At 32.9% G+C, this 144,179-nt stretch overlaps 2 protein-coding genes and 1 long non-coding RNA gene across 3 annotated transcripts; 1 reads left to right on the top strand and 2 right to left on the bottom strand.

Moving 5' to 3' along the window:
* Nucleotides 1-31,481: 31,481 nt before the first annotated feature.
* LOC143047776 (uncharacterized) lies at nt 31,482-59,958 on the bottom strand. The gene is made up of 3 exons (XM_076221024.1): nt 58,175-59,958; nt 39,072-50,412; nt 31,482-37,844 (listed from the first exon to the last, which is right to left on the bottom strand). The coding sequence occupies exons 1-2, from the start codon at nt 59,179-59,181 to the stop codon at nt 42,303-42,305; spliced, it is 9,117 nt and encodes a 3,038-aa protein (XP_076077139.1). The 5' UTR covers nt 59,182-59,958; the 3' UTR covers nt 31,482-37,844; nt 39,072-42,302.
* A 13,811-nt stretch (nt 59,959-73,769) lies between these two features.
* LOC143047775 (uncharacterized) lies at nt 73,770-106,942 on the bottom strand. The gene is made up of 7 exons (XM_076221023.1): nt 106,807-106,942; nt 98,022-98,076; nt 89,679-89,717; nt 86,997-87,351; nt 83,059-83,107; nt 79,726-79,794; nt 73,770-74,455 (listed from the first exon to the last, which is right to left on the bottom strand). The coding sequence occupies exons 3-7, from the start codon at nt 89,713-89,715 to the stop codon at nt 74,435-74,437; spliced, it is 531 nt and encodes a 176-aa protein (XP_076077138.1). The 5' UTR covers nt 89,716-89,717; nt 98,022-98,076; nt 106,807-106,942; the 3' UTR covers nt 73,770-74,434.
* Nucleotides 106,943-107,710: 768 nt separating this feature from the next.
* Nucleotides 107,711-143,905, top strand: LOC143047777 (uncharacterized). The gene is made up of 4 exons (XR_012969657.1): nt 107,711-107,826; nt 110,045-110,160; nt 134,896-135,213; nt 143,629-143,905. It is a non-coding gene; the product is annotated as an uncharacterized LOC143047777 (long non-coding RNA).
* The last annotated feature ends 274 nt before the right edge of the window (nt 143,906-144,179 follow it).

Below are 144,179 nucleotides of genomic sequence, written 5' to 3'. Positions count from 1 at the left end.
AAACATTTTATTTTATTTGATAAAAGACCTCTGTTTGCTTTCCGTATGCATAAAAACTTGAAAGACACAGTAACATCAGCAACTCTGGGTAATTGATATGTTGCAGATTATGAAAATAGTTTCTAAACTTTGTTCGTTAAATTGATAAACAAAGTTAAGTAGATAAAGAGTATAGAAAAATATAAAACAGATCATGAGGTGTCGAGCCCCTAATAAAAATTACAGTATTTTTATAATAAGTGTCACTATGCAATGGCTTGGGCTCCTGACGATGGACATGGCCATGGTCAATTAGTTAATTCTAATTGGTCTAAATAGATGTTCGAAACACCTTATGATCTATGGAGTTGGGGTGCTGGGATAGGCTTTGACAACGATTTATTGAAATATTTGAACTATTATCACGCTGTCAGCCTGAGAATTGTTTAGTTGACATCTTGTTGACTTTATGATCTCCTCGTACCACAATAAAGTGGTTATTTGGTGCATTTTGAACACTGCTGCAATTTCCTGTATTTGCTTATTCACTGGAGGAAATATCTATCATCAGCAATGCTAAAAAATTGGGGTTTTACCCACATCGTCTCAAATTGCAATCTGACACTGTAAGGGCAGTCCCACAAGTGATCTGTTATGGCTTTATATTTTATACAGTTTTATAAACAAACTTGAATTACATAAATGCAACTAGCGATGGATATGATTTAACTGAACTGTGTAACATCAGATAAGTCATTGGAAGAAGATAAAACATGTAACGTGTGCCTATACACTTCGTTAGTGATGTTTTTTGACAAACAGCTGTAAAGTGTGTAAATAAAAGTGTAATATCTTATCAGTTCTTGAGTTACGCTTAATTTATAGATAATTGATAGAGCAGAACAAAGAAGGTTAGTTTATCAATGAACCCAATGTAATTATGATGATAAACAAATGTTTACAAATATATCTTTATTTAAAGTTGAGAAATAAAACCATCAAAGATAATTTTTGATATTTGTTTACGATAAGTGGTCATAATTAATACGTTATAATTAAATGCAACGGTTATTATCGGCAATAGCAATAGTGCATTGATAATGTGTTTTTCATTTCTGTCAAAATAGATATTAAATTGGAAAAATATCTATACCGAAAGGTTTAAGGGTTGATTAATTATGTCAATTTCATGTTAAAGTTGTAATACATACATGATAATACAAGGAAAGTAAATGTAAAAACCAATACGTCAGAGATTTTTAGTGAGAGGAATAAGTTGATAAGAAAGTGCTGAGATTTGCAAAACAAAAATGTATGCTTTTTGATTGTCTGATAAATTAAAAAGTCAAATTGTCAAAATGCATCTGGTAAACGTGTTAGTTTATAAAGCAATGAATGGTGATTGGTTGCAATGTCTAGGAGGGATGTTCTCCTCTTCCCCTTATTTAGTTTCCTAATGAGTAACTGATATCTGATTGGTTGGTGAGTTCATACAGGCTTGATAAAGAATCAATATTACATCAAGAAATGAATTGCACACTGCCTTCTGGCGATTTCCTCCGATCTGTAAGCATGGCTAACAGACACTTTAAGAGAGCGAAAAAAACAAAAAAGGCTATCATGAAAAAGGCCTTCTATCAGAAAATAGAAAGATATAGATTCGCTCTCTCAAGAGGAAAAAAAATCAATTGAAAAAGCACGTGAATATGTTAAAATATTCACCACTGAAAAAATAAAAGACGATGAGATTTTGTTACTCAGTATAGGATTAAAATATCTACCGTCTCCCTCGACCAAATTTGCAAAATCTAGTATTGCATCAGATTTCAATGAATTTGCAAGAAAACTAAGATGTAAATATCATTTTGACAAGGGTGAAATTTTTAAACGTCATCCCTTTTTTATCAAAATCTGGATATGAACCGGTTATGCAGGAAGTGACTGCAAAACAAAGAAAAGACACATTAATGGTAAAGCCCAAATCTGTATTACAGTGGCCTCCCTTGGTATTCTCAACAGTGTTTTCAAGACAGAAATCACACGTAAAGAACAATATCTTAAATCAATGGGATACATTGAAGGATGACGAAGAGGCAAACATTTTATTTTATTTGATAAAAGACCTCTGTTTGCTTTCCGTATGCATAAAAACTTGAAAGACACAGTAACATCAGCAACTCTGGGTAATTGATATGTTGCAGATTATGAAAATAGTTTCTAAACTTTGTTCGTTAAATTGATAAACAAAGTTAAGTAGATAAAGAGTATAGAAAAATATAAAACAGATCATGAGGTGTCGAGCCCCTAATAAAAATTACAGTATTTTTATAATAAGTGTCACTATGCAATGGCTTGGGCTCCTGACGATGGACATGGCCATGGTCAATTAGTTAATTCTAATTGGTCTAAATAGATGTTCGAAACACCTTATGATCTATGGAGTTGGGGTGCTGGGATAGGCTTTGACAACGATTTATTGAAATATTTGAACTATTATCACGCTGTCAGCCTGAGAATTGTTTAGTTGACATCTTGTTGACTTTATGATCTCCTCGTACCACAATAAAGTGGTTATTTGGTGCATTTTGAACACTGCTGCAATTTCCTGTATTTGCTTATTCACTGGAGGAAATATCTATCATCAGCAATGCTAAAAAATTGGGGTTTTACCCACATCGTCTCAAATTGCAATCTGACACTGTAAGGGCAGTCCCACAAGTGATCTGTTATGGCTTTATATTTTATACAGTTTTATAAACAAACTTGAATTACATAAATGCAACTAGCGATGGATATGATTTAACTGAACTGTGTAACATCAGATAAGTCATTGGAAGAAGATAAAACATGTAACGTGTGCCTATACACTTCGTTAGTGATGTTTTTTGACAAACAGCTGTAAAGTGTGTAAATAAAAGTGTAATATCTTATCAGTTCTTGAGTTACGCTTAATTTATAGATAATTGATAGAGCAGAACAAAGAAGGTTAGTTTATCAATGAACCCAATGTAATTATGATGATAAACAAATGTTTACAAATATATCTTTATTTAAAGTTGAGAAATAAAACCATCAAAGATAATTTTTGATATTTGTTTACGATAAGTGGTCATAATTAATACGTTATAATTAAATGCAACGGTTATTATCGGCAATAGCAATAGTGCATTGATAATGTGTTTTTCATTTCTGTCAAAATAGATATTAAATTGGAAAAATATCTATACCGAAAGGTTTAAGGGTTGATTAATTATGTCAATTTCATGTTAAAGTTGTAATACATACATGATAATACAAGGAAAGTAAATGTAAAAACCAATACGTCAGAGATTTTTAGTGAGAGGAATAAGTTGATAAGAAAGTGCTGAGATTTGCAAAACAAAAATGTATGCTTTTTGATTGTCTGATAAATTAAAAAGTCAAATTGTCAAAATGCATCTGGTAAACGTGTTAGTTTATAAAGCAATGAATGGTGATTGGTTGCAATGTCTAGGAGGGATGTTCTCCTCTTCCCCTTATTTAGTTTCCTAATGAGTAACTGATATCTGATTGGTTGGTGAGTTCATACAGGCTTGATAAAGAATCAATATTACATCAAGAAATGAATTGCACACTGCCTTCTGGCGATTTCCTCCGATCTGTAAGCATGGCTAACAGACACTTTAAGAGAGCGAAAAAAACAAAAAAGGCTATCATGAAAAAGGCCTTCTATCAGAAAATAGAAAGATATAGATTCGCTCTCTCAAGAGGAAAAAAATCAATTGAAAAAGCACGTGAATATGTTAAAATATTCACCACTGAAAAAATAAAAGACGATGAGATTTTGTTACTCAGTATAGGATTAAAATATCTACCGTCTCCCTCGACCAAATTTGCAAAATCTAGTATTGCATCAGATTTCAATGAATTTGCAAGAAAACTAAGATGTAAATATCATTTTGACAAGGGTGAAATTTTTAAACGTCATCCCTTTTTTATCAAAATCTGGATATGAACCGGTTATGCAGGAAGTGACTGCAAAACAAAGAAAAGACACATTAATGGTAAAGCCCAAATCTGTATTACAGTGGCCTCCCTTGGTATTCTCAACAGTGTTTTCAAGACAGAAATCACACGTAAAGAACAATATCTTAAATCAATGGGATACATTGAAGGATGACGAAGAGGCAAACATTTTATTTTATTTGATAAAAGACCTCTGTTTGCTTTCCGTATGCATAAAAACTTGAAAGACACAGTAACATCAGCAACTCTGGGTAATTGATATGTTGCAGATTATGAAAATAGTTTCTAAACTTTGTTCGTTAAATTGATAAACAAAGTTAAGTAGATAAAGAGTATAGAAAAATATAAAACAGATCATGAGGTGTCGAGCCCCTAATAAAAATTACAGTATTTTTATAATAAGTGTCACTATGCAATGGCTTGGGCTCCTGACGATGGACATGGCCATGGTCAATTAGTTAATTCTAATTGGTCTAAATAGATGTTCGAAACACCTTATGATCTATGGAGTTGGGGTGCTGGGATAGGCTTTGACAACGATTTATTGAAATATTTAAGATCAAATATCAGATTTTAACCATCTAGATGCTTTTGCGATATATCTAGATACTGTTACGAAGCATCTAGATACTTTAACAAAGTATCTAGATACTTGTGCGGTGTATCTAGATACTTCGATGAAGCATCTAGATAGTTTAAACTTGTATCTAGATGCTTCGTTGAAGTACCTAGATGCTTCGTTGAAGTATCTAGATGCTTCGTTGAAGTACCTAGATGCTTCGTTGAAGTACCTAGATGCTTCGTTGAAGTACCTAGATGCTTCGTTGGAGTACCTAGATGCTTCGTTGAAGTATCTAGATACTTTGATGAAGCATCTAGATACATGGTTGAAGTATCTAGGTGCTTCATTGAAGTATCTAGATGCTTTCAACAAGTATCTAGATGGAAAATGCATCTAGATGGAACCATTACTATTTTGACATGAACGGCCACTCATAATATGTACACAGTTGCTTATAGTAATTATATATAAAGGTTGCTTATCCGTGCTTCGTTTCTGTTGGAGGACAGAATGAAGAAGAAGTTGACTCATTTGAAGATATCTTGTCTTGTTTATCATTTTTCGTAATCAAGATTTCTCTGTATGTATTGATTTCATAATAATGGACAACTAAAGGCTCTATAGAGCCTGTGTCGCTCACCTTGGTAGATGGGTAATTGGTGTAGTTAAATTTTCGTATATTTCTTACTGTTTTGGATTGGTTGTTTTATTGAATTGATATTTGAACGGTATATAAAAAAATATGCTAATCCGTAACACTGTCAATAAAAACAAATGCATAGACGTTAAGCGCGATGTTCGTATATGAAAACGTAACACAACGTCGCGAATATTTTGTAACGTTCAAACCAAAAATTGGACTGAAACGTTGTTTTTAAGCAAGTGCGACATTCTTGTAAGACTCCGCAAAATCGACGGTGCTTTTTAACTACTTTTCGAAAATTGATATATTTTAGTTTTTTGAAAAATTAAGAAAAATAACATTTTAAAAATCATAAAATTCTACCAATATAAGAGCAGTGATAAGCAAACAATTGACGTAAATTTGAGTTGAGTTCGTTTTTACGTCAAAAAATGGCGGTGCGACAACCTTGTAAGCCTTTGAAAAATTGCTCATAAATTACCATATATCATTTTTCAGGATATTTGTCTTCAAATTCATAAAATTAAGCAAATTAACATTGATGTAGTAAATACAAATACTAAACTTTTTTCATTTTAGATAAATGTTTTTGATTCACAAATCTGGAATCCTATTTTTTTTCACCGTGGGACAGATTTGCCCTTGTAGTATGGAACGCGTTTTTTTTTCTATGACGTCATCATAACGTCATAAAAAAATGCATAAAAGACTGAATGAACCATTCTGTTAAATAATGGAAAAAACTGTTTTTCAAAATATTAAATAGTTTTGACAAAAATCATAGTTTAGTGGTTACAATAAATGAAATATGTTACGCGGGACAACCTAAAAATCGCCGTTTTTTAAAAATGAATCTTGTCGAGCATAAAACATAGTTTCAACAATTTATTTTTTTCGTTTTTATTTTAAAAATCGTTATTTTTTAAAATACGTACAATAGCAATGAATATGATATCACAAAACTATATATTTTAGACTTGCATCTTGCCAACTACACCGAATTTCCAATGACCGTACGAACATCGCGCGTAACGTCATACCATTTCAACAGCATTTCTTTGATATGGGATAATATCTGTCCTTAGAAATTCTGTATATTCATATAGCAGAAATTCAATTCTTGGAACAATACAATATTCATAAAAAAGACATGACTTTAGTTGGTGTGTTCAACTCATCCCAATAGCAGTACTGTGAGTGTCACAGTTTTCGTTATAAACAGTGCTTAGTGCAAGCGTGTAAGATTAGAAAGAAAAGAACAGAAAAAACATGTTACTAGTTAGAGATCCCAGGTGATCCAAAAGTAAAAGAGTGGCATGTCGTAAGCGGGATTTTGAGGATAATTGCACAGACACTTGTCTCTGGAAAAAAAAGAGTTGTATGAAGGTATATAGTGGTTTTTTTCAGTAACTAGCGCCTGTGGATAATTTTCGGATTTGGTTGCATTTTTAAACGAGGGAATAAAGAAAAGTTCGAAGTTTTAAACACATTTTAGGAAATAAATCTTTAGATTGGATCCATTTAAATCAATCAAATCGATGTTTTATATTATAGCTTGAGACATTGATGTCTAAAGTATGGAAATATGAGATATTTTTCGTTTTATTGTCGATATTGTGTCGACATCGCACGACTTCCTAAATGGGAAGAAGGGGTACTGAAAAGAATGTTCAAAACTACAGCGTATGTCCATGCTAGACTTTGATGAGATTCACATGTTGAATTGGAGCTCTTCATTGAGTATAAATATGTGTTGTCTTTCCAAAAGTGTTTTTTACTGCACGTAAAGCAAAACCTTTGTTAAAATGGGATTTGATTGAGTATTCAAACTGCAGTTTACTGTTGGCCTGCTTTCGACTTTTTTCATTGATCGTCAGTTTTCCCACCGAAAGTCATTGGTTTCCTCTGCGTACTACGGTTTCCTAGACCAATAAAAGCTGGCTGCCGTTTTGTGTTCAAGAATGCTAAAAGTTGCGTTAGACATAAAATTTTTTTTTTAAAAAAGCCAAAAAAAAATACAAAGAGACTAGCAGAGTCGCCTAGATGGCCTTGTGGTAGAGTGCTCACTTCAAATGCTTATGCGGGAGATTGTGAGTTTAATCCTCGACTTGAAACTTAAAAATGAACATAAGCTGCTTCTCCGCTAAGCACGTTACATTTAGGGAAGGGCTGATCTGCTTGAATCAGAGTAATGTGACTAGTGTGGATCTAGCCGGCGTTAATATTCATGAGGCTAGCCGTCAATAATATTCATGAGATCAAAACCGCGTTCGATGAAATGTTTTGGGTAGTTATTAGATTGTGACAATAAAATAATTTTTGCTGTTAATATCCAATATGGTTATGCTATTTATAGCAATATAAAGTAATTAGGAAATAGTAAGCCAATAGGTGTCTTCTGCAAGGTCCGCGTCATTTAAAATGAAAGTAAATGAAAAGTTTAATTGCATTGCCTCACATAACACAAAACAATTATGAACATTAAAATGTTGTTATTATTGAATCAATGTAAACTATAGTAATTAAAACAAGATGATTAAATATAGGGTAATTAAATGCAATTAATTATCATATGGGCATTCCATAATCTGTTCGTTGTCTACAAATATAGTCCAATTCTAAAACTAAAATATACAATACATACGATAGTATCACACAATTAAAAAGATCAGAAAAACAAGAAACATAGTTTATTGAAGGAATATAATAAACAGAAAAATAGAAACTGTCAATTACTATTTCAATGACATAATTCTTCAAAATTACGGAGATCAATAAGAGTCTTTAATCTCAATATTACCAGTCCATTTAATTGCCTCTAAAATGGCCCATACCACTATGCCCTAGACCCGTACGAGTTAGTCAGAAAAGGATAAGGGGGGTACCCTGGTATATCACAAATTCGAAAATGAACTATTGCCGGCTGGCCAAACGAAGAGATTCTCCACGTGGGCAATGATACCAGAGGAAGAGGTACTTATTGCCTTTAAAATGGCCCATAGCACTGATACCCTAGACCCGTACGAGTTTGTCAGTAGAGGGTTCAAAGGGGGGATATGATATCCCGGATACAACGAATTCGAACTGAACTATTGCCGGCTGGCCAAACTAAGAGATTCTCCACATCGACCATTATACCAGAGGTAGAGGTTGGTATTGCCTCTAAAATGGCCCATAGCACTTATGCCCTAGACCTGTACGAGTTAGTCAGAAAAGGATAAAGGGGGTACCCTGGTATATCACAAATTCGAAAATGAACTATTGCCGGCTGGCCAAACGAAGAGATTCTCCACGTGGGCAATGATACCAGAGGAAGAGGTACTTATTGCCTTTAAAATGGCCCATATTACTGATACCCTAGACCCGTACGAGTTTGTCAGTAGAGGGTTCAAAGGGGGGATATGATATCCCGGATACAACGAATTCGAACTGAACTATTGCCGGCTGGCCAAACTAAGAGATTCTCCACATCGACCATTATACCAGAGGTAGAGGTTGGTATTGCCTCTAAAATGACCCATAGCACTTATGCCCTAGACCCGTACGAGTTAGTCAGAAAAGGATAAGGGGGGTACCCTGGTATATCACAAATTCGAAAATGAACTATTGCCGGCTGGCCAAACGAAGAGATTCTCCAAGTGGGCAATGATACCAGAGGAAGAGGTACTTATTGCCTTTAAAATGGCCCATAGCACTGATACCCTAGACCCGTACGAGTTTGTCAGTAGAGGGTTCAAAGGGGGGATATGATATCCCGGATACAACGAATTCGAACTGAACTATTGCCGGCTGACCAAACTAAGAGATTCTCCACATCGACCATTATACCAGAGGTAGAGGTTGGTATTGCCTCTAAAATGGCCCATATCACTTATGCCCTAGACCCGTACGAGTTAGTCAGAAAAGGATAAGGGGGTACCCTGGTATATCACAAATTCGAAAATGAACTATTGCCGGCTGGCCAAACGAAGAGATTCTCCACGTGGGCAATGATACCAGAGGAAGAGGTACTTATTGCCTTTAAAATGGCCCATAGCACTGATACCCTAGACCCGTACGAGTTTGTCAGTATTGGGTTCAAAGGGGGGATATGATATCCCGGATACAACGAATTCGAACTGAACTATTGCCGGCTGGCCAAACTAAGAGATTCTCCACATCGACCATTATACCAGAGGTAGAGGTTGGTATTGCCTCTAAAATGGCCCATAGCACTTATGCCCTAGACCCGTACGAGTTAGTCAGAAAAGGATAAGGGGGGTACCCTGGTATATCACAAATTCGAAAATGAACTATTGCCGGCTGGCCAAACGAAGAGATTCTCCACGTGGGCAATGATACCAGAGGAAGAGGTACTTATTGCCTTTAAAATGGCCCATAGCACTTATACCCTAGACCCGTACGATTTTGTCAGTAAAGGGTTAATAGGGGGGATATGGTGTCACGGTATACAACGAATTCGATCTGAATTATTGCCGGCTGGCCAAACTATGAGATTCTCCACGTGGGCCATTATACCAGTGGTAGAGGTAGGCATTTCCTCTAAAATGGCCCATAACAATCATGCCCTAGACCTGTGCAAATTTGTCAGCAGACGGTTTAAAGGGGGATATAGTATTGTCGAGAATACCGCGGGATTCACGTCGCAATTTACCGTTATGTATCTAGGGTTGACGTCAGGGTGCGACGTCGCCTTAGCAGTTCTGTTAATGAAGTAAACGTCAAACTGTATGGTTGTATTGTTTTCTGTATACGATATTAGAAGTTAGCCTCGACAAGTATCCCGGTGGACAACGAAGTCAAAATGAAATATTGCCAGCTGACCGACTAAGATAATCTAAACGTGGACCATATTAGCAGAGGTAGAGGTAGCCATTGCCTTTAAGATGGGCCATAGCACTAACCCTGATTGCGTTGTCAAACATATCAGATGTATGAAATAATGTTGCCTCGAAAATTACCCATGGTTCTTATGTCCTAGACCCGTACCTGTTGAACAGCAAAGGGAAGTACTCTTGTATATCACAAAGACCAAACTAAGAGTTTCTCCTTGTGGGCTAACAAAAAGATTAGCGTAGGTGTTTTCTCTAAAAAGGCCCATGTATCGTATATCATAGATCCGTACGTATTGGTAGGAAAAGGGTAAGGGAAGTACTCTTGTATATCAAAATATTCAAACATACTTTTACTTGCTGGTCATTTTAAAGGTAATTAGTACCTTAACCTCTGTATCATGGTCCACGAGGAGAATCTTTTCGTTTGACAAGTCGTCAATACTTCAATTCGACTTTGAGATATATAAAGGTGCCCATCTTTCTTGCTGAAAGGTCGTACGGTCTAGGGTATAGTAGTATGGGTCATTTTAGAGGCAATTCCTATTTCTTCCTCTGATATAATGACCCACGTGGAGAATTTCTTAATTTGGTCATCCGGCAATAGTTTTTTTCGACTTCGTGATGAATCGGAGTACCACAACCCTTGTTATCCCCTCCTGACAAACTCGTACGGGTCTAGGACATAAGTACTATGGGCCATTATACAACTACTACATATACCTCTTGTGTCATGACCCATGTGGAAAATGTCTTGGTTTGGCCAGCTGGCAATAGTTCATTTCGACTTTGTGATATATAAAGGTACCAACCTTATCCTTTCCTGGCTAAGTCGTACGAGTCTAGGGCATTAACGATTTTTGTCATTTTTGAGGCAATGGATACCTCTCCCTCTGATATAATGACTCGTGTGAATAATTCTTTCTATTCAAGCTCTAATGTCAACATGTCACACATGTTAGTTACAATGAATATGGGCAGCGAGAACGTTGCGTTTGTGATTTTGCTCTTAACATACTTGGGCCGCACATGAATTACTTTAAAATAAATGAAAGTGATCACAATATCAATTATTAAAGTTCTAATAAAATAAATTACTAGTAAAATTTTAAAGTTTATATGTAAAATATTTAACAGCCCACGGTTTAAATTCATTTTAATGTCCATATGCTAATCACACGTTATCATTTTACTTTTCACGATTTATATTTAACACATGTTAGTCTATGTTTTTATTTTCGTCTTTTCCTCACTCTGAGCTGCTATATTTTCAAGTTCCAAAGAATTCAAGTTTGATGATTGGTTTAGATATCAAACCAGTTTTTGTTCGAATTATGGCTGATCGTGTAAGTCCATCTTTGCCGTAAAATAATTTGTCAATGATCGCCAAAGTCCAATTTACTCTAGATACATAGTCCTGAATCTGAACTACATATTTCCGACGTTAATGTTCTATGTGTTTCGATCTGTGTATCGGTAATATTTCTTAAGCGAATTTATGTATTCCTGCTTCCATCTTTTTATGTAGTTTTTAAGAATTAATGAAAGAAACTTCGATTGTCTAGCCAGTTACTGGTTCATGCGTAGTGTCTTTGGTTCCTGGTTGTAAACTACAGTCTTTAAGGCCGTTATACGGTAGCGTCTTGGTCCGTTTTCAATATAATAAATGTGACGGAGTAAGGGGTTCGTCGTCCGCGTTTGATCCGATGAAACGTATGTTAGTGGGCGATCACTGAGTAAACGTTCTACTTCAGTCATTATCGTGTTGAGTGTTTTATTGTCCATATGTGCTCGTTTAATGCAGTTTTTTGTTATTCCTTTCAATCTCTCCCACCATCCACCGTACAAAATTGTGCCATAAGGATTAAGCTTCTCGGTTACATGATGATTTTGATAAATTTCAATTTCTTATGCTCTCGCATCATACAAATCATTAACAAATAATAAACGTGATGCATGGAAGAAGTATAACAAAGCTCTTTGTTAATTAAAGCTCGATATAATATTGTCAACATAAAAGTATTTCTTTAACATTGCTGTCCAGTCTGTTGAATTGCAGTCAAATGTTTACGTATAACAGCATTTAGGATAAACGGAGAGAAAGTTGCTCCAAATTATACTGACTTGAATCTGTTTGCGGTTAGTTGACTATTTGGGTCATCCGGGTTACTACGCATAAGAGAATCTGGTAACATCACGATCCTCTTCCTCCAGCCCATAATAAGTAAGGCTTTTTTCTATACCTGTCGAGACGGCGTATTTGTGCATTCTAAATCGGAGAAAAATTCCGGTTAAATCATTAAAGTTTGGCCAAAGATCCATCAAACAATCATTTAAGCTTAGATTAATAGGTGAAGGTTTGCAGCTACAGTCAAATACAATTCTGATTGGCGTGGTTGACGACTTTTTACGGAAATGATGGTGCGGTATGGAATGAACAATTGTTTTGGCTGATCGTTCATCAACTCTCTCGATAAATCTACGTTTTTCTTGTTCATTAATAATTTTTCCGTTTTTCTGTAAAAGTGTAAGTTCACGATTAAGACGCTTAATGACATTTTCTGTTCTCCGTTATTCAATACTTCTGTTGTCTAGTAAGGTGTGGTGTTCCTCCTTACAAGGTAACTTATCAACATATCTTTATGTTTCCATATGGTAACCTCTACCATTTGATTTATATACATCTTGGAATTGTCTGTTTTCAGATTTGTTGTCACTATTATTTATACTAGCAGCTTCAACTTCCATAAATTTCTCCATTATAAAAGTTCTACTCTTCAACTTTGTGACCTACTAATATGTTCATCATTGACGTAAGTGTGTGATCTGGATTTGCAGGTATTCAATTGATTGTGCCGGACAGAAGGTTACGGATTTCCGACTTGACGGTAGTAGGTCCTGTTCCTCATACCATTCTATCATCGACAATATTAGATATAATTCAATAGAGAATCTTCAACCATTGGGTCATGTGAGACCGGATGGTCTAATTTCAAGCCAAACAAATACTTTAAATTTGTTATATTACGTACATAAGTCTTCATTGGTACAGCTATTTCTGGTACAATCAAAACGTTGATAGGTAATTTGCCGTTGTCTGTGCCATCACTTGTGTCACAAAATCCTGACAAGTTTATGGTCTTCTGTCTGGTAATTGTCAAATCAAGCTCTGTAGCTTATTTTTCTGTGATGAGGGAATCTGTGCGCCCTTGTCAAATAATGTGTTTGTGTAAGTACATTGAATGCCCGAACTTACTTGCGCTACGACAGTTTTTAGTCTGTGTCTGTGAGTGAAGAACTGTACCCGTTTTCTTCGCGTTGTGTTGTGTTTACTGAATTGTGTTACTAGTAATATATTCATTAGTGTTACTCTGTTTTTCATCTTTTTAACCTCGTCTTTGCATAAACTAGTATGCTGCTTTATTTTACATTTCCTGCAACTTTTGTGTGATTTGCAATCAGCTATATTGGGGTTCAAAGACAGTTAAAACATAAACGATGCTGTTTAACAACAGAAATATTTGCTGTTTGATCAATTATCTTAGTGCAATTAACGGGAACATTTGATTCGTTACAAAAGTACACATGATTTTACGTTTATTTGTGTTGATTTATTTTGTACGTACCTTTGCATTGGTGTGAAATGCTGCTGTAGTGGTTTAAGTTTCCGTATGATCAGAGGAATTGCCTCTCTCCATAATGTTGAGTTCTTGAGATAGTATATGTAGTAGTTCATTTAATTGCCAACTATTTGATTCATGGTGTCTTGTAAGATTTATGCGTACGTCCCCGGTAACTTTTTCAATATGATAGGGACCAATAATGGGTCATATGTATTCTCTGTCTGACCAAGGGATTCTAAACCACGTACATATGTTTCAATTTTGTCGTAAAAAATAACGTAAGCTCTTGTATGAAGGTATGTAAAATTATGCATTCATGTACGTTTGCATGATGTTGCGAACTTGTGGCATTTGTGTTTAGCGTTGATGTTTGTACTTAGATAAATTTTGCTATTGGCTGTATTTTTTTTCTAAATTAAATAAATAATCATCAGAGTTAACGATTTCTGTTTCGAAGGTTATTGGAATCAACAGGTTTTGTGCCGCTCTCCCCATTTTTCGTCGAATTTCTGGAATATTTCGGAGACGGCACTACTATGTCCTGCTAGTATCGATTTCAGCTGTAAATTCATCCTGGTCACTTGACACCAATATCGTTAAGAGGTTACATCGGACAACTATATAGCTAACAATAACAAAAGCGAATAGAATGTATGTATATCTATTTTGACTATAATGTCAACACGTGACACTTACGTAAGATTACAATGATTAACAACAGCGAAAACTTGATCAATTACTCCTTAACATATTGTCTAAGTATCGGTACCCAATACGATTGTAATACGTAAGTAAGCGTAGCATTGAGTCCGAATTAAGTGAACGCTCGTGTGCGTCTGTCACTATCAGTTTGGTAAGTAAATGATTCGCAGGTAATAAATACGGAAATTTGGTATTCTCTAAAATGATTCCACTGTGAATCCTTCCATTGCATCTCAAAAAGCTACCGTCATCTATGAAGAGTCACAATTGTCTAGTGCTAGGATATTGCCTTGTGTTTTTATCTCAGATGTTTGGTATATCGGTATATTGGTAGTTAAATATGAACCGCTGAACGTAAGCAGTTACTCAAATCACTTTCCTGAAAATTTCAATATTTTCAATTGTCTATAACGTTACTGATATCATAGTGATCAGTATGAACTTCATTGTTCAGAAATTCCTCGTCTTCGTTTTTTTCTGTAATTGTCAATACCGTTAACTCATTCTGTCTTTTTTTAAAGGACACTATCGATGTATTGATCGACGTCAATTCCTCGTGTTGAGAGATTGGTTGGGTTGCATTCTTTTGGGCAATATCTCCATTAATGTTGATTTTGTAGATTTTGTTATTCCTCGCGCTCGATTCACAATAAATCGTTTAAACAGTTTCGATGATTTAACCAGTGCAATACTATAAAGCTATCCGACCAGAAAGCCACGTTTGTACATTAGAAGGTCGATTTTACATGAAAAGCTAGTCTAGTTCCAATAACTGCGGCCATAAGTTCTAGTTGCGGTTATGTAAGGGTTTTCACTTGCGCTAATCTGCTTTTCGCAATCACTAACGTAATTTCGGTTCCGTTGTTCAGATAGTCAGTCGCAAAATACGTGTAGTTCAAGGTATACCGAAGATTAGATGAAACAAAGGAGAATACAAAATTCGATCAAGTAGAAGTCATTACAACACTAGGAAAACTTGTGCAAACACAAACATTGTTTTAGGACTTGAATGAACAAATTCTAAAGTTAACGGAACCGGAAGATGTGGTAAATTAGATTATTTCATTCAGATGAATTTTCGGTTAATATGATAACCTTGATTTGACACGTACGTAAGTTCATACAAATGTCCAAAATCCTGCAGTCCCGTCAAATTGAATCAAATACTAAAGTACTAGAACGCACACTTTAAATCCAAAAAGTATACCGTTTGTTTCAACGCAAAACATAGCAAACCTACACAACGCACTGTCGTTTGAAAACCAGTTTGCTTAAGCCATTCTCACAATCAACACGCAATAAAGTACATTTCCAGCAACTTCTAATCAGAGTAACGTACCAAAACTTACGCTTCCAACTTTCGAAGGCACGATTTCAGAATGGCAAACCTTCTGGGACTCATGTGAGTCGTCCGTATATCTTAACTAGTTACTTACAAATATACAAAAGTGTAACTGCTTGAAAGCTCATGAAGTAGAACACGAAGCACTAGATTTAGAAATTCCTTCGCCTATAAATCAGTAAACAAGCTTACGAAGTTTTTTACGATCAAATTGGAGGTAGCGTCAAGGTCTAGAAACTTTGGGTAAGACACATGAAACATACGGCACACTACTTCTTCCCATTATTGTCTACAAATTACCCGTTGAAGTCAGAAAATATCTCGCGCGAGGACATAGAACAAAAACGTTGGTATAACGGACCTCCCTGAAAGCATATTAGACGATATCGTTATACCGGACACAGAACAAAAGAGTCGACATCCGAAATTGGTGAAATCTAAATCTTACAAGAATATATATATATTGAGACTAGACCTAGCGTTTAATGTCACGAAATACATCCACCAACTCATTGCAGTAAAACAGCCGACACATAATGCCGTATGAACAAATTTGTTATCTTTAACTACCTTGGTATACACAGACTAAACGAATGTAAATCTAAACGCACATTGTAATGAGAAACACCACACAAACTAATGTAATGCACGTTAAACCCACTATCTTCGAATTCGCCCAACGTTCAACTCGTGAATGACATTGATGATACGGAACATAATACTACTATTTTGTATTCTCAACGGACAGAATTGCAATCGAATGTACTTTTGAAAACTGCCGTGGCACAAGTAGGCTCAAATCAGTTCTTTATCGATACGGATATTCTTTTTGACGAAGGAGGGCAAACATCTTTTGAAACTAAATTTAGAGATAGCGGGAACATAATTAATATATTAATCGGCATTTGGAGGTGCAGAGAAAAACGTGAGACACATAGAAAAGTCAACAATATATCTGAAAACCGATGTAGGACACGTATTGTCAATCAAAGTACTGATAGTACAGATGATCGGCATGCCTATACAGAATCACTTACGTAATATTGATACACAGAACGGTTATTTGCGTGGTTTAAAGATAGCGCACACGGTGACAAAGCACGATTCATTCGAGATATCGTTGCTGGTAGGCGCATATCACTACGGGGACATTGTTAAAGATTATATAGTCCGTGTAAACGATCCGACCGCCGTGAAATCCAATATCGGATAAATGCTTTCGGTAGTTACATACGGTAAGAAAACAAACACGTCGAAGACTAGTATGTGTAATGTTCTAGTATCACACAAAGTTAAAGAATTCAATCTGGAGAGATTTTGGAATTTAGATTCAATAGGAATAAATAGTAGGGAGGTAGACGAAGACGACAATGCATATATTTAAGTCTATCAGGACAGATCAATTGAGTTCTGAGAAAACAAATATTCCGCTATGTTACCTTGAAAACGTGATGAATTGCCTATAAATTAAGCAGTCACGAACAGAAGGACAGAAAACGTCATTCAAAGACTTACTCAAAACTCAGATATGTTAAAGAAGTACGGGCACATTATACAAGAACAGGAACGAAGAGGATTCATAGAGAAGGTAGATGAAACAGATGAACTTAAGAAAAGTATCACTACATTCCTTATCATCCTGTACAGAAGGAATCAAGCACTATGCCTATCAAAATTGTTTATGACTGCATTTGTCGACATCGCATAATTCGCAAAGTTTGAATGACTGATTTGTATGTGGACAACATTCTGTTAAGTTTACAGAACGAGGGTGGGCTGACTATAAGGAAGGGAGATCAATGATGGAGGAAACTGGATTCTATCTACGATCCTGGACGTCAAACCGTGTGGATATACGTAAGCTAGCTAAAACGGAAAAAGTACTACTATATGCGGACAAAACACAAAAGTACTTGGTATGTTATGGAATAGCTGATTCGATGATCTGATGTACCAGAAATTAATACGACCGCTTTGTGAAAAATTGTGCAAATCATGCTACAGGAATAAAATTTGGCATAGACTCAGCTCAGCTGTTACTCTTATATTCAAGATAAGGAGGCATTTGAAAAAAATGTCTCACATCCGGTAAAAATCTTAAATGGCCGACATCATACTTAAATCATCCAAATATCAGAGGCTAGTGTAAGTGTGTGAAAAGCGGTTTTTATCATGCTGATATAATAATATTTGGAACAAACCTTTGTTATGTACTACTTTTGGATATTTTATATAGATTAGATGTCTTTTAAAACCCTACTTTCGGTAAAATCCGACATGGCGGACATTGTACTAAAATAAGCTTATTTTTAAAGGAGGGTATTGCTACTATCATTAAATTGTTCAGGAACCTTTCTTTGATGCTGCTAATGGATACAATACATAAGACATATGTCTTTAAAAGCATTACTTCCGGTTATAGTCAAACTGGCGGACATGAAACATCATTATTTTACTTTAATATTCAACTTTATTTCAAAATGTAAAGAAACTGGGTTTTTTTTGTGCTGGTCAGTTACCATTTGGTTTTGGCTTTAAGTTATCTTCTAAACCACCTATTGTATTCTATAGATAATGATTAAATACAAAGCTAACACTTCCGGTATATAAAACCAATTTGGAGTAAATTTCAAAGATGAGTCCTCAGTCCATATCTTCGAAATAGAGCTTTTATTTGGATAGATTGATGAAAATAAGATAAAATCACTGTAGTACTAAAACTTTCTAAAAGTACAGATCATTTATGGCCGCAAATATTCACAATCGGAAAGCTGATTTTCCTCATTTACTAAGACAGCGGCGGTATTGGTTTTTACATCAATAATGTACAAGCTCCTGATAAGGTGAAGAGGCCTCACAAAGAGTTGTCCAAAGGGGTTCCAATGTTTCATATTTTCCCCGCCATTATAAGCGTCTGGAATAGTAAGCATAGAAACCAAATCTCAAGCTTGTTACTCATCCATACCCGCCATGGTATATTGCACGTTTTACATGATGAAAAACATTAGACCGAGTCGTTCAAATATCATCAATAAGTCTTTCCACTTTCAAAAACATGTTTTCTTACTTCTTAAACCCCATCTGATAAGTTTGTTCGATCTTACTACAAAACCACGTATCGTTTTATCAATGGCATTATCAAATCCATATCTGGTGATGTTAGCTGATCAATCATCATTCTAAATCATTAAGTCACATCTTCAAACGCCATCCATGTCAACAACGAAGTTCCCTTTCAAGTAAACGTGCACTTGAAAGGTCACGGATAGATTATAAGCCTATTCATTTCAACATGGGGCTAAACTTGAAACACCATCATGTGGTGAATAACACAAAACATCCTGACCGTTTGTTGCTACAACTAACTCTTCCTCAAAATCTATTGAGCAAGCGCCTGTGAATAAAAACTAAAAAGTTCTTTCTTAATGTTGTCATCTCTCAGAAAATTTTACCAATTTTGAGATTTGTTTCGACTCTGGATTCGTCTTTGTATTCTCTTACCCCTAAGTGTATTTCTTTTTTCTTGTGGCAGCATTCAAACTACCGGTATTGTCTATATATGCATTCATCCACTGTTATAGTTTCAAGTTGTTTCATAACGAGTATGCTGATAGGGTATTATGCCCTTATCTTAAAAAGCATGAAACTATTATGGTAAAGTCTTGGATGCATATGACAGTTGTAGCAACACATGTTCAGGATATTCTATCTTTACCGCCGTGATGCGTTTCAAGTTAAACACCATATTAATACATATGTATTAAAAGGCTGACACTAGAATCATGGTGCATGTGTCTGATGCAGTGAAACACGAAATTAAACAAGTCATTATTCGAACAGTCGTTACTGATGATGCTGTCATTACTGTTTCGCTTTTCCGTGACATAGGGGTAGACGAACTATGGATTGTGTTTAAGAGGAGGAAAAGCTTTGGATAAATATATATAAATGACCTTCCAAATGCACTCGCGATTAGGGATCACACACAAATATTGTGATCCATTTTCCGGTTGTGATACGGTTCTCTGTTTTCTTGAAAAGGGGGAAAAAGACTGTTTTGGAGACATTGATAGCATTTGAAGATGTGACTTTAACTTAAAGAATGATAATTGATCCGCCTAAATCACCGGTGTTTACTGTAAGATAGCAAAAAATAATCCTATGGGGTTAGCATGGTTAACAAAGCAAGAAATATCTATTTACGCAAAAGGGTAGGTTAATTGAGGTTATCAACTTAGTCTAGTCTTTTCCAGCATGTAAAATGTACAATATACTAAGACACGTGTTTAGGGGACGAGCCTGAAATTGGCTCGTATGCTACCAAGTCCAGGCGCTAATGGATGACGACGGGACAAAGAGGATCACTTTTAAAAAACTCTTTCTGAGGGATCATCATGTTGTCAGAAGCTTGCACATTGTGGATGTAAGAAAGGTTGTCGCGGTTGTTTTTATGAGGAAAATCAAGTATCCCGTGCCCTGCGTCGTGTGCATGTGGTGGTAACTGGGAATTTACAAGTTTTTTTTGCCAAATAGTGGTAATTTTTAAAAGGTTTAGTACTTAAGTGATTTTATTTTGATTAAATCAATCTATCCAAAGCTCTACATCGAACATATGGAGTGAGGACTCATCTTTGACATTTACGCCATATTGGTTTTTTTTTACCGGAAGTGTTAACTTTGTATTTAAATATTAACTACAGAATAAGATAAGTGGTTTAGAGGATAAATTAAAGCCTAAAGTTGATGACCACCACAAAAAAAAACCCCACTTTCTTCACATTTTGAAAAAAAGATAAATATCAAAATAAAAAAATGACATATTTATGTCCTCCATTTTGAATATTACCGGAAGAAAGGATTTTTAAGACATATATCTTATACATTGTATCCCTTGGAAGCATCAAAGAAATGTTCCTGTACAATTTAATGATAGTAACAATACGTTAAAACACATTTCAATCCCCCTCCCTAAAAAATAAGCTTATTTTTGTCAATGTCCGCCATATTGGATTCTACCGAAAGTAGGGTTTTTAGAGACATTTTATCTATATAATATATCCAAAAGTATTACATAACAAAGGTTTGTACCAAATATTATTATAGAAGCATGCTGATAGATCCTTTTCACATACTGTGGATTCATTATTATTCGTGGGATACCAATTTTTCGTGGATTTCGTTGGTACAGGCAAACCACGAAATTTGATGTTCAACGAATGACAAATTTTACAAAGGCTTGTACTAGTATGCAGACTTCGGTAAAACCACGAAATTAAATATCCACGAATATGTAAGTTTCCCTGAATCCACGAAAATTGGTACCCACGAAAATAAATGAATCCACAGTACTAGCCTTCTATATTGGGCCGATTAAAGTATGATGTCCGCCATTTTTTATTTAACCGACAGTGAGACATTTTTTTCAAATGCCTTCTTATCTGAAATAAAAGAGTAATATTTCAGGAAGGTCTATGCCAATGTTCATGCTTATATCAGGATGTGCACAACTCGTCTGAAATATACTTGTGGCCGCCGGACTAAATGTGATATTCCAATACTAGACATTGTAACAAAAAGTGAGATTTTGAAAATTCTTCGAAAAAATACGATCCACTTAGAATACTTAGCCCGGTCACAATACGAACAAAGAAGCTCATACATCTATGGAAAAGTGGATTGAATTGGGATAAACACGTTTCGGAAAACTCTAAGGATTATTGTAGCAAGCGACTTTGAGAAAGCGACACACAACGTATTTCCGAGATATTATTTCTCCGGTAATTCTATTTCGGAATAGTCTGGTAACAGCGCTTCTGTCTTCTGTTCTCCGATCTGACCGATTTCATTTTTTCGAGATCCGGGTCACGGTATCATAAATAAAGATGATAGTTAAGGCAATATGTACTACAACAACTGTTCAGCCAGTACATTAAATATACATATTCGTATTCCAAGGCGAAGTCACTGACAGTACGACGTCGACAATGGACAAATACAATAAATCGGACGTTATGCTCCCGCGATAGGTTAACCAATAATGGCTAACGTGGAGAATCTCTTAGTATGGCCAGTCAACAATAGTTAATTTCCATTTTAACCCTCTTCTGAAAAATCTTACGGGTCTAAGGCATCAGTGCTTTTATCCATTTTAAAGGTAATAACTACCTTTGCTGTTATCGTGGCCCTAGTGGAGAATCTTTTAGTTTTGCTAGTCGGCAACAGTTCAATAAACCCCTTTCCCTTTGCTGACTGACTCGTACGGGTCTAGGGCATAAGTGTTATGAGTCATTTTAGAGTCAATATCAACTTCTACCTCTGGTATAATTGTCGATGTGGAGAATCTCTTAGTTTGGCCAGCCGGCAATATTTCAGTTCGAATTTGTTGTAAACCGGTATCCCATATCCCCACTTTTAACCCTGTACTTACTCATACGGGTCTAGGGTATAAGTGCTATGAATCATTTTAAAGTCAATAAGTACCTCTTCCTCTGGTATCATTGCCTACGGGGACAATCTCTTCGTTTGGCCAGCCGGCAAAAATTCATTTCGAATTTGTGATATACTTGGGTACCCCTTCCTTATCCTTTCCTGACTAACTCGTACGGGTCTAGGGCATAAGTGCTATCGGCCATTTTAGAGGCAGTACCAACCTCTACCTCTGGTATAATGGTCGATGTGGAGAATCTTTTAGTTTGGCCAGCCGGCAATAGTTCAGTTCGATTTCGTTGTTAACCGGAATACCACATCCCCCCTTTTAACCTTCTACTAACAAACTCGTACGGGTCTAAGGTACAAGTGCTATGAGCCATTTTAAAGGCAATAAGTACCTCTTCCTCTGGTATCATTGCCCACGTGGAGAATCTCTTCGTTTGGCCAGCCGGCAATAGTTCATTTTCGAATTTGTGATATACCAGGGTACCCCCCTTATCCTTTCCTGACTAACTCGTACGGGTCTAGGGCATAAGTGCTATTAGCCATTTTATAGGCAAAACCAATCTCTACCTCTGGTATGATGGTCGATGTGGAGAATCTCTTAGTTTGGCCAGCCGGCAATAGTTCAGTTCAAATTTGTTGTAAACCGGTATCCCATATCCCCACTTTTAACCCTCTACTTACTTACTCGTACGGGTCTAGGGTACAGGTGCTATGGGTCATTTTAAAGTCAATAAGTACCTCTTCCTCTGGTATCATTGCCTACGGGGACAATCTCTTCGTTTGTTCAGCCGGCAATAATTCATTTCGAATTTGTGATATACTTGGGTACCCCCTCCTTATCCTTTCCTGACTAACTCATACAGGTCTAGGGCATAAGTGCTATCGGCCATTTTAGAGGCAGTACCAACCTCTACCTCTGGTATAATGGTCGATGTGGAGAATCTTTTAGTTTGGCCAGCCGGCAATAGTTCAATTCGAATTCGTTGTTAACCGGAATACCATATCCCCCCTTTTAACCTTCTACTGACAAACTCGTACGGGTCTAAGGTACAAGTGCTACCGGCCATTTTAGAGGCAGTACCAACCTCTACCTCTGGTATAATGGTCGATGTGGAGAATCTTTTAGTTTGGCCAGCCGGCAATAGTTCAGTTCGATTTCGTTGTAAACCGGAATACCACATCCCCCCTTTTAACCTTCTACTAACAAACTCGTACGGGTCTAAGGCACAAGTGCTCTGGGCCATTTTAAAGGCAATAAGTACCTCTTCCTCTGGTATCATTGCCCACGTGGAGAATCTCTTCGTTTGGCCAGCCGGCAATAGTTCATTTTCGAATTTGTGATATACCAGGGTACCCCCCTTATCCTTTCCTGACTAACTCGTACGGGTCTAGGGCATAAGTGCTATCGGCCATTTTATAGGCAATACCAGCCTCTACCTCTGGTATGATGGTTGATGTGGAGAATCTCTTAGTTTGGCCAGCCGGCAATAGTTCAGTTCGAATTGGTTGTAAACCGGAATACCATATCCCCCTTTTAACCTTCTACTGACAAACTTGTACGGGTGTAGGCTACAAGTGCTATAGGCCATTTTAAAAGCAATAAGTTCTCTTCCTCTGGTATCATTGCCCACGTGGAGAATCTGTTCGTTTGGCCAGCCGGCAATAGTTCATTTTCGAATTTGTGATATACCAGGGTACCCCCCTTATCCTTTCCTGACTAACTCGTACGGGTCTAGGACATAAGTGCTCTGAGCCATTTTATAGGCAATACCAACCTCTACCTCTGGTATGATGGTTGATGTGGAGAATCTCTTACTTTGGCCAGCCGGCAATAGTTCAGTTCGAAGTCGTTGTAAACCGGAATACCATATCCCCCCTTTTAACCCTCTACTGACAAACTCGTACGGGTCTAGGGTACAAGTGCTATAGGCCATTTTAAAGGCAATAAGTACTTCTTCCTCTGGTATCATTGCCCGCCTGGAGAATCTCTTCGTTTGGCCAGCCGGCAATAGTTCATTTTAGAATTTGTGATATACCAGGGTACCCCCCTTATCCTTTCCAGACTAATTCCTACGGGTCTAGGGCATAAGTGCTCTGGGCCATTTTATAGGCAATACCAACCTCTACCTCTGGTATGATGGTCGATGTGGAGAATCTCTTAGTTTGGCCAGCCGGCAATAGTTCAGTTCGAATTCGTTGTAAACCGGAATACCATATCCCCCCTTTTAGCCTTCTACTGACAAACTCGTACGGGTCTAGGGTACAAGTACTCAGAACCATTTTTAAGGCAATAAGTACCTCTTCCTCTGGTATCATTGCCCACGTGGAGAATCTCTTCGTTTGGCCAGCCGGCAATAGTTCATTTTAGAATTTGTGATATACCAGGGTACCCCCTTATCCTTTCCAGACTAACTCGTACGGGTCTAGGGCATAAGTGCTATGGGCCATTTTATAGGCCATACCAACCTCTACCTCTGGTAAGATGGTCGATGTGGAGAATCTCTTAGTTTGACCAGCCGGCAATAGTTCAGTTCAAATTCGTTGTAAACCGGAATACCATATCCCCCCTTTTAGCCTTCTACTGACAAACTCGTACGGGTCTAGGGTACAAGTGCTATGAGCCATTTTAAAGGTAATAAGTACCTCTTCCTCTGGTATCATTGCCCACGTGGAGAATCTCTTGGTTTGGCCAGCCGGCAATAGTTCATTTTCGAATTTGTGATATACCAGGGTACCCCCTTATCCTTTCCTGACTAACTCGTACGGGTCTAGGGCATGAGTGCTATGAGCCATTTTATAGGCAATACCAACCTCTACCTCTGGTATGATGGTTGATGTGGAGAATCTCTTAGTTTGGCCAGCTGGCAATAGTTCAGTTCGAATTCGTTGTAAACCGGAATACCATATCCCCCCTTCTAACCCTCTACTGACAAACTCGTACGGGTCTAGGGTACAATTGCTATGGGCCATTTTAAAAGCAATAAGTACCTCTTCCTCTGGTATCATTGCCCACGTGGAGAATCTCTCCGTTTGGCCAGCCGGCAATAGTTCATTTTAGAATTTGTGATATACCAGTGTACCCCCCTTATCCTTTCCAGACTAACTCGTACGGGTCTAGGGCATAAGTGCTCTGGGCCATTTTATAGGCAATACCAACCTCTACCTCTGGTATGATGGTCGATGTGGAGAATCTCTTAGTTTGGCCAGCCGGCAATAGTTCAGTTCGAATTCGTTGTAAACCGGAATACCATATCCCCCGTTTTAACCCTCCACTGGCAAACTCGTACGGGTCTAGGGTACCAGTGCTATGGGCCATTTTAAAGGCAATAAGTACCTCTTCCTCATGTATCATTGCCCACGTGGAGAATCTCTTCGTTTGGCCAGCCGGCAATAGTTCATTTTCGAATTTGTGATAAACCAGGGTACCCCCTTATCCTTTCCTGACTAACTCGTACGGGTCTAGGGCATAAGTGCTATGAGCCATTTTATAGGCAATACCAACCTCTACCTCTGGTATGATGGTTGATGTGGAAAATCTCATAGTTTGGCCAGACGGCAATAGTTCAGTTCGAATTCGTTGTAAACCGGAATACCATATCCCCCCTTTTAACCCTCTACTGACAAACTCGTACGGGTCTAGGGTACAAGTGCTATAAGCCATTTTAAAGGTAATAATTACCTCTTCCTCTGGTATCATTGCCCACGTTGAGAATCTCTTCGTTTGGCCAGCCGGCAATAGTTCATTTTAGAATTTGTGATATACCAGGGTACCCCCCTTATCCTTTCCTGACTAACTCGTAAGGGTCTAGGGCATGGGTGCTATGAGCCATTTTATAGGCAATACCAACCTCTACCTCTGGTATGATGGTTGATGTGGAGAATCTCTTAGTTTGGCCAGCCGGCAATAGTTCAGTTCGAATTCGTTGTAAACCGGAATATCATATCCCCCCTTCTAACCCTCTACTGACAAACTCGTACGGGTCTAGGGTACAAGTGCTATGGGCCATTTTAAAAGCAATAAGTACCTCTTCCTGTGGTATCATTGCCCACGTGGAGAATCTTTTCGTTTGGCCAGCCGGCAATAGTTCATTTTAGAATTTGTGATATACCAGGGTACCCCCCTTATCCTTTCCAGACTAACTCGTACGGGTCTAGGGCATAAGTGCTCTAGGCCATTTTATAGGCAATACCAACCTCTACCTCTGGTATGATGGTCGATGTGGAGAATCTCTTAGTTTGGCCAGCCGGCAATAGTTCAGTTCGAATTCGTTGTAAACCGGAATACCATATCCCCCCTTTTAGCCCTCTACTGACAAACTCGTACGGGTCTAGGGTACAAGTGCTAAGAGCCATTTTTAAGGCAATAAGTACCTCTTCCTCTGGTATCATTGCCCACGTGGAGAATCTCTTTATTTGGCCAGCCGGCAATAGTTCATTTTCGAATTTGTGATATACCAGGGTACCCCCTTATCCTTTCAAGACTAACTCGTGCGGGTCTAGGGCATAAGTGCTATGGGCCATTTTATAGGCCATACCAACCTCTACCTCTGGTATGATGGTCGATGTGGTGAATCTCTTATTTTGGCCAGCCGACAATAGTTCAGTTCGAATTCGTTGTAAACCGGAATACCATATCCCCCGTTTTAACCCTCCACTGACAAACTCGTACGGGTCTAGGGTACAAGTGCTATGGGCCATTTTAAAGGCAATAAGTACCTCTTCCTCTGGTATCATTGCCCACGTGGAGAATCTCTTCGTTTGGCCAGCCGGCAATAGTTCATTTTCGAATTTGTGATAAACCAGGGTACCCCCTTATCCTTTCCTGACTAACTCGTACGGGTCTAGGGCATAAGTGCTATGAGCCATTTTATAGGCAATACCAACCTCTACCTCTGGTATGATGGTTGATTTGGAGAATCTCTTAGTTTAGCCAGCCGGCAATAGTTCAGTTCGAATTCGTTGTAAACCGGAATACCATATCCCCCCTTCTAACCCTCTACTGACAAACTCGTACGGGTCTAGGATACAAGTGCTATGGGCCATTTTAAAAGCAATAAGTACCTCTTCCTGTGGTATCATTGCCCACGTGGAGAATCTCTTCGTTTGGCCAGCCGGCAATAGTTCATTTTAGAATTTGTGATATACCAGGGTACCCCCCTTATTCTTTCCAGACTAACTCGTACGGGTCTAGGGTATAAGTGTTCTTGGCCATTTTATAGGCAATACCAACCTCTACCTCTGGTATGATGGTCGATGTGGAGAATCTCTTAGTTTGGCCAGCCGGCAATAGTTCAGTTCGAATTCGTTGTAAACCGGAATACCATATCCCCCCTTTTAACCTTCTACTGACAAACTCGTACGGGTCTAGGGTACAAGTGCTATGGGCCATTTTAAAGGCAATAAGTACCTCTTCCTCTGGTATCATTGCCCACGTGGAGAATCTCTTCGTTTGACCAGCCGGCAATAGTTCCTTTTAGAATTTGTGATATACCAGGGTACCGGTACCCCCTTATCCTTTCCTGACTAACTCGTACGGGTCTAGGGCATAAGTGCTATGAGCCATTTTATAGGCAATACCGACCTCTACCTCTGGTATGATGGTTGATGTGGAGAATCTCTTAGTTTGACCAGCCGGCAATAGTTCAGTTCGAATTGGTTGTAAACCGGAATACCATATCCCCCCTTTTAACCCTCTACTGACAAACTCGTACGGGTCTAGGGTACAAGTGCTATGGGCCATTTTAAAGGCAATAAGTACCTCTTCCTCTGGTATCATTGCCCACGTGGAGAATCTCTTTATTTGGCCAGCCGGCAATAGTTCATTTTAGAATTTGTGATATACCAGGGTACCCCCTTATCCTTTCCAGACTAACTCGTACGGGTCTAGGGCATAAGTGCTCTGGGCCATTTTATAAGCAATACCAACCTCTACCTCTGGTATGATGGTCGATGTGGACAATCTCTTAGTTTGGCCAGCCGGCAATAGTTCAGTTCGAAGTCGTTGTAAACCGGAATACCATATCCCCCCTTTTAACCCTCTACTGACAAACTCGTACGGGTCTAGGGTACAAGTGCTAAGAGCCATTTTAAAGGCAATAAGTACCTCTTCCTCTGGTATTATTGCCCACGTGGAGAATCTCTTTATTTGGCCAGCCGGCAATAGTTCATTTTCGAATTTGTGATATACCAGGGTACCCCCCTTATCCTTTCCAGACTAACTCGTACGGGTCTAGGGCATAAGTGCTATGGGCCATTTTAAAGGCAATGATATAAATTGTTAATGTTAAGATTGAGATTGGTCTCCGTAATTTTGAAGAATTATATGTCATTGAAATAGTACTTGACAGTTTTTATTTTTCTGTTGTTTTTATTTCTGCAATTAACTATGTTTCTATTTTTTCTGATCTGTTTAAATAGAAAATACTGTCTGTATTGTATGTTTTAGTTTCATGATTGGACTATATTTGTAGACAATGAACAACGAACAAATTATGGAATGCCCATATGACCATCAATTCTCTGTAATTCCTAAATTTCTATACTAGTATGCAATCATTTTTTTTTATTTATTGTAGCTTACATTAATTCAATAATCACAAAATTTTAATAAGAACTGTTCTTTACTTTATTTGTTTGTTGTAATGTCCCATTAAATTTCTATATTTAATTATATTTATTTCAACTTGTTATTGCTTCAGTTTACATTATTTCTCTTATCACAGAATGTTAAAAGACCATTACTTTGTTTTATATTTATGGAAGCATTTGCATTGTTTTTATTACATTTACAATGTTATTTAAAGACGCAGACCTAGAAGTCCTTGAAAAAGACCAAAAGTTAATTTAGTAAACGCGGACCTCGAAGAAGACACCCATTGACATGCCTGTTTGAAGTAATATCACATATAAATAGGAACGTTATTTAATCATAGTTATCGTTCATAGTTTCTAACAACACTTCTTCGAACGCAAGTCATCTCATGAATATTATTGAAGGCTGGCCTCATGAATATTATTGAAGGCTGGCCTCATGAATATTAACGCCGGCTGCTATCGACGGCTAGATCCACACTAGTAAGTAATAATGTGTTGGGGTAAATTTAGATACATGATTTTTAAATTATTGTTATAAGCTGTTCATTAAATATGAGTGCTGTGAATTCTCCTACCGAATATTACTTCTGATACTTGATACTGTTCTAGCTCACAACACGAATCACTTCTTGGACAAATCATTATAGAAATCCCTGATGAATTAAACACTTTATTAGCAGCCATGAACGTGTCTGGTAAAGAACCTGCCTGAAAGTTTTCGGCAAGTACTGACCAGGTTATCGTACAGTTAATATGGAACAAGGCTAAGGAACCAGAAACATCCTCCACTAAACCCAAGCCGGCCCTGAAATTGAATAAACCACCATCCACCAGGAGAAGGGACGCGAATCGTTATGACAAGTGGGTGCAGACCAAAAGCTCTGCTGCAACATCGGCTGAGGTTATACCATCAATCACCAGGGTAGACCAGAAACAGCAAACAGAAGCCAAAACATCGTTAGAGGGAAACAAGGAGATAATACCTACAAAATACCATGGTGAACCTTAGGGGATCGTCATCAAAACGGACATCTTCATCAGTCCGTTCAACCCCAGGAAGGCATGCCATCGCCAATACTATATTCAACCAATCAGCGACAGAGGCAAGCGATGCCAGATTGATTACGACGAGGGATTTGACCAAACAATCACGAGTTACTCCGGACACCACCACACACATCGCCACTAATAATACCATCTCCAGAGGCAGTAACAACAGCACTTCCATCTTGGAACGGCCATATCATACCATACTCCTCGATGTAAAGAAAAAGCAAAACGGTCATTAGAACTATAACCGCACAATAGGTAGAAGTAAGTCCGCAATATTCAGATAGGATAGCCGGACGGTAAAACCCACACATCCTACCGAATTAGACTATTTACCGGGTTTGTAATAACATGAGCAACACGACGGGTGCCACATGTGGAGCAGGATCTGCTTACCCTTCTGGAGCACATTAGATCACCCCAGTTTTTTGTGGAGTTCGTGTTGCTTAGTTTTTAGTTTTCAATGTTGAGTCTTGTGTACTATTAATATTATTTGTCGGATTTTCATTTTTTTTAGCCAAGGCGGTGTCAGTTTATTTTTAATCTATGAGTTTGACTGTCCCTCTGGTATCTTTTGCCCCTCTTTGATCAGTACTTATTGTGTCTTTTTGTTGTGGAGATGTGCAAATACCCTGCCACGTCCGGTCTGCGTTTTCTTTAGATGTTTTCTGCTTTGTATCGATGTAATAAGTTCAGTTCTTTTCATGTTTGAAAGAAGATGTGGTATGATTGCCAATAAGACAACATTTTATATGCTACCTATTCCTTGAATGCCAACAAATATGATCATGGGAACTGTTACCTTGTCTAATATATTTTAACTTGTTCAAAATCGGACTCTGTATATCTGTCTAGCACAAAACAATGTTGATATTCATATAACAGGTTATCGTCCTTAAATACATGATTTGTTTGCTTCTGGACGTTTAACACCAATTTTAAAATTCATCAAACTAAGTGAATACCAGAATAAAATAAGAAAATCAATATTTAAAACTATTTTATTTGCCTTTTTGTTACATCGGTCTACATCAATGTCAACATACAAAAAATTGTAACGTCGGGACATATCATTTTGATGTAATGTTCTAAAGTAGACAACCATTGCATGTGCATGCAGTGTGATTTCACTACTTAAAATTATACAAACTATAAACAAAACTATAATTGTGTTTTTCGCAACTTCTCATTAATTCATCTGCTTCTACATTATATGGTATGAATTCCCAGAAGAAATTTCTTGAACTGTACATTCAGTTTTCTTTATGAAAACGTGTTTCGTAAGTCAACAAGAAATATAATATTCATCTGGAAATAGTGGTCTACTTCAAAGGCTCAATATACTATATATACATATATTTATGAAATATTAAAGTATGTTGCAAAGGTAATAAAAGATAGAAGAAGTAAGATTTATTCATGTTAAACAAAATATTTGTAGCTATATATATAGGTTTTGAACATATCAGCATAATCTTTAAGCATTCATTTCGTGACGGCGACGGAAGATGAGCAATATATTAACAATAGTATATCAGTGGAAACACTTCCTCCTTCAACGAATGTAAAATTAACAAAATCTAAGGGATGATAAATTTGAAAAATTGTTTGCCTTTTCATAATATTTTTTCTCTTCCCAGAACATGGAACATATTAAATTATTGGCTCCTATATAAGAATCCTTCAAACTAAGGGCAGTCTGATATTTTTCCCCCCATATGTACATTTATTATAGAACTGTTTATTTTTTTTTTCTTTGTTTTATGTTTTTGTCACAAATTAAATATGTTTATATGACAATAAAGATAGTAAATTCTATTGTTTGATTCTTGAAAATCCCATTTGATATATAATAACTGATCAACATTTGAATTATACGTGATGTTTTATTGATGTCTTTAAACACGTACAATGTTTTTGATGAATAAAAGGAGATAAGGGTTAACACCATGTTCTCTGTAGGACAAAAGAAATTATGAGGTATACGTAGTGTTTTCTATGAACAAAACAAGATGTTGGATATTCAGTAAATGGACATAAGCCATGATAAGGATTTGGCTCCTACGATTTGTTGTTATATATTTCATGTAAATCTACGTTTTTCCATAAAAAATATTCAGGAAATATTGGGAAAGTATATTATCCTTTTCTCTTCCGAGCACTTTTACTTGGTAGCGTTCTTGCACTATGGTTTGGTTCCATGCTACAAATACTTGTTTAATTATGCCATATTTAAGTTCTTGTATCGAATAGATGTTGTTGCATCATTGCATGTTTTATCTAAAAAAAGGATTTGGCTTCGGATGTTATCTTCATGTTGAATAAGCATCGTGAAATAAACAATGTATTGCATCTTATCTGATATTCATCATATCATAATCAATTTTTAATAATGTACAGGGTATTTATATTTTCTTCTTAGTGAAACCGTAAAGGAATAGGTCCGGTAAGGGCCAATTTGGCCTCAAATTTCAGGTTCATCTGACGAAAAATTTCGGACACTTTTTAAACAGTTTTAAAAGTGTCTATTTCAGTTGATTCGATTAGTTTGTGTGAAAGATTTTAACTGATTTAGTCATTAAAAACGCCCCAATTCAAGCTTAAATAGGAAAAATCGTACAAATATGCCCAAAAAAATCATTTTTCAGATGATTTTTGTCAAAAATGAAACCCGTCTAAAATTTATCTGAAAGGCTAAAATTGTGAAGATTTCAGTAACTTATCATAACTTAATGATGCTAGTACCCGATATATGTTCATTGTATTGTCAAAACAGCCCATATCTATGTAGCAGAAGCATTCTACTTTCCAATACATGGCTAAAATTATACACTTTAACAGTTTTGTAAAACTGCTATATTTTGGGGCAAAAAAGGGGTCCTACTCCTTTATCTTGAATATCCGACGGTCTTTTATTAAATTATTGCCGTTGCAACATACGCATACAATAAATGTTACATACAAAGAATCAACATACAAACAGATGTAAATAAAATAGGAAATGTTATGCTTTCCTCATTACAATTACCTTATGGTATTTCAACTTAAAATTGTTGTTACTGTTGATGAAAATACAACACTGAAAGGTTACGGTATATTGGTGGTCCTTTTTTAATACAAATAGCACAAACCATTTGATTTGAAGGATGTTGTGACACTTGTTTTTTCTGACATTGTTTTCTTGCAAAAATAATGAAAACAAACTTTTGCACAAATACGTTTTTAAAAAAGGGAATAAAAATTGAATAATGTAAGCATAAAACCGTTTTCTCTTAAAATAAGTTCATCTCTTAATTATAAAATGGTTGATGCCAATAAAAAAAGAATTTTAAGTAACAAAAATCTATTAAAAAACATAGTCGCATGTTAACATATTTAATATTTATATATAACATACACATTAAAAATTACCATCAGTCTATAAAGAACATTTGTTTCTTCTTTTGTTTTTGATTCGAACAAACATATAATTTTCTTGAAATACAGCGGTCCACCATTTAACATGGTCAAATAAGTCTCTATTTATCAGCCTCTTGTTACTTAATGTTAAACATCAGTGGGGAACAATGAGAAAAATACAGGGATAGGACCATTCTCCCTATCATTCCTGATATTTCCCTTACACTCAGCGTAAGAGCAAAGGGGAAACCGTGATGAAAAATTGTAAATACACATGCTGTTGAAGGTTATTAGAAATAACAGCTTCTAAAAAAACAAACTTTAATATAATACATCATTAAATAACTCCAGATAGATTAATCATTTTAAACGCAATCAAAATATAGCCAATCATTAGCGTTTTAAAGTAATTATATATTTGAGTATAATTGACGCTTATACCATCTTATCGCTGCGCCTTACATTACTTCATGATATATATCAATATTATATAGACATTTACAATTAAACAAATAGAAAAATCTATAATTGGTAAGTAAAATTAATTCTCAAGTTTTCTTCACTTGTTTAGCATTAATCTTACGGTCATCATCATCAATCATTATGATGACAATTGCATTTAAGTTCTTACCATAAAGGTCACATAGTTTTCATTTACATTGGGCATTATTATATATAGTGCATTTGGGTTATAAAACAAGTATTGGAACAGAATAAAATCTGTAATTTAAGTGAGACCATCTTTAAAATAATGTCAAATATCAATAATAACCTGTACCTTATTTCAATAATAATAACAGGAAAGTGTTACTGGGGCCTGGTTTTCGAAAGTATCATAAGATATGTCATAAGATATATCTTAGGACATATTTTATGATCATCTTATGACTATCATATGATATGTCATAGGATGTAAATCAAAGCTGTCTTAAGAGAGTCATAGCTATGATGTTCTTTTGACTGTCATAAGTGAACATTATTTCTATTATTTTAAATAATGTTTAAAAAGTATAAAATATAAGAATGAAAATGAAAAGTATGAACATATTAGTTATTACTATTCTTAATATTTACGAATATTTTATTTTTTTTCATTATAATAAACCTGAAATTTTATACAAAAAGTAATTGAAATATGAGTTGATAGTTTGTTTAAATTTAGTTTGTAATATATGTTTAATCTTGAACTTCGCTTTCGTGTATCATCATACATGCATTGTTATTTAACTGTGAATACTTTTTAGATTCGGTACATCGAGTACCCGCTTAACAAACTACCCGTGCACATACGTAAATATAGTACTATTAAATATACTAGGAACGAAATAATATGTATATATTGTACAAAACCATAAGTTAGAAAAAAAATCCAAGTTGTATGTTGCAGTAGATTCAAATTTTAATTCACATAGTAATAAAATCTTTACTATTTAGCTAACCGAGAAACACAACAAATATTTTTATTACAATTAATATGAAATTATGCCAAAAAAGTCATGAAAAGTGATTAAAATTTTAGTTGACAATCATAAGATCATCATAAGTCATGTCACGACGGGTCTTAAGTTTACGACAAAAGTTATGACAAATCGTAACTTAGGACACTTTCGAAAACATATCTTACGACTATGACATGTCCTAAGACCATCATAAGACATGTCTTAGTCATAAGATACTTTCGAAAACCAGGCCCCAGGAGTATTGAAAATAATAATACTAAAAAGGTCACAGATATATAAGAATAAGTAAAAAATGAGCATTGCAATCATTCTTGAAACCATGTCTGAATGTTTTCAGCGTTTGAAAATAGTACGCTTTTACTGGTCTAATTGGACGCTTTTTATTTCAAAGTCAATCATTTTTTAAACTTGTGTCAAATAATCAAGTGTTTCATTTGTTTAAACTTCTGAAGAAATAAAAAAAAAATAATTATTGGAATCAGATGGTATTATCAAGAATATTATCATTACATTGCACTCTAACATTCTAACATCATATTCTGCTAATAAATTCATGGATATAATACAAAGCGAAGAATAAAATTAAATAACATCGAAATTCACATGAAAACAATAATCAAATTTCATTGTAGTAATAGAATTTTTGATTAGAAATGAACATAATGAAATTCTTCTTTTTAATGGTTAGGACTTTACAAATAATCCTACAATGTTGATATTGACTATAGTTTCTTGGGTAAGATTAAATAATATGTACAATACTGTTCATTTCAAACATATTCATATATATATCACAAAAATATATTGGGAAAGAAAGAGAAGCTACTCACACTTTCACTCACTACTAACATACTGTATCTGCAACTACAGTCTTACCTGTTCATGTCTACAACATATAAAATACAAATATCAATTCCTCGCTATAGTATACTTCAAATATGCTCGCAAGATACAACTCTGTCGTGTGTAATAATAATAAAAAAATAAAATGCAATAAATCAAGTATATATATATATATATTTTTTTTTTTACAAATTCTTATGTTTTCAAAAAGGTCATTTCATACAAATCAATGATATTTGCAGTTAAACACACACACAAGCACACACATATATGCGATGACTATCAAAGAAGTAGATATTATTTGTGTAAATATACCATAATTAGATTGTAATAAGTTTGTTACAATCATCATAATTACAAGATGATGCTATAGCATCAACAATTGAAGTACAAAGTAATTGAATATATAGCAATTAAATATCACATAAGATATATATATATATACATTTTTACAGTATTTCAAATATATGTTCATATGATAAAAAAATGAAATTTGAAAAATACAATCGATTTTGTTGTCAAGGCTAATTATACGCAATATTGATGGATGGATTTATTTTTCAACAATAAGTAGAGACAAACTTTTCGCATACTAGAAAGAACTAATAAATGACCAAACTATATATGTTTGCTCTTCATATGCATTATTATTTATAGCCATGTGTATTAAAATCATTATAATTACACACACTTTTCCAAAACTTCAAAGTTAACTTGTAATTTTTAAAAAGGTATGCAATGATTACATGAGTAGCAATGAATACTTCAGTGATTGCTGGGCTCATTCTAATAATATGTTCAGCTCACAATAATCCGAAAAAGCTATATATATATGCATGTAAAAATATTATAATACTTCTATTTACATGATCTGGTTAGTGTAATCATGAAAAGACAGAAACTGTACAATGAATGTCAAGGCAATGCAAATCACAATATATGTTATGTCGTCAGTATAAAAAAAATATTCTGGAAAAATAATATTTACATGCAGGATTCAACATTTACAGGAACACAGTGTTTTAAAGGAATAAGTTGACAATAAGTTTAGGGGCAATTTATAAAAGGTATTTACTAAATATAAAATTGTTACCTATATTAATTGTCAATTTATTATAGTCTTTAAGAACTACAAATGCTAAAGTGTGACAATGTAGAAATATATCTCATTGTGATCTGGTTAGTGTAATTATGAGAAGACACTCAATAATACAGTGAATTTTGAGGCAAATTGAATGTTAATAAATGTTATAATATCAGTCCAAACTTCACCAAAAAAAGGCTATTAACATATTTACAAAAACACAACAGCAAGGAGAACAAAAAAGGAGATAGGAATTAGAAGAAAATAAGTTAGTTTTTTTCGATTCAAAATGTATTAACTCCTTTCTTAAGCTTTTTGCTTCTGTTTTTTTTTTGTATTTTTCAGATAACTTTGAAAATGTTTTGAAATTAGAATTTAAATAATACAAATGTTAAGACCTTGTATCTTTAAGAACTTGACATTTTAAAAGAAAATGTAGTTCCAATTTTTAACTGCGTTCTTACATATTTTACACTTTCTGTCTTTTGCTTTAATACCAATATACCTCCCTCGTTCGATTTTCAGGTCATGACAGCTAGTTCTAAATCTTAGAGTTATTTCCCTGTTTTTGTTTTGGTCATTAACTGTTAAATACAACCAACTGTTAAATACAAATTCTCTGCTATTTTTACAATCAATGGTTAATTCAAATAATTTGTCAGCAAACTTTTTAAGTCCTTAAATGGTATAACAACTTCAATACGTCATCTGAAAATAGTTATGATCAGGTACAAGAATACGATATAAATATAGAACAAAATATGTGAAAGATAAAACTTGAAAAAAAAAAAATATAACTGTTGTCCTAATGCTAATGAAATGTAGGCTTAATAACTTTTCACAAAATGACACTTTAAAACTGGACTGCAAATGTATGATTAAAAATTAGTATAACATAAGATTAAAGTATTTCTATAAAGCATGCACTATTATTGAAATTATGACAATGAATGGTAGTTAAAAATACAACAACTATACATCTTGAACAATTCGATGTTGTTTATATTGCTGTTCTCGTTAGTAGTCAAACACAAAACTATAGTAAATGTTCAGCTAATGCAAATCAAATATTATACCGACAGTCAAAGTATTAATTGGAAAAGGCTATTTACATGCAATTATCACATAACAGGGACCAAGACGAATGATAACTAGTTAGAACTGACACAAATTATTAAAACTTCATCATTTTTTTAGCCTTTGCTTGCTTTGATTGTACTGGTGCCTCGTTTGCTGGTTCGGTTTTGTATAGAGACTTCAATGTCTTGGAGGATTCTTTTTGTTTGCTTTCCTTTAATAAACAATGAACACAGTCAAATTGTATTTGAAGCACTGAATTAATCAAGAAATAACATGAAATCTGAATCCAAATTAGTGAAAGAAATGCATTAAATAGGGTTTCAGATGATATAGCAATTAAATTTCAGATTTATATATTGTAATAGTTTAATCTGATTGGTTCATCAGAGAAAAGTAATTGAATTAAAAAGGGTTTCAGATAATATAACAATTTGATACCAGATTTATATATTGTCATAGTTTAATCTGATTTGTTCATCAGAGAAAAGTAATTGCATTAAAAAGGGTTTCAGATAATATAACAATTTGATACCAGATTTATATATTGTCATAGTTTAATCTGATTGGTTCATCAGAGAAAAGTAATTGCATTAAATTGGGTTTCAGATAATATAACAATTTAATTATAGATTTATATATTGTCATAGTTTATTTCTTATACTTTAAAATATACGTTTATTCATTATTTGCATTTTCAACAATTAGATTAAGATTCTGTCGCTGACTTATTTTCTGATGAATCAATCAGGTTAGACTTAGTTATTTCAGTAAAAGCACTCATTCGGTATTTTGTTTTATATCTGTTTTATATCTGGTATCATATTTGTCAATGCTATTTTGGAGGGATATGTTTATCATTTAGAACCCATGGCACTCCGTTTAGAGTGCAATGGTCCTCTTGATTGGTACATTTCTGATTGAATTTCAACGTTTCTCTATTTTTTATTCACCAAAATTTTGAACACTTATTTTTAACATGTTGATATACAATTGGATATTTGATATATGCTTATAATGTCAACCAGGAAAAAAAGATTATCAGACTTCAACATATCTGTATTTCTCACAAAACATTAATGCCAAGCCACGATTTGTTATTTAAAAAAATCTTTTTCTTTTAGATATTGTTGAAAAAATTATGTGTTATGCAACCATTCAGATATCTTATCTGAAACTCAGTAAAATAATTTGAATAGTGAAAGTTACATATGCCCATCTGTTCTGTGCGAATGGGTTTATATAATACTACTTAAAAATTTGAAATGAAACATATCAATACCTTAGGCTCAATATTTTAGAAAAAAATGGGCTTTACTGATGACAGCAACAACTTACTAAAAAAAAAGAAATCACCAAGTATCTATATGTAAATCTTTGTCGTAATTAAAAAAAAAAAGATAGAATTAGAAAAATTAATAAAGTAAAAATGAAAACTTACCTGGGCTGCATTCAAAACAAATTCCACAACCTCATGTATATTTTCTGTTAAAATCATTGGTGGTAAAAGTATATGAAGAGAAAGCGGTAGTTCTTTCACGAATACTTGTTCATCTTTAAAATCATCACTCCACCATAGATCTTTATTTGAAATGTATTCTAGTAACGGTTGCTTCAATGATATGTCATTATCTTTTACACCAAGGAACCGATGGATAAACACTTTAAGTGGATGCTCTAATTGTTCAAGATATTGCATTTTGTTTGCTTTTGTATAAAGCAGACTGTTTTTGGCGCTGTCTACCAAAACCACACGATATCTATCTTCCAAAGTTTCAAGTATATTTTCTCCATTGATATCCTCTAACCATTTATAAAGGTCAACAACCTGTCCTACTCTGATATCTTCTGGGAATAATTTTTTTATTGCAGCTGAAGTCATTCCAGTAACATGTTGCCATTCTTTAAGATAGTTTATGAGAGATCGACTTGGATCAATACCAGTTTTCGTTTTCCTCAACAATGATAATGTCATTCCAGTGTGGTTCAAAAGCTCAGTTATTTGTGAAACATCCCTCTCTTTCTTATGTTGTAAAGAATTTTTCATTTCAATTGAAAGTCTGCTTTGTGGAATAGAATTACTAATTTCCGTCATAAGTTCAATACTGTTTTGGAACAAATCATCTGTGAAAATTATTTTATCTAATGGGGACGGTATATTAATTAGAGTTTTTCCAACCAGAAGTGACTGCTTAAGAACACGTTCGATATTTCCGAAGTAAAAGTTGATTTTCCTTCCAAGCCCATACCTGGTATCACATTGAGAGTAGTCGAGCCAGTAATCATCCCATTCGAATTTTATTAAATGTGATTTTCGAACATCTTGTACTGAAATTTCACGGATGATGATATTTTGTTGGTCCGACAAACTATATGCTGCGTTAATGAAACGATTTTGTTCACTGACAAGCACTTTAAGTATTTTAAACATAACAGATTGTTCCTCTAATATTGTGCAAACCGGCATTTTTACTTTTGTGTGCATCATAGTGGTAATAACTTCTTCATCAATTCCTTTCTCTTTCAGGAGTTTCTTGAATTTAGTAAAAAGTTTGTTACAGTCATTACTGAAATGTTTGAAAGCCTCTTCTAAACGATTTTTACGGATTTCATCTTCTGAAAAAGCTTGCAGGAAGTTAAGAACGGTTAAATCTTTAAAGTCTACTTTTCGAAATTTATACTTTGCACATGATACGACAGCCGAATGCCATTTAATGAATGATAGTATAAATTGTGGTAATTCAAGCTTTTCCATGTTATCCACGACATTGGTTAGAAACCAAAATTCTTCTCCGTGTCTCGCTTGTACCTCTGCTAAGAAAACATCTTTTGATGGACTGCTTGTCAAACGAAAGAGAAGGACGGCACTTTGAAAATCTAGATCATACTTGCAAGCCTCAATATCATAAACGCATTTTTCAATTGTGGTTTCTGCATTGAATGGAATGCCACTCTTAACAGTTTGTATGACTTCTATTCTTGTCGTTACAATATCCTTTGACACTTCAATATGTTGATTAATAAGCTGTTCTGAAAATTGTTCTGAGGTAAATATTTCTGCTTCACTTGTGAACAGATAAATCGATCTATATACAAGTTCATGCAGCATTACACACATGTCATTAAAATTCATTTTTAACATCGCCTGAAGATTAATCCAATTTTGTTTTAATTCCTGTTCAAGGATATTTTCAACAGATTCTTTTGATTCTGGTAATATGGTTGTCATAATTTTCTCTGACACAAATTCCAGTGCAAACGAAGCTGTATAGCAGCTGTATAATAAAATATTCAGAATCAGTTTAAAGATTTGAGGCAATTTTGTAAAGTCGGCAGATACGTCTTTTGGAGAAAACATTGCTCTGTACCAGATGTTTTTACTTGCATTTGACACTGTTATAATTCCTGTTAAATGTATCATCACTGACACAATTTGTGGTATTGGTTCATCCACCATTTCAGACAGATTGAAAATGTTGTGTTTAAACTCTTTTATACCTAATAACCGCATTGCAATGTTTTTAATATTCATATGAATTGATGACGTATTTATTTGCAAATGCAATTCTTCAGCAGCTCTTTTCTCATTGTAGTTTCGTTCTTGAAGACATAACTTCATGTAAAATCTTCGAGATAAAATGCTGAGAAGAGCAAGCGGTGATTTGTCTGAACTCTCTAAAACAACTTTGAATTTGTTTTCGGTTGGACCAATATTTATAATTTCCTGAAGTAATGGTTGATAGATATCTAAGTTTTTATGATTGTAAAACGGAAAAAATACAGGCCACTCGTCTGTTGAGTCACTCCAGATGTTTGAAATATTATGCATCACTGTAATCGTGTTTCTTATTTTCTCTAAAATTATTTTTATATCTCCGAGCGCGGAACTTGAGTTCAACATTTTCAAAAACAGATGCAGAATTTCTGTTGACACTAAAGTTGAAAAACCCATACTTTCGTCTTGACATAATACTGCATTAACATTCTGCGATAGAACGATTATCTCAGAGCAATCGAATTTTACAGATTCTAAAATCTGTACAAACAGCTTCAGGAACTTTCTGATATATGCAATGGATAAAAGAGTATGTATTGAACACACACCTTGCTTTGAAATTGCAACAGCACTCACAAGATGTCGCAAAATTGGATGAGTACTTTTAATTATACCTTTTACATTTGTAATATCTAATTCTTCGTTAAAGGCGATTTGCTCGAGTACATCTGTTAGCAAAACAGGAAGAAATGTATTACATGTATTGCTGAGATCTAATTTTTCCAACCATCCATTCAAACATATACAAAATGTTGTTTCTTTACTATCTTTAACCTCGCTTAAAATATCAATAAATACGTCCTCATTATCAATCATGTCAATTGTAAAGGCGTATTTAAACACTTGTCCAAAGTAATTTAGTGATTGCTCAAATATTTCATTGTTACATATCTTTTGCAGGGCAAATTCGAATGGAAATACGTTTTCCGGACTCTCCGATAAACATCTACAAATATATGAGCAAAATAATCCTTGTAAATTTGAAATATCGACCGAGCCTGTTGATTGTAATTCAAGTAATGTTTGGTAAATCCCACGACAAACCTCAGGAGAATCAAAATTTCCCTCGGCCTGCTGTAAACTACTGGCAACTGGAAAAATATACTCCATATTTTTTTAATCTGAATGGTTAAAAGCTTCTGCAATTTCTTGGCACAATCTCAATGAAAGTATGTCGCTTGAGTCCTTATCGACGATACGAGCCAACGGTAGCATTCGTCTAACAATAGATAGCCAATTATCCATAGAACTATAATGCATCAAAACATTTTGTGTTGGCAAAAGAGACAAGCATATTTCTTTTACAAATGACTTTCTATCTAGTTCTGTTATCCTTAATGTGTTGATTGAGCCTGTTGGTTTCCCATCTGATGTTTCGTCCATTTTGTCAAATGGTCCTACAATATCACTGTCATTTAAGTCTTGACATAGTAGTTCTAGAGGGACAGTTGGCAATTCAGCCATTTGGAAAACAGCTTCAATTACTAAACCATATACCCAAACAGAGGCATGTAAAGTTGTGAAGATAGTTTGAAAATCTTTGTTTCTCAAGTCAGGCAAATTAACAAATTGTGATAGAGCCCAAAGAAACAGTGGCACTCTTTTATGGAATGTACTCATCGGCAAGGAATACATATTGCAAAAATCATGGATGTAGTCATCGATTCTACCTGGGTATGAAAATAAATCGATATCCACTGCATCAAAATTCACAACTTTTCCACAGGTTTTGATAGTATCATTGAACAATTCTAGGGAAACCTCTTCTTCAGGATCTTCATAACTTTCACTTTGAAGACATTTTATAATTTCCATGAAATCCATTTTCTTCTGATCAATACTCATGGCAAAAGACTGACTGTAAGGCATTTTTAAATGAAGATATTCACTGCTACAAGAATAACACTCGGGTCCAGATGGCTTTGGAATACCCGATATATCAAAGTGTTTCTTAGAGAGAACATATTTCTGCCATGTTTTTCTTCTTGGAATTGTATAAGCATCTTCAACAAACACAGGACTCAACAGATTCATTTCAATCATTTTGAATAGAAAAATTGCTAATGGTTTTCTGATAAAGTCTTGTACTGTATTTTCAAGTGCTCCAATCAATGTTCCGGATTTAAGAAGTTCGTGTGTATTTTTTGCTACATCAACACACCATTGCGATGTTTTTCCTGGAGGTGTTTGATCTTCAATCCACAATACTAGCAATTTCTCTAGTGTTTCAATTGCACAATCACATGTCCTGAGGGATTTTAAAATGCACTCTAGATTATTTACTAAAGTCAGAGATGTACTGGATCTATAGCCCGAGGTAAATTTTATCCTGGAGAAAACCCAGAATAGAGAGTCCATTATATAAGATGTCAGAGGACGACGTTCTTTTACTATCTCATGTGTATTCACTGAAATAAAATGGTCAAGAGAAGTAGATGGTGTATGTATGGTATCTAAATATAGGAGCTTCCAGTCAGATAGAAAATTAATTGGTAATTGTTGGCATCCTTTTCTATCGAGATGAATAACCATGTAAATGCATTTTATTGTGTCTTTGAATAATGCATTTTTTTCACGAAGCTGTCTGATGGCTTTCTCTATTATGACCTTGGACAAAAGAATATACTGTATTTCAGTAGAAGCTATGCACTGAATTATCAAGACATTATCTAAACTTTGAAAAAAGTCGTCAATAGTGGCAGAAAGTTGCTTTTCGGATTTGAATATAGCCATTTTGTACTTTTGAACTTTACATTTACCAAATGTGTCCTCTATAATAGAATGTAGACTAGAGAAAGTGTAGACGAAAAAACAGTGAACGTTATTATCAGCAAATGCGTTGTTCGATACTTCATTTTGATTTGCAGAGAATTGTAACTGTTCAAATAAGCTGCTGATACCTCCATGTATAGGTAGTTTCATAAAATTTTCGATTAGTTCTCCAACTAAAGCAGCTTTCTTTTGAAAAAGGACACTATCTTTTCCTCGAACTATAATCTCAGGAGGTAGCAACCATAGCAGCCTATCATAGATGAACGATTTTACATCACTTGAGGAAGACTCGTTGCCTAAAACTTGTTTGGATCTTACGACTAAAGAAATCAGCAAATCTTCACTATATGTTGGAATAATGTCATCTGGAATAAATGTCTGGTTTTGTAATTGACAAAACGCCTTCATCTCTTCTTTGATGATATGAACCACCGTAGTCTCTGTTTCAATTAAATCTTTAAACTCAAAATGTTGTTTTTCAAATCTGTTTAGAAATGGTGGATCGGAATAATCAAGCCTTGACTCCTCGACCAGTACAATGCATTTGAAATCGTCATGAACATGACACATTGGATTACTATACTGTCCTAATGCAACCCTGCAATTTTTTTTATTGCCAATAACCGTATAATTTTGATTTAACATGTCGTACAAGCTTCCATAAATGGCCTCTAAGTCTTTAAGAATCAAAACCATGCCTTGTCCCATGCATACAATGATACGACTCAAAATCCTATAATTGTAGTCGTCACATAAATCTTCCTCAAAACTGCTTCCAAAAATTATATCAAATGAAATTCCCATATTATAAAGTTCACGTTCCAAAACACTTATTACAACATCTCCATTTGTAATAAGCATTAAGTGCCGACTCGTTTTATCCATAATATTTTCTCGAATGAGTTTAATGACAGGAATAGAGGTTGAACTTACTTGAGGTAAGTATTTTTTGAATGTTCCAAGCAATGCATTTTGTTCCGTCGGTAATCCACCAAAATTTCTTAGAATACCAGTTAAAATAATGTCTGACATTTCTTTCTCACCTGCGCTAAAAAGTATGCCCATGTTCCGAGCTACATATTTAGTTAAGGAATAAAAGTCTCTTAACCCATGGAAGTTTGGAAATTTCTGAACTTTTGAACAGTAATCATTGTATGCAGTAGCAATGCCTTCTAGCATCGAAGAAACTGGTTTGTCAAGTTCGACTTTTTCAGATTGGGGTGTGATAGTAGGGATATTTAAACCACCATCCTTCTTCTTTGTATTTATCATACTTTCTCCAATAAATTTACAATTGATTTTGAGTTCATCCAAATCCATGTCTGGCCTGGAAAGGTGTATTGCTCTATTCATTTTTGCAGCGTCCAACGCCCAATTTGAAATTCCGACAACTGCAATTTTAAGCGTCGTTCCGTCCTCTGGTTCTAGTAGACCATGAAGAACTTTCAATGGATTGAATCGAGATATTTCTGCTGGGCCGATTTCGTCTAAAATTACCACAGACAAAACATCTTTCTCATCATTATGTTTTTGATATTTTTGAGCTTTTTCAAAAACTTTCATTATTCCGTCTGAAGTAGAGGATTCTGATCCTTGAAACGAAACGCAAAAGAGTTGTGGCATATCTTGAAAAAGTGGATCATTAGAATCTTTTCCACGAAGATTGCTTCTAATTAATTGAATAGATAATGATTTGCTGCACCCTGGTTTTCCAACAAGGAATATTGGTACTTTGCATAAAATGCAAACTAACAACATAAACACATTCTCCTGTAAAGCTGCATTGAGAGCGGTGCCTTCTGGTAAGTATGCCATTCTACTCACAATGTCAAATTGTTCATTAAGAATGATATCCCCAATATACTTTGCTGACATATTCGTGTATTCCATTGAATTAATACATTCTGCCAATTTAACCCGATACTCGTAGCGAATACTGCCATCAGTAAAACGACTTTGATAACAAATGGTTAAACCAATGATAATGGATTTCAGTTTCCTATCGTCTTCTGATAGAGTTATTTGTTTCTTTTTTACTCGAGTATCAATATCATCTTTTCTTTTAAGAAATGTATCTATCCATTTGATCAGTTTCCTACATCGGTCAACATCTCTCAAACTAACACAGTACTCATTTTTCTCTTTATGTCTTACGAATCGTTGTGACATAACAAGAACCTTGACAAGAAGGCATGTGAGTTTTTCACCAAACTCTACTGTTCCAACCATTTTTCTAATATAGGTGTCTTCGTCTTCGTCACTCAGACTACCATAATCCCAAACAAAGTCAACGAGACTTTCTGGAAGAGGATGTACTCTGTACACTAATTTTGATCTATCGTCAGTTTTGATTTTCCCTTGTAATCCAGCTGTTAGTATGGACTCCTCTCTTTGCAATCTGTAAGGGTTACAGGCAGCCAATAAAGTTAGATTGGGAGAAAGCTGAATTCCTTGGTAGAACCGATGACAAACAATGCTAGTGATCAATCCTAAATGGTCACACGTATTTACTTCATCCCAAAATAACCAATAAGGAACCTTCAGACATTGTCTTGCATTTGAGTTAGCAGTATTAAGTCTTTCCCTTATCTGGTTAGAATTAATACCTGCATGAATACTAAAAACATCAAATTTTACATCACATATTTTTGCCAGGTACCGAATTAACGATGTTTTACCACAACCAGTTTCACCCATGATGAGGACTGGAATGTTTGCGTTTACTCGTAATGATATAAGAACCATTTTTAAGAGGTTATCAGGTGTTAACGCATAGTCGATCCGCAGGCTATTTAACATATCCTGATATGTGGTGAGAAAACTGCCAGATTGTCTCGTCAACATGATGAGCAAATGTTCAAGTTCTTCGGTAGTTTTTTCTCTAAAATTATCAAGTTTTCGTTTCATTTGACGCTCAAACAACGTCACTATTTGCTGTGGTAACTGTTCAAGAGATCTATAGAACGGAGAAACTGTTTGCATGTTCTGGTGAAATAAAATCACCAAATGATTGCTGTCTTTCCATCTTATCATTCCGGCTAACCTTTTAGTCATTATTTGTGCAACGTCTTTATCCTTTTCATCTTCTCCGAATATTGTTAACGCTTGCGTGGAACGACATGTATTGACTGATCTAGATGAAAACTCTTTTGCTATATTAATCAACGCATTCACTAAACTAGATTTAACGGAAGGTATGCATTTATTTCCTAACATTGCAGATACACTTTCGGTTCTAAAGTAAATACTAAACGATAGTTTTTTTAGTTGATCTGCCAAAACTCTTGTAAAAATGTTGACAAGTGTATAAGACAGATCACCAGAAGTGTTGAAGTGGCATTTCAGAAGACTTTTGCATTCAGACTGAGACAATGGCTGTAAACGTTTTGGCCCACTAAAGTATATATCTTGTGCATCGACAGTGCCTTCATCAAGAGATTTTAAATAATTACATACTACCTGAATTGGGCTGTTTACTTCCATGCTTACTTTTAAGTCATCATAGTTTTTCCATTTTAAATGTTCTCTCTTGTAAAATGCAACACTAGGCAAAGAATTGAAAAGAGTTTGTTTAACGGTATTAGCGATCTCTATAAATACTTGATCGCAAGGCAATGCATATGCAGCTGGTCCACAGGATACATACTTCAATACAAGTAATTCAAATAAAAACGTATCGAGTTGGTATGGGTCAGAAACAGCACCTATGTCAATGTGTAGAACATGATATTTCTTCAAATGTAGCTTTTGTAAGTCTTCTATGATTGATAACCTGTTCAGGGGTCCACTGATATGTAAGCAAATGCTTCTCATGTTCCCTAAAATAGCTTTAGTTTGAATGCATTCAGTCTTTCCTGCACCTGGGACATCTGATGTTACGACGGTAACACTTGAGCAATGCTGCTTGAGGCAACTGTTTGTCTTTTCTTCTGAAAGAGGCGGCAACCGTAAAAAATGTTCCGTAAACTGATCTAAAAATTGGTGATTTTCATTTCCTCTGCAAATCAAGCACAACAAAAAAAATCCATTTGGGAGGTCGCGTAGCCTATCATGTAGATTTATTTGAACATCTATTTTCAATTTTTCTACATTTACAATTGAGTAAAGCTGTATTTTTGCAGATTCATGATCTAATTGAATGCAACGTTTACAAAGCAAATCAATCTCTTCATATGTTGTGTCTTCACGGCAAAATAATACCTGATGGGCATCAGGGAGGCTTTGTGTGGTATTTAAGTATAATGCTAATAAAGTTCTTATAACTAATGTACTACCCTCATCCAGCCATGCAAAATAAGGTTTGCCAGGATGTACTTTTTCAAACATTGATACTTGTGTTTTACTACCGATATTCTGTTGTGGCTTAGCAGGGATCTGATCATGAAGCTTTTGCAATGCTTTACCAATATTTTCTAACGCTATTCTGTGATTTTTGGGTGGGGCAAACATACGGTACATACTCAAAACGTGATGACGATTTTCATTCTCTGGCAAAATTTTCTTCGTATCTTTGTTTAGATATGTGTAAAATTCAAATAATTGGTCTGACAATAGGAAGTTCATGTAGTAATAATCTTCGCGAACTTTGTTGACCTCAGCGATCCAATGTTTGAACTGATTTTGTAATGAGTTTTTTAGTGCGGCCATGTCATCTTTATGGCATATTTTTTCATATTCAGAATACTCAAAGTGACCCGCATGGTTAAGCTTAATACACATGTTTCTGACCTCAAAAACATTATCAATTATTTCTATGAATTTACGTATCTTTTCGTTCCTGTCATCTTTGTTCTCTAAACTTTTTTTCTTGTCAGCATTCACGATAAGCAAAGCGCGACTTCTGAGGTCACCAAGATCTGAAGCTGTGGGACTGTAGCCATTTTTCTCTGGTTCATACTCAACACATATATCACATTTACGCTTGCCTAAACGAAAGTGAAATTTACCATTTTGCATAATGTTATCTATGAGTTCAATAGTGTGTTCTCCTCTGTTTGCAACATTTCGATAAAGAGCCCTCAATGAATGAAGATTTTCCCGACATGTAAACATTTTTGAACGGACTTGTATTATTCCTGATTCATTAGCTTGTTTCTCTAACATTTGAATCAATCCACCAATATTTGTCTTAAAATTTTCTTTGAGAACAGGATTAAAAAATCGCTTAATCTCAATCAAATCAGAAACTGTCGACTCCCTTACATACTGTTCAGAATGTTCTTCAACAGAATCAATGAGATTTCTTATATCATCGTCAATTACCTCTCTCAAAAAATCTAGCAAAGCAGATGACTCTTTAAAACCTTGAAGAATGTCATGCAACTCATCACTGATTATGTCCCGAATATTGTGAACTTGATCTAACACTGGTGTTATATCTTTAAGCTCATAATCCGAAAAATTTCCTTTTATCATAGCCGCAAATCTGTCTATCATTTGTGTATACACAGACTCCGGATTGTCTTCAAATGCAAAAGCCTTCGCTGCTACCTTTATTAGCTCAACAGTTACTTGATAATCAGTAATTCTTGAAAATCTGAGAAGGCTGTTGCGATTTGCTTGAGGTAGTTCTAAACAACATATAGTCTCAGCTTGACCTATTTCAAACTCCATATCCTGTATTTCATGGAAAACAAGTGCAGTTGAGCCAACGCCTTGTTTCATTTCTGTAGCGTAGTCACTCCACATTTGTTTGTATCTTAGCTCACAATCGTCAGTTATAAATTCAAGTACTTTCTCTATCGATAGTAAGGTGGACGAACTTAGTTCTCCTTCGAGCTCAATATGATCTGTAGCAGAAGTTACAAACGTGGTCGGAAACATATCTTGTTTTTCTGTTAGACATTTCTTGAATATGTTCCAAAAAACGCATGTCGAAACAATTTGTTCTACTCTTGTACAAAGATTTGCAATTTTCTCAATTTGTATAAAATCAGATGTTGAAGAAAATAAATCACCAATCGTAATTTTCCCTGAAAGTAAATCGTCTTTTCGCCTATTTGTATAATCGAACAATTGATTTGAAAGTAGCTGGAAATCATTAAAATTGCAGACTTTGACTTTCATACACATTTTAAACCTTTTCTCAGTCGTTTCGATGTTTTTCTGATATTTGGTTAGGTGTGAGATACACTTATCTAAGCTACCGATCACCTCTTTGTTTTGCGTGATGAACATTTCATGTACTTCCGTAAGTTTCTTCTGCAGAAACAGTAAGAATTTGCATGATATGCTTTGGTTAGTAATAATTTCTTGAAGTGTTTGAATTGATGTTCGTACCGTTTGGACTGCAGGATGATTATGAACATCACTTACTTTTTCCCCCGATGCAGATAGTACTTCAATCCATACCGTACTACTGTCTATTACTTGTTTAATAACAACTTCAAGCGGTGTGTCATCCACTGGGATATCCATTGTCTCCACAATTGCAAGTATCATGTTAGCTGTTACACTGAAAAATGTCATGTATATAATATAAAATTGATTAAGAGTGCTGGTTCATAAAATTAAGTAAGAAAAATTTATATCAATTCTTTATTTTTATGACATCACAAATATGACTTTCGTCAATTACTTAGTTAACTGCTTGCAGTTGATTGAGGTTACACGCATACTAAAGCATAACTAATCATAACCTTTTATTTTAACAAAGTTAGTAATGACAAAAGGTTTTCTTGTACTATGAGTGTTGTTAAATGTGAAACTATCGGCAATCAGTAAAAGGCTTCAGGAAAACATTGTGTAAACTAAAAAGACCTTGTTAATTCCGTATCAATTTCACAAATAAAACACTATGGTCCGGAAGTATAGATTCTGGGTACTGACGTTGTTTATTGTCTTAATAACTTGTTATATTATTCTTTTATTTGTGTCCATGAATATTACTTTTAATGTTTAATCTGTCTTTTGTGGTAACCATTAGACGCGAATCTGTACTTATCTATCCCTCATTGTGTTATAAGATTTTGTGTTCGTGTCCTTCATTTTCGCTAATGTGCTTTGTCTTTATGCCTTTCCTGTGTCACTTACACATAAGACGTCGTTTTTCCTTTTCTTTTTCGTCATTATGATTTTGTGCTATTGTTAATTTTTGTATTCATGCCTTTCCTTTGTTTTTAGAGTGATGAACACAAAATTTACTACTGTAACCCTTTTTAGCTCACCTGGCCTGATAGGGCCAAATGAGCTTTTCTCATCACTTGGCGTCCGTAGTCCGTCGTCCGTCGTCCGTCGTCATTAACTTTTACAAAAGTTTTTCCTCTGAAACTACTGGAACGAATTGAACTTAACTTGGCCACAATCATCATTAGGGTGTCTAGTTTAAATCATGTTTCCAGTGACCTGGCCAACTAATCAAGAAGGCCGCCATGGCTAAAAATAGAACTTTGGGGGTAAAATGTAGATTTTGGCTTATATCTCTAAAACCAAAGCATTTAGAGCGAATCTGACACGAGTAAAATTGTTTATCAGGTCAAGATCTATCTGCCCTGAAATTTTCATATGAATCGGACAACCCATTGTTAGGTTGCTGCCCCTGAATTGGTAATTGTAAGGAAAATTTGCTGTTTTTTGTTATTATCTTGAATATTATTATAGATAGAGATAAACTGTAAACAGCAATAAGGTACAGCCAAGTAAGACCTAAAAATAAGTCAACATGACCAAAATGGTTAATTGACCCCTTAAGAAATTATTGCCCTTTATAGTCAATTTTTTTAAAAATGTGTAATAATGTTCAGTAAAGTAAGATCCACGAACACATCACCATCACCAAAACATAATTTTGCCATGAATCCATCTGTGTCCTTTGTTTAGTATGCACATAGACCAAGGTGTGCGACACAGGCTCTTTATAGCCTTTAGTTTTTAGAAATTTTTACCTATTTTGTCTGTTTGTTTTGTTCAAAAATCGTTGTCAATATAATCGAATTTGATGCGAATGTCAAACAAGTGAGAGGTTTAGCTATCTATATAACTAGGTTCTCTCCATCATTTTCTACATAAGAAAATGCCTTCACCAAGTCAGGAATATGATAGTTGTTATCCATTCGTTTGGTTTGTTTGTGGTTTTTTTTGCCATTTGATTATGAACTTTCCGTTTTAAATTTTCCTCAGAGTTCAGTATTTATGTGATTTTACTTTTTGAAATTAACCCTGTCAAACCAAACATTTCCCCTTGTAAGAGTTATCTCACGAACACTGTTTCTCTTGTGCGGAGTACCTCTTCGAAACTGTAAATTATTACGACAAATTATTTTACCATATTCCTCGTTATAACCTCAATTTGTCGGGAACATTCTTTATCGAAGAGATCTAAATTCTATATGAGTGTTATTTCCTTTTATATATTTAACAAAATTGAAACGTAAAAATAACTTATCAACCATAAAAGACACAGTCTTGAAGATTTGAAATCATGGGTCCATCAAACACAAATTGAGGTCAAGGTCATGTTATATATTTTGATTTTGTTTGAGTGTACTTCTCCTCAGGAAATGTGGCACATATCAACAAAACATGTTCATTATTATTTTTAGTTGCGATATGTTGTTGCAGGACATTTAATTTTGATCGGTTCAGTGAAATTATCAGGAGTTTTTCCCCGAATGTAAAGAATTAGATGCATAGTAATATTACTCATTAACAATATATAGTAGAGACCTAAGACTTCTGATATGAGGTCATTGCTGTATGACGTTTGACCTTTCTTATAATTTGATAATGATATAGGAGAAAGCGAATGGTTATTCTTTATTAGGTTAAGAGACATATGACCTTGAAAATGTCAACTGGAAGTGACTCTATATAAACCGTAATTAGCAATTTTGCACTTAGTCAAACATAGAAGTGTCTAGAAACATATACGTTTGGATTTAGTGTTTAGTAACCTATCATATAAAATCGGAAGTATCATTTTTCAATTCGGAAGTACATATTTATCTTCCTTATATTTACAAAGTACCAATATATTTATGAAATCAGCGTAAATTAACTATTACCTTTAACTATAATTAATATGTTAAACGTGAAGTGAATATTTTCCTGTCAGAATATGTATATTTTGTGTGGAAAGACCGTATCCGTAAGAAATGCCATTTCAGGTTCACAATGTGACAACTTGTGATTTTGAAAATTTATACAATGGTTTGTCGAGTGATGGATTTGATTCAGAATACTATATTCAAGCTAAAGTACACAAAAACCTATTAGAGGAAAATATTGAGGATCCCTTGTATATGCCGAATAATCTTTTAAATGTGAACATATCAAGAAATGAAATAAATTCTATAGTAATGCAAGCGAAACTACGATCTGCAAGTGGATATGACGAAATACCATACGATCTTTTAAAATTTCCTGTAGTTATTGAAATATTACACAATCTTTTTCAACTGACTTTTGACTCGAGTTTAATTCCGTCCGCCTGGAGAAAATCCATAATTTGTCCTAACAAATGTTAAATGTGATTCATAGCTGGTGTAAACGTTGGAGGGTTCTGATCGACACGGACAAATTTAAGTGCGTGCACTTTCGTAAAGGACGTAAAAAGCAGAGTGAATTTAATTTTTCATTTCAATCGGCGATAATGCGTTAAAAACAGTGGACGATTACAAATACTTAGGTGTAACTTTTAATTGTAAAGTTAACTTTAATTTAAACGCAGAGACTTTGGCTAAAGGTGCAGGAAGAGCCTTAGGTAAATTTATCTCGAAAATCCATAGTTTAAAGGATTTTGGTTTTCAGTCTTATGAAAAACTTTTTAATTCGTGTGTTACTCTAATCCTCGACTACGCATCTGGAATATGGGGAAATAGGAAGTTCCAATCAATAGACAACGTACAGAACAGAGCAATTCGATATTACTTAGGCGTTCACAGATTTGCACCAATTCTAGTACTGTATGGGGATACTGGATGGATACCAAATCAGTTTCGGCATTGGGTAAACATTATTCGATACTGGAATAGGCTATTATCGTTTGAAGACGACCGATTAACGAAAGTGGTGTAAAATATGGATTATGATCGTTGCACAAACAATTGGTGTAGTGACACTAAAGTTATTTTCACTGAACTTAATATGTTACATTATGACGAAAGTAGAACAATGGTGGATTTAAAATCTTTTGAACAAATTGTACGAACTTATTACAGTGATATATGGAGAGAGTCCTTGATAAATAAACCAAAGCTACGATCTTACTTAAACTTTAAAACAAACTTCGAACTAGAGCACTATGTAAAACTAAATCTTACGAAACACGAGCGATCTGTGCTAGCCCAGTTTAGATGCAGGATATTACCGATCAGAATTGAGACTGGTAAATATATTGGGGAACCAGTAGAAAACAGACTATGTCGATTTTGTAATTCTTAAAATGTTGAAAGTGAGCTACATTTTCTTATAAACTGCACATTTTATAATGATATCAGACAAACTGTTTTTCGCAAGATATTAATGGTGCCTGACTATATACAACTAGATGAGCAGGACAAATTAACATTTCTAATGGTGAACCATCCAAGGAAAATAGCTAAATACTTAGCAGCGTCACTTTTCCGTAGAAAACAAACAGTTTACTCTAGTTAACATTCTTAAACTTTTTCACAAACTTTAGATGAATAATCATATGAACTTTTACAATCGTTAATTCTTAATCTATAATTATCTGTATTTAAATTTAAATTGGTAATTGACACGTGATATTTGATCATTTATATTGAACTAAAAGTAAAAGGTGACTTATTGGTCCATTGGGCCGGGTGTATTATATATGTAATTATATTTTGTATAAATTTATATATTTATGCTGATTTACACATGTCACTATAATATACAATGCCATTACTTACTTACTTTATACAACTATCATTTGAGACCGGAAGTGACATTCTATAACGTAGCAAATAGTCTCCCTAATTACAGGCATAAGTATAAATAAACTATATATTTTTGAAACAAATATGAATAAAGCTATCATTTGAGACCAAAAGTGACATTTAGAAACTGAGTCATCAAATGCTTGCGTTATAATCACAGTTTTGTGATCATTTTTCAAAATAAATAACAAATACTGCATCTACCCTTATGTTCTATTTTAGCAATGGGAACCATGTTTGATTACTTACTTGTAAAAAAAAATGTATACTGAAATGTTTATATTCTAAAGGAAAACTGAAAGATACAAAAGAGACATTCAAACTCATTAGACTAAAATAAACTGACAACACCATGGCAAAAAATACCGGAAGAGAAAACAACAATGCACATAACACATCATAGAAAACTAAAGACTGAGCAACCCGTACCCACCAAACACTGGTGATGATATCAGGTGCTCTAGAATCGTAATCAGAAATATGCTTGATGTTAGTTTTCTTTCGACTCATGAGTTTTGGATGTGATTTGAATGATATCTCTTAAAATCACACAAAAAAGAAAATTCAGAAAACCTTTTTCCCTAGTGGTTTGAAGTTCCAATCGAAATTCTCTTATGGAAAACTTTTTTCTAGGGAAAATCAACGTGAATACGTAAGGGCAAAATCTTTTGTTTTATGTATCGACATACAAAACTATGTTTTTGTTTTAAATTTACAGAGTCTAGAGATGTGTGTTGTTTAAGAAAAAAAATAAACGCAACAAAAGTAACTGAGCTAATTAGATAGATACAGGGACATTATAACAAAAAATAAATGTTGGTTTATGTTAAAAGCTGTTTGAACTTGAAGGAAAATACTTTATTTAGAAAAAAAAATGAATTTCACTATGCCACCTTAAGTGAATAATTCCAGGTACAAGCGAACGTTTGCAATGGGTGGCCAAGTTAGTATATTCGTATTGTTTGAATCTGTTACTATGACCTTTAAGAATTGAATGATTTATTGTTTTTGCATCTCATATACGTGTTTAAATCTGAATTACAGTTTTGAGCTGTGACATATTTGTTAACTTTTAATTTGAATACACATTTTTATAAAGCAGTTGATTATGGTAGGTGGAAACGCATGTGGATCTTTTTTGTGCAAAAGATTCCGCCGAATTAGGCATTGAATTAATTATTTCTTAGATGCATAACTTCATTATGACAACTTTATCTTTGTTTTCGAAGACTCTCGTATTGATAATTGCAAGCAGTTTTTTTAACTAACCTCTTCGAATTGGGCAATATACAAATCTTATACGTAAAATAAACCTCTTACCAGTATTTTGTGTGCCTGTATCACCTTGTTGAGTTTATTGTAAAAACTGATATGCCGGTGTTATATAGCCATTCTTCCCCCATGCCAGTTTTTCCCCCGGGGGAAAGACTGGCATGAGCCAATGTTTCCCCCGGGGAGATTTTGGATCATTGTCATTCTTCCCCTGCGGAAAGTTGACAATACGTATACATATAGTAACTTTTCCCCCATGCCAATCTTTCCCCCCATGATATAGATTTCAATATATGTATATGCATGTCTGGAAATTAAACCGAACATTGTTAGAATTATATTTAGTTGTATACAAATTTGTTGTTCATTCAAATTTACACAAGTCTGTCTACGATTTTATCAGTCTGTCAATCTGTCTGTCTATATGTCCACAAGTCTGTCTACATATTCAACAGTCTGTTTACATGTTTACCATTCTGTCTTTGTCCCCTAGTCCGACTAGACTACATTTTTACTAGCTTTGAAATACCTTTCAGTATAAAAAAAGCGAATACTTTTTACTTTCATTTCGGTGCTTTGTGTCTATTGTTTTTATGTAAGTGATTATGGTGCACCGTACTAACATTTTAGTGAAGTCAATTGCCGATGATATTTTACAGTTTTTCTTGCGGTTGGAGGAGGGTTGAGTTTAAGGCCGCCACATTATTTATGTGTTATTCCAAAGCCAGGAACATGTGACAGTGATTGTTGTCGTTTCATGTCGGTCATGTTTTTTTTCGTAAATTATTTTCTTATAAATAAGTCCGTTAGTTTTGTTTCAATTTTTTCACAATTTTATGGTCGGGGTATTTTAGCCGACTATGATTTATGATGGTTTCTCATTGTGAAATGCCGTACGGTACCAGCGGCCTTTAATTACTTACTACCACGTCGAATTTGTATCATGAGTGCTGGAAAGTGTTCGACCCTATGAATCTGTAGGGCAGGTTGGATTTTTTTTGTAGATCTTGTACAGCTCAAACTATACTGTGGTTAGTCCTTGTACTTCTACGTCTCCCGTGCTGGTTAGAGAGGGTGTTCATATCTTCTCTGGGTTGGATTAAGTTTCATCCGTATCGGACTTCTTCTCCTGAATTAAAGCTTTAAGTCGACGAGTATGCATCTCTATCCGTGCTTTTGGTGAGTTCTATTACTTAGTAATGATACTTTGCATGATTTATCATGTGAAGTCATTTCACCATATTACTTTGGAGACATCATAGACGTCTGTCCTGGGGAAAATCTACTACTTGACCATAAGTGGTTAAAGTAATTGTATTCATCTAGTTAATGATACCAAGGGTTCACGAAAGAGAATGGATGTGATCATCACATCAGATTGTGTTTCTTGTGTATAAATATAACATATATATCTCTATAAATACCTATCAAATGTATAGTCGTACGATGAAGCTTTGGTAACTATAAACTGATAGAAGAAAAGTGACTATTCTTTTTTTTCATAAAAAGTTCTTACCGTGACGTCGCCGACGTTATATTACAAGGCGGAAAATTTAGCTTCTCACGCTAACTGTGGGGGAAAAATTGGCCTGATCCTGGTTTTCCCCCCCATAACGCTGAGGCGGAAAAGTAGGATCATGCCAATTTTTCCGGGGGGAAATATTGGATCGATCCAGTCTTTCCCCCCGGAAAATTTGGCATGGGGGAAGAATGGCTATAGGACACCGGCTACGTAACGCCGTTGACCCAGGTTTTAAATCATTGACCTCGACTTTTTACCGACGTGAGACTGTTTGAACAGAGTTGCTAAGCTTGACAAAAAATGAATTAATCCACTTCCAACTTGCTGTTGAAACAGTGAAGAGCTACTGTTTATACGATACACAACACACAAACACTATTCAATCAATCGAATGATAAATAATCACTGTATTCAACTATTAGCTCTTTCTCACAATATGAACTCGTATGTTGCACTCAAAAAACAAAAAGCTTCATATCATAGCTGGCATTGATCTTTGATCTATATGCACAAAAACTTATAATCGGTATATATCTTACCTCGATTTAATAACCAGCTTGTCTTTTCCACAAATATCTCGCATGATAACATTTGGTTTTTTTCCAACGTGACCATTTGTAAGGAGCTTTCTTATATGCATTGAAACTGTTTCCTGTATCTCCTGTAAGTCACCATTTTTTTCAATGTTCTGCTGTACTACTAATATAAGGGCTTTAAAGCTACAATCTTGTAAAAAACTGAAAACAGCTTCTTCAAACATTGGTTTGGCAGATTCATGTTCACGAATGTAGGTAGTATTCATAACCTGCCCAAACTTATGATACACTTCGAATATCATTGCTTGTTGACGTTTTTCATCTACTTTCATGGAACCGGATTTTGAACCATGCTTAAATGTCCCTCTGATGTAATGAAGCATGCTTAAAAACCAACCGTCAAGCAAATAACGTGTGTCTGTTTCGTCTAAGGATATGAACTTTTCATTGTTTAACAAATCAATAAAATGGCTCTGTACTTCCACACATTTTGATGTTGAAAAATGCTTCATCACTTTCAAGCATTGGAACTTTTCATTGAAAAACTTTTTATCACTTAAGACAGTTAGTAAAAGAGGTATGTTAGTAAAAGTTTTAATGCTTTCTAAACACGATATAATTGCTGTTTCTGCTATCTTAACCACTCCCTCTGATATTTCCGGCAATTGCGAACTTACTCGACTGTTCCAGAGATACAAAACACTTAACAGATCATTTTCACTACTAAATGTCTTAAATTGTCCTTTATCTTTCACTTCCAGATGTTCAATGGACGTATCCAATATGTCCAGCCAAAGCAATCCCTTACCAATGACACTATTAAGGAACTGTAAATGAACATCTCTTGGTAAATAAACAGAAATCTTTTCAAGAAGCTCATATTTTTCATTGACCAAGGATTGTTCGTATAACCTCACCAGGAAGCTAACACAATCAAAATCTTTTGCATTCGAATAAAACGGGAACGGATAAGTTTGTTTCAGTTTCTCATTATTTGAACTTTCTATCATTGAAAGCAAAGCAGAGTCATCTATCAAATTCAAAGTGAAACTAATATATAGCAAAACCGACGACTCCTTTTTGTAGTAAAACTCAAAAATATCTGGTAAGATACTTGATATTGAATTTACACATGCAGAAGTAAGCTCTTTTCTATTTGATCCTTTGCATGAATACAGTAAAAGTTCAGTTATTTCTTTTTTAAAAAAAAAATCTTTGTGTTCTTTTCTTTTAATTTGAAAGCCGTCTCCAACATTTGTGAGAAAAAAACAGTATGCAAGAATATTGTTCGCTGTTAGGGTACAATGTTTCTTTACACAGTTTGCAACTATCACAGACTTTTCTTTAGATTGTATATCTTGTAAGCTCAATACCTGACTAAAGTTATCATTTTCAACACGCAATACTTTGGTTAATGACTCCAATTGAAATAGACATTCTTTGATATCAGTATTACCAACTCTGTTAATTAAATATATAACTATTTCACTTATTGCATCTTCCACGCTTGTTTTAGCACCTGATAGATTGATAAAGATATATGGCGTGGACGAGTGGTCTACCAAAGAATCTAGATAAATGTCATAAGATTTCAATTCCCAATAGGCTGTACATTTTACTTCAATAGAAAAACAGAGTTCTTCAAACTGTTTAATGTCTTCAGTCCTAAAATGTCCTTGCCATAAAAATGTTCTGGGTATATTGCACAGCTGAATATGTTTTCCATTGATAAATAGATAACATGTAAGAACATTTTTTGGTTTCACGTCAAGATAGATTATGAAGAGTTTCTGTAAAACCTGAAAATGAAAAGCGGCTTTGAAATTTAAAAAAGAAATACATGCAATATGATTAAACAACACTGTCTACATTTGTAGATATATAATATAAAATAATATAATATAGATAAGTACGCCACAACATGTGACAGCTCTACGACAGATCCATCTATTAAATCACCAAGGGAAGGTGACACACGGCTAAAAACACATTTTATTATATTCATATCTGCTTTAAATATCAGCACAACAAGGTTAAATCTGCATTATTCAGTAAACATATTGTTGAATTTTGTTTTCGAACTTGTCAGTCATTTGATTATTTGTACATATTTTTATTCAATATTTTTTTTTTCAATATTTCATAGTTTGAGTTAGACGTACTCATTACTAGTGTAGGTACGATTTATCTGTTACTACGCAGGAATCAAGTATTGCACTGAAGAAAGATAAATAAGTGAAGATGAAGTTCTAGACATTTGACTCCATGGTTTCATCCAAGTTGACTTAATGGAAAAGTACAAAAAAACAGGAATTAGTAGTTACTATACTAAGTTCAAACCACAAGAGATTCCCAACGATAGAAGCCATCACAAGAAAAATAAACTATAATATCTTCTGTTTTTCGAAAGACTCGAAGCTTTTCTGGTAGAGACAACAAAGGAGATTTGTTATTTGGCATCTGGCTTTAGGATGTTAAAATTGGTAAAGGACATAAAGTTTTAATATTTTTTGCAGCAGTTTGTGAAATGATAAAAAAACTATGTTGAGGCAAAACGGTGTCCAGAGAAAGTTAAGCTGACATATTCTATGAGAAACCACTGCCATTGAACTTTTAAATGTGCTTCAGAAAGGACAAATGCCCGAAGAATTTGTGCAAAACAATATGCAGTTTTACGTTTTCATTTAAACTTCTTTTGTTTTGGAGAAAGGGACAAAATAATCCCAGTGATATAAGAACAGTCGTATCTAATGACGGTCAATTAAAACATATATATTTGATATCTTTGTTTTCGGAAACGGGGCAAAATAAACTTAGTGACATGGATATGGTCTTATTCAATGACGGTCATTTAAAACAAAAATCTAATTTTATCTTCTGCATTCAGCTAGAGAACTGTATAATCTCATAAAGATTGATGCATGTTACAAAAGAAGACATTGTGATTTATGTTGATGAATTCATCAATGTACCAAGAAAGATAACATTATTTAAACTGTAAAGAACTCTTTTGTTTTTAAAAGAAGCTAATTGTCTATCTGATAAATAAAAAGCGTGTTAAACAATATAAACTTTCTATTTGGGAAATAATATTAGTAACACCTTTCATAGTAAAAGTTCAACAACACCTACCGTTATCTTGATGATATATTTTTTGTTAAATATACCCCAGTTCTCTAAATATGAATAACAAGACAAAACAATTCGACTTACTTTTCTTACCACATCAACTGCAAATGCAAAATTGGCATGGAGAAAATAATTGGCTTGTTCCCATATCTTTTTAGTTATACGCACAATTAAACATCTGAATTACTATACAAAGCAAAATTAAGGGTCTTTGATTGTACCACAATGAGTTTCTAATGTTCTCACCATTAAACCTGAAACTTTAGTGCAATTCTACTTGGTCCTGATATCAATTTTGGTATTGCAGACAATTTTTTTTATTGTACACATTACTCACTTGAGAATGTAGAAAATGAAGACGACATGACCCTAGGATCATATACTGCAGTATCGTCGTTGAGCCTGAGTTTATAAGTAGATTGATTTTTTTCATATTTTTATTTTTACTGTAATTGAAAACTTCGTCCCCATAATATGAGGAAGGCATATCCGTGAAAGGGGACGAATTCTGTATGGATTCGGTATTTTAATTCAAACATATCTTAACTTCAAAAATTTTCAAAAAAAAGAGACGAAAATACCGTAACGTTTCCGATTTTGGTTCTGTTGTTAGTGATTTTAGTTGTGACGTTATTTAAGTTATGACATCATATTCAATGTAAACAAAGAAACGCTACCGTCAGATAACGTTTTTTTCATGTCAAAGAATTATTAAAAATGAAATTGGCAGTTTGTTCCTTCCTATATTTTACTAGACTGATGAATATATAGTTTCCTCAAAGTCTCATGACAAACAAGACCGGAAGAAGAAAGCAGATTCAGCGCGAATGCGGGAAATTAAAAAAGTAAACGCTTTTGAGTTCATAGTAGAACGTTTTTTTGCGGGAAATTTTAAAAACTAATTTTTTTTTATTTTTTTTTTTTAGTTTTCTTCTTTAATAGGGGACTTTCTTATTATTTTGATCAAATGATTTTCAGTTCAGAAAAAGGCAATTTTAGCAAAGGCAATAACCACTGTGTCTAAACCACACCGGCACAATGACGGAACATCAATAGACAGAAGAAAGATAGGTTCCTCCTTATTTCTTTTTTTTTTATGATATCGAAGAATACATATACATATACAACTATTTTCTATCGTGAGATGCAATATTTTCTACAACCGTTCTATATTAACGGAGAAATAAGTAAAAATGCAAAATGCAAATTGACGAATTGAGTGAACCTTGCCTCGAAATTGTTTAATATCTCGTTAAATTATTCACAATGTACGGAAAGAAAGGTACGGAAAGATAGCTACTTATACGGAGATTGCAAAACTTGTCATTATGAACATCTCAATACTTGTATTTCTGTGTAATTCATACGTTAGTAAAAACTATCTATTCTAACAAATTAATTCCTTCCAAATAACACTTATCAGATGCTTGATTTCTTTTTAATGACAACATATATTTCACGTTCGTTGAGCATATTTCTCAACAGATAATCGGTATTCTCTCAAAAATATCTATAGATGTCATCGTGATTTTGTTGACCATGATTGTATTTCTTTCTCTCCGATGGCTATCGATACGCTTCGATTGTAACCACGACCATAATTCGATTTATCTTCGAGTTGTTACATAACATTAGCAGCAAAAATATTTCAAAGCATATTGTAACCGCCGGGTCATTAACAAGTGGTTTCAAAATGTTATACCTTGATTGATTAGAATACAACTTCTTAAGGTAGACAATAAACAAATGGGGAAGACGGGTAATGATTTTGCTGTCAAAAGGCCGAAGGGCAAGCTACATGTTTCCAAAACAAAAAGACACAAAAAAAAACAATCCAAAACCATATTATGACAAATACTTCTGGATGGTAATTTGAGGATCCCTTAGTTGAAGGAAATGAAATTAACTTTTCTGGAGATGGCTTGAATCAGATTGGTGAGAAACGATACAATCTAAGTCAAGATTATTTCATCTTTCAATAGTATTAGCACATTTGACTTTCTACAATTGCCACAAGTAGGCCCCATTCCAAACTAAAATATGTGTCAAAAATATCCAACTACCAACCATTATTGACATGTACATTTTCAAATCTATATATGATATTCATAATTATCGACAAAAACAACTACTGTGGACCGGTTCAGTGATAGTGAGACCTTCTCCATCTCTCAATGTCTATAAAATGGCAGTTTGACTACCGATTGATATTGATATTATCTAAAGGATATATCTGAATATTGTTTTTCTTTTCGAATTGAACGGATGACCTAAAATGTCGTTTGAAATATTAATAATATCAAAAACCAACCGGACTTCTATTTCTAACGTCAATAACTATCTGAATGAACCGTTCAAAGGAATCAACTGTATCACTCATAGGTACTTAGGCATTGTACCCTCTTCTTTTGTGTTTTAATTTGATTTTAGTCAATTAATATTTCTTGAATATTTAAATCTATGATGAGATTTTGATATGTTCTTATTCCTATTCATGCGATTTTACAATAAACATTGGTCTATACCTACTGACCCTCTCTTCTTATTTAGCAAACAAGAGAGGAAACATACTTAAAAATAATGTTCTAATGTCATATCGTATATCTAGGAGAAAGAACATAGCAATTGAATGAAAATAAGAAAACATTGAAAGAAATATGACAAACAATTTTAAGTTTTAACTGTCAGTCTACATAGTCGACAGGACAAAGAAGGCATTAATTTAACTCTATTAATGTCAACATAAACCAAATGAGTGATTATTTATATGGCTCTACTATAGAGGTGTGTTTGGTTTATTTGAGTATATGAATATGGTCATGAATATCGAAGTATGGTCCAAATATTCATATTGTCCGAAGTTGATTATTAATGACACATAAAAAGGATATACAAAAAATCCTGCTTCTTTTTTGATAGAATAGATTAGTTTACATATAAATATCGAATTTAACGAACCTGTCCTTCCATTTGTGTATCTCTGCTTTGTGTAAGACCTTGGTTGTATTTTTCCGGATCCTGTCTGACCTGCCAATGACAAAATATTTTCTCTTTATCAAATTCATTTTGATATTACGTATATCTTAAAATAAAAACATACCATGCATATTTTTAATAATTATTTTTTCTTTTTCAGTGTCTGACATTTTTCATTGTATTTGATAAATTTTTGGTGTACAACATCTGAATATTGTGCCAATAACAGATGCACGAACATAGAGGCAATGCCATAGGACAAGAAATATATTTTTGATTATTTTCAACTTACAAGAAAAACAGAATATATCATGTGCATCAAAAATATAGATATTTAATTTTCAACTTTACTATCATCGTCAAACGTCACAGCATAACAAGTCAAATACTCAACAATTCAAAACATAGATTAGAAATAACTATATATGGTATGTGTGTCACAATGTGTAAACAAATATAGGTCAAAGATAGCTTTCAACACGGAGCCTTTGCTCACACCGAACAGCAAAATATAAAGGGCTACAAAATAACTAGTGTAAAAAACTCAAACAGGAAAACCAACCGTCTAATTTATATAAAAAACGAGAGACGAGGAACACTTAAGAACCTCACCAACAAGCGACAACCACTGAATTACAGGTTCCCGACACAGGACAGTTGCAAACAAAGGCGGCAAAAAATCACCATTTAACTTGTATGGTTCCTGCACTTTGACTATAATCCTTTTATTAGTTTCAAAAGGTAGCAAAAAGGCAAACACTGTTTTCTTTCAAAGTCATTAGTATGATTTTCATGGTATGCACACCATGACTGATTGAAACATTTTAGATTAAAAATGATTGCGTTATTTCCCCCCAAAATAAGGATTTAAATAAATATCTTCCACGATAGATTTTTCTAAAATCCTCTGTGAAAGATTCTTGAATAAATGTTCTTTTCAATTTCCATACCAAAAAATAGGGATCAAGGACATTATTATTTTGTTTTAAGACGTCGAAAATTATGATATAAGAGTTATTTGAGGGAAACGGAGATATATAGTCATATCACGATAGTAATTTTTTAAATACTCGTATCGACAAGTCGTTTTCTCAATTTCAATACATAAATATGGGTCAAGGATATTATTGTTTCGTTTTAATACATAAAAAATTATGATATACGAGTTATTTGAGGACAAGGAGATATATAGTCATTTAATGATAATATTATTTTAAACTTCTGCAGCCAATAGTAAATTTTACATGTATATTAATTTACAAAACATGATTCAATTTTATGGTTTATTATGTTTAAACAATATAATTGATTCGCAATATCATTTTTTTACACGACCACGCCCAAATCTATAGCTGATAGATGGAATCAAGCAAAATTGACTACCGTGTCGAAAATACGGAATTTCAACAAAAAAACACAATGGGCATTTTCAAAGCGATTATATATTCAAAATATATTGCAAAAGACTATACATCTTAATTGGACGTTAGTAATTAAGAGTTTAAAATATCTCTTTTCATTCTAAGATTTTTTTTGTGTTCGTGTTCTTATTCATGCGATGTTAGAATAAACCGTGGTCTATACGTGCTGACCTTCTATTCTCATATAGAAAACGAGAGAGAGAAAACACTTATAAACTACTGTATTTAAAGATGTAAACATATATCAATTGACAGTTGTTGTCCATTCGTTTGATGTGTTTTGTCTTTTGATTTTGCCATTTGATTGGGGACTTCCCGTTTTGTCCTATGAGTTCAGTATTTTTGTGTTTTACTTTCTGAATGACAATAAGTAAAAATTCAAAGAAAGAAGAATATAAAACCTAATATATTTATCTGGGATAACAGAAAACAGTACATACCCATAACTGCTTCTTTTATGAGGATAAATAGATAAATTTTAGTCTAAATATTGATATTAACAAACCTGTCTTTCCCATGGTGTATCAATGCTGTGTGTGGGACCTTTGGTGTATCTTTCCGGATTCTGTCTGACCTGACAAAAACAAATCTTCATTTGAAAGTTCGTTTGATTATTAAGTATATCATAAAATTAACCTATACCGTTGTTTTAAATCTATGAATTTAGACTTAGGTATAATTTACAATAATCGAAAATTATACCAGAAAAACTATGGTATAATGTATTGATAGCATGGTTTATTTTTATCAACTGTACTATCCAAAACTAACGTTGACCACAATTATACCATAGTTTTTAAAAGATGTCACAACAGTTTTGATTCTTTTTGGCCCCGAAAAGAGCCTCTTCAGCAAAAGCTGTTTTCCAACTTATCATCAGCTTCGATCTTTTTATTCTGCGTTGGAATAACAATTTCCTTCCGTCTAGTTCGCTCAACATGAGTCTTTGCTGCTCTACAAAATTAAAAATGTGCGTATATCGATTCTTGTCAATTGTCAATTTGCGACATCTTTTGTGCCTTTCCTTCCCTCTATAAACGAGACTTCTAGCCTGGAAGAAATATAACTTTTATTCAAAAGTTAAAATTAAATCTTTTTTTTTTAATTACGCCTGATAAAAAAATAAGTATGTGTTATATTGAGTCACTGATAAGGTCTTTGTATCGGAACTAAACACATTTATTCTAAAAACAGTCGTGACATGACACGGGTTATGTTCTTCTCATATATGTTATGATGGTATGATACTAAACCCCTAACGGGAAGGATTGTGCCTGATGTTCATATGATGAAATCATAATCTTTCAGTCAGTTTAGTTGAAGTCTGGAGCTGGCATGTCAGTTAACTGCTAGTAGTCTGTTGTTATTTATGTATTATTGTCATTTTGTTTATTTTCTTTGGTTACATCTTCTGACATCAGACTCGGACTTCTCTTGAACTGAATTTTAATGTGCGTATTGTTATGCGTTTACTTTTCTACATTGGTTAGAGGTATAGGGGAAGGGTTGAGATCTCACAAACATGTTTAACCCCGCCGCATTTTTGCGCCTGTCCCAAGTCAGGAACCTCTGTCCTTTGTTAGTCTTGTATTATTTTAATTTTAGTTTCTTGTGTACAATTTGGAAATTAGTATGGCGTTCATTATCACTGGACTAGTATATATTTGTTTAGGGGCCAGCTGAAGGACGCCTCCGGGTGCGGGAATTTCTCGCTACATTGAAGACCTGTTGGTGACCCTCTGCTGTTGTTTTTTTATTTGGTCGGGTTGTTGTCTCTTTGACACATTCCCCATTTCCATTCTCAATTTTATGTGTAGAATGACATGTTGAAATATTAATGTAGGTTCGAACTAAATAAGATTAGAATATTACTGACTACTCGCCTTTTTTTTACAAAACTGTCAGGGAAGACCGGTAAAACTTGGCAGGGTCGAGATATTCAAAACAAGGCTTAAATCTGAGTCACATTTGCGTAGCATTTTCTTAATCTAGTAAAAAATCAAATAATAATTACGGTTTTGGTTTTTGATATGAATTATACGGGTAAGGATTTATTCAAAATCTTTAAGACAAAAAGAAAATTTGTTTTAACTTAAGGTGGCTCGGGTGTCTTCTTTCATGTTGAATTTTGAAGTAACATATAACAATTGGTCTAGATCTTTAGTGAAATGTGCAAATTTTGAGAGTAGTATGTAATTCATTTGTAAGATTTTTAGTGTTGAAAAAGAAAATTTTGTGTTTAATCATATTTACTGCTGTGTTTTCTAAAAAAAACCTAAGAATTTTGTTTTATTTAAATTTATTCAAATGTCCCAAAGAAGGTAGCAGGGGAAATGACTCAGATAAAGTAATTTTATAATAGAAAGTGTTGTGAATTAACCTATTTTAATGTGTAGCAAGAAAACAACTTCGGTGACCCCATTTTTTTCTTTTTCCTGATCTGAAAGCATGTTATAGGTATCTTCTCACATTTTATAATAAAATTTCTATGGTGTATTTTTTTTTTACACACAATACTGAATTTTCAATGCATAAACTATATAAAATCTGACAATTTTGCACAATCTGTAGCGTGCAATAAAGTCCGATGACCAATTTTTGTTTTTGAATAAAGCAATATAAAAACTTCATTTTGAGAAATTATCAAAAGCTTCTATTGATTTTAAATAAAGTCCCAGCCACCTTAATGATGTAGTCATCTAACGTTTCAGTTTTGTTCAAATTTTGTTCTGGAACTATTATCAAAATTTGTGTTTCAAGTGAAAAATATCAATGAATTTAAAAAAAATTTATAAACAATCTTCACTCTGTGACAAAATTGTGAATTTACCCGTCTCTTCAGCCAAAATGTCCTACATTAACACAAACCTATGTTTTGTCTATAGTTAAATTATATTTATCAAAAAGATATTATTTGACAAAAAAGATGTATTATCCCGAATAGCGATATTAATTTTTTGAGCTCTAACAACTAATGGTAATTAAATTGTTGATGTCCTTAAATGTAACCCACGGAACATTATTAGGTTTTATATTTTATTCATTTTATATGAGCTGCGTCCGATAGAAATCGACCTTATGCAAGTGTACGTAGATATATAAATCTATGAGAATCTGGTTGATTCTGGAACATTCATATACGAAATACAATAAAATAAAAGATGAAGTTTGGTCTGTTTTATAGCATTCGATAAATAGTTCAACTATAGCACAAAGCCCTAGACCTTCTGTTGAACTTTTTTTCATAACCGAATAGGTTAACAGATGCATTGTGTTGATTTGCATAAGGTAGATTTCTATTCGACACAGCTCATATGATAAAATTGAATAAGAAATATGTTTTCTTCCAAAAAAAGAGAAAAATTCAAAATTCACAAATATGACAGCATAGGACATTTGACACGAAAAAGCACAAAACCTCCATTTTTTTATAGTTAACTTTATTTCATGTTTAGTGAAAGTATGAAAAAATGTTAACTTGTAAAACTGTGATTTATTTTAATGACAATAACCAAAAATGGGTAAACATTGTTGACAAATTGGAAAATCATAACAAATGGGTACTTTTAAATGGCTGTAGCAAAAAAAGAAGCGCACCATCATATGCTTTTTTTACAGTCACATAAACACAAGACTCAGGTAAAAGAAAAAAAGTTTCATTTTAGAAACTATTGGCTCCTTAGAGGTTCAGGTCCCATGGATGAATCTTGTATAACTGATATTCGCGCCTGTTAAGAAGTCTGTGATTTTGAGAAAGAGGGCGGGGTTGGATTGTTAGGCACAAACTAAAGAAATATTTTTAATGCAAAAAATATTTTAAAAATATGCAAATTATTTTTAACGGTGAAAGTCACAATAGATTAAAACAGATACTTTATATTTTTTGGATAGTTTGTCAGTGTATCGTAAATTATGCTTAATTATAAGGTTTTGATGAAACCCCCCGGCAACCTCACTCGACCTTGTTTTGTAATGTTAAGGCCGGGGCTTTCAACAATAACTATGATACAATCTACGATACAATCTACGATACAATCTACGACACAATCTACGATACAATCTACGATACACTGAAAAACTACCCAGAAACTAGGAAATACCTATTACGTTATACATACAATGATTATACTGAATTTCTTTTTTCATTTTTCATTGTATTTGATAAATCTTTGATGAACAGCATATGAATTAATTTGTCAATTACAGATGCACAAACACAGGGCAATGCTATAGGACACAAAATACACTTTTAATTATGTTTAAATAACAAGAAAAACAGAATAAAGGTGCATCATACTATATTGATATTTGAGTTTTAGCTATACTATCATCGATATAAAAAACGACAAACAAGAAAAATTGAAGAACCACACCAACAAAAATCAACTAAACTACAGGTTCTAGACTGAAGACAGATGCAAAAAAAAAAGCAGCGGGTTTAAACGGTTGAACAGGTGCAAAATAAATGAACTTGTAGGGTGCATGGATTCTTACTTTTATCCATTCATAAGCTGCAAGATGTAGCAAAAAGGCAAACACTATTTTTGTCTTACTCTTTAGTATGGATTTCATAGTATGAAATTGAGAATGGAAATGGGGAATGTGTCAAAAAGACAACAACCCAACCATAGAAAAAACAACAGCAGAGGGTCACCAACAGGTCTTCAATGTAGCGAGACATTCCTGCACCCGGAGGCGTCCTTCAGCTGGCCCCTAAACAAATATATACTAGTTCAGTGATAATGAACGCCATACTAATTTCCAAATTGTACACAATAGACTAAAATTATAATAATACAAGACTAACTAAGGCCAGAGGCACACCTTGATTAATTGAAACATTTTTTATTTGAATAGATTGCGTTATTTTCAAAAAAAATTAAACAAAGAGAATTTTCATAACGTGATGACAAACAACAGATTAAAACAAATATTTCAAAAATGTTTGTTAAAGGGAGTTCAGGGGAATAGAAAAAAATGACTCATACTTTGTGAACTTAAACTTTGAAGCATGGTTTTTGAAAAAAGCCAAAATAATTGGGAGACACTGGCCATCCAAGATATTTTTGTACCTCTGAAAATGAGTGCAAATGGCCTAATTTCTTAATATAGGGAAAATAGACATAAAACCTCTTTGATTTTTTCACAGCAAAACAAAAAATGACAGAAGTTGCTCATTTTACATACTAAAAAGGTTGATGGCTTACTTTTATGATATTGGAATAAAATTTGGGGTTCAGCGACCATCCAACAGATTTTTTTTATCTCTGAAAATGAGTGAAGAAAGGCTAAATATGGGGAAAATGGACATAAAACATTTGAGAAACCATTTTTTTTTCAAAAGTGATTAAATATTTCGCGATGGTGCCTTGCCATGGCTTTGTTTGCTTTTTGACCTTGAATGTTTGTCCCTAATATTTTATTAAGTATGTATTTGCAGTCAGGTATCGCAGATCAAATTATTCGTTCATAGTGTGTTAATTTACGTTTTTTGATTGAGTTAAGCCTTCCAATTTATATTTTATCGAATGTTTTTCTCTGTTGTGATGTTAACAGTTGTTGCAGAATAAAGGAGAAGGTTTGGTATCATTTTCTTGTTTTGCTTTATAAATATTTTGACATGAGCGTCACTGATGAGTCTTATGTAGACGAAACGCGCGTCTGGCGTACAAAATTATAATCCTGGTACCTTTGATAACTAATTAAACGTAGGGAAAATTCGCGATTTTTTACTTATGGTTTAAATATGTTCATTATGACATAATATATATATTCACAAAGTTTTATCGCTATAATTGCAGTAATAAAGGAGAAATTCAATAATCAATGAAAAAATATTAACAACTTCCTGTAGGTCGTGACGTTTTCTCCTGGTTTTTGCATGCCGGGATTTAAAATACAATCATTAAAAGTCTTGGTTTTTAACCATATTTTAACGTAATCGTAAGCGCGTCGATGACTTCTGCTTTATCTAATAACCAGCCGATAATAAGAAGATAAAACGCACAGACGTGCAATTGTACATATTCATGAGATAAATTTTCTATGTTAAACGTATATATTCAAATTAATTTTTTAGACAACACAAAATGTTATAAATTTATTTTTAATTAATGCATTTTCGGACTGATAAGGTGAACAAATTAAAGTACAATAATCTGTAAAGACAATATGTTGGTGTACTCTTATTGACCTTTTACTGTCTCTGCTATGACTAGGTTTATACGATGTGTGTATTCGCGGTTCTGTGGCAAAACTCGTAGATGGCTTGTTGAAAGGTAAATTGTTATTTGCACTTCGGTATCATGTTAACCACGCCTCTAGGGCACACCTTGCCAGGTGTGACTGTCTATTCGGATCAGTGGATTATAAAACAAGGGAGCATTTAATACACACATTTAAAATACATATTCAAGATGGTGACAAATGAAAATAGATCGCCGTGGAATTATTTAATCTATTATTTATTTGAATTCAAATAAATTAATTTACTAAGAAATAAACAATTTTCGGTTAAAGACGGGAAACTTAATTCATGTGTCAGAATGAAATGATATACACCTCTTGTCCTTGATTTATGTCTCATAAAAAAGGGGAACTTAGAAATTAGAAATAGCTTTACCAAAGCATTTTGATTGTCTTTATTAGGCAAAAAAAAGTACGAAAATACTTACATTTAGACTTTTGAAACCCATGTATTAATTTATATCTGAAACTATTTGAAGATAACTCTACCGAAGCGGAATATAATACGTACAAATAAAGAAAAACTACTGTTGTTTTTTAATCTTTGCACATTAATGATTAATTATTGTTATCAATAATATTGTTCATTTAATTACTTAATTAGTACCTTAAATATGTCTACCGCTTGGCATTAAATCTCGGTGTGGTAGGAAACGATTATTACATATAGATTATATTATTTGGATGAGGATTTGAGCTAGTCTATAAAAACACATTAATTAGTTAACATACACTCGAGACCAAATACAGTTGTTGTAATAAAACTTATATTTTAGTCATGCATAACTGATATTGACAAAATTAGAATAGTTCGTCCCTACATCGTTGTTCTTGAAACAATCATTATTAGTATACATGTAAGTTTCCTGACGTATAAGCGACATTGAGGATGAGCTCCAGAGAAAGCAGACTAGTAGCGTTTCGTTAGTTTGTTTGTTGGGAAAGGAGAGGAAATGCAACCAGTTGTACAGATAACTTGAACGACAGAATAATCATACAAGCATATATAGTCAACACAACCAGAAAGAGTTCCAATCGTTGGACCATGAGTTGTCAATCTGTATGAATAGATTTCCAATACAACCATATTATTGAGAAGGAATGTTTACATGCTATACTCTCGTACTAGTATTACAGGGTTATTGTGGTGTTCACCTTAGACACACATCTTTTTAACGATGTTTTAAAAAAAAGACAGAACCAATTTAATGTCATATTTCCCTATTTTTTTAATATAACTAAAAGGTTTTTATCTGACAAGAATACCCCTATTTAGCGGACAAGCAATGTATTTTTATAATTAGTGTCCGTCCAGTGGCATATATAACAATTGTGATGACGAGTCCTTCCTTTGTTCGAGAACAATCTTATTGAAATATAAATCTGTGATTTTACTATGTCCACAACTTCGATGAACCAAAGCAAGTTATACATCGACCTGTATTTAAATCAAATTGGTTCTCTTCTTCTTCTTCTTTTCGTATACAATAGTCTATCGACATTCGATGATTACATACTGTTGGCATACGTGGACTAGTCTATTTACAAAACTTTTACCCCAATTCATTCAAAATATATATTTTTTGCTTATGTTCAATGTATACATGTATATATTTTAAATTGCGCTATAGTTCCGTAACTTTCTACCCAGTCGTATAAACGAATCGTCGAGAACTGCGTTCATTTTTTAAATCAATATTTTTGGTATGTTATTATTATTATTATTATTACAAGGCATTTTTATAGCATTTTATATAAAAATACAATTACTCTAAGCGCTTTACATGTTAAAACAAAAATACACAAGTTCGTACATACACGAAATTACAAAGTTAAAAATATACCGAGATATGTATAAAGCATACATCAAATCAACTATAAAAAGTTAAGACTACAGCAGCTTGGTAAAAAATTACTTAAAAGAATTATTAATGAATAAGTAAAAATTTTAATAACTAAATATTTCTAAAACTTGCTGAATTTTGTATTTAAAAATAAGTTACTAAAATATTCCGGCTTGTAAAAAATAAAATAAAAATACAAACGTTATATCGAAATATACAGCAAGTCATAAAATCAGAATAAAATGTACAAAATATTAAAAATCAACATCAGTCAAATACAACCAATCACAGTTCCAGGTCTTAACTTATGAGCGATCCACAAATGCAACTTTGAATAGATGCGTCTTCAGTCCTTTCTTAAACAGTTCTAGCGATTGTTCATTTCGAAGATTTGTTGGAAGGCTATTCCACAGAGTTCCGGCCGCCACATCGAACCTCCGTTCACCATACATTTTGGTCCGTGCATTTTTTTGGCATCTCAATTAAAGAAGCATTTTCAGATCGCAACGATCGTGCTGGTTTGTAAAAATGTATTAGTTCACTAAGATACGCAGGTGCAAGTCCATGCAAGGCTTTGAATGCGTAAAGCAACAGTTTGTACTGGCATCTGTTCCACTCTGTCCTTCACTAATGACAACGAGTATATATTACATTTTCCCAAATTCACCCTTGGAAAAAATATTTAAATAGATTTTAATTTCATCAAATCTTATTTTTTGGGGTATTATTTATATTTTTATGAATAATATTCTTTACACCAGAAATGTTATTTATAAACAAGCGTATGAGTTTAGTAATGACAAGTAAGACAGACTTGTATATTATACATCTGATAGTTCAAAATGGAAAGTTATAAGTTATCGGCCGTGTACACTGATCAATACCTGCAGAAGTGAAACGAAGCATAAACTTGCAAGCCCGACAGGAAATCGCTTGAATACCTGGACGTGTCACCTCACACCCCTCACAATACCTTTGGAAGTAATACCTTTAGCCATGCTGGTGATCAGATGAGGGAAGATCAGAATTTATTTGAAAAAAGTTTATTACTTTAAAGAATTATGAACAAATTAGATTTTCGAAAACAATTTTCACGGAACACTTATTTATGATTTCAACTTTGACTTTTTACCTAATTCCAATATTAACAGTTTAAAACAACAGACCATGGTAATTAAAAAAAAAATAAGAATATTTTCCGTATCAAGTTAGTTAGTCGGATAAAACAACCGTACGAGTGACAAGATATCGACACGCAATTACGACTACATCGGTTACTGTCGTTTTGTTCCTTTGTGGTTTATAGACATATCGTTGTTATAAATCGAGAAAGAAGACAAAATGGCCGAACGCAGAGAATTGATACTCTAAATTTAAAATCGATGGTGATCGCTTATCTAGCGGAATAAAACTTTAATATCTATGAATTTGAGCATTTTTATACAGAATGAACATAATATCATTTTTTTTATTTTTTTGCGAAGTTTCCCTTTAATCCTGCTGCAAATGTTTGCACCTGTCCTAAGTCAGGAATCTGATGTGCAGTAGTTGTCGTTTGTTTATGTAATTTTATACGTTTCTCGTTTCTTCTTTTTTTTTTATATAGATTAGACCGTTAGTTTTTCCGTTTGAATGGTTTTACATTAGTAATGTTGGGGCCCTTTATAGGTTGTTGTTCGGTGTGAGCCAAAACTCCGTGTTGAAGGCCGGACATTAACCTATAATGGTTTACTTTTTTAAATTGTTATTTGGATGTAGAGTTGTCTCATTGGCACACATACCACATCTTTCTATATCTATAAAACATCTTTGATTGAATTTTCACAGCAAAATAAATCACAGAAGTTGCTATTTTTTCATACTGAAAAGCTTGATGGCTCTATTTCATGAAATTGGAATATAAATTTAGGGACCACCGGCCATCCAAGAGATTTTTTGTACAGGCGATTTCAGTCTTAGGCAAAATCACGAATTTATATCCACGAACATGCAAGTTTTCCTTAATCCATTGGTACACACGAAAATAAATGAATCAACAGTATTTCAAATGTCATCAACATGTCGCTTTCAAGTTCCATTTGTAAGAATTACATGAATTAATTAAAACTTCATATGATTATCTCAAGAATCATTTGTAGATATAGAAGTAGCATATAGATTTTTTAAAACGAAACTGACCCTGGAGTCAATTTGGATAAAACAAGGACTTAGCTATGTATGTGTACTCTATATGTCTCCTTTCTGATGAGTAACACCATGTGATATGGTGTAAATAAGATATTTCGTACATAAAATAGGCATACATTAGTGTAAGCATTTGCGTATCAAGTTTATTAACTAGGCTGTGATAGTATTAACTTCCATATGGTTTCAACTATCTTTCAATTCTGTTTTTGTGTATGTGAAGGAAGCACTTTAGTCATTTTTGGTAGGGATGAGCAGCCGCAATTTCAAGTTCTCTGCTATTTTCATATATTTTGAATAATTAATTGTGAAGATTTCTTGCTTTTACGCTATTCAATGTTATTTAAAATTTCAAAAATTTTGAATAAAAATTTACTACAAGTACACAAAAAAAAATTTAGAAGTATTTAACCCCAAACTCAATCCCAAGCTTCCCTTAGTGGTAAGGAACCTTGTAGTACCATTTTAGAGAGATCCATACACTCAAACAGAAGTTATTGTACTTGAAAAATGCTTGATTTTGACCCTTTTTTACCATTAATTCCGAAACGTTTAGGAGAATAAACCCCATACTTAATCTCAGCTTTCCCTTTGTTATATTGAACTTTGTGGTACAATTTTAGAGAAATCTTTACACTCACACACAAGTTATTTCCAGATGTAAACATGCTTGTTTTTGGCCCCTTTTTTTTCTTAAACTGTTGATACCATAAACAACCAAAAATATCCCAACCTTCCTTTTGTGTTATTGAACCTTCTGTTAAATTTTAGAGATCCATTCACTTAAACTGAAGTTATTGTTCGGAAACCATATGTGTTTTCAGAGGACGCTGACTCGGACGATGACATCTTTGCAATATACAACGCAAATAAACGTTTGGCGGTCGTATACAAATCTTTACCATAGACATATGTGCATTAGTAATATCTCAGATGTTATTTTCCAAAAAAGTATACTTGTACATAAATGTTAATTTGTGATTTACTAGTTAATATTAAAAGTATATTGCAGATATTAAGGTCCACTCAATGTGCTATTTACATTGTTTAAGTGCAATTGTCAGATATTTTAGCCAGGGATTGGATACAGGCATTTTTTTTAACGAGGGTTTAAACCATATGTCCCTATTCAAAAGCATTGATTGTAAAAAAAAATAAAAGTGGGGATTCCAACACCATGAAGCACTAACTTTCACTTCCCATGATGTATTTGTATATATTTTTTGTAATTTGTTATGAATCCTGTATAATGGCCTTACTGACTGGTTTACGTACTAAATTATTATCCTGGTACCTTTGATAACTATTTACACCACTGGGTCGATGCCACTGCCGGTGGACGTTTCGTCCCCGAGGGTATCACCAGCGCAGTAGTCAGCACTTCGGTGTTGACATGAATATCAATTATGTGGTCATTTTTATAAATTTCCTGTTTACAAAACTTTGAATTTAAGGATTTTCTTATCCCAGGAATAGATTACCTTAGCCGTATTTGGCACAACTTTTTGGAATTTTGGACCCTCAATGCTCTTCAACTTCGTACTTATTTGGCTTTATAAATATTTTGATATGAGCGTCACTGACGAGTCTTATGTAGACGAAACGCGCGTCTGGCGTACTAAATTATAATCCTGGTACCTTTGATAACTATTAACACATAATTTCTCTGTCAAATGTTACATGTACATGCTCAAATTGGCATTTATTTTTTATGTTAAAAGTTTATTCAATATGAGAAGAAGAAATAAGTGTACCAAGTTACATTTTTGACATTAGAAAGTACATTTCGTATATGAAGGCAGTGTGCATGCATAGCCAAAACTATGACAACTTGAATTGTGGCAAAATCACCTGCATTCGAATATTCTAAAATTACAACAAGGAATTCTGTTTGTAAAAAGATCCTACTTTCAGGACCTATTCTCAATAACAACACAAATGGTCCTACCTTGTGTAGATGTATACACATCTAAACTCTAAGGTCCACAAACTTTCAAATAAATAACGTGAGCGAAGTTCCATGAGCGATGCTTATGGATACAAGTATATTTCAGCCTGAACAAGAGGGGGTAATTCTTTTGTTGTTCATCATGATCACTGGTTTGTTCAGAAATAATTTCCGCTAACTTTACGCTTGCAAATAATTTCTGGGGTCGTGAATCACTCTTTGAGTACTTGAAGTCAATTCATTAGTACTAACTTAACAGTTTTCCCGCTTTTCATGATGTGTTTACATCCATAGTTTGCATACTTGCCGAAGCATTTCAAGTGTTAGAAAAGGGTGAAACTGCTTCACATGCTACCATAATGGAGATCGTTTTCTAAAATCGATCTGCGTAACAGCATTCATGAATCGAGTTAACGTGTTCCATTATCATAAATTATAATTGTCTTTCTCTTTCTCCGAATTCAAGAACATGGTCCATATTTTTTTTTAGAACGGAAGTACATTTCCAATTGTGAAAGTTGCAACAATAAACTTGATTAAGAATTGAAATTTCAGATTTTACCTACTAGTATTTAACTCGTCCACAATGTAATAAAATAAAAACGATTATTCTAATAATCAAATGTTATTCTTATGGCAAATTACGACAATATCACTTTACGATATAATTGCGCCGCTTCATGCACAGACGGCGCGATTATTTAAACCTCCCAACTAACTTAAAATAGCTTGATTGTGTCTATCTTCGACGATTGATTTTTCTAAAAACGTCTGTAAAAGCCGCATGAATCAGTGTTGTTCTCAATTTCAATACAAAAACTAGGGATCAAAGACATCATTGTTTTGTTTTATCACATCGAAATTATTGAAATAGATATTATTTGACAAAAAAGACATATTATCCGAAATAACGAGAATAATTGTTTGGGCTCTTACAACTAATGGTAAATTGTCGATGTCATCAAATGTCACCCAATACACAGAACATTAGTAGTTTTTTTTTTTTTTTATATTTTATTCATTTTGAATGAAACAATTGAATGAGAAATACTAATTGCCTACTGTGTCAAGAATTGTTAACTTCAAAAAATAGAGTTGACTTTTTCTTAGCGCTTGTATCATCAAAATATATTGCAAAACAATTTAAATTTTAATTGGCTGTTATCAAATTTAAAGTTTTAATTTGTTCATGTTCTTATGCATTCGATGTTACAATATAACAGTGGTCTATCCGTGCTGACCCTGTTTTCTTATAAAAAAAAACAAAGGAGAAAAACGCGTATAGACTGCTGTTAATGTAGGATCGTATTTAATGAAAAAAAGAATATATCAATTGCATGAGATTAGGTAAAAAATGAAAAAAGAAAAGAAAAAAAAACAAACAAATCTTTTTAACTGGGAAAATAAAAAAAGTTCATGATCCTAACTCTGCTTGTTTCACTTCTAGTCGACATGATAAAGAGATTTTAATTGAACCATTTAAATGGCAAAATAAAGAATAAATTTAGATTTTGAATAAGGTTTTCACTTATTATCAGCTGCCGATTTTGGTCCGAAGAGTGAGTTGTGTATTCCTGTGAAAAAAGTTTGAAATGTATAGAAAAAACACCTTAGTTCATGGTTTAAATCCTCATACCAGATTTTGATAATTAAATAAGTACATATGATTACAAGCGTATGGTCCAAACATTTATATCATCTTGAACACAATTTGCCAATCAATCACGCATAGCAAGAAAAAATAAAAAAAATCTTTTCTTTGAGGACGTATAGATCAATTCTGGTCTAAAATCGAAATTAACAAACCTGTTGTTCTATAGGTGTATCTTTGGTTTGTGTAGGACCTTGGGTGTATCTTTCCGGATCCGGTCTGACCTGTCAATGACAAAACAGGTTCTCTTTATCTTAAGGTCAATTTGAATATTATGTAAATCGTGACAGTGGTTACAAAGTAACTTTTCGAAATCAATTTTATTTTGAACAATTAGTCCACAGCTTTCACCATTAAGTGCATTATCTTTTGATGTTGATGTAACTGTGTACACAAACTATTACAATTACATTGTTTCGACTACGATCGACGCCAATCGTTCTCATAAAGAACAGTTGATTTGATAAAAGTGATTGATTGCCACGCCACTTTTAAACTGATGTCCTATGAACACAGCCTGCCGTCTCAACCCAATCTTATTCTTTGTCTACTGTCGATCATTAGGCAAGGATACCAGGCTTCTATTAACTGACTTCAGATAACTGTCAATATGAGGGATGCTAATGCGACTCATCAAAGATACCATATATATCATATATTGTATCCAAACATTAACCATTGTACCACAGAACTCAAATTAAGCTGAATACATTGACCTCTTATCCTGTCGACTTTAAAAGCCGTCAGACATTTCCACAGAATAGACCTTGATGAAATTCGAAATTTAAAAAACTCTTAACTTTCACGGGAACGAAGATTTTGCAAGTACTTTGTAGTGATAAGTTTAACAACGAAGTGATTAAAAAGAGGTCGCAAAAGTCAAAACTAGCTCTAGCTCACAATAAAGATAATGTGAATCATTTTAAAACAAGATGGTCTTCTCGTGTACCCGAAAGTTTGTTTTGGGGACATATGCTGCTGATGAATAAAGACGCTCCGACTTAAAGAATGTAGGGTATACGGAGAAATGACGATTTTAGGGTTCAAATTACATTGTCTAATTTGAATAGAAATATTATCTTTGTAGTATTTTGTTGTCATTTCAACTTGATTCAAACTCAATTCTGGATATTTTATTGTTTTATATATGAAAACAAACACTCCACCCCTTGTCCTTAATACAAGACTTCGTATGTTCATATCGTTTGCATTCAACGTAAAAATATCCGAAAAAAAACATAGTCTAAGATTTTCTAGCAAATATCACAGGTAATCGCACGACCTTTATAATTAAGGTAAAACCCATACCGCAATAAGCAATAATGCGAGTCAAACATATTTGTATGCGTTGTAAATTACACCACATATTTGTATTCAAAGAATAAGTTCGACAGTACAATGTACATCATTCTTACCAATTCACCATAATAAAGAATGTTTATAATCTATTGATGTCTTTCGGATTAAAAGAAAAAGTGGTTAGCAATGCAAAATTTTAAATATTTAGATTGCAAGACGTAAAAAATACAGGGGATATTGTCCAAATCTCTTTTGCAAAAAAGAATATTCGACGATTAACATTTAAGACAAGTGTGTGAAATGCTTAGCCTCTTTCACACTAGTAAAATGAACGACTCCAGAATATCTTTCACAGGTTAAAATTATTTGAAACATTGGTACTAAATATACCATGCTGAAATTTTCTTTCTTATGCACCGATTTGTTTTTACCTTTTTGGAATAGGATTCATTGGGGGAAAAATGTTTGACTAAATTGCTTGTTTTGAAATTAAATGGAAAAAGTGATTTATTTTGATTTCCTACAGAAAATTATTTTTGATTTAATAGATTTTTGTCGATCTTGTAAAGTGTCCCGATATTACGTTAACAATGCGGTTGTCAATCAATTGAAGAGCGCAGACAAATGGTCATTGGTATCTGATGGGCTGGATGTAAACTCTCGCAGTATGAGCTCTATAATAAATAAATAGAGCTTTTCAGATAGGTTTGTAGTGCAGAGATAATTCTCTTTTAATTTCTAAAATATGTACTTATTCTGTAAAATTATAGGGGTATTGTGACCTTTGGAAAGGGGGAAGGTTTGGTTTTATCAATGTGTTAGTTATTGTGTCACGATAAAGCTCATTACTGTTTCTAAAAGGGAGAATATGGTATGCACACTATAAGTCATTGAAAAATTTTAAATTTGAAATGATTGCGTTATTTCTAAATGAAATGATTAAAATAAAGAGAATACGTAAGACTTATTCAACCGTGATGCCTAACAGGGCTTAAAACGAGTATTTCAAAAATGTTTGTTTCAGAACGCTTGATTGTGTTTATCTTCGACGATATATTGTTATAAAAACGTCTGGAAAAGACTCTCGAATCAATGTTGATCTCAATTTCAATACTCAAACTAGGGGTCAAGGAAATGATTGATTTTATGACATTGAAATTTATAAAATAGGAGTTATTTGAAAAAAAAACATTACACAGAACTTAAAAAGATTTTTTTAATAGTTTATTTATTTTCAATGAAAAAAAATGAATAATATATATCATTTGTTTACATGTTTACGCCTGCATCTAATATAGGAAACAAAGATAATGTGATACCGTGTTGACAATAATCAACTACAAAAACCTAACTGACTTTTCCAAAGCGCTTGCATTTTCAATATAAATTGCAAAACACTTAGAATTTTAATTGGCTGTTAGCAAATTTAAAGGTATAAATATCTCAATTAAGTCTAAGATTTCAATATGTCCACGTTCTGATATGAACTCTGGCAAAACATTTCATTTGAAGAAATAAAATGTGTTAACATAAAAAGTATTAGATTTTGAAGAATGGGATCCTAACACAATGTAATTGTGTGAAATTTTTGTAACAAATGAATCATAAGTAATTCTGGACAAACGCGATTAAAATTAAGTTTGGTAATTTTCACATGATGTCACTTGAGGTTCTTCAATCACTTGCACATGTACATAAAAGAAAAAGTTGAAAGAAATCGTCTTTTCATGATACAAGGTATACAAAATATTTATAAGTATTTAATGCTTCTTTTAGTAGTTTTATAGAGTTGCAAAAGCGTTGACCAAACGAACATGTTTAATATGAAACGTGGAAGTCCTTTCATCCCAATACAAAAAAGAATTATTCTGTTCTTAAGTAATTCACATTAAGAATACTTTTACACATTGTTTCTAGTATACAGAAAATTAAAATAGGTCTTCACATTATACAAATTCAATGTTGAAACTTTGCTCATTGCAAGAACCTAATTACTGTTTGCATTATACGGCATAAGACTACTAGAAATTGTGGTCACTTCAAAGTTTTGTCATAAAAAAAAGCATACACTTTATTAAAATTAATCACGAAAATAGATCAAAAGAAGAAGTGAAATCTATTTAAATAGCATTTTTGTTAATTGTAGTGCCAGATGCATACAATATCACGGTCAACTATGTCAGTATTACCTGCTTTGTGTCTTCCTTTTCTTCATTTGAAGATGAGGACTGGGGATCTCTGCAACAAAAAGCAAATGAAGTTATCTAAACTTTATTTTTTCTTAATATTGTATATCAATCCAGTTGTTTTATATAGTGTTCAATTTTTTATAATAACATTAGATGTATATTTTATTATTATACGTTATTTTGATTGGCTAACAACAATTTCGCGTCATTCCTCATTTCAAAATGAATTGCATGAATTGTAACATACATAATGACAAAGGATTTCATAATATAGTGCACAGGTAAACAAAAGACAAACTTAAAAGTAATCGTGTTTTCATGATCCTAGCGAAAAATGTAATTATAAGTATTGAATGCTTCTTTTAGTTATTTCATAGGGTTGTGAAAACGTTGACCGTGCGTACATTTTGAGAATCAACGCTTTTACACCCCAATGAATTTACAAAAAGATGCATTCAATTCTTAAATAAAATGTTCGCGGTTTTGATGTCGTTTCAGATAACAAAAAAAAAAAAAAAAGTCTGATCTAATCGAATTCGTTTATGATATTACAAATTAAACAAACATATATATCAAGTAAATATATTTTACACTTATCAATTGGGTCGATATCAGCTATAAGCGTCAAGTGACCTTCATTGATAATCATTGTCATTTTTAGAGAACTTTTATAACTTATTCTTATAACATTCAATAAAATGTTTGAAAGAAATTTGTTTTACTGGTCATGGGTTTTGTAATACAGAACAGTATATTAATTTCAGCAGAATATTTTTTGGGCTGATTGATTGCATCAAAAATAAATAAGAGACGAAATTTTTGTCAAATGAATAAAGGAAATCACCAACCCGTTACTTGGCGTTAGCACAATAGATATCTTGCAAAAAGGTTCATATACACAACACAGAAACCAGTACTATCGATAAAGACAATATCAAAACACAGAAAATTTAGGATACAAACATAGTTTCAGCAATCGAAAAACTGGTAATAATCAATGAGTATGTGACCTACTGAGTTAGACTAGCCGGATTAGTTATAACATGAGCAACACGACGGGTATCACATGTGGAGCAGGATCTTCTTACCCTTTTGGAGCACCTGAGATCACCCCTATTTTTTGGTGGGTTTTGTGGTGCTTATTCTTTAGTTTTCTATGTTGTGTCATGTTTACTATTGTTTGTCCTTTTGTCTTTTTCTTTTTAACCATGCCGTTGTCAGTTTATTTTCCATTTATGAGTTTGACTGTCCCTCTTGTATCTTTCGTCCCTCCTTTACAACAATACTCAAAACAGAAAAATTAGTTATACATGTAACAATGAAAATTGGCAGAATCAGTACCAAAAAGAAAACCGCCTACAATATAGACAAAATATACTTAAGGAAAGAAATGACCAGATTATCAATTAACCTGATATCGTGTTTTAGTATAAAACACAAATGTAGTTCAATCTTAGCTTAATTTTTTTTAAAGTTTTCTTCAACCTCGCTCAAAGCTATGCTTAACATATTTTCAAAACTAATTCTGAAATACATAAAAATTTTTGAATTTATTTTCATAAAAATGTGTCTGCATAAAACAAGAGATAAGGATATGCACACTGATCATTTTTAGTTTTCATAATTTTATAAAGTATTTTTTGCTTAATAGAAGTAAACCATAGTTAGAATGTTGTAGTTTGATCTTATTCTCTGATCAGAAAAAAACTTTTGTTATACAGTAAAACACCGTTAATTATGCATAGTAAGATGGTATGACGAGTAATCACAGTATTGCCTGTTCAAAATATAGTAATTACAAATACTAATCTTCCATATACCCAAATACATATGTACAAGTCTAAATTGAAAACAACAATCAAACTTATGATTTGTTGGATAAAAACAGCAAATTTTATACGTGTGCATGTAATACAAATTTCTTGTATAGGGTGTCTTTGTACAGCACAAACAACATTTTCTAAAAAAAACCAAAAGAGTGAAAAAATATATTTTGATAAAACGCGTTTAATTAACAGGTCGAACAACAGATGTTCTTAAACCCTATTGACTGCCATTGACGATTGCCAAATAAATTGTTTACAAGATGTAACAAAATGGATCTTAATATTAATTTAATAGCAATTATTGTTTATCAGATAATTGAATTTAATGAGGCTACTGGCGTATGTTGTTTTTGGATTTGTACACGTGTTTGTATTGTAAATCAAAAGTGTCCGTTTACACTGTCTTACATTTTGGGAACGCCTCTTGTTAAGAATGATTACTATCACGTGCATTTTGTTCTTAAGAGTGTAAAGCACGTTATAACTTTCTCACATAGCATCTGTTTAGCTTTATACAAACATTTTGTTATAACAAAAAATCCCACCCACGCCTCCCAATAAATCTATTTTTAAATATTTTAATTACTACTTATCTATTATATCTTTTTGTAGTAAATGCATTTATTTGAACGATATTGCTGTGCCAGTTTGTTGTATTTTTCAGCTTCACGCTGTGTGACAGATGTTGATGTCTCGATGGACTTTGTTTACTGAGAAGATATGGAGAAAAGTGTAGATTAATTGATAAAAAGACATTTTTATTCCTTTGAATGCTGATAAGACATTAGCAGTGTATGATTGACTTTTAATTTGTCTGCGTTGATTAGACACTATCAGTTTATAATTGACTTATTACTTTAGCGTAGTAGAAATTTACACTTAATTTTTGTTTATGAATCTAACTTTAAATTTAAAGATTATATTTTGGTTATACAAAATCTTGAATGTCGCAGATCCTTTAGGGGGCGGTTCAGGGAGACAATAAACGGACTTGGAACTGTCCCCCTCTGGCACATATCTCTACCCTACCGGCTCTTTAGTGGAGGGTATCAAATAATTTCCTAGGGTTCACTCTTGTCATCAAGAGGAATCCCCTCCACTTCTGGTATCAGAAGGGAGGTGTCATCTCCGCAGTACACGTAATTCAGGTTGTTTGCATTTAAAAAATCGGAGAGACTGTTGTTTTCAGAGGTCTGTGTAAACAGAGGGGGTTCTCCGTCCAGTCCACTCTTGCACGTAGGAGGGATGTTTTGACACTTATGTTATCATAGGGTCACCGATATGCTCTTTTCAATCCTTTGGCTATCGGTTTGTTTGTCTCCCTGGAACTGGTTAAACATTTTATCTGCGGCCTATCAAATATCCACACATACATATTTTGTACATATACTTGTTGTATTATTAGTAATAAATATTCTATATTCTTTCTACAATTTGTATTGTCTGTTTTTAAGCGCCAGTAGTCCGTTTATTAATATGAAACCGAAAACATTCAACTTACGGCAAAGATTGTATACCACAAGCATGAGGTGCTACAATTTGTTCACCATATCTAGATATCGGCAATTCATGTCACGTGTTATTCAATTGAAAATATCATAAAGTTGTCACATGTTAAGTTGGTTTTAAATATATATATTTCAATATATATTTCAATCAGTTTATTTTTTGTTGTTCGTAACCATTTGTATTTGTTTCATGTTTTACTTAATAAAGAATCATCATTAAAATTTACAGTTTGGATAGAAGGAGGATGGAAATGGAGAATGTGTCAAATAGACACAAACCTAGCCAAAAAGCAGAAAGCTGCCTTGTTTTTATAAACTTAAGATTTAAATTGTGTGGGATTGTGCAACATTTTTTTAAACTATATTATTACGATTATTATCAGTGCAGCTTCTTATTAAAAATACTGTCAATCAAATATAGCTCATTTACTCATACCTATTAGATCGATACGAATATTTGTCCATAAGAAATATGGAAGAAATGCGTTTTATTACATTTTATTATTTTATGGATACTGTCATCATTTCCCAGACATTCAGAAAGAAATTAACATTTCATCGACTATTTACCTAATTTAGTCTAAAAGATGTTCAATATACAAACCGTTCATCTATTGCCAGCACTTTAAATTGAATTTGGTGGGTCTTGTTCCATCTTAGAATTTTTGCAAGTGTTTTACCAAACGATAGTAACACTTCTTCAAAACAAAAGCTGTTTAGGAAGAGCACCAGTTTCTGCCTGTGAACTGGTTTGCACTTTATTTCGATGATGAAATATTCTTTCTGATAAAATGAAATATCAGTAACTTCAATTTGTTCTACATCTAGTGCGGATTTAAGAAGCTCATATAATTTCGAAGTCTCATCAAATAAAATGGAGTAAACTTTCTTCTTAAGTCCATCCCTTTTCAAAATAGCAACTCCTTGATAAATGACCGGAACTAGTGACACTTTGATATCTGGAAGAACGAATATAATGATTTGAGAATAAAAATAATCGATAAAGATAAACAAACGCAAATAATTATGAATAAGAGTTCTTGAAAAAAGTGGGAGGGTGCAACATTGATATGCAATCTGCCTCACACATGCAATGTCGTAATAAAATTACAATACGAAAATTAAATAATTTCAAAACATTAACCGGACGAAATTGTTTTGTTTTTGTCGTAAAAAAAAATCTTTCACTTGTTAATTTAACAGAAATAAATCAATGTGAATTTATTTCATTTAGCCATTTTTATATGCAACATGTATATTGTAAGTTAAGAAAAGCTAAATTAAACACAAATTCCTGTTTACGGGTATAATCTGGCAATAAGTGACTTTTTTCCCCAAAAATGATGAAATGTGGCGTTATGCATATCCAATGAGCTGTCACTTATAACATACCTATCAATTGTTATCTATTTTTTTTTTTAACTCAAAGCTTTATTCATTAAAGGGACAAACATATTTTCAAAAGTTATTTTGTTTTGCTTTTTCTTACTACTGACCGCTCAAGAATATGAATTTCAATATCAACATTAAGTTGATAGATCTACTGTTCCAAAGAAATTTTAATACTTTTTACCATGAGTTTAGTAAACAAAAGGTCATTGCATATTGCCACCTTTTTTCTAAAATGATCAGTATAACATTTATTGAACATTGATACAGTTGGAGTCATACAACAATTATCATTTTATGAAAGGCAATACTATTTCAGTTGGATGGTTTCTTTTTCTTAGACAATATATTGGTTCGGAATGAATTGATGCAGCTTTATAAATGACTACTAGAACACACCCGTGATATCACGGGTCCGTGACTGAATTAAAGTATATAACTATGCGCAAGCCTTATTTTAGTATTAGTATTGTCATCTGATAAAGTCATGTCGATTATAAAATACACAGTTTTTTCTCTGCTTTCAAGTCTTTCTGTTTGAACCCGTTGAACTGGAACTTATCAGTTATTGGTAATATTAATTATTTGGAAAACAAAAGTTCCTGGAATGGAGTATTTTTTAATCAACAGCATTGTCCTATATAAGTTATAAATAAAGTTGAATTCTTTGCTTTGCTGTTTTACGTCATGCCCACTAACAAATTGAAAACTGTACCTATACGCCTTATTTTTAGTCCAGATTTTTAGTATTCAATTGTTATCTTAGAAAGTCTTACTGATTAAAATACTACAATAGGTAACTACAATTTAGTAGTGTCAACCCTGTGGTTATGACCCGTGTATATAGCATATTAGTCCTGAATACAACGTTTGGTGGTGCGCCTGTCAGATGCGGAACGTACAGATAAGGTAATAGGTAACAGGTGAATATACTATTGGTATCGGTAGCGGACTCGACTCGGAACTTCTTAATTATTGGCAATATTAATTACGTGGAAAACAAAAGGGCCTGGAGTGGTGTAATTTTTAAACTACACCTTTGTACTATATATAAAGTTGAATTCTGTGAATCGTCGTTTTTACGTGATGACGGCTGACAAATTGGACCTCGTAATTTTAGTATTATAGATACAATCTATCAAAGACATCGAACGTTGCAATTATATACACAAAAAAATCAATATTTTGAAATCTTAATGAAAAATTTGCTTGTTGTTGAAAAATGTTGTAAACAACATATGTTTTACTGTTAGTTACCCAACAGACAAAAAACGTTGCATTGATTAACTAAGAAACATTTTCTTATAAATGCATTCCTATTGTTAGGATGGAAAAAAACTTCAGGTATGGGGTGTAATCGAGTAGAATGATACTTTTTGCTAATTTCGAATGATCAATAAATATAACTTGCTTTCTGTTTTTTTCTTTTCGTACTTTGCTTTTTTAATCAAAAGTGTGAAACCAATAATTCAAAATCCCTATATATTCCATATTTTTTTAATATTCACAGCTGTCTTAAAACTATTCAATATTAAGTTCGACTTCGTGAAAACCATACACACCCTGGATGCATGTTTATGTACATGTACAATTAAGATGTCGAAACGCACCCATTTTTGGATCCTCAATGCTTTTCAACTTTGTACTTGTTTGTCTTTATAACTATTTTGATCTGAGCGTCACTGATGAGTCTTATGTAGACGAAACGCGCGTCTGGCGTAATAAATTATAATCCTGGTACCTTTTATAATTATTAATCAGAGCAGGGATTACTTGGCTAAAACACATGTTTCGAATATAAGTTTGTGAATTGGTGGTGAAACATCTAATTGCCATAATGATACTGTAAGTATCGTAAATCATTTAATCGACGAATGTGATATATTCTTTTACTTACTGCATTGATGGATGTCTCCGTCATCTTTACTTGCCATATCTGAAGTTATAAATGTTCATAAAAACCAAAATATAGTACTTTATTAATAATTATTTCATTAAGGTCTATATAATTTTATTCTTATTCTGAAAAGCGCTATGGTTTTGTATTTTATGTTTTAAACCATACGTGCAGGCCTCAATATGTGTGTTTAAACTGTTGAATTTATTTTGTTTGTGTTTTATATTTCCATAGCAAAAGCTATATTTTCAATTGTAATTTGTGTCGGGTTTTTGTATTACTTTTGCTTTGATGGTTTAAAATCTCTCCATAGATTATGTTTGCACTTTGTATTCTATTAACTGACTGTAAATAAAGCTTAATATCTAACCATCAGAACATTTATAACTTAGCCTTAGAAAAACATAAAAGAACAAAAATACCGAACTCCTAGGAAAATTTAAAACGGAAATTATATATGGTGAAATTAAAAGCTCAAACACATCAAACGAATGAACATCAATTGTCCTATTCCTAACTTGGTACCGGTATTTTCTTATGCAGAAAATGGTGAATAAAACCTTGTTTTATAGCTTGCTAAACCTCTGACTTGTATAACAGTCGCATACAATTCTATTATATAGACAACGATGTTTGGTGAAATCAAACAGTCATAACAGGTAAAAATGACAAAAATAAGGGTACAGCAGTCAACATTGTGTTATAATCTTAATGACTGTATGTAACAAAGAAACCCTGAAAGGTATGAAGACAAAGCACATTCTAGCAAAAATGTAAAAGACAAAAACAACAAATGTGTACTATATCATAATAACACATTGACGGGATGTATAAATACAGAGCAACGTCATTTGTAACAAAGAAACACAAACAGGCATATAGACAAACGCATTAGCAAAACTGAAAGTCAAGATTTCTTTTACCATAGAACGGGATGTTTAAGTAAAGACGTTATTAAGATGATCAACAAAGTTAGTTTCCATAATCTATACTTCAAGACCATCGTGTATTATTTGTGAAGTGGATACGGAATATTTATATACAAGGTCTTGATACCTTCCAATGAACATTTGTTTAGAAAAAGGTGTTCTTTGAAAAAAAACCTGATTCATCAATTTTGTACTCTGACACTGATGACACAAAGTTTGCGTACCAGCTTCAAGCTCTTGAATACCGAATAACTTGGAAAATATATATCCAATTTCTAGTTGAAGTTAGTATATTGGTTCTAATATGAACAAATTGCTGATTTCGAAATCAAATCTGTTTGTCATAAATTCTGTAGCTGAGATGACTGCATATGTCAAATAAAAGATATAAGTCTACACATGATGCGGTGGAAGCCGTATATGTTTTAATGTGTAGCTCTGGGGGATATGTTAATGGAATCCTATAAGACCACTTTGGTTTATCAATTGAAAAAACATCATCAATATATCTGAATGTATATTAAATGATATGGCTTATTTGATGTCCTTGTTTTGACAAGTTTCTGAAGGAACTCCGACTCATATGAAAATAAGAAGAAGTTGGCAAGGAGAGGCGCACAGCTCGTTCCCATTGAATTGCCGATTAGAAAATACAATATAACTGCATGACTGCATTGTATCATAAGTATATGATTTGTCAACGTTATATGTATGTTCAGGATACATCGTTACGTGATGATAGGAAAAAAGATATTGGCGACAGAATAGCTAAATTTGGCGTAGTCAAAGCTTAGAATGCAATACATTTATCTCCATGATAATGCAAGATTAACAGACATGTTTGAAATTACATACCAATAAATTCCGGAAATCAAAATGTCGGCTGCCATAAGTTACAAGTTAGAAAACCGTGGAATTTACCCCCTCATAATCAATAATGTTTTTTCAATCAAAATCGGGATTACAAAATAATGGCATAAATTTGAAAATATAAACTGAAAACGAGACCACTCTAAAAGTCTGAGAATATATATCGGATACAACTATCATGATTGTCGAAAATTATACACGGAGAAGCAAATAGATAAATGTAAAAAATAAATCTAAGGATGGAACAAACGAAAATTAACATTAATAGGAAAAATTACTGTAGTAAAGTCATTAATTTTACCAAACCTAACATGCATTGCATCAAGTATGATAATAAAACATGAAGTAAAGCAAAAGTTTAAAAATTTAACATATAATTTTGTATGGAGTATAAAAAAAGATAACCTTAAACACTCTGTATTAGTAAATCATATCTTAATGCTGGGTTACAAATGATTGATTTAGATTACTTTATAAAATCCTTACAAATCAGATGGGTTTTAAAACTAATAAAAAAGGAAAGCGATAATTGGAAAATTTTTCAAAGATTGGAAAAATTTTCATTTATTAAGAATGAATTTAACAAATGTTAATTTGCTTAATAAAATAGAATGTAAAACTTTACCTGAATTCCATATACAGTTTATTAGTCATAGCTATAGGTAGAAGTAACAGGAGGTCAAACAATCATACCTAGCAACTTTCTCGAGATTAGAAAACAACGTATTTGGGGAAATCATCTTATCAAGGAAAATGGGAAATGTTTTTTTTCTTCAAAACTTGATTAGTAGTAATATTTTGTACATCAATAATATAATAGATGAAAACAAACACATCTCATGAAAAAAATCGGTGAAGCTAAATATACTACAAAAGCATGACATTTTATCAAATTTCAACAACGAAATATATAAAATTGAAGGCGAAGCTTATGAACTATCTTTTAAATAAACTCATCATAGATACCAGGACTAAATTTTGTATATACGCCAGACGCGCGTTTCGTCTACAAAAGACTCATCATTAACGCTCGAATCCAAAAAGTTAAAAAGGTCAAATAAACTACGAAGTTCAAGAGCATTGAAGACCAATACTGGAATTTTCTTTTCCGTCTATAAAGCATATTTCATGTCTGACGAGAAAGATAAGGCCATTACTATCTTTAAAATATTTAAAAATGAAATCAGGGACATTATTAACTTGAATAAAGTCAGAAGCAAAAAAAAAACAACCCAGAGAATAATACTTTAAAGAATTTTAAAACATGGGAATATTTCGAATTTCTTTAAATGAAATGCTTATCCTAGCTGCGACCTCGTTGAATTATTCATGACTGCACATGTGACTAGTCAGGTGATGTGCAGCACGACAACTGAAATTCGCAATTTTACTCTTTCATTATGTGTATATAATTTATCATGTCTATTTTATTTTAAGCCATGGCGTTGTCAGTTTATTTTCGATTTCTGAGTTTGACTGTCCCTCTGGTATATTTTGTTCCTCTTTAATTGCTACACTGCATTAGTAATGCTAGTAGATTACACACCACAATCCTTATATACTCCATTCCTGTATAATTTGAAGACCAAGTGTACTTTCGATCATTTTTTCAACTTTGGCTTGATCATAGAAAATAACATTGGAATTTTGGATACTGCTAAAAATGATGTTGTACATATAATGTGTGGACAAAAACACTACTTTCTTATCTCATCATCTAAGACTTGTATTATAATTCAACAGAGTAATTAACCAAAAATTCTATAGTTGGATGAAAAGTCATGCTATCAGTATCAAAGATCATCATCAATTCCACGGTTCAGTAAAGCTTTAATGAAATACCAAATCAGTTTAGGTTTAGAAACGTAACGTATTTCGATATAAAATTGTACTATGTTAAATTGTTCTAATGTATTTAATAAATATAACTAACTTTATAGATATACTTTAATTAATATTTCCCCTATACATTTAATAAATGATTTAAGGGAAACTAAATTGAAGCTGTAGATTGAGTAAATTGTTAACAGCAAAGATGCAATGAAACTTGTTTAATTTTAAAAAAAAAAGTTATGTAAAGGAAAATAATGTCAACATTGAAAGTGAAAAAAATATAAATCATTTAATTGACTGATTCGATCTACAAAAACTCATTCTGATACAGATAACAATAGTGCACATGCTGAAATGTCTTGCCTTCTTTTTATATTGATATTAGGCTGATAGTCCTAAATATAAAGCTTAAATACTTCAAATATCTCACACAATTAACATGATCTAAGAAAATGAGGTGAAGGTCGTATAAACTAAACAAGAAATACACCTTACAATCATTCAATACAATAAATATAGTTGACCTGTTGCTTATAGTTTCTAAGAAACAGACTTAACCAAGAAATCTAATAATTGACCAATGAACCATGACAATGAAGTCAAGGTCAGATTAACCGTGCCAGGAAGATATGTACAGCTTATTATTCTTCCCTACAACAAATATAGTTAACCTATTGCTTATAGTTTAAGAACATCATACCAAAACATAAAAACTTAACACTGAGTAATGAACCGTGAAAATGAGGTCAAGGTCAAATAAAACCTGCGAGACTGACAAGTACATCATATAATATTTCCATAGTCCAAATATAGTTGACCTATTGCATATAATTTTAGAAAATAAATCAAAACACAAAAATCTTTACTTTGACCACTGGAGCATGAAATTGAGGTCAAGGTCAGATGACACCTGCCATTTGGACATGTACACTTTACAATCATTCCATACACCAAATGTAGTAGAATTATTGCATACAGTATAAAAAAAAAACTGACTGAAACACAAAAACTTAACCTATTATATAAAAGTAAACAGACCTAGAAAAATCTGATAACACGAGTTCGCTTAATCAATTAATATCTATATTTATGTTTATCAGAATTATAGCCTTAACGAAATCACTGCGTATACTCTAATTTCTTCTTTACTATACATTTTATACCCCCTCCCCTGTTTCATTTTTTTAAAGAATTTGAAAACAAGATTTTAATTATTGCCAGCTTACCCTATTTGCATATTTTCTGATACAAAATGCCTAGAACCTGTTCAAAACTATTTTGATAACATATTGAAAGCGTATCTGAATACTATAAATGTAATGTTTAGCATTCAAGCATTACAACATTCAAGATTATATAAAGTATCCAATCCAGCCTCTGTCTCCAGTCCACATCTCACTGTATGCTTATTTGTCAATTATGGTACACATTTTCTGCCAATTTAGAATTCTTGTCACAACAGTATCATCTGTAACCATATATCTGACACAATTCAGCTAATACATATTGTTACGGCCAGAAATCGCCTTTAAATTGTAGCCAACAAAAGACACAAATCAATAATAAAATTTAACAATATTTATTATACAAAAGTTTACAAGAAGTATTACACAAATATTACTGTCAACTTAACTGTCAAAATATGAGTCAAGTCTTTTATCTTTGTCTGTATCCAGTTATCTTTCAGAATCCAATCTGAATATTACAGTCACAATCCAGTATGATGTTGTTTGTAGAATTAAAGTGTCAATCCAAATGCTATGAATATTAATGTCTATCGATGTCTAAGTCCAAGTCCAAGAGTGAGAGTTTAACTTTAGTGTCTGTATATATATATAGTTGTCATGGAAGATTCTAGAACAGTCTATAATGGAACATCCTAGAAAGTTACAACAGAAGTTTCTAGAAAAATGTAGAAGTTTATATAACGCATCTTTTATTAGGATCATTCTGGAAAGTTCCAATCATTCTGTAATTGTTCCAGTGATTTCTAAACTGCACAGTTCTAAGATTATTCCGTAAACAACTATCAGGCCATACAACACAAATTAGGCCAACATAAATAAATATAATAATTACAATATCATAACAATATACTAGAAGTGTTTAAACAAAGTCATATATGCAATAGTTGTATGTTTGCAGATACCAGTCTGAGATTTAAATTCACTACAAATGTTATAGAGATGACTGCTAACATTTGATTTTTGCATAACTTCCAAGAACTATAAAATCATTAAATCATAGCATTTACAAGTTAAATTATTTATTTTTTTGACCCAGAGGGTAGGCAATTCTCTGTCTTTTGCCCCTGGGGCCTCAAATTTCCTAAAATATTCTGCTGTTTCTAGCAATTTAGAATATTTAGTACATATTTAGGATAGAACACACTATTGTAAGTTTTGTTGAGATATTTTTGTTTTTATAGCTTGTATTCATTATGCCGTGGTGACAAAAAAGCAGATTTAGGTGTTGCGACTTACTTTTGGGTTATCGAAAGGACACAAACACCCCAGAAGTTTCAATGACTGTGAAGAGTAAATATAAGCACTTCTTAACAATTTAACTTACAAATATGCAAATATTATGAATTAATTTTGTATACTGTACTTTAAGTAGACTATGCATACTGTAAACTGTGAATTTATGCTGAGTCATTATATTTAAGGCCCAGGATTTTATCAATCTTCATTTAATATTTATAAAACTTCATATTTGTGTTAATTTCTTTAAAACCTTTTACGGCTAAAACTGTACCACTTTAACTATGAAGTTTTGAAAAATATCATATCCTAGAATTGAAAGTTCATATGCACCACAATTTTTTACAAACGTCAAGATATAGGGCTGTGCGGCATATTTTCAACGTTTATATGCCCTGAACTTCTCAGAGTTTAAACTAACACTATTTTTCTTCACTATCCCTACCTCGAACCTCGAATGAAAGGTTACCACAGATTTCAATGTAAACAATATGAATGAAATATTATTTGTCGATAAAATTATTTAGATGTGTAATACATATGAATCACATACATGCAAGACTTAGTGAAGTATGTATATACATGCATTGGTTTAATAATTTCGTTAATTAAAACTCCTTTCATATGATTTTAGGAGTTCATCAAAAGGTTATTTAAAACCCAAATGTGTCTAGTGTCGTGGAAAAATGATTTTAATTGATCGCAGAAATACATGGAAGTATATGACGATTGTCTTTCGTTGCATTGGTTATCAGCTGAATATTACATACGACAAATCACGAGGAGCTTTGATTTTTTAAAGTGTCTCAATTCAACAAAATATTTTGAGAATGATATGTATACCATGTTGTCGTAACGTCTTCTTTTAAGACCATAGAGGAAATAGTCAGAAGGTAAAAAAATCGTTATTTGTCAATAAATCGTATTAAGCTTTTGGAACGGTTTTGTTCATTTTGGCAATTTGTAGATCATTTCCATCAACTATCTGAAACGTTTAACAGTCAAATAAAACTTTTTAAAAAGTCATGTGAAATATTTGTCAGTCCAGAGATTTGTCTACCTCGCCTTCCGTGATCATTTAGCTGTTTATAGTTTCTTTAAACCTTAAAGTTTTATGATGATTAGAAGAAGAAAAAACTGAAAATATTTGTCAGAAATCCATCATTTTTTACGGAAACAACTCATAAAGAACTCACAAAAAAAATTGAAAATGGAAATGGTGGATGTGTCAAAGAGACAACAACCCGACCATATAAAAGACAACAGCAGAAGTCACATACAGGTCTTCAATGTATCGAGAAATGCCCGCACCCGGAGGCGTCCTTCAGATGGCCCCTTAACAAATATTTACTCGTTCAGTGATAATGAACGCCATACTGAACTCCAAATTGTACACAAGAAACTGAAATAAAAATAATACAAGACTAACAAAGGCCAGAGGCTCCTGACTTGGGACAGGCGCAAAACAAAGTTTGTTTAATAGTTGCGTGTTGGTCGTTGGAATATAATACATAATCACTTTTACAGCTTAAAATTACCTCATATTCATTATATGATCAAGTTATACATCGTCAGTTAAGGATACAATCTCCTCAAGATGTTTTCATCCAACTTTCCATTTTTTTTTACAATTTACAATGCTTATGACGTTGCGCACAATGTTGGTACCAATTCAATATTGCTATAGATTAGCATAAAAATGAATACGTAGACTTGTCATTCGATAAAAATATAGTGATTCTTTATTAAATTCATTACATAAGACTTAAAATTAAAGAAAAAAAGAACCGAAATTAAAAATACCTGGAATTATAACACTTAATTATCCTATTTTTCCGCAAAAAACGCAATGTCGAAGGTTTTATTTTGTGCGCAAACGATTGGAGTTCCGTTTCTTTCCTACCGACATGTTACTTTTGACGATTTAAAACTTGCAGATAGATCCTTATATAAAACAAATATGCTATAAAAAAAAACTAAGATCCCGATATTTATTGATATCAATTTCATTTGGTGAACATTTGAATTCAAAATTAAACCATTCCTTCCTCATACATTGGTTGTATTGTACTTTATACATGTATTTTTACTTTCATTCGAATTAAACAACACTTTATAAATGACTTGACTCCAAAATCATTTACTCTCGGCCACCTCCTCAAACATATTCTGTCTGTGTATGTTGTTAGTTAATAGTAAAAATAACATATATTTTGATTTTTACTTACCTAAATCCACGGAACCGGCTTAACCCATTTTAGTTTTCTGTATACAAATTTAATTCTGAAACAAATTAGATCCTGATTAAAATATAAAAAGTAAGGACATTTATATTAAACACAATGCCCCGCTCATACTATCAAATGTATTTTAATATCTATAATACTAAAATAACGCGGTCCAATTTGTTAGTTGACAAGAGGGGTAGAAACGTTAAATCAACGAATTCAACTTTATATATAGCTAATTAGGACAATGGTGTTGATTAAAAACTGCCTGGTATAAGCCTGGTACCTTTGATAACTATTTACACCATTGGGTCGATGCCACAAGCCCAGTAGTCAGCACTTTGGGGTTGACATGAATTTCAATTATATGGTCATTTTCATTAATTTCCTGTTTACAAAAGTATGAATTTTTCGAAGGATATTCTTATCCCAGAAACAGATTACCCTGGCAGTATTTGGCATAACTTTTTGGAATTTTGGGTTTCAATGCTCTTCAACTTTGTATTTCTTTGGCTTTTTAATTATTTTGATATGAGCGTCACTGATGAGTCTTATGTAGACGAAACGCACGTATGGCGTATAAAATTATAAGCCTGGTACCTTTGATATCTTCTTACATATACAAGAAATTGGAATGAAAGAATTTCTTAAACCATTTATTACTATATTCTATTTGAACTCATTAAAATTTAACAAGTTAAACTTCAGAGGATTACACTAATACTTGTTCATATTTGAAATTGTTTCAGAAAAACACATTTGTTATAGCATCAGCATTATTTATATGACAGAAAGAAATTAACAAACAAACTTATCACTTGTTAGCTTATGAAAATGCATTGCGTCAATAAAAAACAGACGATTCTTCAAAATTCAATTGTTATGCAAGAATGTTCTCACCGGAATCAAATAACGGAACACATTTCCTTTGGAAATTTTACCCTTTTAATTGCAGTTAATGGATAATTTGAATGAGAAACAAACAACAAAACATATGACCACAGGAAAATATTCCCTGTTTTTTTTCTAAGGTAGGTAGTCAGTGTTAATGAATTAATATCTATTGTTTCCAATAAACTCATCATAGAAACCAAGATTACATTTTGCATTTATGCCAGACGCGCGATTCGTCTACAAAAGACTCATGGGAAATGTTTTTGTTGACTCCCTTCAACACGAATTATACATAGATGACAGTTGAAAGTGTATTTCAACTGTTTTGAACGATATAAGTAGTTTGACCATACGCAAAATGATCATGACATTATTTGAATACACCAATCTCAAGTTGGTTTTTTTTTTATAACAGTTAATATTTTCTAGACGACGTCATCAAACCATCGGTTTTTCCTTTGACATAATTACATAAGCATTTTGACCAAAGATATTTAAGGGTGTCTTTACGAATTCAAATTCGTCTAAATACTCGCATAGTCCGATCACTGCGTATATCTAGGTTAATTAACCATGTTAAAATTACGAACGTTAAAATAGTAAAACAACAGAAGTACCGAACTTTGAGTTAAATTCTAAATAAAAGTCCAAACTCGAATGACAAAATCAAAGCTCAAACTCACCAAACTTATGATAACAACTGTCATATAGAAAATGATGAATTAAACATGTATAACTAGCTTACCCTTTATCTTTGTGTTAAAAGCGCATGAAATGTCATTATATTGACAATAATGTGTGAACAAATCAAACAAACATAATAGGTCAAAATGTACAAAAAAGGGGTAGAGCGATCATCATTGTGTGATAACCTTATAATTACTATGAAAATAAACAAACATGGAAAAGCACTGAACAGGTGTACCATCATTAAAGAATTTGATCAAATGAACTTTGTATTTACTCAAAATTATTTTGCAATTAATATTTCATTATGTATAAAGTAAAGTAAATGTAACTTATAATAAGAATTAAAGTACAATATTGTTATAATTGATTTATCCTTATCAAATACAATATGTCGACTGTGGAAAATAACTTCACAAAATATCCGAATGAACTGTTAAGATAGATAGGGTGTTTCCCCCATCTTCGTTTTTGAAATACCAGAAAACAATCGGTCTAGATCTTTAATGAAATGTGCAAATATTGAGAATAGTAGGTAATTTAGGTATAAGAATTTTCATTTTAATGAATACTTTTGTTTGATTCAATTTTTTCCCACTTTGCCACATAAGGGGAGGCAATTCAAATGTAAGGGCAGATAATTCAGATTAAGTAAATTTAACAATAGAATGTTTTAGGAATTATTCTATTTTACATTTAATATATCCAAGTGATCTTGAAATTAAAGATACTACCGACACAGATAAATCTGCTTCATATTTAGACCTTTTTACTCGAAATGACTACTGATGGTAGGTTAAATACGAAAAGTTATGACAAGCGCGATGATTTAAATTTTCCTATAGTCAACTTTCCATTTCTGTGTAGCAACATCCTAGCGGCACCAGCATATGGAGTGAATGTGTCTCAATTGATACTGCTTTCTCAAAAGTTGCTGAGACAGAGCTATGAATCAATCAAATTAAGGTCATCACTCAAGAAAATTTACGGTCGCCATCATGACCTGATTGGCCATTATGACAAAAGTGTGTCAGAAATCATATCTGATATTCTTCCATCATTACCGAACTGAACAAAGAAATAACACGATGGGTGCCGTATACGGTGTAGGAAATGCTTACCCTTCCGGAGCACCCGATTTTACTCCCGGTTTCTATTAGGGGAGTTTGTGTTGTTTCTTATTTATTATTCATAACTGTTGATGTAAATGTCCTTTGGTTTTGTGAGTCTTTGTTTACTCCTTGGTTTTTATTGTTATTGTTTTATTATGTAGCAAGAACACGAGTCTCGTGTCCCTATTCCAACGTATGTTATCTCAAAATTCGATGGTGTAGTTTTCGTTTATTGGCAGAAAAATTTGGTTTTCCATGCATAATCTATTCAAAATCTGTCAATTTGGTACAACCTGTAGCGTAACGATAAGCTCCGTACTTGATAAAAACTAAATTTTGGCCAATTGCCAAAAAAATCTATGGATTATAATTTAGACTCCCCATCAACCTTAAACAAGAAGTCAACTTCTTAATTGAACCTGCAATTTGTTTAGTTTTTGTTTATTTCGGTGTTTTAATTTGTATTGAAATAATTAGAATTTCTTAAATATGTCGTAAATGAGTTTAGTTATTAGATCTTTGCACTTTTCTATGGAAAGACCTATTGTATTTGTTCTGATTATTATTAGGTCTTTCCACTTTTCTGTGGAAAGAACTATTTTATTTGTTCCGATTATTATAAGGTCGTTCCACTTTTCTGTGGAAAGACCTATCGAATTTCTTCTGATTATTCTTTTTTTGTTCTTCTTCCGCGCACTTTTATTTGTCGCTTATAAATTTTGTGTCGCAAAAAGTCCCTTAGATATTTGGTATATGATATCGAACAGTTTATGCGCCTTTGAAATTGACCCTGCTTAACCGAATACTTTTCCTTGAAGGAGTTAACTCCCCGAACCTATGATTGCATCTCCTCCGTAACCGTATAAGAAAGCAACACATTTATATTACCAAATTGTCGTTATATCCTCAGGATGTGTTGTCCAGTTATGAATGAAGCGATACGCAAACTCCATATGAGCGTTATTTCCCTTTCTGTATTTGATGTATGTATAGCATGAATGATAAGTGATAGAGACCTAAGGTATATTGATTTGAGGTCCTTGCCTCATTTAAATGAAATTGAGACCAAGGTCAAAGGTCAAGGTCATATCAAAAATTTTGAATTTTCATTGTGATTTGATCTCCTATGTTACCTAAATAGATACATATAAAAGAACTTGTGCAAAATGTTTGCTTAATTGTGATTAAGATATGATTCATTTGGTCTGAAACATTCCAATGACATCTTTTAGGAGCAATTGTCCCTAAAATGATTTAACTTAAGGTCAATTGAACATTACTCCAACTTGGTAAAATGTACATGATAAAGTCATAAAGTCTTTTGCAACATGTTAGTTGACATATGACCTTGCAAAATAACAACCGGTAGTAGCCATTTTTGCACTTATACATTGAAAAGTTCATTTTTGCACTTATTTTATTGAAAAGTAACTGGAAGCTATATTTTGTAATAAAATACGCATATATTAACCTATCAATAGAGACCGCAAGTGACCTGCAATAACCGGAAGTACCTAATATCTTTTTTATTACAGGCAATGTATACAGAAACCATATATTTTGGAATCAATGTGAATAAGGTTATCATTTGAGACTGGAAGTGACATTTTTATAAACCAGAAGTTGACATTAATTCCTCTTATTTCTTATTAAAAATATTTAGAAACCATATATTCATTGAATCAGTACGAAGAAACCTATGCTAGGACGCTTATAGTTACTTAGTTAATAGAATAAATTGGAAGTAGCTTCTCCTCATTAATATAGAAAATTGATTGATTGAAAACAATTAGTTTTCAATTATTATTAGTATTGTCTTCTGCCAAATTTTGTTGTCGCATAAAATTTTTGTTTCGCAATATGTCGCTAATATATTTCTTATATAGTATCATACAGTTTATGCGCATTTTCATTTTCACCCATTCTAAGCTGAACAATTTTCTTTGTAAGAGTTATCTCCCCGAACACTGTTTTCCTTTTGACTGGATCTCCTTCGAAACCACAAAAGAAAGCGACAAATTTATTTTATGAAATTGCTCGTGATATCCTTCGAACGATTTGTCCTATTATGAACGAAACGATATGAACACTCCATATCCATGTGATATTAGTGATATGCGTTTCTATCTTTTAAAGTGAATGAGACCTTTTGAGTTGAGATTCTAGATCCAAAAAAAAAGAAAATTAGGTCAAGGTCATATTTTAGATTTTGATTTTGGCTAATTTTCAATTCTTTTCAAAAACCGTATAAGATATCGAAAACATATTTTCACTAAATTATAAGTTGCGACATGTAGTAACAAATCAATTTTGGATAAAAGGCTACACTAACATTAAATAAAAGTTTTCTCGGCTCTTATATTAAAAATTAGGCAGATAGTGATATAACTCATTAACCATATATAATTTTTATTTGTAGCCCTTGATTTATGACATTAAAATTGAGCTCAAGGTCATAGGTTAATTTGACGTTCTAGATTTTGACCTTTGCTTTTATCTCAAATGTATTAGTCCAGCGGCTACAAGCACATTTCAGACGAATTGTGCACGTCCTGCTCCAAGCATGAAATTTGGCATAGACCTTCCTCAACTATTTTTGGCACAATTTTTCACAAAGCTGCCGTAGTATATGCACGATAAAGCCATGGGACTTTTTGCATCTAGTTGCAAGCCATATGACCTTGAAAGAAAAAGTAACCGGAAGAGACCCTGTGTAAACTGGAAGTAGCTAGTTTTTGTACTTTTTGAATGTAAAAGAATATAGAACCATAGATTTTTTGAATCAGTGTAAATTAAACAGTTAAATAATACCGGAAGTAAAAAATTTAAACCAGAAGTAATAAATTATCTCCCTTCTTTAAAAAAATATTATATAAAAAACATACATTTTTGGATACAGCGTACTATAAAAGACTATAAGCTATCATTTGACGCTGTAAATAACATCTCAAACCAAATTTTATACAATTTTCATATCAAAATACTTGTGTTTGTGGAAAGACCTTCAATTTTTCTCTGAACAATTGGTTTTTGATTTTATGTGTGCTTGTTCCTATAGTCTTAACATTAATTAAAACTGTTAATGATATTTTGTAATAAAAAAACTATCCAGGTACAAATTTAGCAATAGCTTAATAGCTTATTAGGTCATACAGCAGATTGTTACCCTAAGAAAATATTGTCAAGCAAAGGTTGACAATATCCTTGCGAGGTATAACACGCTGTTATATTCCACTCCCAGAAACGCGTTATTAAATCTATTATACTGAATGTTCTGTTGTGGCTGTCTTTTGAATTTCAAATTCACAATAGTAAACTATGAAGTTTTCTACGTAACATCCGTTCGTATTTTATAAAGCGCACACTTGATTAACCGTCTCCCTGAAAGGTAATAGAGTAGCTGCCATGGATAGAGTGAATCAAAATCAGGCATTTCTAAATGAATTCTAATCATGAAAATTAACTTAGTAAAAACATTTCAATGTGATGACTTTTAAAAAAACCCTATAAAGAGTTCAAATCATGATTTACCACTGCTTCTGCAATTTAGCTGACTTTATTGGAACATTGTATCCCTTAAGAAGGATACAAAAAAGGTAAATACCATAAGGAACTGGAAATAGGAAAAGGCACGTTTGTAAAATGTACACAAATAAACTACCTCTTTGTTATTGAGAATTCAATGATTTCAAAACGGAAAGTGTATTTGTGGGAAACAATAGAGAATCGTATGGGCTTTGCTCATTGTTGAAGGCCGTACGGTGACCTGTAGTTGTTAATGTCTGTGTCATTTTGGTCTTTTGTGGATAGTTGTCTCATTGGCAATTATATCACACCTTCTTTTTCATACTTCTTTGTTATTGAGAATTCAATGAATTCAAAACGGGAAGTGTATTTGTGGGAAACAATGGAGAATCGTGAAAAACTGTACGTTCCCGATTAAATAGATTTGGACTATTTCCTTTATGGTCATGAACATGTGGATATATACTCATATATACAGTAGAGTATTTTTTTTAATTGTTAAATGTGGCATCTTCTTGGAAAATAATAAAAATTTGACTCTCTCACATTTACAATATATTTAAAGGAATATTTCTAAATATTATTAATTCGTATATTTTAACAACTTTGATTCGTTTAGGGATAGTCACATGTTAAACTATATTTTCGAAGGTAGAGAGAAAACGGCGGATAGCAAAATGCATATTGACCGGCAAAAAGCATATCGCACGGTTATTTTTAGAATATCTTTGTGACGTCATGTAAAGAATTTCAGGATATTGTTTAACGTTTTGAAACACATGATATCTGTGATCGATTATTTGACGAAAAAAATCTTCAAATACATAAGATGTAAAAAAAAAAAAAAAAAAAAAAAAGTAAATGAAATAACAACTAATATGTTGTTATTGTCAAGGAAACAATGTAATATCTATAAAATTCCAACAAACCTAAATGACGGTTTTGATACAAATATGGTCGGAAATTAATAATATAACAAATATAGCCTGTGTATGAGGTCAATACAGAATATATCGACCCAAAGAAGTATATCGACCTCGGACTTCGTCCTCAGTCAATATACTTCTTTCAGGTCAATATATCCTTGTATCGACATCATACAAAGGCTATATTTGTATAATATATTTTAGTTCTATAACTATTTGAACTCATTCAAATTTTAAACTGACCAGCGAAGTAGCTGTTTGAGAGAATAATGAGGAAACACTTGCTTGAAATTTTCCCATACACATTCTTCAGGTGAAGATGTAGCGTTAGGTTTTATTGGGATTTACGCGAGCTAGGTTGTAATGTGTGCACAGGCAAACATCAATATGATAGATTATGGATGCACGTGGTGGATGTTTGTTTCAGCATGTAGTGGTTAAATTTACCCTTGTAAAAAAGATTAGAATTCATGAGACGTGCCAATTATAGTGTGTCAAAGAAACGTATTATCATCCCACTAAGATGCAGTGTATAGCAAACTTTGACACCAGGTCTCAAAATGTTTTGTTAGTTTTAGGGCATCTTTGTTAGTCTTAGCTTCATCACAAAGGTGCAAAATCCTTGACAAGTAATTTTCAATCCGACTGGCGGGACCTGGGAATGCAAGTTCAGAAAAATAACCTGTGTAAGTCTGCTTGAAGTTTGTCAAGCTTTTCACAGAGTTGCAGATCAAGAAAACGTGTTACAAAAGATACCGTCAACGCTTACACAAGCCGACAGCTTTATATCTATTAAATGGTTTCAGATGTCATGAAAGGTCTACGATTTATCCAAAATAGCTACTTTTTTCAGTAGGATTCGAAATTTGTCCAACTTTTATCCCTGGTCACAGTCTTAACTAACCCTACTAAAAGAAAGTTATGTGATGGCTTGATTTGTTTCTCGTTCTTTTCACATGACATAATGTTAACAGACAGTCATCGATTATTATAATACTAGAAGTATATTTCCCCTGCTTTTTGAGAGGAGAGAAAAGTGAACCAAACTTTTGTTGTGTATCAACAAAGGAAGAAACATGTTGTTGTATATTAAGAAATAGAACTACATATCTCGTAGAAGCAGCCATTTTAGATATGACTGTTTTTGGAAGTCCGCCTTATATGCGAAATTTTGTCAAACAGTGCGAAGTTAAACTAGCTGTTTGAGTGGGTATATAACACACAAAGGAGTTACCTTGTTAAAAATAGGCTGAACGATTAAATAACAAACTATAAGTCAATATAAATTAAGAGTCTTACAGATCAAAATTAGAAATTGTTAAACTGTTATAAATCCATTGTAACTATTCCTGTAAATTGTGGGTTTCACATTTGAATTTTGTTTTTATAATTTTATCAACAGTCACATTTCTCTAAAAATTAAATAGGCCAAATCTAGTTTAGTAAAAGGATTGGGTACCCCTAAATAACAAGTTAAAATAATCATTTACGTTTGGCGTGTATTTGTACGGCACAAAAAAGCTAGTTGTCGTCTGGTTACAATGGCTGCGATCAAAACATTCAAATGTAGTTTTCATTTATATCTTAAATTTTTTTTTTTTTAAGTGACTCTTGGAATAAAAAAAACAATAGTAAACTTACTTTATATGTCGGCTGATTAAACAATCATTGCTTCAATCAAAATGTATTCAAAACTGTGCGTAATATTCTGTTTTTTGCTGTTGTTATTTTATTCAAAAGCAAAATATTTTGTTCGCCACCATAACAACGAAATACCCCTTTACCTTCTTGAACATGTTGAAACGAACTTCTGGATTTAAAGTTGAACTGCATTTACGCGATTTATATACGTGACCCGGTAATAATTCTACGCAGTATGATTTTCCGAAACTCTTTTAACGCTACCAAATGCGTCAATCGATTTCTTATAATCATGCAATGTTCAGTTTAAAATACGAAAATATGAATCGATTGCCGACGAGACAATTATGTAAAAGGATTCAAATGCAACATAACATATTTATATGCTTATGATTTGAAATATATGCTATATTCATATTATATTTTAAATCAATTTTTTCATGTATTTATCGCCATTGCTGCATACATTAAATGCTTGATCGCTCCCTTATTTTCTAATAATGAAAATCGCGCAAATGTGTTAATGAATTCAAATTAAACTGTCATAAGAAAATAAAAACGTAGGTTACTGTGTCACTACTATCTTTAATGTAATATAAAAATGTGTATTTCGCTTATAACCAGTTATACTAACACTTATTCAGGTGAGTCTTATTTCTTATACCAAATTATATTTGAAGGTGAAAATGTTGGGTCGTTTTTTAGTTTGCAATCGGTTTAACATGTTACTATAAAAAGAAAATGTGGTATGATTGCCAATGAGACAACTATCCACAAAAGACCAAAATGACACAGACATTAACAACTATAGGTCACCGTACGTCAGTTTATTGTCTTATTATCTATAACGGGTTAAAACATGTTTTCAACAGAATCAGGGACCACAAGGATTCATGTGTTGTTTTCCCTTGATTTCTACATAACTTTAATTTGTCGATTACTAGTATAACTACAGTGTTTTTAAATGTTTTCTATCGATTACTAGGCCATAAAGTCACGTGACACAACGAAACAGACTAGGTAAGACAGTTTTATTTTATTATGTGCTAAGGATTTGATGTTTTTCAAATTTTATATAATCACCACAGTCTCAATATATGAGAGCACTCTTGATTTAGAGTATTGTAATATAGAATATGGTTATTCTAAAGTTAAAGATGACCCAAATAATTGTTTAAGCTTGTTGAATACATACATTTTTCCGTTCAACATATTTAAACTCACTATAAATACTAATTTCTTTTCGTCTTTTATCCGTCGATTGTTAAGGACATTTTTTTCCTTTCTTTGTTTTGCAGATATTTCGATCTTGTCAGTGAAGTTTATTTTCTATATGTCTTATTTGGCTATACTTTAGTCCCTAATTCATTTGTTACCTGTTCAATATTTGTATTAGATTTTTAAAACTCCAATATTTTGACTTCGAGTATCAATGAAGTGAAAATAATTGTCAAAATACGCATGTCTCTTGTAGTGGACTTTTAGTTACCGAGAGTATCACCACCCAGGAAGTCCACACGTAATGCTGTTAACCAAACACAAATTTTAAAAAGTTTGTTTAGCCGCATGACATGGATTTGAAAATACTTTGAATAATCTTTTATTTAAACTAGTGAAGTGTGTGTAGAGACACTTTTTTGTATTCACTTAGTATTTAAAACCAATGCAGACAATTTTTTTTTAAAGTTGCAGTTGCAAGTATTTAAAAAAAAAGATTTTTTGGGGGATTTTGTATTTATCAATTGATTATTCGATCATTATATAGGTTGCACTTCTGTAAATATAGAGAAAGCTATTTCAAATAGTTTTTTGTGTACGTATGTTTCTCTGTTGGTGTTTTTTTTTTTCTTATTTAGCCATGGCGCTGAAAAACACTTTCTCCCCGGCAATATTTTTGTATACCCTTAATGTAGATTAATGATATACCGCCATCTTGGATTGCACAATCACAGTACAAAATCAGTCTAGTTATTTTGCCCAAATTTTCAAATTTGAAGACAGATGTGCAATTTTATAGACAAACTGTTTATTTATATAAAGATAACTAAATAATTTATCATATTATACAAAATATTTAAACAAATATTATTATTTTTTGTTTCAAGAATCATTTTTTCAAATGGACCTTTGAGGGGAGATAACTCGTTAAGTAAAAAAATTATACCGGATTTATAGGGATTTGTTTTTACTTGTACCAAGAAAAGAGTTCGGTGACACCATTTTCCTTTTAATTTTCATAAAACATATAATAAAACCTTTCTTCTCACAATTTATTTCAAAATTCTATCTCATAGATTTGTTATGCAAACAAATGCGTTTTTTCATTAACAATCTAACCAAATTTAGGCAATTTACAACGACTTATAGCATGACAAATATCACGGTGACCTATATTTTTTATTATATTTTGAAAAAAGCATAGTAAAATCTTCATTTTGGCAAATTATAAGAGAATTCTGTCTCAAAAAGTCTATACTTATGATCTACCTTAAATCACTGCATATGCTCTAACATTCCTTTTAAAGATCATTTTATTTCTTCACCACTGTTTCAACTTTCAAAGTTTCAATACAAGTCTTTAATGATTGCTTCTTACCCGAAATACATGGTTTTTTTTTACATAAAATGCCTAGAACCTGTTTAATACTATTCTGATTACAAATTGAAAGGGTTTCAGAATACTGGTAATGTTAAGTTTATCTACATTATCATCAAGGTTTTATGAGTGAAAATTACTGGAAAGAGTAATTAGCAGCACGTCCAAAACAATTTAACTTACAAATATGCATATATTATGAATTTACTTTGCATACAGAGCTTTAAGTAAACTATGCATACTGTAAACTGTGAATTTATATTGAGTAATCATAGTTAAGGCTGAGCATTTTCTCAATTTGCATGAACTATTTATGAATCTTCATATTTGACTTAATTACATTCAAAACTCTGAAGATAAACTAGATTTGGTAGAAATTCTGCATATTTTCTATTTCAATGTAATATTTTTTATTTACGTACGTAACAATCCAATTCGGAATTTACTTTTTTTCAATTTTTTTTTAGTTTATTCGAATATCTTATACTTTTTCCTTCATTTGCATACAAAATACAACTGTAAACATCTCATTGTCTGCATGGCACCTTAATTTTAAGCAAAACATATTGCATATTAAGATATAAAAATGACATCAACTTAATTTTTTCGAAAAAATCAAATTAGATTTTAATTTTTTTTCAGTGATAGATTAATTTAGAATGGCTTGTATTCTTTGCAAAGTGTCAAAATTATCAGAGGAATTTCCTCCATACAATGCATCACCAAAGTGTGACCATGCCTGTTTGACCTGTCTACGGGTAAGAATTATATCGTTAACAATAATTCAAAAATGGAAAATTATACTAACTTTGACAATAACTTATTTATTTCTCCATACGAATTGCAAGAATTGTTGAATCGTTTTAGTGATTTCACATCTCCATATATATTGAAAACAGCGTTGCCATCTCGCTGCTCACCTTACTGCAAGTTTACGACAGCCACTACCATGTTTTGGCAAAACTCTTTTACGTGTATCGGTATTTATGCATCCAGCATTCCTGTATTACTTATGTTTCTTTTTGGGTTCAGTTGGATATTTTGTTCTAAATGTCTTATCGTTTGAGGTGACAATTTCAAATTTTCTGTACATTTCAAATGTGTCTTATTTAGCAGTTAGTCATGTAAAATTCCGTGGATAAGGTATTGTGTTAGTCCAATTAGTTATGACGTAAAAGAAATCTGGCAAAGAAATCAAACACAAACTGATATTTTCTATCACGACAACAACACTAAATCGTGCAAAAAAAAAAGACATCCACAGGACACCTAAAAAAATACATATCATAATTCAAGACGATAACGTAGGAGAAAGGCAAATAATTCGGATAGATATAACACCAACTCAGATCCAGCCAGTAGAAAATAAGCCAGAAAGTAGTGTTTATTTGAAACAAAACAATTACTTCGCATAGGTGTAATATTGTAAATAACTCTTAAGTTATCTTCCCAGATACTGAACACATTAACGGCAATGAGAATCAAGAAAACGTGATGTGTATCTTATTAAAATTTTGTAAGACTATTTAACAGTAAATATGGTAATATTAATAAAAGATTATAAAATATTAAAAAGAAAATAAAATATGAAAAAAAACTATCGAAAATATATTATTTAAATTAATTTGTTTAGCACATTTACATATAGTTTGTGGTAATTTAGAAACACATTATTAACTGTGCTTCACCTTTATGAAGTGTTGCCAAACTTGGATTGAACTTTCTTTCTGGTAAGAAATAGCAATAGAAACAGCCGAATTTTTTTTAATTTTAAATTTTTTCCGTATTTTTTAGAATTCATTTTTTAAATTTTTTTTTGTTGATCATAAATGTACATTTTGCTCTGATAGAAAAAAATCTGCAGTCGAAACACAACCAATTTTGATCTGAAATAGTTATTTCGATCTGAACAACACTGTAACACTATAATATCTTAGGTCTTTCAGTTTGTTTTCAGAGTTATCCACTGCGGTAAATTCAGTACTGTACAGAAAATTCTCCTGGAGTCCATTAAGATCTATACAGTCAATGTTCAAACTGTTCAATTGAATTTTACATCTATAAGTCCACATTATACCGAATAATTTAAAGCTACTAAACATTTTCGAATTGACTGCAAACAAATTGTCTAAACGTTGATGATCTGTTAATAATCCTGAGAGTTGACTTATTACAACGGATATGTTATTTAGATTTTTCTAGGAGGAAAGATGAATTTGTAAATGAATATTACCGGGCTGGTAAGAGTTGATGATAATTCATATTGTCCAAGACTTGATGAAAATGAATAATATTTTGCGACATAAAAATGCTGGATTGTATTGTGTTCCCAAGATTAGAAAATAAATCTGTCCATGCCTTCCTGAGGAAAAAAAACTAATTATGCGAAGTCAATCTAGAAAAATCTTCCTGCTCCTCCCTGTCCACTAAACTCTGGTCACAAAAATGTTCGTCCTCAAACCACAATTCCGTCCTCTTTTCTTCAAATGTAGCCAACGTTATGAGACTTATCACCGGATGAGCATGATGACGGATATCGCTTTTACCTGGATCTGCGTGCTCTTCTGGAGAGTCTCTGTTTTTGATTGAGTTCATATGTCTTAGTCTGTAGATTTCTATATTTTGTTTTGTATGTTATTGTTTGTCATTTGATCGTTTTCGGTTTTCTGCCATGGCACGGCATTGTCTGTTTTCGACTTACGACTTGCAATACCCTTTAGTATGTTTTACTGCAGTAAATTAAGTGAAAATTGAATCATGACAGATCATGATTGAAATTTAGCGGTTAAAAGTTAGCTTTCCACAACTGCATGTATTCTAAGATTGTTCAAGTTTGTTTGTTTGATTTTTTGTTAGCATTAAAGTGCTTCAGACCGATCTGATAGTCAAATCCCTTTCAAAAGGTTTTGCTTGTTTGTTGTTGCATGTGACAAACTTGAAGGGTGCTTATTAACATTATTCTTGTCACATTATTGTGTTCCTTTCTTATCCTGTAATATTGTTGATATGTAAAACAAATTTAATTGCTTAAGTATCTATAATACTAAAATAACGAGGTCCAATTTGTCAGCCGTCATGGGGTAAAAACGACAAATCAAAGAATTCAAATTTATATATAGCAAATATAGGACAATGGTGTTGATTAAAAATTATACCACTCCAGACCCTTTTCTTTTCCACATAATTATTATTGCCAATAATTAACAAGTTCCGGGTCTAATCCGATACCGATACCTATAGTATATTCACCTGTTACCTTTTTACCTTATCTGTACGTTCCACATCTGACAGGCGCACCACCAAACGGTTTATTTCGGATTTTGCTATATACACGGGTCATACTCACAGGGTTGACACTACAAAATTCAATCATTGTCAAATTGTTTCCTATTGTACTATTTTAATCAATAAGACTTTCTAAGATGACAATACGAATACTAAAAATCTGGACTTAAAATAAGGCGTATAGACACAGTTTTCAATTTGTTAGCGGGCATCACCATGATCAAGTAAAACAGCGAATCAAAGAATTCAACTGTATTTATAACTAAAAGAGGGACGAAAGATACCAGAGGGACAGTCAAACTCATAAATCGAAAATAAACTAACAACGCCCTGACTAAAAATGAAAAGGACAAACCGACAAACAATATTACACACGACACAATAATATAGGACAATGCTGTTGATTAAAAAATACTCCATTCCAAGACCTTTTGTTTTCCAAATAATTAATATTACCAATAATTGATAAGTTCAAGGTCGACGGGTTCAAACAAAAAGATTTTGAAAGCACAGAAAGCTGTGCATCTTATAATCGGCATGACTTTATCAGATGACAATCCCAATACTAAAATAGGGATTACGCATAGTTACATACTTTAATTCAGTCACGGACCCGCGATATCACGGGTGTGTTCTAGTACTTTTTAAGATTTGAATTGTTTCACATTTTATCATCGGATGGATTTTCGCATCTTACTTAACAGAATGAATTTTGCTAGTTATTGAAGATGCAGTTGTTCAACTTATCTTTTTGTCCTTTGTGGATATTTATCACGTTGGAAACCAAACGCTATCACGGGTATACTACTGTTGTCTTTATTCATTCACCCCTTATTTTATTGATTTTGTATCGACACGGTGTCGGTGTCATCCTGGTTTTCTCACATTTGATTCAGCATATGTAAACATAGGAGGATTGTTGTTTATTTCTGAATTACAGTCATATTTTTTTCCTATAATTTTACCTGTATAAAAGATACAATATTATTTAATATTTGATTTAGTTTCTAGCAGGACAATGTATTGAATTTGACAAGTATATCTTTTATTTTACCAGTAACATCTGATGAAAGATTCTATATTCTTATATTTTTAAAATCAAGGAAAATGTGTAAGAATATTTTATATAAATTTTTATACGGTTTTGAGTGAGAAAACGTATTCAATTTTATAAATTTAGACAAAAATGTGAACAAAATGTTTTTTTTTTTTATAATTTATCAACAAGTTATGTTTTTTATCGTTGGTACATTCTGAAAAAGTAAAACGTAATAGAATGAAATTAAGGATTATAATGAATTGTCGTTCAAATTTAAAATACTTGTTATTCATTTAACTTAATTTAATAAATTCACTGCTCTGAAATTAAATAAAAATATCAAGTTATTCCTAACCAATGGAATATGACGATTATGTCATAGATAAAACTTATTCGTCTATGTATTTTCATTTGTGTCAATATATCTTTTGATTGAGTTAAGCAATTTCAATTGATATTTTATAGTGTGTCTTTCTTTGTTGTGATGTTACACTTTTGTTTCGGGCAAGAGTGACGTTGGTAGCTATTAAAATGTGTAAACCCGCTGCATTTGTTTGCACAGTCACCTGATGAACCTGATGTTGTCGTTTCTAGTTTATTTTTTTTTATATATAATAGACCGTTAGTTTTCCCGTTTGAATGGTTAAACCTGGTAAAATTTGGGGTCCTTTGTAGCTTGCATTCTATAATTGAAACGTTAACAAATATCTCGAAACTCCATAATATAATTAAGTAAAAACACATAAATAAGATACAAAAATTCCTAAATTAATCACTTTAAGTAAATTCTAAAAGCCCATACAAACTGAGGTAAACAATTCAAATATCCCAATTTGGATTTTCCCCTTCTCTAAAAAAGTGTTCTATTTCTTTTGTTTTATTTCAACTGGGTTTTCAATCTTCGGCGCATAGATCATATCTGTTGCATTCAACACTTCGCAACATTACACTCAATAGTACAGGGAAATAGTACTATTACATTTTCCAGCATTAGGTTGGCCTTTTGTGTACCCAAGGCAAGTATTGAAAATCAACTTAGGAGGGCTGTGATTGGATGTAAGGGGTACAGTGTAAAAAAAATAAAGTCTATGATTGAATGCAGTGTGTATATTTACAATTAAAAGTTTGACACCCATTGAAATATTGTTTTCTGGAGAATTATTCGAAAAGACCTGTAAAAGATGTAGAATAACGGTTGGCAAGGATAACATAAACAAGCTCCGTTGAAATTTGTTCATGATACTATTTTGCTTCAATTTTAAAAACAGAGTAATGAAGTGCGAACAACACACATAACTGTTTTGTTAGTATTGTCGCCTATGGCAGGATACTTGGTACTGTTTTTCTTAAGAGTAGTATTGCGGAGCATGTATGGAACGGATTTGAACTCTGCGCCGGAGATGGCTGGGTTTCCGCCTGCACTGTTGGTTGAGAATTACGATGATAACAATCAATTTTAAAACTTAACTAGTTTTTGTATAGTTCGTAACTTTTATGTTTTTAACTTGTATAATCTTGCTGTTTGCCATTATTTTAAGTAGCTTGATAAAAGATTAGTTTCTGTTTTAATTTTAAGGAATGTATGAATCAGAAATGCATTGAGCCAAATCATGCTAAATATTCAACATTGTTAATATAAATCAATATTGTCCTCGACTTATGAACAATTGCGTGCACTATTTTCGTAAAGCCGATAACTTTACTAATTAAACAATATTCTATGGGTGACATAACCGTATTTAACAAGTACAAACATGCTTGAAATGCAAGCGTTCATATCTTTGTATTAGGTCACAATGATGATTAAATAAAGGTAAACACGATTTTCCGTAAACGGCCTATTATATGGAAAACTAGATTTTGATATCATTTCTAAACACAGATGCGGCAAGATAATTAACATTCTAATGCAACAACGTTTGTAATGTTCATTTTGATTGGATAACGTCACTTTCTTACATGGCATCAATTGACAATTGATGCTATGGGACGTACGCGCAAGCGCAGACGGCATATGACAGATTTTAGATGCATGTTTTAACGTTGTTTTCTGTCAGTTTCATTAGAATGGAGATAACAATATTGTATTTTAAGCTCCGACGGCATCAATTTGGGATTTGATGGTCGCAAATACCCGTTTACTGTCTCCGCTAACGCGTCGCCAGTAAACTTAATTTGCGACCATCAAATCCCCAATTGATGCCGTCGGAGCTTAAAATACAATACAGTTATCTCCTAATTATCATATGCTTAGACTAAATAACATATGATTTTTACCGTATGAAAATAGCATTAAATTAAAGTATTTTCCATATTTTTCGAATTGGTGCTTAGCGGGCTGATATGAAAAGTTTATCACATGCTTCGATTGTTATCACATGCCTTTCCGTAACGTTATCACATGGCATTCCGGTGATACTCGGCAAATTCCGGAAATTACACCTCAATGCTACGTTTTCAGTGAAAAACATTACAAAGTAGTGTACAAAACAATTATTTGAATACTGGAAAGTGTATTGTATAAAATAATTAAATTAAATTAAGAAAAAAAAAATATTAAATAAATGCATTTTTTAAGTTTGTCTGAAACATAATTTAGAAAGTTACTTTTAAAAAGTTGACTTTTCCAAACAATGTTCATTATGCATATTGTTGAATTATTTTTTTTTTGTCGATTCGTCCATTTTAAAATGTGTTTTTTTTCTCTGTTGAGGCATATGATAGAAAGATTTCATATTGAATGCATCAAATTTGGGGTCCGACGTCCGTGAACTTTTTACTCTTTCAACTTCTTTTCGGGAACCACGTAAAAGGATCAATATATGAATCTATTATTTTTCTCTACTGTTGATGCATATGATAAAAAGATCATAACATGTCATTTTTCATATCGCATGTATTATCAGCCCTCGAGCCATGCGGCTCTTGGGCTGATATTGAACCTAGGGCTGATAATACATGCGATATGAAAAATGCCATGTAATAATCTGATATTATTATCCTCTACACCAGACAAAATAGCTTACCTAAAAGGTACATCATCTACTTGCCACTATACGTCATTTACTATGTTGCAACTGTTGATACTGCAGACCAGGAAAGGCATTACATTTACCACCGAAAGCTATATAGCTTAGGTCGGACGAGAGGTCTAGGGTGCTGGACACGCTACAGGTGGTGTTTTCATGATGTCACAGAAGCAAGGGAAGAAAATTGCTTTGTAGATCTAACATTGTTGGGATAATTTAATTGTTAACAAAACTTTGAGATTTTGAAATACTAAGGCTTTTCTATTTCAGGAATAGATTACCTTAGCTGTATATGGCAAAATTTTTAGGAATATTTGGTCTCCAATGCTCTTCAACTTCGTACTCTATTTGACCTTTTAAACATTTTTTTGATTCGAGCGTCACTGATGAGTCTTTTGTTGACGAAACGCGCCTCTGGCGTAAATATAAAATATTAAATTTGGTATCTATGATGAGTTTATTTACAACCACTGGGTCGATGCCACTGCTGGTGGAGATTTATTTCCCCGAAGGTATCACCAGCCCAGTAGTCAGCACTTCTGTGTTGACTTGAGTTAACATTGATATGTTCATAATAATAAACAGTTTATGGAAGAAGCGAATCGATATAAACGTTTCTTATATCAAAAAGCGATATTGTCCTATATCAACGAGTTGCATTGTGGAAACTTTCAGACAAATGTTAACATTTGTATGAAGAAAGGAAGATTTCTCGGTATAAAGAAACGACTCTTTTCTGAAAACAGGATAAAATTCAACACGACATACGTCTGCTGAGTAGTTGCCATGAATTGTGTAACATTATAACAAGCAAAGTGTATTAATACGAGAACATTGAATTGTTGATTACATGAAGCATAAATGCTCGATTTATCATTTGTAGATGTACACATTCAATAAATATCATGTAGCAAATCTAGTGGAATGCAATTGAGATAAATTCAATTGTTTGGTAAGCCAAAATCACCTATAAGTCAAAGATACTGCTATATTTTATCATATCAATGCGAGGTTTGTCTTGTATAACAGCGATGTGATTTTAATATAAAAAATTGATGAATGCAGTATTTTTCTAATATAACTACGAAAATTTTCTCATATAAAATGAATACGACAACACGGCACATTGCATGTCAATAAAACCGAACATGAAGAATGTTGTTGTTGTTTATAGTTAACACGTGTTTAGTTATTTATAGTAAGGTCGGTTTGAAAGAAGTTTTTAAAGTTTCATGCACGAGTGAATTCAGGTAGTTTAAAGTCATTCGAGCCATTCAGAGATGGGTCCGATTACTTTCAATGTAATTGATTAAATTACAATTACTTTGTCATTTGTACGATTAAATTAAATTAATGATTACATCATTTCTGAAAGTATCTGATTAAATTAATGATTACATTGGCAAAGTAATCATGATTACATCTGATTACAATGAATTTAAAAACAAAACATTTTGAATGATGTGGATGAATAAACGTTTAATATAACTATAGCATTTTTTAGAAACGTATTTTATTTGGTTCAATTATAAAATGATAACTTCAAATTAAATGTCATCTATTTAAATAAACACCAAATTTCACTACATATATATACATTACACATTTCACCAATGATCTCTAAATTATTTTGAATTAAATTTAATAAAGATATATCATAATCAAGAGTTTTTTTGTTTGTCTTCTGACCTTTTTCATAATTTATATGTATTCCAAGTTGCAGTTTATGGAAGTTTAAATATGGATGAAATAAAGTTACATTAGTACCAGTTAAAACTATGTTAAATTTTAATAGAAATGTTTAATCAAATTGTGAACAATATATATTAAAGTACTAAAAACCATTGCATTTTACACGTCTAGTCAAAATACAAAAAAAAAGTTTAAACAACATATTTGTCCTTCTTTTAATTTAGTTTGTGCTAATCAGATAAATTTTCATGTCTGATTTATCTTTTATCATATATATTTCCCTACAGCTATACTCAATTGGTAGTTGCAATAAAAACAAACCTTAATTAGTCTCCTACCTGTCAATTAAAAGTTGACAAAAATCACAAAAATTAACAAGAGATTATAATTCAGGGTTAAAGAAAATTATTACTTGAATATATAACAGTTATTATCAAATATTAATATGAAGATCATTATAAAACGATGAATATACATGTATGTACAATATCTTTTACCAAGATAGAAGGTATATAATTATATAATATGTCTCTGCTTAGGCTAATGATGACTTTTCAATACTGTAACAGTTTATTTTTAACTGAAGTAGACAAGCTTAAAGTAACCAAACCATTTTAGTATGTTAAAAATTTATCAAATATGAACAGAGGTTCATTTAATGACCAAAAACACAATTTTAGATTTTTTTCATTGTAATCAGAATGTAATCAAAAAGTAATCATGATTACAGGGTATTTTGAAAAGTAATTGATTAAATTAAATTACATGTAATCAGATTTTTGGCTGATTAATGATTACACTGATTACATGAAAAATTGTAATCAATTACAGCTGATTAACGATTACAATTACAATTACCCCAAGTCTGGAGCCATTGTAGTTAAAGTGACCAGTAGCACATAATATACCCGCTTCATATAACACGTGTGTTGGAATGGCAAGTCCGAAAGAGAAGAAAGTCCACCGTCAAGACATTCTGACATTAATGTTACAGATCGAGATACTGTAACGAAGATTGAAGATATCACTTTCAACAACTTCAAGCAGTACTTCGACACCAAAATTGGCAGCCTGAAGAGAGAACTCAAAGAGGACGCGACTAATAAATCCGAAAGAGTGGTAAACAACTTAAATCAGAACATTCGTACAAGTTTAAGTTTAATGGTAATCAGGTCCAACATGAATTCAACTCGGATATTGACTACGAGGTATCCAGGATTAAACGCGCAGCAGAGCGTGAGGACTATTCCAAAGTCCGTGCCATTTGTTCCGACATCAGAGATAAGATTCACAAGAGAAATAAATGCATTAAGATTGCCGATAAGTCGCCAGCAGGGTGGAATACCGTGAAGGAATATATGTCTGATGACCTTGCTTCAGATTGGGAGGACGAAAAGAAGATAAGGTCGGCAGAAACTCGATCTATGCGTGGTAAGAAGCAGAAGATCAGTCATAGTTTGGTTCAAATGGGTAACTATTGCTTGTACTTGTTCTTCGTCTCGCTTCAAAGCTGTTTGTTTGATTTCCGCATGCGAATTGTCACTTTTGCATGTAATACCTGCTCTGTCATTCATTGCATTACTAAAGGACGCTAATAAATGACGAGTCAAAGTCCATCTCATCAGAGCAGAGTTCTGATTTGTAATTCCAACGATACCACCTGAACCCTTTGAATCTTTACTGATCGTTTGTTCAGTGCCCATATCACTCCAAATACCATTGAATCTGCCTATTTTTTGTTTGATAGAGAACTCTCCTAGTTTAAAAGCTGATTCGATCTCTGCTGGTAGTTCGAGCATATCAAGAATATATATATAGGCATCCATCTAGAGTAATGTGTACGGTTGGTCATGAAAAAATAGGACAGCATTTTGGATGAGGACATCAAATGTGTCGACCAATTACCTTCTCGTTCTGCTCGTACATTTGACAACATAATTTGGACGGCAACCAGGAACATGTCCCAATATTTAAAAGTAGGTGATGTATCGTGTCCCCATTCTTTGAACATACAGATAAGAGGTTGTACATGGTCTTCAAACAACTTTTCCAGTCTAGTTTTAATGTGTGCGGCTTGGTCCGTTTGATCACATATACTTGTATGGAACTCTAACAACACATTCCAGAACGCAGATGGTATCTGATCGAAGTAATCAAAGGTCCTACACCAGTGTATAAATGCTGAGATAAAAAGAACGTGTAGGGTTTCAAACACAAGTGTGAACCCTCTGACAGCCCTGTTAAACTCTTTACCATTCAACAACATAAGTTCGGCTGTATTTCCAGCATACACACCAGAATCCACCAACAAACCGCGAAGACCGCCATCGGCCCAAAGTTTCCCGATAGAGACTAAGAAACACGACAAGCTGTGGAAACCACCAAGTCTGAGAATATGGCGATTAAAAATGTCCGGCTTGGACCATTTGACTTGTTGTGCAATTGCATAGAGTTGCTGGTCAAATGTTTGAATAGAGAAATCCTGTCCAGCTTCATTAGACGTGTCAAGACATTTCTTCATGGCAGTATACACTGTGGCCATGTCATTCGGTTTAGAATCTATAATTGGAGGATATGCTACAACTGTAACATCGGCGCCCTTTGTAGACAAAAGACAATTGTACCCTGTCCAAAAAGGAATCTTTTGTTCATTCGCTTTTATTTCGATTGGGAACTCTATGACATCCCTCGACAGAAGTCTGAAGAACACCCATATCTGGTCAACATCATTACTTTTAATATGATCACATAATTGAAGTTTTTCTAAAGCATCCGATCGTCGTGGAGGTTCTGATCTACATTTTGGTTTAAGGTAAGGAATAGCATCGGTCAATGATGCTGTTGTATCATCTATAGCCAACGATCTCTCAATTCCTCGCTTGATTCGTTCTAAACCATAGTCATGAACGCCAGCTGATTTAGTTTGAAATACAGCCCTAGCAAGAGAATGGAAAGTGTTTTTTCCATCTATTGTCTAGGCGTTAATGTCAACATTATCGGAACCCTCTTGAATCAATCGACCTCCTTCTGAAATGGGGCGAATACCTCCTGGGATGTATCGATCGCCACTGATACGACTGATTTCATGGTTTGCAACACTGGTAAGGTATCTCCGCAATTCAGTATATGTAATGCAAAACCCATGCGCGTTCAGAATTTCAATAAGACGGTTCGACCCAAACTCATGGTAAACTTGAATAGCAAGACCAAGATGATAGGTGTCAGGATACAACGACTAGTTGCAACAATACATTCCGTTAATGCCAAATTGTTCCTCACGCTTTCTGTTTTGACATCAGAAGGAACAGTACAAGTGCTAAACGCCTTTTCGTCCGTAATCCAACTTAGTAGTTTGACCAAATAATCTGACTGTAAAGAATTGTCGAATGATACCTCCGTTGAAGTTGGATAGTGCTCTTTACAAAGTCTTACTTTGTTAATGTCTCTCCGTATTATACTTTCTACTGCATAAAGGAGTTGTTCATCCGTTTGTTCGTTATTCATACGACTCTTTCGTTTTTCATTTGACCATTTTAACTCTGCTTTCACCTTACTGGCTGTCTTGATTGCATCCCCTAGTGTTATATTGCTACTCATAATAATGTTGGACTTACCCTGACCTTGTTGTGATTGAATGACAACAGAATCACCGTAATGGTTTTCCAAATATCGCTGCAGTTTCCTTGTTGTAAAGCTTGTAGGCATATTTTCGGGTAGGTATGAAACAAATTTCTCAATAAAAGAGGATAATAGAAATGCTTTTTTATTTTTTAATAAATCATCATTTATGCTAGAGATTAATTTGGAAAAAGCAGTTGTATTTATTGATTCACATTCTGAAGTTGAGTTACCAATGACCTCAATATCTTTATTTGAAGACTTTAGATATTTTACAATGCACTGGTTATGGTAAAAAGCTTGTTGTTTAAAATTGTCTTCATTAATTTTATGTAGCAAATTTGAATCACCGTTATGGTTTGCAGCGTTGGTAATGCGAGTAACCCTGTCATCTGATTCAATTTTAAAAAGTTTTTTGTCTTGCTTGTAGCTTTTCTTATTGCAAAATATACAAGCACTCCAATTGGTAGGAGAAGACATAGAACGAGTTAAGATACTCGTGACTGGACTGTCCTGTATTGAACCGTCTGCTAATGCATCATCTTGTCTCTTAGTAAACACCGTAATGTTATGTTCACTTGTATACGATTTGTAGCAACTTTTATGATAAACCATTTCCAGACTTTCATTCGGTATATCACTGAATGAATCATACCCACTTATCAAATTCATGTAAATATCATCTTTACGCTTACCAACTGCAGCAAAAAACCTCGATTTACTGTTATAAGTAAATAAAACAACTGTTTCATTACTGCTTTTCTGGCAAATAATACATTTTTCTAAGACTCAACTCGGTTTCATTCGCTTTGCAGAACTAGGGCCAAGTTTCAACGGACTTCCTTGTTGTGCCATCTTTTGGGGTTTTGCCAGATCTCAATTTCTAAAAATATCTTCCAACTAAAAAAAAATATGTTCCTCTTAAATGAATTAAACCTTATCAACACAACCTCAAAATAGAAAACAACAAACAAATAAACTAAGAAACCAAGAACCTTGAACAAACACAAGTAATATCAAGTGATAATTGCTATTTAGTAATCGAACATATGGTGCGCTCGAAGTTCAAAATCAATAAGGATAACAATATTAGATCTGAGCCGTACCTGACACGACTTTCCGGAAATTTAAGTAAGATTGTAATTCGATAGTGAATATTTTGGATGCTATTTTAAGTCTTTTTGAGAAATTTTATTTGATAAAAAATTATGTCACTGAAAAGAGTATTTTCTGAATTTTTACGTTGTATAAGTTAGTTCATAATTTAAAGATTAATGCGTTCTTGCAAAGTATTGAAATCCGTTGAACGACAAAATGTCCAAAATTTTAGAGCTTTGTATCTTCATATTTTTTTTTACAAAAGACTTATGTTGTTAGCTTTACTGCTTAATAAATAACATATTATATGTAATATTTAAATCCTATAAGAAATACATATATTTGGCAACGATTAAAAAAAAACCGGCCAAAATGGCATGCCTAGTAGAGTTCATATGTTATGTCATTTTTGCTAACAAAACGACAAATTAAAAAAAACTGCACCATACGACTTTTTGACGATATTAAAGTAATTTCATTTTTCTAGATATAGACCAATTTTTAGCCGTGTACCATAAAGTGAAATTAAACTCTGTTAAAAATCGACTTTTTACTATTCCGTCACCGCACTATATTCAAGGAACGTTTGAGACGTAGTGAGACTCTATACAAAAAGACTTTGGATAAAAATATTAGATCATTTTACGTTGATTTACGTTCAAAAATGAAAAAAAGATGCGATCGAAACACCCGAAAGAATTTTGGAAATTTATAAATCAAGGTAGACGAAAGAAAAAAAAATGATATTAATGTTGAAGATTTGTTTTCTTTTTTTAAGGATCTGAAAAAAAATAACGAAACAGAAGATCGGTACATTTTAGAAAATGATGCTAACGAAAATTCATCAAATGTATTTCTTAATGCTTGTATCACCGAAGATTAAATATTGAAGGCCATAAAAAGCCTGAAAAATAATTAGACACCTGGTGATGGATGATCTTATTGTAAATGAGTATATATGCTCGTCTATTGAATTTTTTATTGATGTTTATGTGTGTTTATTTAATCTTATTTTTGACACAGGATTGTTGCCTGAGGCATGGTTAATAGGAAATGTAATTCCATTGTTTAAAAACAAAGGCTCTGAAAATGATCCACAAAACTATAAGCCTATAACACAGTGTAGATACTATTCTGTACGCTATCCGGAAGTCGCGATTTTCGAAGCGAGAACTTTTTGGATCACATTTTAAATTTGATGGGTATACTGAATTAAACGGTAAGTTTATCATCTGTACATTGCTTAATGATTAATTCAGTCGACATCGATATTCTCAAATGGTTTAGAATTAAATTACGCACATTCAATATTCGTGTCTTTGCCTTAATCAAGAGATTTTCAAGTGCATCACTAAGAAAAATCAGTCGGCGAACCTAAAAACAATCTTTTTGCCCTCTTAGTGTACAAATTAACGTAAAAACAAGACTTAATTAACTCAATGAAGTATATTTCAAGTGGTGGTAAAAGTTTCAACCAGATCTTTGAAGCCAGAAATAAGAAAATTACACTTGTTTGAATTTCTCACTGTACGATCAGTCTCGCTTGTTTATTTTAAAACTGTATGATCAGTCTTTATGTCACTGTATTCTAGTGGTGATTTCAAAGTTATTCACGATACATTAGAAGGTGGCATATTTCTAAATAAAAAGCTTGATAGGGTGTACTCGACTTACTACATTAAGTCTAATGATGTTTAAATGTTGCTAAAGTAAGAGGAAGGTTTGATGTATACATGTACTAGTATATAAGTTTCAGAAATGTCCTCCGTTATACTTAAAATTGTACAAACACACAGATTTAGTTGTTATATAAAAATGCATGTATTTACACACATTCGAGGCCGTACTGTAGCCTATAATTGATCACAGTTCCTTCACTTTGTTTAAGATGCATGTAGAGCTATATAAAAAAGATGTGGTATGATTGCCAATGAGACAACTATCCACAAAAGACCAAAATGACACAGACATTAACAACTATAGGTCACCGTACGGCCTTCAACAGTGAGCAAAGCCCATACCGCATAGTGAGCTATAAAAGGCCCCGATAAGACAATGTAAAACAATTCAAACTAGAAAACTGTCTTTTTGACACTCAATTGTACACCACTTTGTCAAGCGGGGGGTTATAGTGATAAAGTAATCCGTCTTTCGTACGTCCGTTGGACCGGTACAATATGTTTCGCCGGTTTTGTAAGCGCATCTCCTCATAAACCACCTAATATACATTGGGGGTTCCGGCCATTTTTAAATGGAGAGGGGTCCAATCCAGGAGAAAAGGGGATTCCAAATATATGTTCCCATACAAATTAATTGATGGTTAAAAAAGGGTTTCAAACAGCCGGATCCCCTTTTTTTGAATCCGTCACTGATATAACTATTAATTAATCTTATTCGGATTCCTTATCATAAATGATAATGACTGTATTGTTCTGGTTCTAAAAATATCTGAAAAGAATAGAAAATTGGTGAAGGATATAAATATGTCATATAATAAAACAATTGTTAATTTTGATTTCAGTTGATACTATGATTTATCATATACTTAGACTAAATACTATATGATTTTTACCGTATACCGTCTATTTCGAATTTTAGTAAAAATCTTTTATGGGGTTTCTTTATATAAGATACGGACTTGAACATTACATTATATGGGGGCACCCATCAGGTATATCCAACACCTCCTAAACCAATCATTAAAGTTTTCTGAAATTGCTCCATTTTTACTCGATTAATGCATTATGGACCTTCTATTTCTGTAAACTTCACAAAATTATATCACATGAATTATCCCCCTACGCAAAACTGTCTTTATCCATTTTTTGTTATTTTAAAAGACAAGCTTGATTTATGTTATCATCAATTGGTCAACGGCGGACGGTGTAAATAATCTTTAAAAATGTAATAGCTTAACAGATAACTGTAACGATACACTATTACAAAGTCCACAAGCGAATCATGTATTACTTTTTAGGCATTTGATTTTAAATAAGACTGATGGAACAAAAATACAATTATTTTGCCGTCTAAAAAATTCATCCGAAATATATTTGTATTATCTGATGAAAGTAATTACACGTTATAGTTCCCTGGATAGTTCATAATATCACATATACACGTATATACCTTCAAATTGCTGTTGTTTTTTCTTCAAAATCACGACTGGTCATACAGTCAAAAAATCTGAAATCGCTTCTAGAATACAGTCAGTTCTAGACTGATCGTACAGTAATTTATTTTGGGATCCTCAAGGAAAACATATTTTTTTATGGGAAATACGAATATTCTACTTAAATACGAAAAGAATATTGAAACAGTATATATTTAACTGTAAACTGATGCAAATATTTGCAATAAAAGATTATTTGCTTTGTACTACGAGAGCAAAATTGTCCATCGATTTCACTTTTTTCTACCAAGTTGATGTGATGCACACGTATATTTTATATTCTAATGCATGTTTTTGTTACAGTTACTCATATTTATGATGCTATATATACCTTGAAGATGTTCAAAGCACTTTGTAGATATAGGAGTAAACAAATGATGAGAAAAGTTACCGTAGGCAAAACCGTCCTGTTAGCCTGTTGGAAATCATCGCTTCGAAAATCGCGACTTCCGGATAGCGTACAGAATAGTATCTACACTGTGTATAACGTTATTGTCTACTCTGGGTAAACTTTTTACCTCAATATTGAACACAAGATTATGTAATTATCTTGATGAATTATGTATACTAAATGAAAACCAAGCAGGTTTCAGAAGGGATTATTCTACGACTGAACATATTTTTACTGTACATATTTTATTTGAATTATTAAAATTGGGAAAGAAAAAGTTACATTGTGCTTTTATCGACTTTGAAAAAGCGTTTGACTCTCTACAGCGAAATTTACTTCTGTTCAAATTATTGCAGAATGAAATAAATGGGAATTTTTTTGTGTTATCCAGAGTATGTATGATTATGCCAAATCTCGTATTATTCATCAGGGTAAAAAATCTGATTTCTTCTCTTGTGAGATGGGGGTTCGGCAAGGGGACAACCTTTCACTTGCTTTGTTTTCTATATTTTTAAATGATCTTCAAACTTTTTATGAAAAGAAAAATATAACAGGCTTAAAATCTATATCACAAGAAATCGAAAATGAGCTGACAGTATTTTTGAAATTAATTTTACTTTTATATGCAGATGATAGATACTGTTTTATTAGCAGAAAATAGCACTGATCTACAATACATGTTAAATACATTTTACGAATATTGTGAAGAATGGAAAATGAAAATAAACACAAATAAAACTTAAGTTTTGATCTTTTCGAGTGGCAGAATGCCAGCAAATCTCAAGTTCTGTAAAAGAATAGAAATATTTAGGTATTTTATTTTCTAGAAGTGGATCTTTTTTATCAATAAAATTTTTTTTAAAAGAACAAGCCACAAAAGCTATGTATAGTGTTTTAAAAAAAGGTAGACAAAACAATTTGTTAATAGAATGTCAACTTGATTTATTTGACAAAATGGTTTTACCAATATTGTTATATGGATCAGAAATATGGGGTTTTGAAAATATAGATATTCTTGAACGTGTACATTTACAATTTTGTAAAATGATTTTACATTTAAAACAGTCTACTCCAAATTTCATAGTGTATGCAGAACTTGGCAGATATCCTATTACTGTGTCTGTAAAACTGCGAATGATTAATTTCAAGAGTAGACTTCTTAATGGGAAAGAAAGTAAAATTTGTGCTGTAATATTATAAACTTGTATTTTTATATTATAATGATTACGGAATAGACACTAAGTGGATATCATATATTAAAAATATTTTTGATAATTGTGGTATGTCCAATATATGGAATGCACAGTTTGCTGATAAATGGGTGTCAAAATGTATTGAGCAAAAACTCAAAGATCAGTTTCAACAAGAATGCTTTGCATTTGTTGCAGAATCACCTAAAACTTTATGCTATCGTATTTTTAAAAATATTTTTCAATTGGAAAAATATTTTTCTGTTTTACCTTACAAATTTATTTATACATTATGCAAATATAGATGTGGTAGTCACCACTTGCAGATTGAGTCTGGAAGGTGGCAGGGTTTACCGAGAGAAGACAGAATCTGCCGTCTCTGTGACTCTAACGACATTGGTGACAAGTACCATTACATTATGAATTGTGGATCTTTTATGTTTGAAAGAAAGAAATTTTTACCTAAATACTGCTGGTCAAACCCTAATATCTATAAATTTAATCAACTGTTTAATTCATGTAATATTGTAATATTAGAAAAACTATGTAAATTTATCAAAGTTACAAATGTGAAAGTGAGTCCTCCAAGTTTCATTGTATTGTTCACACATGCTTGTAAAAATTGTACCTTATAGTTATATTTATGTATGTTCTCTATAACTATGTTTCAGTAATTGTAGTTTTATGAGAAACAAAGTATTCGTATATTCGTACGTTCAAGCGTGTTTCGGTTGATGATTTTGTTCTGAAAAGGTATAATAATAATGTAAAATGTATGATATATCGGGCTAAAGATTCGATTTTTTTTTCATAAATAAAAAAAAATCATGTTGATATGATAACATTGAGAGTCACAGTATCATAAAATAGAATAAGTGTCTAAGTGAAATACCTTTGTAATGAAAGTAAGGATTCTACTTCCTCAAAATTATTACCCCATTACGCCTTTCAATTTTTACAATCGTAAAAATGAAAGCTATTGCAGGGATGACGAGCTGCCAATTTAGGTCTTGAAAACCGATAAATTTATCCAAATAACACCATTACGTTCCTTTTATTCAAATTGTATTGTAAAAGACACATGTATCTATTCGCTATTGAGCATCATTTTATGTACTTTTCTGCATTTAGTCAACTAAAAACTATTGTCTGATCGGTTGTCAGGTGCAATTTTCGAAAGTGCCAAAAAATATTTAAAAAGTCCGTTGTTCTATTACTTTTTTGAAAGGGATTGCACTTGACCCATACATCTTATTTTTTTTATTACTATGAATTGTTAATGTTATTAAATCAACAAGTCGCCTAATAATATTATAATCTGAAGCGAGATGATGTTTTAAATATGTTTGCTTTGTACATTTTCAAGACAGAATAGTTAACTCAAACACGCCCGAACATGAAAAAGTACACTCGACTTTCTCTTTTTGATGGAAACATTGCCCATTTTCAAAAAAACAACAAAACTTTTTTTTATTGTACAAACATAATTTACATTATTTATTAATCAAATTCACACATGCATTGGATAATAAATTAAATATAGCGCTATCGTAAAAATAAGTAATATAGGGTTCAAATGAGGTCCTTGTTGCAGAATTATATCTTTTTATGCAAAACGTACCGTACGTGATATGTGTATAGTTTCAGAATGGTATGGGCTGTAGTTTTATTAGAAATGGGCTTTTGTAATGATCTCTCTAAATAGTGAAAATTGTTTCTGGTATTTGGGAACATTTTTTGAAAATAGAATATACAACAACTGTTGTTGTTTTTCATTCTGTCCAATTGAAATGAAACAGTGGCCTGTATACCAAGTCAGATTATGTATGCTAATAATCTATATATCTAGGTTAAACAATTAACATAAGGAAATGACGGAGAATAGGATTTGAAATGCATCTATTTGATAATCCTCATAAATTATTGCTAAAGCAATGCTCGGCGTATGATTTTCCCATTTTTTGTCATTTTCTTTTGCTAATTTGAACAGTATACACAAGTTCGATTTCATGTGACATCTTTTCCATGGTTCATTGATCAAAGTATTGATTTCCTTGTTAAGTTTGTTTCTTGGATGTGCAATATAGGTCATCTATATAGCATATTTTGTGTTTTGAATTATTGTAATGTGTTCAGGTATTTCCAAGTATTTATAGATTATCGTCGATCATCTCAACGAGATTGATTTTCTCGCTTGAGCTTGTACAGCGAAAGTGATAAAAGCAATCGAGTTGAGATGACCAATGATAATCTGTTTATCGCTATTTTACCTATGACGACGTTGTCAATTTCATGTCAATTTCGTTAGCAACGCCACGTGGTCTCCTTAGTTTCTAGCAATAATTTTTCCATCTCAAGCAAGAAGCATGATATGAAAATTATCACAAAAAAAGATCAAAAGAAAAATGCACAAAATAGCGATAAATATGTTTATCGCTGTTTCACCTGTAACGACGTTGTTAATTCCATAGACAACACATGTGCTCCTTTGGTTTCTAGCGATACATTTCCCCTTTCTTTTGTTTAATTTTAACCGGGTATCTGCTGTATTGGACTATCAGCTGTGTTCTTCCCTGAGAAATGAAAATATCTTCTTCATAGAAAATATAAATGCAGGTTTTTTTTTGTACCATTGTAGACATGTTATATAGACTTGGACATATATATACGCCTAAAACGTGTACAAAACAAAACCAATAATAATAAAAAATTATCTATAAATATTTCGGATATTATATATCCTTCATCAGTATGATTATCATGTAAAATGAAAAATATCAATATATTCTGATTAAACAATAACATCTTGAAATGTATGCAATTAAAATCATAAAATCGAACACAGAGACGCATGAACAATTCTAAAATTCTAAAATTGATTACGTTTGTATAGCTATTACAACAGACACTGCCAAAATAGGCTTCAAATGAAAATAATAATCTGCGATATAAACTGGTACAATTTTTATATTTCAAGGGTGACGTGGACTGTTAAGATGTTATAACAACGATTGCGTGGAAATACATTCCAAATAAACAGCACTGATGATGACCTGCTATTTATTTGGGATGTTAGATACGCAGCCTCTGTTGTAGTAATATTTGCTCTACCGTTGTCAAATTTGAACTATAATACCAGCTTAGATCGTTTAGTGCTGTATATTGGAAATGTATTTCAACGCAATCGTTGTTTTAACATGTTAACATATAAGAAGACGTTGTATAAGTGTCAACGAGATAACTCTCCACCCAAATCACAATTTCTGAAGGTAAACTATTATAGGTCAAAGTACGGTCTTCAACACGGAGCCTTATATCACATCGTACAGCAAGCTATAAAGGGCCGCAAAAAGGACTAGTGTAAAACCATTCAAACGGGAAAACCAACGGACTAATCTATAAAAAAAAAAACTAAATATACGTATGGACCACATCAACAAGCAACAACCACTGAACATCAGGTTCCTGACTTTGGACTGGATTTTTGTTGTTGTTGCACTTAAGTGGTTCTGTTGTTTCGTTGTTTTCCTCTTACATTTGATGTTTCCCTCAGTTATAGTTTGTAACCCGGATTGGTTTTCTCTCGATCGATTTATGACAATCGAACAACGGATTACTACTGGTGCCTTTCTTCAATAAGTACCAACCTTACCTGATACAACATAGAAAAAAACCCACTATGAAATATCATTTGAAATGACTTAACAAAATGAAAAGACATAGTTACACAATTCAAAATACACTAAACGTATGAATTTGATCTATGACACAATGTAAATATAAAATCAATTAAATAAGGAGTATGTTAAACAATTTAAGAAATACACATCATTACCTTGAAGAAAATGCTGCCACATAGAATAATATATATAGTTATGTATAATTCGGGAAATATGACCATCGGCCTCATTCGGAGGTCATCTTGATGATAAAATAGATATTGTCTAGACAAAAATATACATGTAACCAGTAAGTTCAGATCGATACATTCTTAATTGTTTATTTTAGACATTTTGAAATTTGAATATACGTTTAATTGTGTTTTAAATCAAAAATAAGAGTTTAAGTAAAACAGATAATGTGAATTTGCATGCTAATGCTTCTTTAACACCAATACACATCTCAGTTAAATTGTCCGGGAAAGAGACAGCTTCCGATTGTTAAATTATCACCTGACAATATATATATATATATATATATAAGTAAAGAATGAATTTATCAAACTTTGACCTATCTCTAATTTCAAAAAGGTGTTGAATTGGGTTTTTCAAATCACGGGCTATTACGAAAGACTGTGTTTACCTGTATTAATTTTTCATAAATTTAAGTCACCAAATGTTTAAAACCAAATATGTTGAAAAGACCCCATGCATTGCAAGCAGTATGTACTTGTTAAATACGGTCATCTATTCAGATGTTATTTATAGAAGAAAAACTTATAGATCTCATTGTTCATTAGATATTTTGCACGCAATCTTTCATATGTTAGGTCGAGGACATCATTTAATTGAAAATTGTCATAAAAGGCTCATTATATTATTTATCTTAATTCTCTCAAAATAGAATATTAGATTTGATAAATGTGGTATGAGTGTCAGGGAGAAATCTCTCTTTACAAGTCAAAATATGTTAAAAGTAAAACGTTTTTTATGTAGCCTTGATAATGTACTTTCCGTGTGGAATGTTTTAAAGCTTTGAAGGCCAATACCTCTAGTAACTAGGCAAAAATTTCACCCATGTGGCTTATTTATATATCTGGTCTTGCTGGTTGTTTTTGCTATCTAAAGTTTCTGTCTATCTACTGTAATTATGAAAATAACAGGCAAAACGGTAACAATTTGTAAAATTCGTCATCAAAAGCAGAAACTCAAATAAGGAGTTGTCTGACAGTTTTGATGTTAATTGGTAGCAAGTAGGTCTCATCATTCTAAACATTGTTTCCACTTTTGTTCCAAAAAGGAACGTAAAAACAACTAACATTGAATTGTTTCGAGGTGGATTTAAAAAACATAGAAAGGCATACAAGTTCAATAAACGATAATATTGTCCGTTTTTAGAACAATACATTAAAAAACAAAATATAAAGACACTTGAAATATCACTTTGGTATCTTCCACAACTCCTTTATAATTGAGAAATAAACATGCAGATATGTTTTATAACCAGTTTAAATCTACCGAAAAAGATAATTGATAATTCTAGTTATTTGAATGCAGGACCTAGAAAAGTAAGTAAAATCTTAAAACTATACCCTATACAACTCAATGTATACACAATCCTACTTTTGTACTAGCGCTTGATAAAGTCTGCAATTGATATTTTATTTTTACTTTTTCCATAAAGTGTCCATTGAAGGTCAAGCAACAGTAAACCAAACTTCTCAGTAAAGCATTAAATTGGGTTGAAAACGTCCGTCTTATAGTCCTGGTGCCTTTGATAACTATTTCTAGAATTGTCGCAGTTATCAAGGTCAATAAAGTGCATTTATTAAGCTCTTACAAAATAGAGAACAACGTTTACATTTTGATTTTTTAACTAAAACAAACAAGAAAGCGATTGGCTGTATATGAATATATCAACTGAACTAAGATATTGAACAGTAACAAGTTGGGTTTTTTTCTGAACACATGCGAAATTCTTTAATTTTACTTTTAGATATATTGATGATTTCCAATATTTCAGCCAATACTTACATCTCATATATCCCAGTGAACCTGAAATTAAGGATACTCTTGATACTAGAACGACTGGTTCATACCTCGATATTTTCCTCAATATTGACACAAATGGGCGACTTCACACTAAAATCTATGGCAAAAAACGGGACGATTTCAACTTCCCAATTTTCAATTTCCCATTCTCAGCGGTAACATACCCTCCGCTCCCTCGTATGGTGTTTGTATATCTCAGTAAATACGTTATGCTCGTGTATGTTCACTCTATACAGATTTCATATACAGGAGTGTGATCCTTACGTAGAAACTACTCAAACAAAGTTATGAGAAGGAAAGATTAAAAATGATACTCCGTAAATTTCATTAACACCATCACGAATTGGTTGATCCATACGATGTGTCTGTGTCTAATCTAACTAAGGACATTTACCACGTCTTAGATGGTTTACCATTTACGTTTTCTGGTCTTTGAAGTAACTAACATGCCCTATTCCCGAATATGACTGTTTTTCTCAGTGTTGGTTCGCATTGCTGTAAGACATGTCATGGTATTTGTTTATTCAGCATTCATGTATTTAGTTATGATGTATTTTTAATTCTGATCGGATATTATTTTCTAATCGTTTGTAGTTGTAGTTGTAGTTTTTTAATTTCTATTCTTGTATTTGTTATAAAACACATCAAATAACATAACTACAAACATAATCTTGAATAAAATCTTTTTTTTTTAATTTACCTGTGACGTCACTTTTGTGGCGTTGATACAGTCGTGTGGCGAATAGTTCGTGTTTCTCTTGTGCTGTCCTAGATTGTTTTACGTGTCCGTTTTTATTCTGAGGTTAGCTTATCGAAATGTACTATGGTATTGTTTATTTGTGTATTTCTCTGTCTTGAATGTTTTTGCATTTATTTGTACTGTATTTCTGTCATGCAATGTTATCATTTAGTGTTATATTTAAGATTGCCATAAAAGCGCGAAGTCACACCACCATTTTCCCTTAAAAAATCCTCTACCCAGTCAGGAAAGTAGCAATTGTTTTCTATAGTTCGTTTCTGTGTTTGTGGTATTGTCGTTGCTTTTATTGGTTACTTCGATACATCTGTGGTTTCCTCAATTTCCTCTTAAAGTTGATGTGCTTCCCTCGGGTTTAGTTTGTAACCCGGATTTGTTTTCTCTGAATCCATTTATGACTTTCGAACAGCGGTATACTACTGTTCCCTTTATCCATTACGTTATTACGTACATGTATTTATATTACTGCAATTTTCTTTGATAATAAAATATTATTATATTCTCATAACAGTGTCTTGTTGATGGTGTATCGAAAGATGGACAATGCCCCTTTCCTGATTGTCCAGTAGAAATTGGTGGCACATCTGATGAAATAGTACAGTTTAGGGAACTTCTTTCAAAAATGTTCACCGAATATGAAGAAATATACACAGAAAGTGATGCATGCGGCGAAGAAAATGTTGTCAACGTTTCAGTATTGACAGGCGAATTAATCAGAGTTCCATATGCACCAAACATGACAGTTTTAGAGTTTAAAATTCAAATTCAGCAACACCTGAAACACGAGACATCTAAACAAAAGTTGTTATACAGAGGAAAGGAAATGAATGTAAGTATTCATAATATGTTAGGATTTTGTAATGAAAACTAAAATCAGCAAACAGTCTAAATGACAACATCATGAGATTCAGATCTTAACATACGCTATTGATAGCATTAGTATTGTAGACAAAAGGGTAATCGTATGTCTCATTTCAACGTATCAAATGCATACAACGGATCGTTCTGTTTATACATCTACTAAAATTGTCCATTTATTAATTTAGAAATGATAAAAAAAAAAAATGTTCAGAGAACAATTTTTTTTTTATATGAAAATATAAATATCCGCTTCAAAATGTTATGTCCAGCTTCAAATGATAGCTTTATGTATGTTGATTCAAAAAACAAAATCTTTGCACTTTTTCTAAAAAAAATGGAGATTAATGTGTGACAAAAATATGGTTTTATATACTTTTTCATCAAATAATTACTAATGCCCGCGTCACACTGTCCCGATTTTTATATACGATGGACACCCGAAAGCGAAAATTGTAAGTTCGTACGAAGTTGGTCCCGATCTCGTTAAAATACCAAAAAGTGACCGAAGCAAGTACGATGAATTACGATGTCTATACGATGGTGCCGAAATTATATACGATAGCAAAATTTGGACATACGAAGGTTAACCGAAGACGGGTATTTAAGCTTCATATCTCAGCCGAAGCCTACACGATGGATCACGAAGGCTACACGATGGCTTACGAAGGCTACACAATGGATTACGATGATGCGCGATGGCCATACGATGGCTAAAAGACGTCGTGTACAGCTTACTTTTTTTATGATACGAACAGAATTTCGACAACATATCGTTTCTGTACAAGTCTGCCATGCATGGCGGGAAATCGATCTTTTTGTCTAATTCTTATAAAACTTAGTTTATTATCCCCTCGCCTACTACATGTAAGTTGCGTGTAGATAAAATTGTTATGGACACTCTAGAACCAAAATGCTCAAAACTTGGTATGGTGTTACTCATTAAGAATATCTTAAGCGCTATTGACTTAAAAGTTCAAAGGTCAAGGTCACAGTGGCAGTTGTAATACAAGGCAGTATCACCCTTGTGGACACTCTAAAACCAATATGCTTCAAAAGATTTTAACCACATTTGGTATATTATTCCTCCTTGTAATAATCTGACATTTTTTACGTTCAAGGCCAAAGGTCAAGGTCATGCAGATGGACTTGTTTTTTCTCCTTGAAATAGCATAATACACAGGAAATTGGTTGCTCATTTTTTTACCTGCTGGTTCTAAAGACAATATTAAAGGTATTTCCAGTTACTGAATGTTTTGGTTGATTTCTAAAAAATAGTTTATGTATCAAATATGCATATTCAATTTACCATTTTCTGCATGTGTCATATACAAATATAGTGTCCATATTTGTCCCCAATATGTTACAAACGAGGGGATGCCACGCTCGGCATTGCCTTGTTTGAACTGTAAAATATGTGCACTAGTCTGAAAAATCACCCATAATTATGCCCATGTTTACTGATTTGTCTTAAAGGTAAGGTAATGGGTTCGTTGATCACTTTTATTCAAAAAGAGCTCTTTCCAGGGGAATATCATAATAATATAGACAAAAGGAAGGATGTGGGGAAAGCAACAAATGCGGCAAAATATGACATATAGAAAACAAAATGGTTATGGAGTAAACATTCGTGTGACAACAACTCATACGATAGATAAAAAATCAGAATAATGAATATATACGTGTACCTGCAGTGTTGGTGTACGAGGCGCGTTTAAGATTTTCATTATGTTACTTGATATGAAAAATTGACAAAAAATAATATTTTACTTGTAAAAGTAAATCCTGAGCCTGTAATAGCTGCTCTTCTTGTTCCATTCGAATTAATAGAAACAACGCTGTCGCCTTTCTTGTTCTCATAGAATCAGATGATATGAGCTCCATATTTCGTGAACGTCTTTCTTAACTGTCGTATTAGACCGACCAGTGCATTTCGCGCATGGCACTTTAAATGTATTTTAGCGCGAAAATTAACTTATATTTAGCTGGATTTATTGCCGTCGTAGCTCCATCTTGTCGCCTTCGTACTTTTATTCGATGGCAACCCGACTGGATTACGAGGTCTTCACGAAGTCGTGTTGCCATCGTAAGACCGTCGGGTGGCTTCGTGATTCATTCGTGTAGACATCGTAATGTCAAAACTGCCCGATGGAAACGATGGAAACACGAATGCAATACGATGTTCAAAGATGCATTCCCGGTGACATTACGATGGTGAGGATGGTGATACGAACTCAATACGAACCCTCAACATCGGACGCACCTTCGGGGATTTTTTAACATGTTAAAAAATTTAGAACCCTTCCCGAAGTTGTCCCCGAAGGCTAGAAAAAGTGGCCGATGGTTCTACGATGGTTAAAGATGGCACTACGAATAGCCCGATCTGGATACGATCAGTCCCGATTTTGAAAATTTCCATAATCGTGTTGCAATCGGCGTAAAAATCGGGACAGTGTGACGCGGGCATAAACAAATAGCTTATTCCGGTTGGCTATTTTGAGGATATGTGTCTTGCAACCTAATGAAATAAATCTCATCGCTTGATCATGTTATATGTCTTTTAATATGATGAAAATGAGTTGTATTACAATACGACATGTCACAAAAAAAATCTAGTGAAAATATGCTGTAGTTATCTTATATGGTTTTCGAAAGAAGTGAAAGTAGCAAATTTCAAAATTAATAATATGACCTTGACCTTTGACTTTGACCGAATTTCCATTTTTTTTAACCAAGAACCTGATATAAAATTGGATAAAACATCCTGAGAATATTACGAGCGATTTGGTTAAATAGATTTATCGATTTTTTTACGATTAAGGGTGATTTGCAACCACAACAGTGTTTGGGGAGATAAATAAATAATCTCTTACAAAGAAAATATTATTCGTTTAAACAGGATCATTTTTAAAAGCGCATAAACTGTGCAATATCGGATACCAAACATCTGAGCAAAACCTTGCAAAACAAAATTTACACACAATAAATAAAAGTTGTGGAATAAGAAAAAAATAATGATAAAAATGAAAAACCAATTCTTCAAAGAACAATTAAATATCTTCCTAAATTACTGAAAAGAAGCTACTGTTGGTAACTATTGACGTCCACTCATAGGTTTCTTCATACTAATTCAATGCAAAATATGGTTTCAATATACCTTTGTACTTTAGAATAGAAATTAATTTTCAACATCCAGATAAGAAAATGTTATATCCGGTCTCAAGGGATAGCTCTCTTTGAACAGATTCCAAAAAGGATGAAATCTAAAAGCGCGTAAACTGTTATTAAAGTGAGAGGGTTAGCGCTATAGAACCAGGTTTAATCCACCATTTTCTACATTTGAAAATGCCTGTACCAAGTCAGGAATATGACAGTTTTTGTCCATTCGTTTTTGATGCGTTTTGTTATTTGATTTTGTCATGTGATTATGGACTTTCCCAATTGATCTTCCTCTAAGTTTAGTATTTTTGTGATTTTACTTTTTAGATATAATATAATAAATATATTAGCGACATATTGAGAAACAAAAACTTGTCGCAGGAACGAAATTTAGCGGAAGTAACAAATAATGATAATGATACTCAGGACAATATCAAAACGTATTTCAACGGTAAAGTAGAAAGACCTATTAATAATCAGAACAAAATCAAAAGATAATTGTCAAGAGAACAATTGTATGACTTGCCACGTCAATTTTCGAAGAAATTGTTTAGCAGTTACTTTCCGTTGACTTAAAGTTTCCATTGTCGTGCAATGATAGATTTATTTATATTGATAAAAAAAAAAGTATATTGTTTCTATTTTCTTTTGTTTGAAATTAGGGAATTTTTTTGCTACCTTCGGTTAAAAAACTGTCATATGAAAGATGTGTGGACACTGATTCCAATAAATGTATGGTTTCTGTATACTTTTGCCTATAATAAGGAATATAAGTGGCTTCTTCCAAATCACTTCTGTGTCAAATGATAGGTTTTGTATACATATCAAAAATTATTTATAAGTACTTTTCCATGAAAAAGTGCAAAAATGGCTAAATACAGTTTGCTAAAAGTCAATTCAGGTTGCTATTTTTGAAAGTCATATGTCACTGTACAGCAATTTTTGTAAAAGACCCTATGACTTTAATATGAACCAAGTTGAAGAAATATTTAATTAGCCTTACATTAAAACATGCCAGGGGCACTAACTCATACAAGATGTAAATGAATTATTTCTTAATAAAGCTATTATATTTGTATCAAAACATAGCTAACATTTCGCACTAGTTATTAAGAAAAATTGACCTTGGCCTTTGAACTTGATCTTGATCTTGATCTTATTTTCTTTCTAAGTCAGAATCCAAGAACCTCAAACCAAAAGGACTGCATGTTTATACATCATGCTGTTTATGAGTTTTATATTTTTAGGTTATAGAGGAGATACAAGAAGAAACACAAAAACAGTGGTTGGGGAGATAACTTTTACATAAAAAGTCTTCGACTATGGGTCTATTTCAAAAGCGCGATAACTGTTCGATACCATATGCAAAATGTATTAGCAACATCTTGCTTAACAAAAATTACTTGCAAGAAACATATTTGGTAGAAGAGAAAAGAAAAATATTTAAAAAAAAACTTTAAAGGGTTTCCTCATCAATTTTCTAAATAAGTGTCAAGATGATACTTCCGATTTACTCAAATTCAATATTAGCGTCAAACCAAAAGTTTCTTAATACTGATCCAATAAATATAGAGTCAATATATACCTCACAAAATGAACAATTCCTCCCGTTAGGGGTTAAGTATCATACCATCATAAAATATATGAGAAAAACATAACCCGTAGCATGCCAACAAATGATTTTAGAATACATTTGTTTATATCCGACGCAAAAACCCTATGACTGAATCAATATTAATACCAATTATAATATCCTTGATGGCCTGACCACAGTATCGTACCTATATCTCTGAATAAGTCTGTTTAAAGGTTTGGTTAACTTTGGAGTTGAATGCTGACATTGGAGACGAAATCATAATTACCGATAAACCGGGTGAATCAAGTGTTGCAACTCTACGAATAACCGTGACTTGTATTTTGCAGGACTATTATAAGAGGCCACGTAATTTAAACCCAGACGACGAAAAGAAACCTTTATTAATATAATCTGCCAAAGTTATAAAAAGTAACATCCAATCCGTAGATGCAACAAAGTATATTTGTCTTACCCCAGCCAACATTGCATTAGATACAAATTTATCATACTTACTTGAAAGCCTGTTGTTATTCCTTCCAACTCGTGACCTAGAGGCTAGAGCACCCATTACACCACTTAAACTAGGTCTAGGCATACAATTGCCTAGTATAAAAAGAACACAACCTATTTCTATAATAGCTAAGGCATTAGCAAAGATATAGATCAAATCTAACAAAACTTAAACAGATCTAATGGCTAAATTAATTTCTGCAGAGTTGAAGATCTTAAAAACACCGGATAAAAGAGGGGCGAAAGATACCTAATGGACATTCAAACTCATATATCGAAAATAAACTGATCACCATGACTGAAATAGAAAAAAACAAATAGACAAATAATAATACACAAGTCTAGAAAATTATTGACTAAGCACACGAACCCTACCAAAAACATGGGATGATCTTTAGTGCTCCAGATGGGTAATCAGATCAATGTGGTCAGGCCTCATGCAGACGGTTTAAACAGGGGACTACCCAGGCAAATTTTCATTTCTGCCTATGATAGATTTTAATACTTCAGACATACCTAGTACTTATTTCCCGATGAACTTCGTCTAAAAGCAAGCGAAGCGTTATGACATAACAGCAATCTTGATTATTGAACACCTTTGAAATGGAAAACTTCTCAATAATTGAAATCGAAAATCCAGGAAGCCCCCTCAAGTCTATGGCGGTTTCCCTCTGGTATCTTTTGTCCCTCTTTTAGGACGATTCCCCCATTGGGAATCATATAAGTTATACTGGTTTGAATGAGATGCTAAAACGCATATAATAATCGGACGTCTTGAAATACCTAAAGTATCTATCCGGAGGACTGAAATTTAAAGCAGACTCGTACGGCAAAGTTGTGGCTGCCATATTAAGAAATGGTTCAGGTTATCATTATTATTATCCTTCCTTTTTATTGAAAACAACAAGTAATGGGACAAATTATCAGAATATGTAGCAGAGTCCTGATCATTAAAAGACTGCAGTACCAAGGTTAACACAATCTCTTGGACCCAGACACATCTCTACTAGACAACAGTATATCTAGTGTACATATTTGTTAATATTCACCTTCTGATTTCAATGTATATGCATACGGTTTTTCTGGTGTCTTACTTTTGGCCAAAGGAGTGGGCTCCTGTCAGTTTGAACCCGAGTCAATTACACTCAACTGTAGAGTCTGACTGGTAATCGGGAAGAAAAAAGACAGAACGAACGGATCAGAGAGATATATATATATATTTACATTACTTCATAACATAAGATATTGATCTCACTTTTTTCAAACAGAGAGAATAAGAAAATGTCTGCTAAATACATCAAAGACTTTTTTAATAAGCCCGGACAAATTCGCAACTAAGCCCTTTCCTAGAATTAATGATGACAAAGCACAAAAGTAAGATTGTGAGAGAGCCGTGGTGTAGTGGTTAGTGCATCGGACTACTAACACAAAGGTTCCTGGTTCGATTCCCTTCAGGGATGAAAAATTCAGGGACTGATTTTTCGGCTCTCCCTTGACACCTTTTGCAAGTATGGTCTTGAGGAAACGATGATAATCCGTCGGAAGGTGACGATAAATGGCTGACCCGTGTTAAGAATAAACTTATCATAGATACCAGGACTAAATTTTGTATATACGCCAGACGCGCGTTTCGTCTACAAAAGACTCATCAGTGACGCTCAAACCCAAAAAAAGTTGAAAAGGCCAAAATAAAGTAAGAAGTGTGAGAGCCATATCTCTTGCACGTTAAAGACCCCCTTGTAGATTTCGAAATATACTATATTGGCCTTTCCTCTATTCCACTTTTTTCGATCCCATTACATTTTACATGCAGAACAATACCCTGAATGGATGAAAAAAATGAAACAAACAAAAACAATATTCAACACGATAACCTTAAACCGGCAAGCATTTTGGGATAATTTCAAGACGTGTATCCACTGAAACTAATAGCTCCGCACCGTAATGCGCCGGAAGTTATGATGCGAGCGAAATTTGCAAGAACTAGGGTTTGTGTTTGTGTGCCAAAATGCACACATCTAAATGCGATATTCATCAAGTATATAATTAAAGTTTAAATAAAAACATCGAAGTATCTCAGTTCTGTTATTTACTTTTAAAAAATAGTTTGAATATTTTAATATCCTCGTGTGAACCTAAAGGAACTAGGCGTTAAGTTCATATAGCGATATCCCCTCCGAAGATCCACGTTTGGTAGATCTAAAGTCTCCGGTTTGCCAACGAAACTGATAAAACCAAATAGGAGCGGAACAACGGCATCATGGCGTTTCCGAGAAAGATTAATTCTAATTAAGGGTTAACTTACAAATAAAAAATTCAATTAGAATAGCACATTGGTAGTTTGCCTCTTGAGACATCTGTAGTTCTCGACATAGACAATAAGACCTTCAAAGAATGATGCTTACATTATAAAAAATCATGTACCATGCATGTCTTAACATAATATTATAAATGGAGCAATTCAAGTACCATTGGCTTAGTCATAGGCTCAACCGAGATGGTCTCGTGCTCTTCTCCTGGAAATATTTGTATGTGTACGTTTTTGTTTTTATAAGGGTTAAATCAAAGAAGATATATACCTTCGAACATGGTTATTTATATACTTCTGCAGAAAAGTTCCTTTCTTCTAAAAATCACATAAAAACACAAATAAAAAAGCTTAAGTTTAGAATGGTGAAACTTATATTCGATGATTTTGGAATCGCTGTGTGAGCGTGGTAAATAGAGCAGAGTAAATTTATCAATCAACCTGACAATGATGAATAGACTGTTTGATCTCTTAACTTTTAAAGCCTTAATTTTTTCATGTAACTATAATATGTTGACTCAAAACGAACCCGAACGCTATGGAGCAAGTTATTGGAAAGATACTGAGGTATCAAGCTTGATTAAAATACAAATGTCTGTGTATTTGAGCATCTGTGTCCGAAATTAACATTAATTCTTTTGAGTCAAGATATTTGCAGTATTAAAATCTGAATAACTGACGGCATTGAATCTACATTTCCTCAAAAAGTATCAGTGATTAAACCTTTTTTTTTTTAGTGAAGTCTACAAATGTTTTGGGTTTATGTTTGCCAATTGTTACTATCAGGAAGATATAATTAGAATCCTCTGAATTTAAGTGCTTTCTTTTTATAGGTAATTTCGTCAGATGGAGAACACGCTAAGTTATCTGATTACCAGTTGAAACCAAATGCGACTGTCTGCTTAGTTGTTTGTCTGTTTTCAATACCGGACAATTTAGAGCACGTCATATTTGACCTATTTTGGGGATACCCTGTCGAAAATGACATCCATCCAATTATTCTACAACTGTTTGGTAACATGGCTATGAGAGATTACCTAGACGCATCATGCCTAACGTTTCATGGTACGTCTTTCTGTGGTGTGGTTGATTTTAGTCACAGTACGAAACCAGGCATTAATCATTCTGGAGATATTATGGACGATACAAATCGAATAGGACACCATACAATTGATCTTCACCTCGGGAAAATACCGAAAAATATAACTCATTTGTTCTTTACCTTGAGTGCATGGAGTTCACCAACCATATCGAAGTTCCCAAACCCTAGTTTGAAATTCTATGATGCAATCAACAAGAAAAAGGACTTATGTTCAACATCGTTCACTCATGCAAATAGCTCACAGGCGGTTATAATGTGCTCTTTATCAAAGAAAAATGGAAG

This window comes from Mytilus galloprovincialis, chromosome 10 (assembly GCF_965363235.1).
Source record: "Mytilus galloprovincialis chromosome 10, xbMytGall1.hap1.1, whole genome shotgun sequence".
NCBI classification, from domain to species: domain Eukaryota; kingdom Metazoa; phylum Mollusca; class Bivalvia; order Mytilida; family Mytilidae; genus Mytilus; species Mytilus galloprovincialis.
The sequence above is the reverse complement of the archived record's forward strand: the minus strand, read 5'-3'. Positions and strand labels throughout refer to the sequence as shown.

Bases quoted from the DNA above. Each gene is read 5' to 3' on its own strand.
- LOC143047776 (XM_076221024.1), bottom strand. From the start codon at position 59,181: ATGATAGAAAGTTCAAATAATGAGAAACTGAAACAAACTTATCCGTTC. The intron at 50,413-58,174 runs GTAAGATATATA...GACATTTTTCAG, and splicing joins AAGCTGGTTATTAAATCGAG to TGTAACAGCTAACATGATAC.
- LOC143047775 (XM_076221023.1), bottom strand. From the start codon at position 89,715: ATGGCAAGTAAAGATGACGGAGACATCCATCAATGCA. The intron at 87,352-89,678 runs GTAAGTAAAAGA...TCGTTCTTCCAG, and splicing joins CGGAGACATCCATCAATGCA to ATATCAAAGTGTCACTAGTT. The intron at 83,108-86,996 runs GTTTGTATATTG...TTTTTGTTGCAG, and splicing joins GTGCTGGCAATAGATGAACG to AGATCCCCAGTCCTCATCTT.